This window comes from Hibiscus syriacus, unplaced genomic scaffold (assembly GCF_006381635.1).
Source record: "Hibiscus syriacus cultivar Baekdansim isolate YM2019G1 unplaced genomic scaffold, ASM638163v2 tig00112491_pilon, whole genome shotgun sequence".
In the NCBI taxonomy this organism is placed as follows: domain Eukaryota; kingdom Viridiplantae; phylum Streptophyta; class Magnoliopsida; order Malvales; family Malvaceae; genus Hibiscus; species Hibiscus syriacus.
The window spans coordinates 70,418-214,596 of NW_024063344.1; the positions used below are offsets into that span (position 1 = coordinate 70,418).

The 144,179-nt window shown below is 34.0% G+C and overlaps 8 protein-coding genes, 1 long non-coding RNA gene and 5 pseudogenes across 9 annotated transcripts; 7 read left to right on the forward strand and 7 right to left on the reverse strand.

The window, feature by feature from the left end:
* Positions 1–6,599: 6,599 nt before the first annotated feature.
* On the reverse strand, positions 6,600–18,051 carry LOC120180175. The gene is made up of 3 exons (XR_005521668.1): positions 18,041–18,051; positions 13,861–13,865; positions 6,600–6,735 (listed from the first exon to the last, which is right to left on the reverse strand). It is a non-coding gene; the product is annotated as an uncharacterized LOC120180175 (long non-coding RNA).
* LOC120180174 lies at positions 10,840–13,090 on the forward strand (annotated as a pseudogene).
* Positions 18,052–23,147: 5,096 nt separating the features above from the next.
* Positions 23,148–24,112, forward strand: LOC120180257 (WUSCHEL-related homeobox 3-like). The gene is made up of 3 exons (XM_039185631.1): positions 23,148–23,446; positions 23,594–23,603; positions 23,765–24,112. Exons 1-3 carry the CDS (start codon positions 23,148–23,150, stop codon positions 24,110–24,112), a joined length of 657 nt encoding a protein of 218 aa, XP_039041562.1.
* Positions 24,113–26,806: 2,694 nt separating this feature from the next.
* Positions 26,807–32,965, forward strand: LOC120180155 (annotated as a pseudogene).
* Positions 32,966–35,716: 2,751 nt separating this feature from the next.
* LOC120180258 lies at positions 35,717–36,836 on the forward strand. Its single transcript, XM_039185632.1, has 3 exons — positions 35,717–36,037; positions 36,135–36,308; positions 36,588–36,836. The coding sequence occupies exons 1-3, from the start codon at positions 35,717–35,719 to the stop codon at positions 36,834–36,836; spliced, it is 744 nt and encodes a 247-aa protein (XP_039041563.1).
* Positions 36,837–47,085: 10,249 nt separating this feature from the next.
* Positions 47,086–49,328, reverse strand: LOC120180156 (protein GAMETOPHYTE DEFECTIVE 1-like). Its single transcript, XM_039185541.1, has 5 exons — positions 49,031–49,328; positions 48,871–48,948; positions 48,700–48,780; positions 48,343–48,497; positions 47,086–48,257 (listed from the first exon to the last, which is right to left on the reverse strand). Exons 2-5 carry the CDS (start codon positions 48,889–48,891, stop codon positions 47,972–47,974), a joined length of 543 nt encoding a protein of 180 aa, XP_039041472.1. The 5' UTR covers positions 48,892–48,948; positions 49,031–49,328; the 3' UTR covers positions 47,086–47,971.
* A 379-nt stretch (positions 49,329–49,707) lies between these two features.
* On the forward strand, positions 49,708–72,551 carry LOC120180243 (histone H4). The gene is made up of 3 exons (XM_039185620.1): positions 49,708–50,128; positions 58,515–58,521; positions 72,540–72,551. The coding sequence occupies exon 1, from the start codon at positions 49,783–49,785 to the stop codon at positions 50,092–50,094; it is 312 nt and encodes a 103-aa protein (XP_039041551.1). The 5' UTR covers positions 49,708–49,782; the 3' UTR covers positions 50,095–50,128; positions 58,515–58,521; positions 72,540–72,551.
* On the forward strand, positions 54,320–55,631 carry LOC120180259 (uncharacterized protein At1g24485-like). The gene is made up of 3 exons (XM_039185633.1): positions 54,320–54,425; positions 54,535–54,621; positions 55,318–55,631. Exons 1-3 carry the CDS (start codon positions 54,320–54,322, stop codon positions 55,629–55,631), a joined length of 507 nt encoding a protein of 168 aa, XP_039041564.1.
* Positions 55,329–56,526, forward strand: LOC120180242 (senescence-induced receptor-like serine/threonine-protein kinase). The gene is made up of 3 exons (XM_039185619.1): positions 55,329–55,708; positions 55,795–56,270; positions 56,375–56,526. Exons 1-3 carry the CDS (start codon positions 55,635–55,637, stop codon positions 56,509–56,511), a joined length of 687 nt encoding a protein of 228 aa, XP_039041550.1. The 5' UTR covers positions 55,329–55,634; the 3' UTR covers positions 56,512–56,526.
* On the reverse strand, positions 58,474–72,286 carry LOC120180241 (E3 UFM1-protein ligase 1 homolog). Its single transcript, XM_039185618.1, is given in 21 exon segments — positions 58,474–58,588; positions 58,786–58,878; positions 59,345–59,407; positions 59,509–59,586; positions 66,780–66,843; positions 66,967–67,013; positions 67,210–67,275; positions 67,366–67,458; positions 67,555–67,623; positions 67,707–67,772; positions 67,923–68,077; positions 68,165–68,600; positions 69,314–69,370; positions 69,463–69,556; positions 69,819–69,922; positions 70,041–70,106; positions 70,599–70,646; positions 71,123–71,355; positions 71,358–71,373; positions 71,464–71,775; positions 72,047–72,286. Coding segments are annotated over 21 exon segments (2,436 nt in total). The 5' UTR covers positions 72,221–72,286; the 3' UTR covers positions 58,474–58,486.
* A 5,370-nt stretch (positions 72,552–77,921) lies between the features above and the next one.
* LOC120180210 lies at positions 77,922–83,205 on the reverse strand (annotated as a pseudogene).
* Positions 83,206–100,323: 17,118 nt separating this feature from the next.
* On the reverse strand, positions 100,324–103,720 carry LOC120180216 (nudix hydrolase 9-like). Its single transcript, XM_039185594.1, has 9 exons — positions 103,581–103,720; positions 103,412–103,486; positions 103,271–103,327; positions 102,936–103,018; positions 102,583–102,641; positions 102,157–102,305; positions 101,881–102,024; positions 101,201–101,359; positions 100,324–100,602 (listed from the first exon to the last, which is right to left on the reverse strand). Exons 1-9 carry the CDS (start codon positions 103,662–103,664, stop codon positions 100,507–100,509), a joined length of 906 nt encoding a protein of 301 aa, XP_039041525.1. The 5' UTR covers positions 103,665–103,720; the 3' UTR covers positions 100,324–100,506.
* A 7,100-nt stretch (positions 103,721–110,820) lies between these two features.
* Positions 110,821–112,132, reverse strand: LOC120180260 (annotated as a pseudogene).
* A 5,951-nt stretch (positions 112,133–118,083) lies between these two features.
* LOC120180172 lies at positions 118,084–120,882 on the reverse strand (annotated as a pseudogene).
* Positions 120,883–144,179: the final 23,297 nt, after the last annotated feature.

Genomic DNA, 144,179 nt, shown 5'->3' on the forward strand with positions numbered 1-144,179 from the left:
GTCAAATTTTGTCACTAATCCATGTATTATACACAGATTGCTTATTTAATTCATATATTTTAATTTAGTTTACATAAGTTTTGAAATTTTATAATTTTAGTAACGATCTAAATAATATTTGAATAATATGATTAAATTACGCAAACATAAACTAATTATATTGGAGAACAAAACTTACAAAATTATAATAAAAATACAAAGACTAAAATTAAATAAAATAAAGTATAAAAATATAGTTTACAATTTACACATAATGCATGGATCGATAGAAGAATTTAACCCATATAGAATACAAAGTCACATAAATCATGGCAAACACGTAACATCAGAAACAGTGTTAAGAATGTCAAATCTTTTATGGAAAACAAGCTAGAAAAATAAAATTAATCAAAAGAAGACTCGAAAAGCACATGTTTAGGTAAGCAAAACAGCAACGAAAAAAGAAATCAAATAATTAAGCGAAAGAATCGAAAGAAAACGACTGTTATTTTGTTTTAATAAAATTATACTTCAAGGTTTTATTTTATTTATAGTATCATTATTATTATTTGTTTATTATTATATAATAAAAATTATTTCATATTTGATTATAATTTACATTTAATTTATTTTCTTTTTGTTTGTTTGATTAAACTTTTTATTTACGATTAAAAGTTTAAACTAGAGATTTTTTTAGGTGGTCCACATATGGATTGACTTTTTAAAATTGTTTAAAGGAAGTTTTATTATTGTATACACATGTGAAATTGATTTCATCATATGATCTTAAACTAGAGCTTGTACAATATAATAGTATTAAAACAATTAAATATATAAATTGTTTTGTGAATTCAAATATAATAATAAAATGATTTGAAGTGTCTATCTTGAAATTTAAATTTTTTTATTATTTATTCATTTTATTGATGGTGTCTAAAAGTGTAAATGAACAATGCATTCAATGAATTGCTAATGAACTGTTAGTATAATGTTAATTTATTAAGCTATATAAATGAATATGAACAAATATTTTTATGTTCATTTAATAAACGAATGAACATGAACATAGGTGTGTTATGTTTAGTTCGTTTATGTTCACAAACAATCTCATTTATCGACTCGTTTATAAATTCATTTACTCAGGTTTTTCTTTTTATTTTATTTTTTACATTTTAAATATTGGTGAAAGTATATACTAAATTGAACATAAGGTAAACTTTGGAGTTTGAACTATGAAGTCTAAGCAAATTAAGCACTAGCGGTGCACTAGCGGTGTAATTTCACCATTTTCTTTGACAATCCAATAAAGGGATTAAAATAGAGTTTTAGTTGTTCAACTTTAAACAAACGTTAAACGAACATATTTGTAAACATTAAAAGAACGAACATTAATATAAAAATAAATAAATAAACATGAATGTGATATTGAAAATATAAACAAACACGAACATCTTCATAAACAAACAAACAGATACTAACATAATTTTGTTCAGTCAAACTCAATTCATTTACACCCCTAATAACAATACACTATAAAATTTTATCTGTATTTATCTCATATATAATTGATACATGTGTGCCTACACTAATAAATGTTTAGATCTGTCGTTATTATTTATTGAATACTAAAGTACAAGTGGGGAAAGAATCATAAGTGAAAGAATAAAAAGTTCGAGGAGATTAAGATGCGGAGACCATGTTAATGAAATCAATGTGGGGATGAATCAGAATCAGAATCAGAATCAGAACATGATCTTAGCTAGTTTTTGTTTATTAAGGTTTGATTTGTAACTATTTTTAAAACTAGAGAAGAAAAGAGTCGAATCCGACAGCTTTGAAAACTCACCGTTTCAATTATTTGTTTAGTCAGGCTGCTGACTCGGTCCTTAGTGTGTATTGTTCACTATTCAAAGCAGCTATGCGTAGAACGCAATTTCCCCCTTCTTCTATAAACTAAGCAATTATAGATAGGTGTGTAAATGAACTGAACGTTCAGCGAACCGTTCATGAACCGTGCGGCGGGAAGTTCGTTTATGTGCGTTTATTTATTAAATGAACGAACATGAACAAGATTTTGTGTTCGTTTAATTAAATGAACGAACATGAACATAGGTCTCGTTCGTTCATTTACGTTCGTGAACGCTCGGTTGTGTTCGTTTATGTTCGTTCGGTTATGTTCGTTTATGTTCATTCATTTATGTTTAACCCAATCTTCTTAAATCAATTTTGGTGACCAATTTGTAAGTATCTTAAAAATATTAATTAATCTGATATTCTGATGATCAACTCCATAATTAACCCAATTTTATTTGGAGATTAAATCCAATATGTTAACCCGTGAGGCACCTCCCACCTATATTCATTTTCCCCTTTTTTTCCCAAACCCTAGTGTTCACTGGAGAGTAGAGACGATCGCTGAAAACTTCAAAACAAGTTATATTATAGTTCAATCTGAAGTTTGACAGCTCTGTTTTCATCTCTTTCTCTGTTTTATTTGGCTTAATAGTTTATATGTAAATTTATTGCAGGTATCTTCACATCTAAAACTCAAGAAAACATTATACTTCTTTCTAGAAATAGATGGGAAGATAAATGTAACAATCAGAAGTATATGAGCATCAGTAAAGAGAAAAAATATATAGAATTTGCCAGAAAACAAAACAAATGATTCTATGCAATTTCTGAAAAAGAGTGTAATAGCGGAAGTAATGAGTTTTCCAGGAAGAACCCATTAATAAGTAGAAAATACACTTTGACAATGAACTTTTGTTTTCATAGTTCTTGTCCTTTAGTTGTGGAGTAGACTTTAGGTACGTTAAAATTTTGAATGGTGGTTTAGCAATAATATCAGTTACGATATGTAGCATCGAAGGGATTTCAGATCTATTTTATTGCCTTGTAGTCCAATTTGTACCGTTCAAAATCTTCATGCTGTTAAATTTTCTACTCTGCCAACGGAAATGACCATTATTAACAAACCTCACTAAAGTCTGACATTGATGTCACAAAACTTTTAGCCGGCAAATTTATTAGAATAATATAGTGGAAAATGATTGTTCATATGTAATTATGCACCACTAAGATAAATGTTATAGCGTTAAATTAAAGTCATGTGAATCATTTAATATCTTTCAAAGATCAATCGAAATATTTGATATCTTCAAACATTTCATTACTGTTAATAAGCTCTTACACTATTTATCACTGTAGATTTGGTTGATTTGCATTGTCGACTATTTTTCATGAAAGAATAATGGAAGGTAGGGTCTCCAACGTTTATGTCTGTGTTCATTTATGTTCGTGTTCGTTTATGTTCGTTTATTTATTAAATGAACGAACATGAACAAGTTATATTCCTTAATAAACGAACATGAAAAAAAAAATTGTTAGTTTATGTTCGTGTTCGTTTAAGTTCGTTTATTTATTAAATGAACGAACATGAACATACATCCGTTCGTATGCGTTCGATTCGTTTACAGGCCTAATTATAGATACGTGAAGTAACATTCGGGGGAGGGCCATTCATATTGAATAAATAATTAGATTTGATTATCGGGCTACTATAATAAGATTTATTTTATTATGAAAATTTTAATATATTGTCAAATGGATTCAAACAAGTAACAAGCATCATATATTAAAAAAACGAGTTTTTAAAGTATTTTCTTTATGCATTACCAGCTAATAAAAACAAGCAAATACAATTGGTTTTATTAAAATAACAAAATTTTCTATAAGGTTGTAAAATGTTCTTTTTATTATTATTAAAAAAGTATTAAAGCTCCCATAGGGTAGGGGCATGTGCTTCGATCTTGAGATGTGAGTACAATGTAAGCAATTATTTGTAAATATCACCACACTTAAATCACATGAAACTTGTATATATTTTATTTGAAATTGTTTTTTAACTTTTATATTATTTTTAATAACATCAGTTTTAAAGTTTAAATAATAATATCAAATTATAAGAGTTCACATTAAGATCCAAGAATAATATAATGACAAATTTTCAAATGGTCACTTTGATTGATTTTTTTTTTTAATTTTAGTCTAACATTTCAATTTTTTATCAAAATAATTTATATTGGATGAATATTGTTAGTTGACTAACCATTAATACATATTATTGACATTATATTTTTACTATACTCAATTAATGATGTGATATGTATCATATCACTAAAATAATAATGTGATGTGTTACATCAATTAAAATGATGAAGGAACACGTGTCAAAATACCAAATGATCAAAATGTCACATCAATAATATATGTTGATTGTTAATAAACTAATGATTTTCATCGAACATAATTTATTTTGACCAAAAATTAAAATATTTTAAAACTAATATATATCAAATTAATTATTTAAATAAATATTAAAGACTAATATTATCATTATGTCTAACAATAATAATATGTTCTTTGAACATCATCTAGTGAAAGATTGAATATCGTTTTATAAACAAATTTCAATCTTTTCTATGGTAGTACCAACTTTAGAATAATAAAAAATAATTTTAAAATTTTAAAATAAATGATATCTTATATCGTACTAGATTTAGTTATTCTCACATCAATGAACTTAAGCAAATATTTATTGACACAAATTAAAATGATCTCAGAGATAAAAGAATAATTGTTATTTCTTGAAATCTTAAGTTCTGTTAGAAAGTATAAGTGTTTAATATCAAACAATTTAAAGTTTACTTTGAATAAATACCATCTTATAGGGGTTCCCCCTAAAAGTTTCAAATTCTCATGTATTTTAAACAATAATTTTATACTTTTTTTATTGATAGATAATTTTATATTTTTTATTAATAATATATTTTATTTTCTAAAACTTTATAATTTATTCTCTTTAAAATATTATAAGTTTATTCTCGTAACGTAAAATCTTCATCCATATGTTTATAATCTCAATTTCCAATGCAGAACAAAAACAAAAGATCCGATGCAACAGTACGTGTTTCCTTTGAAGTTAGCATAGTAACAAATTGTTTATTATTGAATAAAATCCTAAACCAAATAGGAACACATTAGGACATAGTTGATGATATTCATGGACAGTGGCGCCAGGTCCCAAAATATCTTCTGAAATCAACCTAAAAGTCTGCCTGGAAGATTCATTGCAAGTGAAAAGCTTCGAGTTTGGGTATAATTTGTAAATTGAGGTAACATCATTTAGCAATTAAAACTAGACTTCGAAATTGTACTGGTGTTTGGGCCTTCAATGGGAAACTGGGTCAGCACAAAAAAGAAGGTGATCTGCAGCTTACGGATTTCTTCATATATACACAACATATTTGGACTCTTAAACAAATTGTTCACCTATGGCTATCCATCTAATCTCTGTGTCTAGCTCTTCATTGTATCAACAAAAAAATATGTTTGAGAAAGAAAATGTCATCTTTTTAATGGTAGAATCGGCTTCAAACTCCACTTGGGAGGCCATAAATTTTAATAATAAAAAAAATTCAATATCAGTGTAATATAAAGATTATTAGAGGATACTTATAACGAGGTATAGTCCGAATTGAAGATAAGATTATTAAAAGAAAAATATTTTATGAAAAATAAATTTTATCATATATAATTACAGTCTAATGTTTAATTAATTGATGTTGGATAAAAACATGTTTATGGTTATAAAATTGTTTATTTGAAGAGATTTTATAAATTTATTTATGATTTATAATAAGAGAAAATATTAGTTTTACAGAACTTGGGTGATTAAATCAGAATTTACAATTGGCTTGTACGTCATTTGTTATGAACCTGAAAGGCCTCTCTTTCCCCGTTGGTTGTTGTCATCACTCTATAGAGGCAGATGAGATGTTGAAGAACATGGAACTTATCAGATGAAGGAACATCATTGAGTATCTGAGAAAAATGTAAATTCTAATTCGTTATAGATAATGTAATCTAGAAAATTATGCAACCAAAATGGTCAGTTGGGGGGAAATGAAAGTGTTCTTTATCTGGCACATAGTGCTTGTTGTTCCCCAACACTTGACTTTGTGTCCGTATCCAACATCCAGAGGCATATTCTTTTGTGTTTATATTACACATCAACCTTTCTTTATTGTCGGCCACGTAAGTATAACATGGGAAGGAAACATCAATGTAATTTACCTGCCCCTTATCAAGTACTGTGTTTGGCCCATAAAAATAAACGCACCGCCACCTTCCTCCATCTTCCTTTACATTTCCCTAACACTTCCTCGTTTCCCTCTCTCTCGCTTCTTCCCTTTTCTTCGTCTTTATATGTAAACCTTTTTAGTACGTTTTCCTTTCTTATCGTAACTTGTAAAAGCTTGGATTCTGCTCCATCTCTGTTTAGTTAAATTTGTTTTTTGTATATCAAATTCGAATGATAAATGTATATCTAAATCTTTTTTTTCTTACATGAATCCCATGTTCTCCTTCTCTTCTTATTTCATTTCATTGAATTACGGCTGAAGCTTCTGTTCAATTTCTCGTATTTTGTTTTTGTATGTGTTCTATCTTCTTACTAAGAAACTGTTTCGCTTGCAGAATCATCTGTTTCGACATCGATGACCAATGCCTCGACTGATCCCGAGAGGAAGAAGAAGGTAACCCGATATCCGCCGAGGAGAGGGAGAGTCAAGGCTCATATTTTTGAGAGCATTGTCAAGACTGTTGCTTGTGCAGTGTCCAGGGCTAAAGAAGCAATGGCGAAAAACAAAGGTGAAAGCAGCGATGGAAAGAGCAGTTCCTCTGGAACCTCAACTTTGTATCTGAAGGAAATGTCCCGATGTCTTAGAAAACAACCAACCATCTCATGGCTCAAATGAATCACCATCATATTCTCTGGTTGAATTCCAGATCATCATCATCATTAGAAGGGAATTATCCAGAAATCCTAAAAATAAAACAAGGTTTTCTCTAAAATTATAGTAGCTAAGCTTTTGAAAACCTGTCGTTTTAGATTCAGGTGACAGCGAGTCAGTGACAGCTTCTGTGTCTGGTTTATGAACAAGGGTAACCCCACATTAACGCTTGTTTTTTTTTTCAGTTAGGGTAGGGGATATAAAATATGAACCCAAGTTTTTTTTGGTTTTAAGCTCTCTCCCCCATACTTGTTTCCTCTAGAATTTTTGATGTGGAATTATGTTATGGAGAGGTTTTAGTTGTTTGATTTGTCTTGTATGCCTGTACTTTCAGCTGTCTCGTTGTGTAGTTGATGTACTATGAATCTCATCATATTTTAATGAAGAATGCTTCGGATTTCTGTAAACCTTGAGTTCTGGATTTCATCTTTTTAGAGATGAATGTTGGAAAAGTTGTTAAAGGTTTTTGTTTTGTTTTCCTTGAGTTCTGTTTTCCAACGATTCTAACAAATCCATTGCCAAATAAAAAGAAGAAAAAAGTGAACTCAATGCTCAATTAAAAAGAGCAACTTCATGGCTTCGTCAATGCCTTGAACGAATGTTAATGTAAAAGTTGTTGCAGTGAAACTGTAAGACCCAAGTTGTAAGTTGTGAAAAATAAAGTGGCAGCCCCCTGTTTGTTGGGATGGTGTCGTGTTGGGCGTTTTCAACACAACAAAAACTAGGATTTGGTCGGTTGAGATAATGTTTCTTTAATATCAAAATATGCCAATCATTGCTTCCTTTGGGGAACATTTTTTTGTCGGACAAACTTATCTTTTTTTACAAGTTTCAAAAAAAGGGGTGAAGATGCTCTTTTTCTTTCTTTATCAGTTTGTGGAAAAGCACATAAAAAATAAGCTTTTTTTTTCCTTTCAAAATGCACTTTAAATGCTATTATAACATGAAATTTCACTTTCTTTATTCTATTCCCATGGCTAACAACTGGGCAACGAATAAACCCAAAATCCAAAATAATACTGTCGCTGGTGTGAAGAGTATGTGTTATTGTGAAATAGACCAAGGTATTGGTTATTATATGAACAAATATAAGATTTTATATTAAAATTTACATAGACGTATCATAAAACGCTATGATGATAATGCTCTATTCGATTAAGGTCCACAATTCTGGCACTGCCCTAGACACTTGTTATATATCATTGTTGGGCGTTGGCTCTTATTTGGGGCAAAACTCACGATATAATGCACTCAAAATAAATAATTCACGAAATAACGTTCTCCCAACATTATTTGCTGAAATAGGGCGAAATCAACAGTGTGGCCGTAGGTCGCCATGCCTTCCGGGCGACCTACGACGTGGCTTGCTTCTGTGCATGGGACATGCACAACCCAACCATAGGTCGCCATGCACTCCCAGCGACCTCCTAGGTCGCCATGCACGCCCGGCGACCAAGGAGGTCGCCATGCATTCGGGGCGACCAAGGATTCATGCATGGGGAGATCGTGCCATGCACTCGGGGCTCGGTTCATGCATGGGGCACTCGAGGCGACCAAGGATGACCAAGGAACGGTTCATGCATGGGGCACTCGGGGCGACCAAGGATCGGTTCATGCATGGGAAGAATGGGGAGATCGTGCATGTGTAGGTCGCCATGGAGTCCCGGCAAGGTCGCGAGCAGGCGAGCATGCAGCAGGGGATGTCGCCGCGAGTGCATGGCGACCTCCTTGGTCGCCGGGCGTGCATGGCGACCTAGGAGGTCGCTGGGAGTGCATGGCGACCTACGACCACTGTTGATTTCGCCCTATTTCAGCAAATAATATTAGGAGAACATTATTTCGTGAATTATTTATTTTGAGTGCATTATTTCGTGAGTTTACCCTTATTTGGATTCAACCCATCCCCTATTCCTGTTCCAGCAAAGTACTTATTTTGTTCCGTATGAGCTGACCTTTTTTCTTTTCAATTTATTCTTTCTGCTTATGGTATCCGAAGATGACTAATTAAGTTTGGCAGGTCCATGATCTGTGGTGCATGGTCGGTCTGCAATATTTATGTGCACTCTTCAAAGGGTTGAAAAATGATTGAAAAATGATTTTTTTTCCTTGAAAAAGAGTTTCCATTACTCTTATAGTATAAGAAATCCGCTTCAAACTCAACGAAACTTTGTTGATCCAAATCTTATCTACTTACCACTTTCTAATTCCCACAGCTGCCGGTAGTTTCGTTGCTTTGACTCATTAGGTCTCGCTGCAGATTCCTTTGCATCCACTACCACACATTCATTCCAATATTTAGAGAGAAAAAAAAAAGCTATTTTTTATATAAAAAAATAGAATTATATTATCTATCAAAAATATGTTTTACCGGTATTTAAATAAAAAAATATCTATGAAACAAGTTCAAAAACGAATTTATAATTCACTCCAACTTATAATTTGAATTTATATGTTTAAGCTGACAAAATGATGTTATATCGAACTTGAGTTGAGCGTAGTATTAAATTACAATCGTAATACAATATAACGATCACACCGTAATATTTTTTTAAAATCACCGCGACATCACATCATAATATAAGATCGTAGTTATTATTATTTTTTGATAAGTTAAAGATGATTACAAAATAATACATGTTCTAAATACTCTCTATCATTTGATTATGAACGTTCAATCACCCTTATAGTCGTTGATGCTCAAACTCGTGACCTCTAGAAACAATAATAATTACTTTAACCATTGAAGTAAATTGGTTAGTGTAAATCATAGTTATTTTTAAAAAATAAATCACATGGTAATGTTTATAACACCCGATACCGCAATCATAATTTAATAATATTTTCACTGTCAAGTCCTAAATTTAGAATTGCATCCGAGCTTAAAGCTTGCCATAATTTGAATTATACTCGGTTGAATTACACCCAACCTTCAGCTAGCCTCTTGGGCTAGGGTTTCTTTTGGGGACTGAACAATTCATGTTAGGGCTTTGATCAATTATTGGGTTATGATTGGTTAGCTCTCAGTTCTTTTGGGTTTGTCCATATTTACACCAAAACTCAAAACATTAGGTTAAAATATGCTACAAGTTTTTATAGAATTTAGTCACTACTTTTATTTTTCAAGAATTCAATTCATATTTTTTATATTTAAAAATAAAAATCCAAGTGTTAACATCCTTAAAACTTTTCTGTTAAATTTAGACTTAAAAGATACATAAAGTCATCAAACTTTTTTTTTTAAAAAAAAGCCCTTTAACTTTTTCTGTTAATTTAAAATTATTTCAAGTTTTTATTTTGTACAAGTCATGATTTTTTTAATTAATATGACTTAAATATCGTTTTTTATTTTTTTTATATGTATTTAAAATTAAAAAAAATAAATTACACAATTTTTAATTAATTTGTTATGTCTTAATTTTCATCTTTGTCAGGGTTACCTTTGTCCTAAATGGTGTTAGAGTTAACCGTCCTTCGTTTGGTCTTATAAAAGCAATTCAAGAGCTTTTATGACGGCTTACAACGTCGTTTTATTTTCTCAGTACTTTATACTTGGAGATAATGAGGCTAAAACAAAATATTTTTGGTTAAAACTTATATCAATGAATATTCGAGGAATGAAAATGAGGAAGAAGAATAACTTTTTATAAAGTAATAGCTAAGAAAGAAAGGAGATAAAATATAGAAAGAAGAGTTCTGAGTGAAAGTGTTCAGATTTTAGAATTGCTTATGAACTATGGTACTACTGTGACATAGTACAAAGGGTTATTTTCCTGGGAACCAAACGAAATACTTCCACTCGTCAAGTTGAGTCGTTTTTCTTGGAACTTTCCCGAGTGAATGAGAACAAAAGTCTTAGTCCACTTCAGTGACGAAGACTTTTTTCATCCCTTGATTGGTCCACATTCCATTCACTGTTTCATTGAGCTTTCACAACATTCAAATTTCAAAGTTACAAAACCCACAATCAAAAGCAAACCTCAAATGGCCCCTTTCTGCTCTCTTACTTTTCTTCTTCCATAAAAGCACACCCTTCCCCCCTCTCTTTTCCCCCATTGTTTTTTCTTTGAGGGGAAGTGACACAAAAAGAAGATTGAGAAGGAAGAAATGGCGATTGATTTCAGAGGAACCCCAACATGCCATGGCAGATATGTCCGTTACAACATCTTAGGTAACATCTTCGAAGTTTCTTCCAAGTATGCTCCTCCTATTCACCCAGTTGGTCGCGGCGCTTACGGCATCGTTTGGTAATTTCCTGCTTTTTCAGAGCAGAACTTTGCGTTTTTATTTTCTTTTCCGGTTTGGGTTTTCGTTACTTTAGTGTCTAAAGCTGTAGATTCACCCAACTGGTTGAGTTCTTGGGTTATTTTTTATTCTTCATTGTAGGGATTTCGGTGCTAAGCAGAAGCTCTAATTAAAAGTGTAGAAAACGGAACCTTTTAGAGAAATTTTAGAGATGTAACCAGAAATGAGATATGGGTTTGTTCCGAACAATTGAAATACTTTAGGGATTGATTGTTTATGGGGTTCAATAAATTTGGATTTTTTGATAATTGCAGCTGTGCCACAAATTCTGAGACAAAGGAAGAGGTTGCAATAAAAAAGATTGGGAATGCATTTGACAATAGCATTGATGCTAAAAGAACACTCCGCGAGATCAAGCTCCTCTGTCACATGGATCATGATAATGTGATCTCTACATTCATAATTTGTTTGCTTTTTCATTTTCTTGTTATACTATGAAGTATGGAGGAGATATGAAGGGTTGCGTTAATACTTTTGCAGATTATCAAAATCAAGGACATAATTACGCCACCGGAAAAGTAAAAGTTCAACGATGTTTACATTGCATATGAGCTAATGGACACTGATCTGCATCAAATAATACGGTCTAGCCAGTCTCTCACTGATGATCACTGTCAGGTGATAGACTTATCATGTTACCACACAACACCGATGCTAGTTTAATATAATTGTGTACTTGAAGTTAGGGTGTGAATTCATATTTGTAGAAGCTATGTTGTTTTGCAGTATTTCCTATATCAACTGCTACGGGGCCTGAAGTACATACACTCGGCAAATGTTTTGCACCGGGACCTAAAGCCTAGCAACCTGCTTCTCAATGCAAACTGTGATCTTAAAATTTGTGACTTTGGTCTTGCAAGAACCACCTCTGAGACAGACTTATGACCGAGTATGTCGTAACCAGATGGTGTAGAGGCCCTGAGTTGCTTCTCAATTGTTCGGAGTATACTGCTGCTATTGATATCTGGTCAGTTGGCTGTATTTTAATGAAAATAATTAGAAGGGAGCCACTTTTTTCTGGTAAAGATTATGTTCAGCAGTTGGGGCTTATTACTCAGGTATTCATCCTTTCATTTTCGTTCAAACTCAGAACCCATTGCTTCAGTTTAGTAGGAGAGCACTGAATGTTGGTAGATTCCTTTGTTGATTACTTCGTAAAACAGCTACTAGGGTCGCCAGAAGATTCAGATCTCGGATTCCTTAGGAGCGACAATGCTCAAAAGTATGTTAAGCAGCTTCCTTGTTTCCCTAAGCAGCCTTTTGCAGTAAAGTTTCCAAATTTGTCTCCTGTGGCAATCGATCTTGCTGAAAAAATGCTTGTTTTCGATCCAAGCAAGTGCATCACTGGTAAATTCAGGCAATAGGATTTACAATGGTTGTGCATTTTTCACATTTTCTTTTGTCATTTTTCTTATAAGAAACATCTCTTTTATATGATGCATGTAAAGTCGATGAAGCACTGAATCACCCATATTTGTCAAGTCTTCATGAGATAAATGAAGAGCCCACCTGTGCATCGCCTTTCATCTTCGATTTCGAGCAGATGACCTTGAACGAAGAAGATATTAAAGAGCTGATATGGAGGGAGTCTTTGAACTTCAACCAAGAAGATATCAAAGAGAGTCCCCACTTGTGTGCGGGATTGATGTGATTGGGGTGTGTTCAGCCTGGTAGTGTTCTAGTGCCTGTTGGTGCTAGTTTCTGTGCTATTTCAGCAGGCTTGCCGAGAAGTTTGATGGCAAGGATTCATAGTGTTTGGCTTTCATAGCACACAGCGAGCTTTGCTCTGAATCTCGTCTTAATATTTTGTGGTGTGTGGCAAGTTCCCCTCTCTGATTCTGCAGAAGGTCTACCATTGGGGCTGGATGTTCTTTATTCAATTGGTCTTGTGATTTTTCTTAGTTGGGGCTGTTTGTTCGTCTAGCTATAGTGGTAAGTTTTAGTTGGAATTTCATCGTTGGGTTTGGTTTTTATTCGGTGATTTGGTGCAGGTCCCATATTGGTCTCCTGGTTTGGTTTGTCTTTGTCAAGAATACTCTTTTTCCTTCATTTTAGGATTAAGGAGGTTTTTTAACGAGGTTCTTGTCAAAGTAATGTACCCCTTATTTTGATCTTAATCAAATAAGTTTTTACTTTTCAAAAAAAATCTTATAATTAAATGATTATGTGTGTAATACGTTTTTAAATATGATTTATTAAATTTACGAAAGAACTTATTTAGTACTATCTTGTTTCTGCACATAAACAAGCATCTGTAACTTTGTCCACAGCAGTTCTTTGTTCGATTGATTTGCTTGATCTGTAATATTATGTAAATGATAATTATTATTTTATGTGAATATAAACATTTAAATAACATATATCTTCTTTAAAATTTTAGTATAGTGGCAGTGGAGTGGAAGAGGATACCGAGTTTAAAATTTCTCCTTCATATATATAAACTTTAAGTTTTTCCGAGTTTAAGTTGAATTCAACGATACTTGAATTCGACTCATCTCATTTACGACTCTATATATGCTCCACAATACTTGACTGTCTCATTTACAACTCTATACGAAACATATATGAATCACAGGAGACCTCAATGGACGCAACATGGCCTTAAGCAAAACACCACTGAGAGTTGCACTCATTAAACTGCCGAAACCACTAAGAGCAGCTTTATATTTAAGGGACACCTGGAAATCAAATTATGTGCACAAGGCAGCACAGACATTAGGACCTCCACTCCACCTGTCGGTACTAAACCACTCTCCTGCAATTGTAATGTATGTGCCTCTGTTTACCGACATTAGTATATCCTCCACATTAATAAAATGGCAGATTTTTTTTTCAGTCTGCCGATCGAAGCTGATGGAAACTTCCATGTAAGGCTTGGCATATTGATAGGTCACGCCAAAGAGTGGTCAGTAGGTCTACAATGGTGAAGCTATACATTACTATGGCAAGTTTTTCATAGGACACTCAGTCACATATAAGCTGATCCATGCCGAAGCCGACCAACCTCGGTTGCAATGGGAGGTCGTGCTATTCTTTTAACCAGATAGATAAAGCTGAGAATCCCGAAAGCTGAACCTGCAATTTGCTATTTCAGTAGGTATTTCATCAAACCCAACATTTCAATATCAAAAGCAACATCAGATATATTATAATTTGTAAAATGAATTAAGATTATTAACTTTGTTACTCTACATTCAAATAATTGTTACTTAAAGTAACATGTAATATGCTTTCGTTACATAAGGTCCATTTTAAATTTTTGCTAAAGACTCCCAATGATGAGATTAATTCCCAGAAAACCATTCCAAGCTTGCATGGAAGATTAGTTTCAAGTGAGCGGTGATTATGTTGCGAAAATCATAGTTAATTAAGTTGATGAAACTGAGATTTCGAGTAAAATAATTTACCTTTTTGCAGTTCCACATTAAACATTTTATTAATTTTAAATGGCTTGACTTATATACTAATTCAGAGCACTTTAAAAGGCATTAAAAGCAACCCTGGCTCAGCAGGCACCACTCATTCAGTAATTAAAGCCTGAATCTTCATTAATTATAAGGTACTGTTTTCTTTTCCCGTTTCTCTTTGTTATCTTCCCTGGTAATCCAGGGATAATCACCTCGGAAAGCGGCTCATTCATTCAAAAAGAAAAGAAACTACTGCCAACTCAACTATAGAACAAAATCATTTTTTCAGTTAAGTTCAACTGAACTCAAAAGGAGTGTTTTAGGGTTTTCTGAGCCCCCTGAAACTCAAAAGAAGATGCCCACTTATTACCAAAGTACAGTAGCTAAACTCAAGTTCTAATAGTAAATTTTTTTCTTCTGTTATTTACTTTTTTTAATCAACAGAACTCTATAATCAGTTATTCATTGTGAAAAACTACTTTTTATCAGACAAAAAGGGAAAGCAAATAGAGGATCTAATTTCATTTTAGCCATAAAAATATTTATAATTGTGTATGCGTATTGTTTTTCCTAGGTTGATTACTAAACATCTATAAGCTTCTTCTTCAAACTCAAGTATTCAACTATACTGTATATGTTGGGAAATAAAACGAGAACGAGTAATTTCCCTATAACCAGATCAGTAAGAATGCGAAATAAAAGCGGAAAAATAATACCCGAAATTGATAACGGAGTTCAGCCAATTATGCATACGTCTCCGGACTACTGCAGATCTTTTACTAAAAGGAGAAAATTTACTGGAGTTTACAAAAACACTTGAGAGTGAGCTAGAATGATTTGGGGATTTAGAATGATTTTGAAACTAAATGGGTTAGGGTATTTATAGTTGAAGCTTAAGGATTAATCTTGTAAATACCCTAAAGTGTGCAGAGATTAAAATATAATTAACCCTATTATATTTCAACAAGTGCTGTCCATTTTTCAACAAAAAAATTAGGCAGCCCACCATGGACCAAATTTAGCCGCCGGTTGCTTGCTTTGAATTTCAACAATCTCCCACTTGAAGACTGATTTTAATCTGTCTTCACACCTCGATCAATGCAACAACATTTCTGGTCTTGTTACTGTAGCATGCCAACTGAAGCTGAACACACTTCAGTTTGTCTATAGTCACCGCCCTGTAAACCCACTTGTTCTTGGGCAGTTTCTCTGTGTTTGCCTTGTCCCTCAACGTCTTGGCTCCCTTCGACTCTTGTTCACTAGTCTTTGAAGGATTGTTCCTCACTTGAACATCCTCGGCAAGCCCTTGCTTCGACCCTTCTCTTATGATGGTCTCTGAAGCCATGTTCTCTACACGAACATGCTCGGCAAACTCCTCTTGCACTTGGAAGAAATGAACCGTATTGAGTCAACTCTCAACGCCCCTTCGATCCTAGGTTCGTCCTCTTCTTTGGACAACTCGATCATGGGCTCATCCATCACCTTGGATGACTCGGCTCCCCTCGGGTAATTTTGCAATACTTATGGCATCTTAAGTCTGTGCCCTCGTTTGCTCGACTCTTACCCTCGACTTAGCATCTTTGACACTCGAACTTGTGTCAAGACTGCACCATCTTCCCCAGACTCACCATCTGGTTCATCATAGAGTGGATTTTCTCTGCCACTCGAGGAACAACATTCTTCATCCTCTGACTTGCCTTCATTACTGAATCTCTTGCCGCTACCCTCGGCTTTCGGCTTTGTTTAGGTAGTCTTGTTTTTCTTGACTCCAAATTCTTTGATGGACTCAACGGTTGTCAAGGCTTTAGACAACTCCTTGACTTCCCTTCGTTCCAACACTCTCTTCGCCTATGGCTTCAATCTAAACATGAAGGTGAAGAACCCATCTTCATCAGTCAAACTTGGGACTTTGAGCATGAGTTTCTGAATCGGCTCACATACTCCTTAAGTGTCCCCTTATGCCTGAGATGCCTCAACTTGGACCACACCTTCATCCTGGCATACTGTGAGCGGACTTGCTCACTTTGCACATTCGACTTGACGGCTTTATCTCTTGCTATCGTACCGGGTCCTTCTTGTGCTCGACTGCTTTGACACCGCAGTCTCGTCACATTTCGATCCTTGCTTGGCAGCATTGATCCCCTCAATCGGACCAAGCCTTTTTCCTGGCTTGGCAGCTTTAACACTTGCAACCGCCCAATTCATGCTACTTATCCCATCCTCTTCATGATGGTTGTAAGGCGACGCTTCTCGGGACATCCTCCAATCAAATGAGGACCATCACAGAAGTACACTTTAGCTTTTCTTTACTCCCCTTCTTGTTCACACCGGACTTAGCCTTGTCATTCTTTCCCGATGGCTTTCCTTGGCTACGAACAATCGCTGGCTCAACTTGGCCACTCGAAGAGCTTTCTCTACCATCACTACTTGGCTTGAAATCTGCAAGATTAGTCAGCGTTCCGACTACCGCTATGGCTTCGAAAGTCTCTGGGCATCACCTTGCTCTTCCCCGAGCATTGCCCCTGGTCTAAGTCCTTCCAATAAGGTATTGAGCACACCATCCAACTTCTCAATTTTCACATTCCCTTCGTCTGCAGCTGTCGTTCCTACTCGAATCTGGCTTCTTTTGGATCGTTTCTGACAATTTTCGCGAACCACAGTGTATTAGAACACCTCTGTCGATAAACTCGTATCGCCGACCAAATTTCACTATTCACAAAATTCACTATTCATGTTAATAGTATCTTCACAGAAAAATTGACAGAATTCACAACCAAAAGCTCATGATACCAGTTGTTGGTAAATAAAACGAGAACGAGTAATTTCCCTATAATCAGATTAGTGTGAATGCAAAATAAAAGCGAAAAAATAATACTTGAAATTGATAACGGAGTTAACTAATTATACCTACGTCTCCGGACTGCTGCAGATCTTTTACTAAAGGGATAAAATTTACAATCGTTTACAAAAACACTTGAGAGAGAGCTAGAATGATTTGGGGATCTGGATTTGGGATGATTTTGAAGCTAAATGGGTTAGGATATTTATAGTTGAAGCTTAAGGACTAATCTTGTAAATATCCTAAAGTGTATAAGGACTAAAATGTAATTAACCCTATTAAATTTCAACAATTAATGCCCATTTTCAACAAAAAATTAGGCAGCCCACCATGGACCAAATTTAGCCTCCGGCTGCTTTTGAATTGGTGGCCGCTTGCTTTGAATTTCAACATATATACTGATATACTGATATAACATCTAACTTCAGTTTAGCCATAAAAATATTTATGATTGTATATTTATATCCTTTTGTATTATTATTTTTTTTAAATAATTTTACATTTATAACACATATTCCTTAGTTTTATGACACAGTTTCGGTATTCTTTATCGATTATTTGGTTATTCTTTTTCTTTTAAGGTTAGATTTGATGAGGTGTTGACTGATAAAAATAACGTTTATTTTTGTTATCTTGTTAATCTTCCCTGTTTTGACCATCAAATTGGATTTAGATATGCAATTGTGTTCGTTGATAGTTTTATTATATAATTCGACTCTGATTTGTGACTTGTTGGTGGTCTTTCAATAGTTTTGATCCTTTAATAGTTCGTTTATCGATACAATCAGATATATTTGTATTTATCTTTGTTCGATTTTTTTTGTTATTTTTTAATCTTTTTCTTATATAATTCATGTATGAACTCAATTGACTAATTTTTCAATCAATGATTATAAGAAAATATCACAATTATCTGTTTGATTTACGATTATGATTATAAATATTTATTGTAATTATAAGTATTTCCTCTTTATAATAAAATTAACTAATTTTATTTAAAAAAAATGTAAACGTGCTTGAATGAATGGGTGACTAACAAAAGAGGTTTGGAGTGACAGAGAGAAAGCAAAACATCGAGATCCCGGCATTGCTGATGGCTTAGATGACGATAATATTGTTACTTTTGGGGGGAACAAGGCCCACAAGATCAGACAACCTTATTTAATGCCTTACTATTCCACATTCTGCTATTGTCTGCACTGCCTTATCCTCCTCATCCATGTAATGATGTCCATGCACGAACGCTCACATAACGATAACCAAAATGTCAATTAGTATTATACCAAATAATTTTGTTAAATTCAATCCATTTGATTTTTATGATTGATATTTAAAATTTCTGATTATTATTTCTAGAAAATATTGTTTTTAAGATTAAATTTTATTTTTTATTTAATAATATATTTATTCATGAATTAGATATTATAAGATAGAAATCATAATTAAATTATTTGTTAATATCGATCAAATCAACATAAACCATAGATGAACATAAGAAAAATAGTGGATAAGAAAATATGCATGCAAGGTGATATGCTGTCGGACGTAAGTTTATTTTAGGTGGAAGCATGTACATTTTGAAATTCAAATTTATTTATATTAATTATTTATTTTATTGATGGTGTATATCTTTAAATTTTACTCATATATGCCTCATACAAAAATTTATATTATTAATACATGTGTCCACCTGAAAAATATTTATGGATCCGCTAATATCTTTACTCATATAGTTAATATAACATTTTCATCATGGGTTAAATTAAAAAAATTTACATTTTCATCATTTTCATGTGCTTAAAATCGGATCCAATTCTTGTAAGTTATAACGTATTTGTACAAAAAGAATTAAAATTTATTCACAAAAATCACGACTTCAATTTACAAGACATTCAAAATAATTTTTTTGGTAGAAGGTTGTAAGTTCAATTTCCAAAATTTTAAAATATTAGTAAACATCAAGTTAACATAATAATCAAAATAGATTGAAACTAATAGTTTGAGGGCTGATATATAATATCTTTTTGGTTAAAGATCAATTTAGAATGAGATAATAATTTAAGGACTGGTATGAAATATTTTAAAATTTAAAGGTTAATTTAAAAATGTGTTATATAAGTATAACATAAACTGCTGGACATATTGGGTCAAGTCCACCCATAATGGGTGGAACCCAATCCATTGGTTCAAGGCAAATTTATATGTTTTTTTTTATAATCATAACTACAAAATGGTAGTTAACAAAATGATAAAAAAATAATATGAAAACTGCTATTAGCAGTTGATTTTTTTCCAGTGAGGACAAATAAGAATCCACTTTGGACAAGAACCAAATGATTTCGGTAGTTAAGAGATTTGTTGTTATCTTTTGAGATCATGAGTTCGAACGCTACATATGCAAGGTACGAGCGTTTAATGTCAAAAAATTAAGAATTGTTGAATAAATACCTTATATTCACCCCAAAATTTATATATAATGCACTTTGGCCATCTGGATAGTAAAGGAAAATCGGCAATTCGCAAAATGGAATTGCATTTGACCATTTGTAAAACACATCAACGAAGAAGTTAGATTGGGAAAAAATGGACAATTATTTATATATAGTTTAGGGTGTGATTAATGAATTATGATTGAATTCGAATTAAATATTTTATAAATTTAATTTTACATTTATAATGATTATATTTAAAGATTATTATACGTGATTATCAATATAAGCAATAGATATTTTTTAATATTATATATAATATTAGTCCATTCATTCTAAAATATTATGATACCCGTTTGAATTGAATGTATGTAATTAAATTCCTAGAATTTACTCGTTTACCAACTTTCCAAGTCGTGAGACCCACTTGTCTTATCGGCTTGAATTGGGTGTCGTAGTTGTTCAGATGTTTTTAACATTATTTTATAGCAGACAAAAGCAGTAGTGCAGTACTAGTAGTTTTATGAATGCTATAGCAGCCAGATAGGGTGGCCAATCCATTATAACGTCAGACCAAAGGGTGGTTAATAAACGGCTGAGATTGAATATTAGCAGATAGATAAGGCCATGCCAAAAGCAAAGCAGTCTGCATGCATTTATGGGTTTTTCAAAGGCCTACGTTTTCTTTACCGTGAAACCAATCTGCTTGAGAAACCCTAACGGCTTTGGGGTTAAATAATTTGGTATTACCAACTTCTGCCAGCCTTGTATGTTAACAGTGTTATTGGGAAACCAGGAATGCTATTATGCTAATGATAAATGATTCCACCAACAGTTTTCGGAAGTCTATAATTAGAGCAGTCAAGCACAATGTGAAACAAAATCGAGAGTTCGAATTTTATCGTTTACAAATATAATAAATTAAATTGAAAAAATCATTCTTATATTTAACTTTGTAATACCAAATTTATATTAATAAATTAAATATGGAGAGTTATAGCAAACAAATAAATTAAGAATGGGTTGATGAAAGAGTTGGGTAATGGCACAGAGACATCATCTTTTATGGAATGCCAATTTGTCTTTTTCTTTACTGGTTTTTCCATTTAAATAGCCTCAAGTTTTGTTAAATACAGCCTCGCATTCCAACGATAGAAAACCTTTCTCAATCACTATCTTCTAACTAATAATAATGATTAATTTTATTAAAATAAATATTAAAATTCATGAGAAAATCATTATATTATATTTTTAAATGGATAACCGAATTATATTTTGAATAGTTTAAGATGATTAAGGTGGTATATGTTCAACAATTTGTATAGTTACAGACAATACATATACGCCTAACTGCTTAAATTCAAATATTTTAAGAAAAACACCATTCCCTTTCACCATGGAGATCATTTATTGAGTTAAATAAACTAATAATTGAATAATAAAATAGGATCATAAAATTAGAATTATTTTTTTAAAAAAAAAGTATAGATACAAACATCATTGAGAGCAATAAAAATTAAACAACATCAATACTAACATAAAAATGAATATAACAACGGTGATAACTGACACATTGATAAACTGACACAACACAATCGTGACATCTCGTTGATGATAATGAGCTTCTATCAATATAAAATAATTAAATTGATGATTAGAAAATAATGATAGAACAATAAAATAACTAATTAAACATTAAGGAAAGAGACTATCGTATCTAACTTTGAAAACAAATAAAAAAAATTATGTTACAATAACAAAAAAACATGCTACAGTTTTAGAAAACAACTATTACTTTATTAAAAAATAAAAATATTTAATAACACAAAGTATCAAATAAAAAAAAATTAATCAACGAAAAAGAGAATCTAGAAAGAATATAACAAGGTTTCTATCATAATTTAGGGGCTGGGGCAGTTTAGCCACAGTATCACTCTAATCAACTTGAAATGAATTAAACTTTAAACCATAGGACCAAGATGAAATTTACCCATGATTACTATCATACTCCTCGTTTGAAGGATACATAACATAGACTGCTATATAGATTCTGCTGACGTCAAGTTTAAATAAGGGGTACCCACTTGTAAGACGTGTTTTTATATGGATAGCCCCACCTTCCTAATAGAATAATAAATATAAATAAACCAAAGAGTGCCTACATTAACTAAGGTGTTCCTATAGCCAGGTACCCTTGGAACCTCCATCAACATAACTGATCAAACTCAATAAAGTGTAATCTTCCATTGACAAAGCGAGCCTCTTTTAGTTCAACTGTGTATAAGTTGCTAGCACTGAGGACTTCATTTTTTTATAAAGTTTTTAAAATATAATATCAAAGTTTAAAAAATTAATACATAATATTCTTTTAAATAAATATTGATAATATTTTTAGAATAATGTTTTTAAATATAAAAGACAATATTTTTAAAACGGATAAGATATTAGTAGAGTTTTATAATTTGATGATTAAATTGATTATTTACTCAAATATTAATGCAAAAGGAGGCAGTACTTGCAGGGTGCAATCATGGTGGGGTGAAGTACCTCATGCTCAAGTATGCAAAGGCAGTTGCTACAGCGGATCTATATTGAAATTTACTATGGTGTTGTCTCCGACCAAAATCATTAAAATTTTGCTATTGCCTACTTCATCCATATTAATCATTCTAACTTCTCTCTTTCGTTGCAATAGTTATGATTTTTGCTGTTTTCATACGTGAAATTAATTTATTACATCGACAGTGATAATAAACACGACGATATTAAAAAAATGCTTTCATTTTCACTATTTTTTTGTTAAGCTTAGCTGTGCTTAGTATCGGAAAGCAACCAACACTAGAATCACAGGAAGCTGGTGTATATTGACACCCCAACAGATTTTAAAATTCTTTTTTACCCTATAAATTATATATATATATATATATATATATATATAAGGAAAAAAGATGACACGCCTTTAAGAAAGATTTTGACACCCTTTGAAAAAGAAATTGACTCTATATTTAAAAAAAAATTAACAATAAAAAATTTAAAACTAAATTTTTCCATTTGAAAAAAAATATTCATATAATTTTTAAATTTTATACGAATTAAATTTGCTAGTTCTGCACTGACTTGAATTCCCCTTAGCAGTGAAACATCAGCGTGACAACTAGCGCCTTTTACTTTTGCCAATCTATTAAACCGATCTTTCTTTTGCTGTCCCCCCTTCTGTCTTGCCTTTAATTCCTCTAACTTTGCCTATGTGCATCTTGTCTATTTATACATGTATTTTGAAACCTTTTTCAAAGAGAGAAAGATTCTAGGTGCATCCTGTTTTGTTTTTCGTATAATGTCTCCAGCAGGGTCTACTAGGTGGTGTCCAACACCACAGCAACTTATGATGTTGGAAGAGATGTATCGGAGTGGGATTAGAACCCCAAATGCCTCTCAAATCCAACAAATCACTTCTCAGCTCTCTTCGTATGGCAGGATCGAAGGCAAGAATGTTTTTTATTGGTTCCAAAACCATAAGGCAAGAGACAGACAAAAGCTTAGAAAGAAACTTGCCAGGCAACTACAACATCGTCAACTTCTTCACTACTTGGATTCTCCTGCTGCCTCCCCTGCTTTCGACATATTTTTCCTCAGGTAACAGAAAAGAAAATGGAAAGTGTACTCTTGTTTTGTATGTTTTACTCTGAGATATTAAAATTAGGGTTCCTTTGGGAAAAAATATTAATATCCGAAGTTCAGATGTGCATGCATGCATGCATGTGCTTGATTTTGTTCTTTTAGTCTGCTTACTGTTCTTAGCTTTTAATTTTAATTTTAATGGACAACTTTGTTTCGGGACCTTCTTCCACACTGCTTATTCTTTAGTGTGATCAATTTTCAGCTTTTATTCATTGATAATTCTTCTCTTTTATTGTTTTTTTTTCTTCTCTCGGGTAATTGGTTTGGTTGCAGGCAGGGATTCATGATGAAGCAGCAAAGCAAGTGATGAACTATCCGTGGAAATTTTGTATCCCAGAAAGAGTGGGCAAGAATAAGGGCATTATGAGAATGTACGGGAGTGATTGGTTGATGATGGTTGATGCGTGTCCTCCTTTATCATCATCGTCCTCACCACCACCGCCGCCATGCTACCCCATGATCTCCAGTCCACCTCTTAAAACCCTTGAACTTTTCCCACTCACTGCTTCAAATCTCAAGGAAGAGTGCAACGACAACGTCAACAGCACCGACTCCTCCATTTCACTTTCTTCAGTTTCTTGTAACATCAAACCGGCTAAGATACCCCTAAGCCTCCCTTAATCTCACCCTCCAAATAATTTAATAAGTCTGCTTCCTGGGTTCTAACCAGGTTTTAGCATATTTCATTTTTAGATGAAATTTCGGTCAAATTTGTTTGTTTAATGCATGTGTGGCAGGTTTTATGGTGTTAGAACGACAAAAGATTAAAGTTTGTGCGGGAGTAAAGTTACAGCTAGTACTGCTCCTTGCTCACTGTTACTTATGTGTTATGACCTATTAATAACAGCACTCTATATTTTGTCCATTTTCCGGTTCCAATTCCAAATCATTATCAGAATTCCAGAAATTTTTTTTTTGTTTCGATGTTTCTTTACATTGTTTTTCAGCTCTTTGTTTCCGCCCGTCTTTAATGCTTGCATGATAAATAATATCGAGCAGAAATAGATTAATAAGATTTATTATTATAATAATTATATCTTATTTAATATAATTAAATATTAAAATATAGAATATTTTTTTTCTATACTATTGAGCATTCAATCTACATTGTTTTACTACTCTAATGACTGCATGTATATTGCACGTTGAAATTAGATAAAGATTTAAGCTATTAAATTTAAATTCAATTGGTAAGAAAGAAAATAGGAAGGAAGCTACGAGGGGGAAAAATATGGAGAAAGTACGCGAGGACATTACAATAATAGCAAAAGGTTGAGAAGAGCATAACAGATTAATGGAATATTTCCGCTTTTAGGGACAAAAAGAAATAACTTCAGCCGATATAATTTAATTACTATATAAGAGGTATAAGCAAATTAATCCAAATAAAAAAAAAAAAATATAAGCAATGCATGCAATAATAGTTAAAATATCAATTTAATGTGAAGCTCAAATTTTAAAAATAGGTCCCTCGCCAACATTGCATTAAAATCTTATGCCAAACTTTATAGATTTCATCGGTAGTGTCATTTTCCTTAATAATAATGATAAATATTTTAATAATTATTAAATTAAATGGCATGATAAATTACAATTCAATGTTTCGATTGACATAAATGAATCAAAAGAATTTGGATACGGTTATACTCTTTGAAAAAATTAAATCTATACAGAGTTTAAGTAATATCTTATATTTTTTTATTAATAACCTAATTTCATACTTCTAAAATTTTAATATAATTTAAAAAATTCGTATTCACAAGTTCTTGTATTTGTCTGTATTGCTTGATATATGTACATATTTAATCGAAAAAAGTTATTAAAATATTTAGTTTTATTATAAAATATTTATATTAATACAGTTATTATTCTATATAATGAAAGAACAAACAGTGACATCTTTTTATTTATTTATTTTTTATTTCTAATAATTTGTGACGATTATCAGATAAAATTTGTTCAGGATTTTTCTTAATTATTGACAATGTACACATATCCTTCAAAAGCAACTGTTCAAACATATGACTTCAAAGGAGAATACCGCACACCCTTCATACGATACGATAATGCGTATCCATAACTTTCTTAATCATTAATTGTTAGTTAGATTTTTCTGAGCAATTATTTTTTATTTTTTTAATAGTTTAGAATAGTTAGAACGTAATATTTGTTTAAAACTTTTGTAATTTATTGAAAACATGCACATACCCTACAAATATCAGCTCAAACTTAAAATCTTTAAGAAGATTAAAATTTTTTATCACTAAGATCTTTTCATGAACTAATAAACTGTGAGATATTTTTTTTATCTTAATACAAAATTTCACTAAAAGTATTTAAATGGGTGAATTTATGTTGTACCCAATGATTTCCACGTGTCGGAACTGAATTGGATTGCATGGGCTCTTGCCCAATATCTTAACTAAGCAGACGCTTGTGAAGCTTTAGTAATTTAACAACGCTTCCTAGTGGTTCAGGGGACTTACTGGAACGATGTTCCATTCTAATGGAAAAAGAAATAGATTTGATCTTTTTATAAATGTTTTTAGTTTTTTTAATATAAATTTCATATAAAATAATAAAATAAATTTATTAAAATAATTAATACCGTCATTTAAATTTATAACTCTGCCATTGTTTACCAAACTAAATCACTCGTGCATTTTCAACTATGAAAACAGAATATAAACATTCAATTTAACCCAACTGAAGGAGCGATCAGATTCATAATAATAATAATAAAATATTGTTTTTACTAAATAACTCAGGTTCAAATACATACAAACATACATACATATATAAATATACGAAATTTTAAAATTAGATATAAATACTATTTTATAATCATATTAAAACATTTAAAAAATTCAACTCAACAACCACCAGGAAAATAATTTCAACAAAATAACAATAAAAATATTTAATGAATTTTCTATTAGACCTTAAATTTCAAAATATTCCCAAATATGCAATCATCAATTATCATTTCAAAGTAATTCGGTTCCATTCAAATTTGAAAGTAAATAACTAATTAGAATCAGTCATAATGTTCATTTTCTAATATAATAATAAATTTAATACTCCAAATTTATATATTTTGTCAATTTCATTTATTTTTTTAAAATATTTATAAATTTTATCAATATATATATAAAATAAAAATGAATAATAAAATTTTATGATATCTAATATAATTTAATGTTAAAATAAATAAATAATAATTTTAATAATGGAATGGAATAATTATTTTAATAATGGAATGGAATAATTATTTTTCCGATGTGTTATATGTGTAAAACGACGTCGAAGAGGCAAGTACAGCCAAAAGGGGGACAGATCCAACGGCGGGAAACTTGCTAAACCATGGAGCACTCTCTTCGTCTCTTCCTTTCGTGCGAACACTGAGTTGAGTGCAGTCGAGTCACCCTCTTTCCTTTCCACTCTGTTTCTCATACTTTCTTCCTCTACCTCATCGCCCTTCTGTCCTTTTTCGTCTTTTCACCTCTAGTCCCCATCCGACGTCTCCCATCTTTCCACGTCACCACCGTCATCTTCACCCTCCCTTCCCTTCATCCGTCTCTTTCTATTTGATTTTAACTCCCTATAGGGTTTCTCAGATTTAACCCAATTCTATGTCCTTTCTCCGCTCCTTAATTTTCTTCGATTAGGGAAAAAAACGAATAAATTTTCCAAATCCTCAATTCGTCGGCTCTGTCAATTTTCTTGGCAGAGATTCTTCATAGCCAGGTATTTTCTTTCCTCAATTTATTTTCATTCTTCTATATTTTATTTTATTTTATTTGTTTTTATGCTGTTATTTATTTATTTATTTCAAGTCTTGAGAATTTCTTTTATTTACTTGTTTCTGTTAGGGCTTTGATATTGGCGCTATATTCCTAAACGCTGAAAATATATATTTTTTATAAATATTTAGTTGAATTGAGGATTAGATTTTTGTTTGTTTATGTGGTGTTTTATATTATGATGGCGATTGAGAAGAATAACTTCAAGGTTTCACGGTTTGATTCGGAGTTTTAACCCCAATTCTATGTCCTTTATCCGCTCCTTAATTTTCTTCGATTAGGAAAAAAAACGAAGAAATTTTCCAAATCCTCAATTCGTCGGCTCTGTCAATTTTCTCGGCAGCGATTCTTCATAGCCAGGTATTTTCTTTCCTCAATTTAATTTCATTCTTCTATATTTATTTTATTTGTTTTTATGCTGTTATTTATTTATTTATTTATTTCAAGTCTTGAGAATTTCTTTTATTTACTTGTTTCTGTTAGGGCTTTGATGAATTGGCGCTATATTCCTAAACGCTGAAAACATAGTTTTTTATAAACATTTGGTTGAATTGAGGATTAGATTTTTGTTTGTTTATGTGGTGTTTTATATTATGATGGCGATTGAGAAGAATAACTTCAAGGTTTCACGGTTTGATTCGGAGTTTTCGCCTGGTAGTAGAGAGACGACCGTGTCAAGTGATGAAGATGAGCTTCAACGTCAAAGATCAGTTGTTGTTTCTGATGGTGAAGACGATGATGGTGGATTTGATGATGCTGATTCAGGAGCAGGTTCGGACGACTATGATTTATTGGAATTAGGTGAAACAGGGGCTGAATTCTGCCAAGTTGGGAACTCTACTTGTTCCATGCCTTTCGAGTTGTACGACCTTCCTGGATTGGAAGATATTTTATCACTTGATGTGTGGAATGAGTGTTTAAGCGATGAGGAGAGATTTAGCCTTACTAAGTTTTTACCCGACATGGAGCAGGATACATTTATGTGGACATTGAATGACCTTCTTAAGGGTTATAATTTTCATTTTGGAAGTCCTATTAAGAAGTTATTTGATATGTTGAAAGGAGGGTTGTGTGAGCCAAAGGTTGCACTTTATCGAGAGGGTTTGAATTTCTTTCAGAAGCGGCATCGTTACCATCATTTGAGGAAACATCAGAATAATATGGTTGTCAATCTTTGTCAAATAAGGGACGCTTGGGTTAATTGTAGGGGATATAGTATTGAGGAGAGGCTTCGTGTTTTGAATATTATGAGAAGTCAAAAGAGTTTGGTGCATGAGAAATTGGAAGACGAGGATTCTGAATCCTCCAAAAGAGAGGATTTGGGTGATGGATTGTGGAGCAAAAAGGTTAAGGATCGAAAGGCTTCGCAGCAAATGACACGGTACTTTGATTATGAAGTTGAACCGAATTTAGAATTCATTTCCCAAGGACAGCTGATGGCTTTGGAACCTGCAAAATATGGGAAGCTGAATCCAAAAGGTAAACTTAAAACAGGTGGGTCAAAATTTTCTTCTGCAAAAGAGTTTGGGAGCTGCTTTTACCCTGGTTTGGATATGAATTCTGAGCCATATGATTTTTCAGGAACTCTTCCTCGACAGAAATATAAGTCGGGGTCAGTACACAGGCATAGGATGGATGAGGCTGGATGATGAAACTGAAGACCCAATGTTCGGAACAGGTATTCAACGAGACCGAAATGTTGTGTGTGACAGAATAGTGGGCAAATCTGGTTCATTGAGAGCAGGGAAAAAGTATGACCATTTAAGAGTGGAAGAATTAGCTAGTGATAGTTCCTTGGCTTTTCCTTTTTCTTCAAAGCAGGAGTTTGAGGCCTACGGTAGGAACAGAATATGAATCAGTTGTTGGAGGCAAAAGTGTATACTTCTAACCCACCTAAGATGAGAACAGCTGATGATTTTCCCAAGAAGGCCAAGTATTCAGAAAACCATCTGCAATTTGCAGTAGGGAAACAGAAAAAGTCTTTGAAAGGCCGGAATCCACCATTTCCATTGAAAGGGAGTCGAGTTGACTTATCTGAAGGTGCTGAAATTTTTGGTCAGAATAAATACCGAGGAGAAGACTTCTCTGTGGATTCTTCACCCAGGTCTGGTGATCAGAATATTAGGAGCAAGAAATGGAGAACAGGGCGAGAGTCTCCTGGTCTCGGTTTTAGATCTCGTAAAGTTCCTTCACCAATGATAAATGATCGATTCTTGCAGTCTGACAGTAGAATGAAACCATTGCAGGAGAAGATTAGAGGGAACTATGTACGAGATGGAGAAACATTTATGGCTCTACCAAAAGGTAGTAGAGCATTTTTTCGAAATGAAGAAACAGAATCCGACTCATCTGAGCAATTCAATGAAGATGAGGATAGCAATCCTCTAATGAGAAGCAAATTGGCATACCCCAGTGGCGTCATAAAAGATTTTCGGCTGTCTTCATTGAAGTCTGGGCTAGATTCTAAAAAGACCAAGTCCTTGATGAAAAATTCTGTGGAGGATAGATGGACTGTTGATGGAATCACTCGCTTTTCCAAGAAGAGGTCCAGGGAAAATGTGCATGTCCCGGTAGAAAACTATTATTTGAAAGGAAAGCAGAAGGGCAAGATGCATGAGAAAAGTCCCTTGCTTTACTCTGCCTCTAGCATTTTGGACGATGTTGATAGGAAACAGGTTTATGAGTCGGGCAAAGATGACAGGTTAAAGATGTCCTCATTAAGGGTCTACCCTACTGAGAAAAGGCAGAAAGGTGAACTTGCCTATGATCAGTCTATGTCTCAGTCAAAGTATCTGCTTGATCATCTTGTTGATGAGGAGGATGCTTCACCTGTGACAGGACCATTAACAGATGCAAATATCATGGGTAGAACTGGGAAGAAAGGAAAGAGAATTGAAGCATATGATCGCCATGAAAAATCTGCAGCCTCTTCTCTGGGGTGCAACAAAGTGACAAAGAAGAGGACGGGGAAGGAGTATGTGGCACATGTAGATGGAAGGGGTGAAGACCTGCAGGCCAACCTTCAGCAGCAAACTGATGATTCCCTTCTCTTAAAGAAGGGAAAACTGAAACTGGAGGTTGATACTGGAACTCTTGATATCGAAGCTTCTGAAGGTGCAGAAGCTGGAGTCTTAGATGTGGAGATGGAAGCCAAGGCACATAAAAACCGTTTACTTTGATTACCCCCACAGTTCATACCAGTTTCTCATTCTCAATTATACATCTTCTTTCTGCAGTTCGCTTGGCAATGATTACTCCACTTCCAGAAGATTCCTTGGAGGTTAACAAACCTAGAGAGGAGCAGAATGGACAGAAGGAAGGTGGTGTGAATGGGGTTCTTTTTCGTGAAAATGTAGCTAGCAATAATTTGGACCATCCGGTGCAAGCAAGTGTGCCTTCTCTAACAGTTCATGAGATTGTTAGTTGTGTGACAGTGAATCCTGGAGATCCATGTATCCTTGAGACGCAAGAGCCGCTTCAAGATTTAATTCGGGGAGTTCTGAAAATTTTCTCATCAAAACAGCACCTTTGGGAGCAAAAGGTTGGAAGGCACTTGTTGCCTATGAAAAGTCCACAAAAAGTTGGTCTTGGGTTGGTCCTGTTGCGCACAGCTCAAATTATCATGAAGCTATTGAGGAGGTGACATCACCTGAAGCCTGGGGTCTTCCCCACAAAATGCTTGTCAAGTTGGTTGATTCATTTGCAAGTTGGCTAAAAAATGGTCAGGAAACTCTCCAACAAATAGGGAGCCTTCCTGCACCACCGCTTGAATTGATGCAAGTCAATTTAGATGAGAAAGAAAGGTTTAGAGATCTAAGAGCTCAAAAGAGCCTTAACACCATTAGCCCAAGTTCTGAAGAAGTGAGAGCTTATTTCCAAAGGGAGGAGCTTCTTAGGTATTCTATTCCTGACAGAGCTTTCTCTTACACAGCTTCTGATGGCAAAAAATCAATCGTTGCTCCCTTGCGAAGGTGTGGAGGTAAGCCAACTTCAAAGGCTCGAGATCACTTTATGCTGAAACGTGACCGTCCACCACATGTTACGATTCTTTGTATTGTGAGAGATGCGGCTGCCAGATTGCCTGGAAGTATTGGCACCCGTGCAGATGTTTGTACTTTGATAAGAGACTCTCAATACATTGTTGAAGATGTCTCTGATGCACAAGTTAATCAGGTTGTTAGTGGGGCCTTAGACCGTTTGCATTATGAACGTGATCCTTGTGTACAATTCGATGGAGAGAGGAAATTGTGGGTTTATTTACATAGAGAAAGAGAAGAAGAAGATTTCGAGGATGATGGTACTTCATCTACCAAGAAATGGAAGAGGCAGAAAAAAGATACAGTAGAGCAAACTGACCAAGGAGCTGTAACCGTGGCTTTTCATTCTACCGGTGATCAGTCGGGCTTAGAATGGGGCTCTGATCTTAATGCCGAACCTCCATGCACTGATGGTGGTAAAAAGATGGAGACAGATTTTCATGATGGACAAAATATGGAGTATAATGCTGATACTGCTCATGGGTCTGAGCTAGCTAACACTCAACATGGTCATCCTGAAAGCAAATTGCTACGTCAAGAAAATTCCACTAACGAAGAATTTGATGACAATGCTTTTGGGGGAGAGAGGCCGGTTGGACTCCCGAGTGCAAGCTTATCATGATCAACATTTCAGGTAGTTTCCCGAAGCTGTATGAAATATTTAAGGTGCATAGATTTTGTTTTTGGCTGGCTGCTGAAATTATAAAGCTCGATCATTTTCACTAGGGCTGTAAATGAGACGAGACAGATCGCGAGCTACTCGAGATCGACTTGATGAAGGCTCGATAAATACTCGGATCTAATAGACTCGACTCGAGCTTGAGCTCGACTCGAGTTCTTAACGAGCTACTTGATATTCGAGTGGAAAAGCTTGTGAGCAGCTCGAAAATATAATATATTAAGATTTTATTTTTTTTAAATAAATCATTAATAATATTATTATTTATGTACTGATTTTTTTAATAAAAAAACAGTAAGATTTTTATGTATTTAAGGTTCAGGTTCTAGTTTGAGTTTGAGGTTTCAATCGAGTTAAGTTTAAGATATTTTTTTCTCAAGTCGAGCCTTTTCGAGCTGCTCACGAGCTTCAGTTCAGGATTTCGAGTTTGAGTCGAGCTTGAAAATTTTAAGCACGCGAGTTTTCGAGTCGAGTCGAGCTTATTTCAGAGTTTTCGAGTCGAGTCGAGTTCAGCAATACTTGTGCTCGACTCGGTTCGTTTACATCCCTAATTTTCACCACTGTGATTTGTTATATTTATTATGAAGATTTGTGATTATGAGTTTTGTTGACACTTGATTTTCACCTATCAGAGAGCCTGCAGTTCACCCTGTTACTAGGATGATGAAGGATTCTATTGTACTTTATGCTTTTATAATTGCAACTTCACATAGAAGATATCGTTTGCATATTTTGTGTCGTGTGCAAGTGGCCAACCTGTTAGTTTCTGACATTTTTGCAGGTTGAAGTCCACAGAGGGTAGAAGGTTAAGTTATGGATCCCATTCAAGGTTGGAAGGTTACATGTATAGTGATTTCTAGCCAAAAAGTGTAGCTTAGAAAGTTGAATTCTGAGATGTGCTTAAAATACAGGAGGATATTTGCATTTCACAAGTTTTTTTTTTTGATTTCTTAAATATGTTCACTGAGCTGATAAAACATGCAAAATTTGGCTTTCAATGATTTTTACATGCTCATTCTTCGTAATTCCCAAACGATTCCTCCATGGAAACACATATTTTATTAGGCGGGCCTCATAAATTAGAAAAGTGAAAGAAAGAAGATAGTAATTTTGCCAAAGTAATATATTTGATACAATGAAAAATGGTTATATCCATGTGCCACTCATTGTAGTGGCGAGACTGTTGATCCCATATATGATAATTTACTAAATTAATATATTTGTTACAATGAAAAATGGTTATATCCATGTGCCACTCATTGTAGTGGCGAGACTGTTGATCCCATTTCACATTCCTTACCTACAGCCATATTTCAAGTATGTTTATATAATAAACTCACCGAAACCCCACCTTCTTTCTCATGTTCCTCTCACAATCACAATAAATGAAGCCTATGGGAGTATAGACATTCATTGTTTTGCATACCCTATAGCTAAAATGAACATTAAACATTAATCATTGATTGACAAAATCATAATGATGATGTTCATTGATCGACAAAATCATAATTACTGTAATATATAAAACAAGGCTAGATACCCTATTATATAGTAATTAACAAATTTTGTAGCTATATGCTTGGCACATGGGTTTGTCTTGTACAAGTCCATTACTTTTCAAGTGGGTGTGGGGTATTCCTCTCTTCAAGTCCATTCTCTTCAAGTAGGGCAACCTTTATAGAGGGATTTTTTAAAACGAATATTATTAAAATTGTCGGGAAAGAAATATAGTCAAATTACGAAATTTATAATTTTAATTTGATCACTTGTACGAGTGATTATATATTAAAAACTCTGCATGTATAGGGTTTATATCATTAAATTTTAGTTTTTATATTAGATTTGTTAGTGAACTTTAAAATGATATAACTCTAGTATTGAATTTTAATTTTACAATCATACTCTTAAATTTAAGTTTATATCGTTAATATGAATATGATGACATGGTTAAAATGGTATCGTTTTCTTATGACTATATAATCCTTTAAATTTATATATCAAATTTGTTATTAAATTTTAAAATGTTTTAATTTTAGGTATTGAATTTTCAAGTGATGTTGGCGATCAATTGACATCCATTATTAAAATTTATTTGTAATAAGGTTGGTACCAAAACATTTGCATTTCACTTCTCTTTCTTCTCATTGGATGAGTATTTTATAAAAATCACTCAAAATCGATGAAAATTCATCTAAAAGTTCGATGTGTTAATATTTTGGTCTCCTCTAATAGTCATCCAATCAGACTAGTTTTGAAGTATATTGTTCATCTTCTCGAAATAATGTTTATTACTATTCAAATTTTGGAGCAAACACCTCAAACCCCTAAAATTAAAAAAAGCTCCTAACCTAAAAAAATATAAATTTTTGTTTAATTTCATAAATTCTAAAGAAACTTTAAGAAAACTTAAACCGATGGAATGTTTCCTCCTTTTAAATTTAGCAGGTACTTACGTTTCTGTCTATATGCATAGATTTTTATGCAGAGATTTATTTGCAAGGATTAATTCAATTACAGACGCGCATATGAAGACTGCATATGAAGTCTATTTAACTATGTATTTATTTATTTATTAATATATGCATTATATTTTATCTTTATTTTTAATTTTCTAACTGCCGGAGGTCTTCCACGGAAGCGGCTCTCAACCTACGTTGGGGGCAACCTACTACCCTACCTCCCCTTACCTCATTGCATATGGAAATAAGATTTTGTTATTGTTGTTGTAAACCAATGGAATGTTAGAAGCAATAAGACGAATTCATTAATGTCTAAAATAATAATAAACTACGTAGAAAACCAAAGTTCAATAAAATTCCATAATAAATTTAACACAATAACAAAATTAAATAGCATCTAGAGTAATTTACTATAAATTGTAATGATTTCTTATTATGTAGGGTAATAGATAGGTAAGGATCGTAAAAGCCTTAAAATAACAGTCCAAAATGAAGAAATAAAAAATTGAAAAAATATTATTATCGTTTATTAATACGTTTGAAAGTAAAAGTGATCTATAACAACATGAATATGATAGATCTCGGTTGTAAAAGATTTTATTATTCTATAAGGTTTTAGATTTGAGCATTAAGAATACTAAAATTACGAACGTTCAATATCAAAGAGGTAAGAGTTATATTTAAGCATATACTGTTTTATACTTACCTCAAATTAATCTAAAAAAAAATCTATAATCCGAGACAATACAACCATTTCACAATGGCAACACAAAATAAGTACTCCTAACAGCTTAAATTTATGTTAAGCTTAATTTGGTTATTATTATAAAGTAATACAAGATAATATTTATTTAAATTTTTTTATTTTTTAATATTAAATACTGATATCTTTTATATATATAATATTTAAAATGTAATTTAAAAAATAATAATATCTCGATTATTGAAATAGTTTGATTTGCGAGGATGAATTTAAATTTTGAATTTCATAAAACTAAAAAAAGGACACAGAGTATAGATTATTTATACTAAACTGAGTCAACGTCGAAATCTTATAAAACTGACATCATCCTCCATAATACGAAGTAAGCTCTCTTGGTTGAGGCTCCTTATAAATAACAGGTTCGAAGCCTCTGCTCTCATTCCATTTTCTCTCCTTTCTTCATCTTGATATATTTGAGAAGAAGAAGAAGAAGAAGAACCCTCAAAGTTAAATCGATTCTATATCCCTCACGCGCCCACGCGCTATGTTTGGATACCCAATATTCCCACACTCCTCCTCCGAGTTTCTCAGCGACTCCTTGACGTCGAGAAACTTCCCGTTCTTTCAGCTCACCGTGGACGAGTCCTATGACTTGGTGAGCAGCAGCAGCAGCGACAGTTACAACTCGCCTAGTTCGCTACTGAGTTACTGCACTCAAAAACAGAGTTTCACGCAAAGGAGCAACAGCAGCCATTCCCTTCAAAACAATTGGCTTCATTCTCACTTTGACTCAAGACTTAACGAGTTTATTGACTCCGATTCCGGTCGGGTGAGGAGAGCTTTCAGCAACGGTGATTCAGAGCAGGTAATTTAGTTTAATATAACCAGCTGGAAGTGCAGATTAACCCTTTAAAGCAATTTCATTCGGATTTAAGTTTATTTTGTTGAATGGGTGGGCATAGGGGCGGAAGAGCGGTGGTCGTCGATCGGAGAGTCCATTGTGGAACGAGAGTAATGCGAGTGCCATAATTGAAGGAATGAGCAGAACTCACCGCTACAATCCTGAGGAAAAGAAACAACGGATTGAAAGATACCGATCTAAAAGAAACCTCAGGAACTTCAACAAGAAGATCAAGGTCTTTACTCTTAATCTTAATTCTAGATTTATAGTAATTATGTTTCATTACATTTAATAATAACAATAATAAAATATGGTCGATCAATGCACAGCTTAATTAATAAGTTTATGCATACATGCATGCATTTTCACGTATCGCTATTTGTAAGATTAATAGAAACACGTACATTATCTTTTCAAAGACATGATTAAGTGATACCTTTTTTTACCCTTCTTTTTGGTAAATGATCTAGTGATACTTTGAATTATTGGATATACACTGCTTGAACTGACTCAGAGTGATTTGGGAACTCCATTAATTTCTATCAACCCATTTGGTGATGAATATCCATACTTTTATCAGTATACATGTAGAAAAACATTGGCAGATAGCAGGCCACGAATCCGAGGACGGTTTGCAAGAAATGAAGAAATTGGAAAAACTGTTCCTCGAGTTGAATGGAGGCAACACGTTGGTGGGGATGAAGAAGATGAGAACTGGATCGATTTTCTTGATTCACTCTCTGCAAATCTGAATATTCCGTAGCTAAAATGGATCATCAGTCGGCACTGTTGGATATATTACTGGGGAAGATTTTAGAGTTTTGTTTGTTTTCCTTGTAGTTTTTTTTAATGCAATGTTAAGTCTCTTTTAGCTTCTAGTATTTGTTTGTAAATATGAATGATCACATTGTTTATAAATTGGCAATCAAATATGTTTATTTAAGATATATGTTATACTCATTCAAATCCGAATAACATAACGAAAACGACAAATACACCCTAAAAGAATAATGTCAGAGTATTTCAGGTGCATGAAAAAGAGAGTTTGCCGATCCCAAAACAATTGAAGCCTACTTACATGTTCCTAGTGGGGAAAACTATTTCCTTTTGTCTGTAAGATTAATCCTACTTTGAGATAAAACCTTCCTAATAATCATTTAACTGAAAAGAAAAAAAAAATCTACAGGAAAACCCCAATGTGAAAAGTAAAACATAAAAAAGAAACACACTACTGACTTCATTCTTGAAACCTACCAAAATTTGTGGGGGTCCTTGTCAGACATTTTTCTAGAGCGTTTCTTTAGCTTTTCCAAACGTTGCCAATATTTTGATGTAATCAGACAGCAGGGAAAAAGTAAAATAAGTTAATCATTTTCAGAGTTCGTGTTGGTTGATAATGATTAGCTTTGATGTTGTATGAGAATCTCAACTTAGATCTGTCTTTAGTTAAAGGCCATTACTCTTTTTCAATACAACAGAGATGGGAAGGTCGGCGATGTTTATTTTCTGTCGGACCCAGGAAGCGGCTGTGGGTTGCCCACTAAGTCCATGAATAAGACCTTTGCATTAGGAAAATACGTTGAAAAATATTAAGTTATGAACAATGAAAAAACCGTAGTAGTATAAAACTCTTGGGCCTTCCTTTTTATTTCCCCTTTAGATTCATCATTTTCTCCAAACTTTCTTCTTTGGATACTCGTAAATGGAAATAACCTTACTAAAGAATGCTGAAAAGGGGCACATCGAAATTTTTGGGGATTGCAAAACGGGGGAAAAGTGATGTGCCTTGATGTTTATTTACTTATTGAAGTTACTGAATCCTGACATACAACATTTTCTTCAAATTTAAGTTCTTTGTAACTTTAGTTGTTCCATATAGCAATTTTTACTTTTGTTTTGGTTCAAATACCATCGCTTTACAATGTCCTTGAAAAGTAAAAACTGGGTCCAGGACGGTACGTTGTATAATGCCAGGAAAACGAGCCTAATACAGTGAAATCCCATGCGCTTGGGAAGAAGCTGGCCAGCTCAATGATGATGGCAGGAATTGGTTGTGTCTTAAGCAGTGATGATTAGCCGTTTTTTGGACATAATTTAACTGCCACTTTCACTAACTAATGTTAAGTGCGACATTATAAACAAGTTAAAATAATCATAGTAGTTTAATAATGGACATGAGTAGCATTACTTAGGAGCTATATTGTGTTCTATTCAATAATTCAAAGGCAATGGCCATAAACTATACCTGATTTCTTTTTCTTCATGTGAAATTCATGTTCATACTTTATCAAAATGAAAAGTTTCCAGCTCTTTGGATTACAACAATTTCTAAGAACAAAATTTTAAGAAAGAGTCGAACCATGCAACCACGAAATCAACGGTCTGCCATCTTCACCCTGCGCTCTGGTTTTTGAGCTGCTTTCCTCTTGAATGATACATGATATAAGCTGAGCCGTATAGGAAACAAGGGAGTTCGGTAAGGATTCCTATGTCTTCTTCTTGACTCTCCTGTATTTCATAGGCACCTTCATGTCAGATAAGGAGAAGCAAAGCATGCATATTGGGGAAAAATCACACAAACGCACAGAAATCTAAAGCAATCTCATTGATACATTGATACCAATACCTGATATTCGCTGACCTAAAGTAAGATCTTTAGTTTTGCTATCATCTTCCCCATGCCCTTTCATTTCCAATGCCACCTCTCGGACCTCATTATTTATGGTAGAAGAGATGACTTTAGCTTTCATCTTTGGATTGTGCTTGATTCTGTACTACTGTGGTTGATTCTCTTTCGACCATATTTTGAGGAAGAGTATCATCATTTATGACTGATGCAGGATCATTCATTTTGCCATCACCTTCTGCAAGCTTTCGCTCTTCCACCAAGACTTGGTTTTCATGGTTTTCCACTGTCGTAACCGTCTTTCGGTTGGGCCCCGAATCGGGCTTCACTTTAAATAATTAGATTGGAAGTCGCCACCGACCACTTTAAAGCGAATTTAGGTGGGCCTGACACCATCTTACCTGATCTACGTTTTTACCAGAAATGTGTCGGGTTCGGGAGTCGGTTACGGTCAAGGAAGGATTAGCACCCTTGAACCGCCCTTTCGGTACCAATTAATTTGCCGGTTGTCTTAAATTAAGAAAATTATAATTTAAAATTAAAAGGTAAAAATACGATCACAATTATTTACCTTAGATAGTTTTAAAGGTGTAGCCTTAAGAAAGTCAAAAAACCATGTTAGATAAAAAGGTAAGAAATAAATAAATAAATAAAATTAAAATGAAGAAAAAATAAATTAAATAAAAGATAAGATAAAGAAACAAAGATAAAATAGTAAGTAAAATAAATATAAAAAAATAAAAAGAAAGAAAAAATATATAAATAAAACAAATAAATAAAATAATAATAAAAAAGTAAAAATAATATATATATATAATAAATAAAAAAAAAACAATAGTAAATATATATATAAATTAATAAAACTGATAATAAAAAAAATAATATATATATATATATAATCTAAAAAATAAAAAATATACTAAAATAAAAAAGAAAATGCATAAAATGTAAAAAAATATTACATGAAAAAAAGAAAAGAAAAATAACAAAACATTAAATAAAATAAGTAATAAGGGAAATGCATATAAATAAAGTTAAATAAATAAAATAATAATAATTAAAACGTAAATGTAAGAGACCGAATCAAAAGTAAAAAAGATGTTACCTTTTATTTCCTTTTCGAATCGTTTACAATAGCTTTGCCTTTATATTTTCCGTGCTTTTCTCTGTATTTTGTATGTAAATCGTGTGTTACAAATGAGGAGGATTACATGTATTTATAGTGAAAAAAACTAACTATTTTTAGAATCATATTAACAATAGAATTCTAATGCAACTAGACTCCTTGCTCGGTTGTTGCACGTTTGTTGGTGTGGTTGTTGCTTTAAAAGATATGGTGGTGGAAGAGTCCTCCTAGGAGAGTATCTCTTGCTAGTTCTATCTTTTAAGAAAATTGGTGTCTACAACTGCCCCTCTTTGTCCTTTTTCGTGGAACAAAAAATAGGACAAAGATAAAAAGACACAAATTTTCGTTCAGTGGAGTTGAAGAATAATTCCATGTCGAATTGAATTGCGGATGGCTATTCCGTCGCGAAATCGAGTCCATCTTGAAATGATTTGAATCAGAATGTGACTTCTCGTTGTAGTCCACTTTGGTTTTCTTCTCGGTTTAAAGTCCTTGGCTGAAAATTCGACTGGAAAGTAATCTTTTGACTCCACCATGTGGTTGATATGCCCTCGAGCTGAATGAAACCGAATTCAAAAAGTCTTCGTTGACAGATAGCTTTTCTCGACTTAAGTTATGCTGACGGGAAAAAGGCTTATTGCTACTAAGGCACGGCTAACCCAGATCTTTTTCTCGGCTTGAAAACATCGATTGTAGCCGGACAATAGTGTGATTGAGGTGTCATCGAGCTGAATGGAATCGAACTCGACAATTTTGTTGACAGATAGCCCTTCTTGCCTTGAGTTATGCTGTAAATGATGCGCCTTAGAGCTGAGCATAGTCGAACTCGAAGGTCTTTTGGTGATAGATAACCCTTCTAGCCTTGAGTTATGCTGTAAATGATGTGCCCTCAAAGCTGGGTGTAATCGAACTCGAGGTTTTGGTGTTTCAAGAGAAACATTTTCAAAGGTTTTTTGTGTGTGTTTTCAAGAGAAATAATTTTGAGAGTTTTTTTTTTGTGTTTCAAGAGAAACTGTCTCAAGAGGGACAAAATTTGTTTCAAAAGAAACTGTCTCAAGAGAGCCAAGATTTTGTTTTAAGGGAACTGTCTCAAAACTCGTTTTAAGGGGAACTTATTTAAATATTTTGTGTTTCAAGGGAAACTTTTTCAAGGGAGACAAAATTTTGTTTCAAGGGAAACTATCTCAAGAGAGACAAAATTCATTTCAAAGGAAATGTTTTCAATGTTTATGTTTCAAGAGAAACTGTCTCATGGGAGACAAAATTTAGTTCCAAAAGAAAATGTCTCAAGGGAGACGAAATTAGTTTCAATGAAAACATATTCAAATATTTTGTTTCAAGGGAAACTTGGAATCTGTCTCAAGAGAGACAATGGTGAGCACGATTCCCTTTGTCGTGAAGTTAAAACCGTAGATGACCCCTTTGTAGTAAAGTTGAGCCTTAGAATTGGATATCCTTCGTCGTGAAGTTGAAATCCAAGTAAGTTGTATTGTTCCGAGTCCAATATCCTCTGCCGTAAAGTTAAAATTGGCTCTGGAACTAAGAAATTGTTTGTTGACAGCCAGCCGCCCCTTCGCTGTGAAGTTGAGCTTGTGATGTCTCGAGTCCAATATCCTTCGCTGTGAAGTTGAAATTGGCTCCGAAATTGAGAAATTGTTTGTTGACAACCAACCGTCCCTTCGTTGTGAAGTTGAACTTTTGTTGTCTCGAGTCCAATATCATTCGCTGTGAAATTGAAATTGGCTCTGAAATTGGGAAATTGTTTGTTGACAAGCCGTCCCTTCGTTGTGGAGTTGAACTTGTGTTGTCTCGAGTGGCACGATATCCTCCGTCATGGAGTTGAAATCGCAGGTGGCTCTTTCGTCGTGAAGTTGAGCCTTGACTTGGATATCTTTCGTTGTGAAGTTGAAATCCAAGTATTGTATGTTGCGGGTGGACATGATTCCCTTCGTCGTGAAGTCGAAACCGTGGATGACCCATTTATTGTGAAGTTTGGCTTCGAGCTAGAAATCTTTCGTCGTGAAGTTGAAATCTACTATCGAGCGAATTGTGTCGCTTTGAGTTCAATATCCTTCGCCGTGAAGTTGAAATTGACTCTGACTGAAACTGGAAAGTTGTTTTGTTGTCAAACAGTTGCCCCTTTGCTGTAAGGTAGAGCAACCACCATGTGCTTTTGAATCGAGCATCCTTCATCTTGAAGTTGAAACTTGACTCTAAAAGCTGCAAAAACTTGTGTATACAAAAAATGATAAATGCGATGCTCTTAAGTTTGTCTAAGATGCATGTAACATGAATTAGTTCTGTTTTATCCCCTGGACGGAGTCTCGTGCTTTGTGTGCTTGTTCCTGCTTATGGAGGAAATGCCTTCAAAATGTCTGATAATTTGCATCAGGATGTTGAATTCCCAAAGATGCCCCAATATTCGATGTTGAATCTCAAAAAATGCCCCAATATTTGATGTTAAATCTAAAAAAAGCCCCAACATTTGATGTTGAATCTTCAAAGATGCTCTCATTGTACCTGATTTCTTGCTTCAGCATTGATTCTTAGCATGAGTTTTGTGTTTGAGAGCCACGTCATTTACCAAGATCCACTCTAGAGAGATTGTCTTGTTTTGAAAAAAATGTTTTCTTTCTTTTTTATTTTCAAAGTTCTGAAAATATCAAAAAAGAGTTTCGAAAAATATTTAACCAAAAGTTTTGAAAATATTGCCCCTTTCACGGTTTTACAATTGAGACAAATCATAAAACTAGAGTTCATTGGATATCAAATAATTAATTACATTGTTAATCCTTTAATAAATTATAGCCATTTGACACGTGCCAAGATCAAATCTATTTTTGGGAAATGGTTAAGTAAGGAAAGGATAAAAATGTCTCAGGTTATTGTGTTTGGTTAAAAGTTTGACATTTTTGTTTATTTGATGCTCAAAGGGTTGATGGGGTATCTTGCATACTCATCTATTGGAAGTGTTCTCCGATTCCCAGCTTTCATGGTCAAGCTCGGATTGTGCGATGCCTTATCAAGGAATTCGTGTGATCGCCTCAGCTGCCCAATTTTTGTATTCGAGCCGCCTTTTCAGTTTTCAACTCGAATCCTCCTTTGGTTTCAAGTCGTCATTCGTAATTTACGTCTTGAACCCCTTTTGTTATTTTTCTCTATCATGCATTAATTACACTATTTTTTGCAATTAAAGATTAATCCTGATAGCATGATGAAATCTGAAGATAGTCTCTTCTGTTCAGAACTTCATGTATGATTAGAAAGGACTTTTAAGGCACGTAATATAGGCCATGGTTCATGGTTATGAAAGAAAAGGATAAATAAGCCCAAACAACTGTTTCAGGGTATTAAACCAAGGATCAATTCATTATGATGCCTTCAATCCTGTCTTACTCAATTTGAATCTGCTCGTATGTGTTTCTCTTGATTTTCTCTGGATATTCCATGTTATTCGAGTGAAGTGATTCTAGAATGATTGTGCTTGATCAATCTCATAATTTAAATCTCGACGCATCATTTGAATCGAGTGAATCTTTGCATATGCGTCTTGTCTTCTTTTTTCTTTATTTTTGTTTCTCTTTTTTATTTTCTCTTTGCTTTTTCTTCTTTTTTTCTTTTTTTCCTTTTTGTTCTGATTGCATCTTTGCACTTGGCATTTGGTTCACTTTTCAGTATCTCATCTGAATCAATGTCTTAACTCATGCGAGCAGAGTTTCTCCACCTTGCCCCCTAGTGTGGAGGGTGGTCCTTGGTTAGGGTTGAATCAGAAGAAAAATACTATAAGCTCAAAAGGGGACACAAATGATATATATTTTCTCCTGTTGTGAAGGGATGAAGAAAGAAAGTCATTCATCATTTCATACATGGAAGTCCTCACAGAAGAGGTATCCCCAGGGGGATAGATTTTCAAGATTATTTTTATTCACATGAAAACAGTACAATTAATGCATGGTAGAATTATTCCGAGTGAATTCTTCTTTCTGCTTCTTGCCCCCAACATGTCTCAATGTTCATGCTCCCTACGAGATGCCCCAAGTTGTATCTTAGAAGAAGACTCATGTTCAAATGAACAACTCAATGCCTTAGGTTTTAATGGCATAAAAATGTCAATTTTGAGTCTAAAAAGACAATGATGTGACTTTATTTGACTCAAAGAAAGGTATGGGTGTATCAAAAGATAAAGGCAATGTTCAAAAGTTTCAAAGGGAGTAATGTCAAAATTTGGTATTTTTGGTAATGACCATGAGTTATTTTGGGTAAAGAATTAAGGTATTTTATTTTGGGGTTTGAGACAGGATAAGAAAGGTCTAATTTTGCCATATGTCAAAAATCTATAATTCTTGAAGAATTAAAAGAATCCTTAATTCATTTAATTTTCAAATAACTAAAGATTAAAATTTATTCAATTGTTCTACCTTAGAAAATAGCATAAATTCAATTGTTTAAAAGATTAAGCAAACATGAAAGATCAAATACGTGTTCAAACAAAACAATCCTCTAAGTGCAAATGATATATGCAATGTCCCTTCTTCGGCTGTCCATGCCCCTGAATTCACCAGGTTTTGGATCTCGCGCTTCAGCACCTTATAGTTCTCAGAGGAATGTATGGAGCATCCTATGTGGCAACTGCAAACATCTTCAACATCGTAGCCCTTAGGATATGTGAACTCTTTTCTCAGATCATCCTGACAGGCTTAGTCGTACAACCAGCTGATCGGACTCATTCGTTGTGATTTTAGTTTTTTTTTGATGTTACAATCTTGCTTCCATGTGGTGTCATGTGGTTAAAACCACTTCATCGAATTCTCCATGAATAAATTTCATATTTATGAAAATGCTTAAAAAATGAAATGTAGATGCAAAATGCATGAAATGTTCGAGGCATTGATCCAAAAACATGTATGTTATTATAAATAATCTTTATTGGGACAAAAGTGTTTTATCTTTTAAGAGATAATAAACATATTTAAAGGTACATCAAGACTAAATCCTTAGACCCTGAAACAAGTTGACTAGTCTTATACCTTCGTCTGTCACCGGTCGAATACCCTACCGAACCGCTCCGGCTTCTTTGGCTAAATCGTGCAAGTGACGAGCTGTTTTTTGTACTTGTTCCCAGAAGTATCGAATGATTGTATCTCTGGCTTTCATCATTTGCTGAACCTGTTCTATAACGGAAACATCATTGAAATTCTCCATCAAAGGGATTATCTGAAGTTCATTGAATTTGTCGACAATGGCTTCCAATTCAGTTATCGTTTTGTCATCTTGTTCTTGTTGTCTTTGAAGGGACTCTCGAGGTCAGTAACATTTTTCTCGTCTTGCCCCTGCCACCTTTGTCAACCCATTTTTGAAAAGTTGACATTTTGATCTATTTGATTGTGGGCACCATGTCTTCTTGATCGAATGTGACACATAGTTGTTTCCAGGTTATCCTCATTTTCTTTCTAAGTCTTTTCTGACCATAGCCGGACCCCTGCGTTTTTCACCTCTTGTATTACAACCCCTTTGTCCATTAATGCAGATCATTCATGTTTTAACAAACACGTTTTTGGTGGATCAACACCTCTTTTAAATGATGCAAATGATGAAAACAAAATAAAAGAGAACAAAAGTAAAATAGAGTTAGTGAGGTAAATCAAAACAATAATAAAAACGAAAAATACTACCCACATGTTTTAATTCCTTCCCGGACATGATCTTATCCCGCATGCTAATTCCACACAAATCCTAACCGCATATTTGTATAGTTCACATGCTTTGAACAGAAGTAAAGCATGAAACAAAACAACCTAAGGTTTGAAATAAGATTTTGGGGTGAGTTATAATTCTCCATAGCCTCCTGGTTTAGGTTCTAAAAAACGGTACCCGAGTTCTCCTTGCCGGTGCCCCCTTGAGCTTACCAGACCCTTAGTACTAAGCCCATTACAAGCTTATGTGGACTAAGTTAAACTCGAGAGGAAACATTTCCTTATGCCCATACGGAGAATAAATTCACACGAAGACATAAGATATATGAATCCCGAAGGTTACTTGCTAGACCCATACGGTGAATAAATTCACACGAAGTCGTCGCTTTCACCCCCACTTAAAAGGGTTCGGAGCTCGGGTATAGAGTCAGAGATGAAAACTTTTTCAAAAATCTGAAATCATTGAAAAAATGTTAGTACAACTATTTACATGAAAAAAATAATTAAAGATAAATAATTGGAATCGAATAAATAAATTAAAATTTAAACTTGTAATTTTCGCTAAAAAAAAGACAACCTAAAATTAATTTCGGCCTGACTCACTTACCTGTCCCCAACAGAGTCGCCAAACTGTCGTAACCGTCTTTCGATTGGGCCCCGAATTGGATTTCAACTTGAAATAATTGGGTTGGGAGTCGCCACCGACCACTTTAAAACGAATTTAGGTGGGTCGAACACCATCTTACATGATCTGCGTTTTTACCAGAAATGTGTCGGGTTCGGGAGTCGGTTACGGTCAAGGAAGGATTAGCACCCTTGAACCGCCCTTTCGGTACTAATTAATTTGCCGGTTGTCTTAAATTAAGAAAATTATAATTTAAAATTAAAAGGTAAAAATACGATCACAATTATTTACCTTAGATAGTTTTAAAGGTGTGACCTTAAGAAGGTTAAAAAAATAATGTTAGATAAAAAGGTAAGAAATAAATAAATAAATAAAATTAAAATGAAGAAAAAATAAATTAAATAAAAGATAAGATAAAGAAAACAAAAATAAAATAGTAAGTAAAATAAATATAAAAAAATAAAAAATAAAGAAAAAGAAGAAAAAAATATATAAATAAAACAAATAAATAAAATAATAATAAAAAATAAAAATAATATATATATATATATAAAAAATAGTAAATATATATATATATATAAATTAATAAAACTGATAATAAAAAAATAATATATATATATAATCTAAAAAAATAAAAATATATACTAAAATAAAAAAAATGCATAAAATGTAAAAAAATATTACATGAAAAAGAAAAGAAGAAAAATAACAAAACAATTAAATAAAATGAATAACAAGAGAAATGTACGTATAAATAAAGTTAAATAAATAAAATAATAATAATTAAAATGTAAATGTAAGAGACCGAATCAAAAGTAAAAAAACGCTACCTTTTATTTCTTTTCGATTCGTTTACAATAGTTTTACCTTTGTATTTTCCGTGCTTTCCTTATTTTGTATGTAAATCGTGTGTTACAAATGTGAAAGATTACATGTATTTATAGTGAAAAAAACTAACTATTTTTAGAATCCTAATACAACTAAACTCCTTGCTCGGTTTTTGCACGTTTGTTGGTGTAGTTGTTGCTTTAAAAGATATGGTAGTGGAAGAGTCCTCCTAAGAGAGTATCTCTTGCTAGTTCTATCTTTTAAGAAAATGGGTCTCTACATCCACCAAAGAGTAATTCTTAACTCTCATCTCATTGCCAGACTGCTGAAGTGAAATTTGATCAGCAATACCTGCATCACCTTCAGAAACCCTCACTGGTATCCTTCCTGAGATGTTTTCAAGAAAAGACATATTATTCAAGGGCAATGACATATTCTCCTGGTCTTCCATATCCATACTAACTGCTACATCATCTACCTTAAGTCTCTGCACCTGAATCTACATGAAAAACTATAGAACTATTACACTCCCCACCCTGAGTAGGAGGTAAACTACTGTTCTCAGATGGAGAAGAAATCTCCGAAGCAGCTGCATCCAGTTCAATGTCCATGGCAAATGTTTGATGAGATCACATTTTCACTTGGTATTACAGCATTTACACCATCACTCACATTCTCATTTAGTACGACAATATTTTGTTCCTTACACTTTTCTGGTTGCAGACCCTGGTTTTGGTTTTCAGTTTCAATGGAAGCAAATCTTACATCTGAGGCATTATAAGTCTCTAGTTCTCCTCAGTTGTAACCGTGTTAGTTATCACTACCTTTCGAGAATCCCCAAATACAGAGGTTTGATGTTCTGAACATGTATTATCTAACAAAGCATCATCCTTTTCAGGAAGAAGATTGAGCTTGATGGAATTTTCAAACACCCGATTATTTGTAACAATAACTCAATTGGCTCAGAAGTAGACAAAAAGCTTCTGACTTTTTTCGGTGGCTAGAAGGAAGCCTCAGTTCCATGGAAGCCATGGGATGGCATCTTGTCAGTGATTGAACCAAAATCAATGGCTCTCACAGTTTTGGATTCATTATTGGAGGCAGAGAAAGACTTTGCAATGTCATCCAGCAATAAATCACCTTCACCACTAGAGATGGGATCCCACTTGAGCCAGCCAGCAGGACAAGGTGTTTCAGAGTCAGATGGCTGACTAGATGACATTGCTTCAACTCTGATAACCTCCTTGAAAAAGTGCTTTCTTCTTAAAGCATTAGTCAAAAGACTCCTGAAAGAAGAAAGGGAGTTCCACACAGAATGAAACATTAACTATGGTCCTCCTAAAAACTACAAAGTTTTGCGAGTTAGCATACCTACAATTTTTGGAAATAGCTGCTTTAGCTCGCTCCATAGAGAGACCAAGCAACGATGCTAAGTTTGCAACATCATTCGGTCCTCTAACTTCACAAGCAGAAGGTGCAGCACTGGAAAATATGATATTTTTTCCTCTAGTCCAATCCAGCAGCAACTGGGATAGTATGTTTCAGATAATTAGTTCACACTGACAACATCTTGAACAGACAAAATTACATCTTATAAAGCAACTAAATAACCACAAGCTAATCTCTCAATTCATATCCTAGTTGATCACATTTCATCATTATCAGAAAAGATCATAAAAACAAAAATTTTCAGAAAAAAAACAATGCAACAAGCTCTGGGTTCCTCACCTTAGCATTGGATATCATTTGCCCCCTTCGATGAACATCCACAATAAGATCAGAATATGTAATTTCAAAATAAATCCCACGCTGCTAGATCCAAAATAAAAATAAGATATCCGTTGAAACAAACAAATATTTTAATATTGAAGGAATATATAAATCAAGTCTCTAACAAACCTTAATAGCAGCTTTAACCATGGGTGATTTCAATCGAAACGGCAACTTATCTGAGAGATCAATTGAAATTATATCCACCTATATCACAATGAAAAAAATATAAGATTAAAAAACATATCCCCAAATAGTTACTCGATTAAAATCCGAATTAATTAAGGACCTCGGCCTTTTCGCACGCGTGATCAAATGCAATTTGGTTCAACGGCCTAACGGTCGCGATCAGACATGACTCCCCGGATCGTAAGGTTGTAAGCGATTCCCGTGTAGCCCTCCATCGCTTTGATCACAATTTTAATGCGGGTGGATTTGGCGGCGGGGTTCGCCTTGCTGGGCGGCGTGGAATCGGTGTAAGGAATATTAAGGTCGAAGAACCCCATAGATTCTCAGACAGAAACAGATTAAAGGTAAGTGATTATGGTGAACGTTAATGGTGTAGGGTTTAAAGATGAAGAGGATGCCTCTTTGGATTTAATAATGAAGAAAACTGAAGGACAACGTATAAACCTCGGTAAATAATTACAATTGGATCATCAAACCGGTATATTAACCCAACACTACCATATGGGCTTTCTTATTGGGCTGACATTTGGCAAATAAAAGGCGCGCTGGTTTACGCTCGAAAGAGTTTTAATTTTTTCAGCTCTCAAAAGAAACACGGAACCCATCAAATGCGCTTCAAAATAAGCGCTAAAACAATCCACGTCATCGATCCGCGGCGATGCTTCTCCTCATCTGACCCTCCATTATAACTAATCAACGGCTCTATTTCATAGTTAAGACACACCACGGATCACCATCCCTACCCCACATCTCCTATAAAGACCCCCCCCATTGTTTGGGCTTAATAATGTGTGTAACAAATCAAATCTCCAAAATCAGCCTTAGCTATCAAGAAAGGTTCAAGATTCGAAAATGTCGGGAAGAGGAAAGGGAGGCAAGGGACTAGGTAAGGGAGGAGCCAAGCGTCACCGTAAGGTCCTCCGCGATAACATCCAGGGTATCACCAAGCCAGCAATTCGGCGTTTAGCTCGTAGGGGAGGGGTCAAGCGTATCAGCGGTCTAATTTACGAGGAAACCCGTGGAGTTTTGAAGATCTTCTTGGAGAACGTGATTCGTGATGCGGTTACGTACACGGAGCATGCGAGGAGGAAGACTGTGACTGCTATGGATGTGGTTTATGCATTGAAGAGGCAGGGTAGGACTTTGTATGGATTTGGTGGTTAGATAATTTAGGAATTAGGTTTTTCAGAAATTTGAAGTCATTTATCATAATGTTATAGCTTAGGGTTAGGGTTATGGCTTGTATTTAGGTGGTTTTTGTTGGGATTATAATTTGGGTTATGTTGTTTACTCTACTGGTTTGTAATCCGTGTTATGAATTGCTGATTTATAAAGCAAGTTGAGAGTTCGTCTCACCTAGCTGAGGATTCATTGCTTTCTTAGTTTGTGAAAGTTTTAAGCTCAAATGCCAATTGCTTATACAATTGCTCCAAAAGCAGTTCAAATATTGATGTGCTCGCATCTTAACTCGTTTCATACGGGAAACTGTCTCCTTTTTCAACTTCAGCACTTGACAATTCCAATTCCCGATCCACTTCCAACCTCTTGCACAAGCAGGAAAAATTGTTCAAGCACTTGAAGAAATATCAAAACAGTAAAAGATAAAACTGAAACTTTATTCCCTTCCTGAAGTACTGGACCTCAAAGCAACAATGTTTACCAAACATCTTCATCTTCAATAGAAAATTAACAAACTAAAAATTATATGGTACTAATCTGCTCACTAAAACAATAAAAAAGAAAACAAAGTGACTTTTTTTTCAATTGCCCATAGTTCATAGTCTCATCTAAAGGCTTCACTTGTTTCTATATACGTTAGGCGTCAAAACCCCAGTCTATCAGTTGATCAAAGAAAGAATACCCCATCCCCACACCCAATATAGATTCCTCTCACTATATTTTCTCAGCCCAAAACACATAAATAAATTAATCAAAGAAAAGGGGGTTTAATTCATTTTTTATCAAGTAAATGACACAACGGTTATTTTAATGCCTTGACCCGAAGGGCTATAAATGTATCAATGGTTGTTTCGGCCTCTTTAAATTATAAATAAATTCAATTTAAGCCCTTTTTAATTAATTGAAGATTACTTGATAATTAAATTATTTAATAAAATAAATATTTATTTTAGATAAGAATTATTGGTCACCTTATTCGATTCTATTAATATAGATAATAAATAAAGATAATGTCTTAGTCTTTAGAACATGTGAGAATTATTTTGGAGAATTGTATTTTTTTAGGATCTCTGCAATTTTTGTGGTTTATGTTGCAGAGATAATTTTATAGAGATATTGAAAGTTTTTGAGATATATCATGTTTTGATATCTATATCCGGTTTTGGGATACATGTGATATTATGTAGTTGTATTCTTCGTATTTTCTACATTTATAGGGATTATTGTTCATCTGGCCCTTGGTGATAGGCAATGTTAAATCACGTTAAATCTCGTCTCCCGTGCATGTCTTATTTATGTTCATATTGTTTTGGTTATTTGTTTCTCTCAAATTCGTAACAAATGATATCAGAATTATGGTTAGGGTTGTAGAGTTTTATAAGAATTTATTATTGCATTTTTCATAGCAATTTTGAAGGCATGCAAGAGGATGTAATTCGTTTGCTTTAACGAAATTTACATAAGGATTAAAGTTGTTAAAAATTTGGTGGCAATGCTTCAACGATTATATAGCTTACGTAAATATTGAAGTTGTTAAAGACTTGAAGACTATTTTTTTGATGAAATTTAGATCAAATGGTAGATTTATTATATTTTGACCCAAATTATAATTGTCAATTAAGTTAGATTTTATTGTAGTTCTAGTGATCGAAGATTATTTGATAATTATATTTATATAATAAAGTAAATATTTTAGGCAATGATTCTTATGGAACAAAGATTATTGACGACCAAATATTTGACTTTATAAATAGAGAGTGTCTTAGCCTTTAGAATATGTGAGAGAATTATTTTGGAGAGATATAATTTTTTTTGGATCTTTGTAATTTTTGGGGTTTATGTAGTAAATATAGTTTTGTAGGGATATCGATAGTTTTTGGGATACAACTTAATTTAATATTTATATAAGGTTTTGAGATACATGTGATATTATATATCTGTATTCTTCGTGCTTTCTACGTTTGTAGTGAATTATTGTTCATCTCGCCGTGGTGGTAGATAATATCGAACTACGTTAAATCTCATATTATGTACACATCTTATTTAATATTGATATCGCTTTACTTATTTTTTTGGATAATTTTTACTTATTTTTTTCCCACTCAAGTTCCTAACAAAAATTTTATATTTTCATTTCGACCTGAACACCAAACTCTTGGTTCGGCCCATCAAACAGGTTTGTTGGTGAGACTCAAATTTTAGTCTTTGCTGATATATTAATGAGCAGTCAATCAATTGAATTAACCGTGTTAATTGGAATATTTTTAAATTTTATTTTCTACATTTGTGTTTGAAATATATTTGAACTTTGAATTTGTTAGAAAAATTTAAAAATCTATTGATCTTGAAGAGGGTTTTAGGAATATCTCAACTGAGGAGAGCACAATTCATAGATTATATGCAGTTTATTGTGGCTTATCTCGTATGTCGAATCAGTGTGAGATTCAATTGACTGATTTAGATGAAGAGTCATTAGAATCCAATTGAAAAGATTTTTTTTAAGGGACACTTTATATTTATAGAAAGAAAATACAAAGCACAATATTGATGAGACATTCGTTAAAAAACTTCCCTAAAACTTAGTGGGAGGAAAAAGAATGTACCACATATCTAAATAAAACTCATTGCTAATGCAAAACCTGAAAAAGAAAACGAGCTGAAGAGCACGAATTGGAGGCAGACACTAAGGCACTCCCTACCTAAGCACCCAGGATACCAGCACCGCCAATCGACCCCCAAAACTAAAGCCAACATCTGCTGGTACACACTCGGCAACACACCAGCGCATGGATACGACCAGCCCCTGCAGATAGGGAGAAACCAAAGCCAACGCCGAGCAGCAAATTGGGACCAAACAAAACGCAAAGGAGCAAAATAACCAACCAAAAACAAACACCAACCAAAGCAGCCCACCAACCACGAAATTGATGCCAGACGCCTGCACAGCTAAAACAAGAACAAAACCAACCAAACCCAGCTGCCGCTGCTACACTCCAAGATATCCAGAAAAACCAGCAACCCAGCAGGAAGGGGGCACAATCAACCGCGAGAGAGCCAAACAGTTACACCTCGAGAGGAAAATGTAAGCCACACTGCTGCGAACCCAACAAGCGATACTGCCAAACCACAAACGACAGCGAGCACGAACGAGAACCCAAACTCAACGATGGGGCCTAGCCATTCTAAACATATGGGGGAGACGAGTAAAATCGTTAATGGAGAGGAGCGACGAAGGCCATTTGCTTCTAGCCCAAAAACCTGTTCTCAAGGTAGCAAGGTCGAAAATCATTTCCCGGGAGAATTTTTTTCCATTAAAGATACTTTCATTTCTACTCTGCCAGATGGTCCAAAGAAAACCGAATAGAGACAGCTTCCACAAAGGCTTAGCAACGATGGCAATGGGAAGATTATCCCAAAGCTCAATGAGTGATCTAATATCCCTAGGCATCATACAATGCAGATTCCAGCAACACCACCATTTTGTCCAAATTGGCCAAATAAACTGAATTGACTGGAGATGTTGGCGAATTTTCCATAGAAATCAACTTTTCAATTTTGTATCCAATACAAGCTAGAAGTTGCCGAGGAAGCAACCTGCAACTTGTTCCTTGGCTATACCTACTAATAGTGCACAGAACCAACGCGTCTAATTCTCTGCTTTTACACCCCACACGTTGACTTAACTATAAAAGTTTGCAATGTCAATGTTAATGTATCCCTAAACTCAATCAGTATTTCACACCTCCAAACTTAGCGAATTCCTATTGAGATGTTAATATGTAAAAATGTCACCTAAGAATAAAATGTGTGGCACAAATAAAATTTAAATGTTAATTTAGACAACAAAAAACATATAAATCTCAATTTAACTTTAAAATAAATTATAAATTATAAATAATATTATTAATTAATCACGTGGTGTACTTACAAAAAAATATCATTCTAATCCTTATTGATATTAAATCTTCAAATTCGATCTCAAACAATCCTTTTATTTTTTTCGATTCTGCTTATCAAATAGTATTAAACCCTAACCTCTGCAAAACCGAACCATGTGCTTAAACAACTCACAAGCAATTGATTGTGTTTAGAAGTATAATTATTATTCTCTGGACCTAGGTTTTCCCTTTCCATTTTTTTGGGGAATATGTTAACCTCATGACTTGGTCGTAGTCAACATATGCTAAACAGTTCACTACTCTATTTAATGATGGCCAATAATCCTCTTAATTTTGCATCACTCAACTCTACCATGACTACCTATCTCTTATTTCTCATCATAGCAGCTTCTGCATTTTCCACACTTAACGCTGATGGTCAGTTCATTTCTTTTTAAAAGTTTCACTTTCTTAATATTATGTGCTTTTGCATGCTTCTTTTTATTGATGTTAGAATTAATGTTTTATATATGTGTGTGATACGCAGTGAGCATCGATTGTGGAACATCTCAACTTTACAGTGCCGATGACTATTCCATCGGCTGGCTTGGAGACGACAGCTACATTCGACATGGTGAGTCCGTGCAGCTTCAATCTAGCACACCGTTATATCAACCGCTGGCCATTAGGCCTGTAAATTAACTGAACGTTCAGCGAACCGTTCATGAACCGTGCGGCGGAAAGTTCATTTATGTTCGTTTATTTATTAAATGAACGAACATGAACAAGATTTTGCGTTCGTTTAATTAAATGAACGAACACAAACAAAGGGCTCGTTCGTTCATTTACGTTCGTGAACGTTCGATTATATGTTCGTTTATGTTCGTTCATTTATGTTTGTTCATTTATGTTTGATTAGAGGGCAAGTTGAATATGTTACGAAGATTATTGAAGTTGTTTGGATTTCAAGAAAATTGTTTTGTTGAACAAATTAACTTTAAGACTTTATTATGTTCATATAACTTATTTATGATTTATGTATGTTTTTGTCATATTCGAACAAATTAACTCTAAAGTTCCAGATTATATTAATGAATTTTAAGTTGTTATTCTTGTTGTTTACATTTTTTACATTCATTTTTGTGTTCGAATAAGTTTGTTTTTTGTGTTTGTGTTGTTGTTTATTGTTTCGTTTATGTTCGTTTGTTTGTGTTCGTTTACGTTCATTTATTATTTAAATGAAAGAACATGAACAGTTATATTCCTTAATGAACGAACATGAACAAAAATTTTGTTCGTTTATGTTCGTGTGCGTTCGGTTCGTCTACAGGCCTTCTGGCCATTCTAAGGGTATTCACCGACAGGAAGAAAAGCTGTTACAACATTCATTCTTCCAAGGGATCTAAAGTTCTTGTCCGAGCCTATTTCTTTTATGGAAATTATGATGGGAAATCATCGCCCCCAAATTTCGATCTACATTTTGATGGGAATCATTGGGATACGGTGGAGACTTCCATTGACCAATCTGTTTTCTACGAGGTTATTTATGTCACGAAGACGGATAACATTAGTGTATGCGTTGCTCAGACGGTTCCAAACATGTTTCCCTTTATATCGGCCATCGAAGTTCGGAACTTGGACTAAAAAATGTACACTGATTTGGATTCGAATCGTGCTTTGATGTTGAGGAGGGTTGCTTATGGTACCAAAGCAATCATTATGTGTGTTTTGCGGCCTTTCACTTGCGTAATTGTGTTTTTTTACACTGCATTAACAAATCTCATGCTGCATGTTCTTGTACTTGTAGGTCTATCGATGATATTTACGACAGAATATGGGTTCCGGCCATCAATGGAGCCGGTTTCACGGTGCTTATAAGTGATGAAATACTCAATGAAGTTGGTTTAGACGATAGCCCTCCAAGTGCTGTGTTTCAAAGTGCATTTGCCTCTGACAGCACTTCCTCATCCATAACATTAGGGACTAATCTTCCTGCAACTAAAGTTCCCATTTACATGAACATGTACTTTTCGGAAGTTTCGTTACTTGATTCAACCGAGAAAAGATCGATCAAGCTCCGAATAGATGGAACGCCTAGATCGAAACCCTTTATCCCAGTTTATGCAAAAGCAGGAGAAATGTCCCTGACAAACGTGACTGCCTCTTTCAGCGCTAATTTCACTTTGGCGGCCGCAACTGGTTCAACACTGCCTCCTCTTATCAATGCCCTGGAAGTTTTTACAGTCAGCGATGAGCTAACTGATGGAACCAACAGTAATGATGGTTAGTATCCGAGGCATTAATTTACTTGCTATTTCTTATACCACGTACGTGCAATTTTTAAACTTTTGTCAACCTTTTTTTTTTCCTTTTACAATATATTGTAGTGGAAGGATTGGTCTCACGGCTGAATGAATTTGATGTACTGGGAGACTCGGGTGGCGAACCTTGTCTTCCTTCAACCTATTCATGGGGTTGGATCAATTGCACGTCTGGTCCCACACCCCGAGTAACAGCATTGTAAGTTTATTCATTTTCCAGCTCAAAATAGCTCTCTGGGTTTTCCTTGAAACCTTGATGATCATTCATCATTTGGTTTGTTTAATTGTTTTTCAGGTTTCTCGGTAGCTTTGATTTATCTGGTTTTCTTCCTGATTTAGCTCTATGACAAAGCCTCGACAAAATGTAAATTGTATATATATTTAGCTCCAAGATTATTACTTAATCAAATCTGCTTCATCTAAAGTGTTTTTATTTTAGAGATTTGTACAATAACAGCCTCATCGGGTCTATCCCAGAATTTCTTGGCACCTTGCCTAATCTAAAACAATTGTGAGTTTTCTTGACAATCTAATTTTATAAGATTTTCCCTTTTCCATTATCGTGATGCTTAACTGAAAATGGTCGTCCTTGTTCAGGAACTTGGCTGGTAACGGTTTGTGAACCGATTCCTTCCTCGATATCAAATAATAAAAAGTTAAATTTCTTTGTAAAATATTCAGACCAGAAACTGATTTGCTTATCGAATGATTCACGTTTTTTTCTCTTTCAGTGTTGCAGTCAATCCGGATGTGTGTGTCTGGTAAATCATGTAAAACAGCGAGTGGCGTAGATACATGGAGCAGCGGTAGCCGAAAGCATACGAACGGAGGTATGTTTATGTTCGTTCATTAATAAATAAACGAACATAAACGAACACGAAGATAAACAAACAATTTTTTTTTTCATGTTCGTTCATTAAAGAGTATAGCTTGTTCATGTTCGTTCATTTAAATGATAAACAAACTTAAACGAACACAAATGAACGAAAATAAACGAACATAATAAATTAACATAAACGAACAACACAAACACAAAAAATAAACTTATTCAAACACAACAAATGAATGTAAAAAAAGTTAAACAACAAGAATAACTTAAAATTCATTAATATAACCTGCAACTTTAGAGTTAATTTGTTCGAATACGATAAAAACATACATAAATCATAAATAAGCTATATGAACATAATAAAATCTTAAAGTTAATTTGTTTAACAAAATAATCTTCCTGAAATCCAATCAACTTCAATAATCTTCGTAACACATTCAACTTGACATCTGTTCGAACATAAATGAACGAACATAAGTAAACATATAATCGAACGTTCACGAACGTACGAACCCTTTGTTCGTGTTCGTTCATTTAATTAATCAAACACAAAATCTTGTTCATGTTCGTTTATTTAATAAATAAACGAACATAAACAAACTTCCCGTTGCACGGTTCATAAACTGTTCGATGAACGTTCAGTTCATTTACAGGCCTAATAGCAGCAAAAAAAAAAATCAAGTTACCGGCAATCCACGGTATATCAATACCAGTTTTTGTACTTTTCTGGGTTATTGCCGGTGTTTGCGCCGTACTTCATCATAAGAGAAAAACAGCAGCCATTGCAGCCGGTACTGCAGTAGGAGGAGCCAACAAGCCTTATGACAACCCTCAAGCAGCTAATAATAATATGGTTAATGACTCCATGGTGAACGTCCAAGAGCAGCAGAACTCAGTTCAAGACCCTGTTGACCAAAACAATCAACAAGAACAAAGGGTTTGCTAATTACTTGATCACCTTGATCTTCAACAGCTCAAGTTGTATGTTAAATCAACTATGTCTAGATTACAGTATTATCGTACACAATTTTATTTGTGTGATTTTTTATTTTATTATAATTTAAATTGTATACCACCCATATTTATTATGGTCTAAATTCAATTATCAACTCATCCATTCATGTATTAAACTGATTGATTTTATTTATATTATAAATATTATAGTTGCTTTCATTGTCAAATATTATAACAATTTTTAAAAAATATTTTTTTAAACATTTGAAAATAACATAATATTTTAATTAAAAGATTCCAAATCAACATTTGTTTTTTTTAGCATTTTTCCCTTCTGAGTAAAATTTTCAGGTTGTGGGGGGAGTATAACAAAAGAGTTTTAATTCCACCAAAGACTAGGCTTGAGAGGAGCCCAAAACCAAGGCTTTTAGTGCCGGCATTTGGCTCTCCAAAAGCTCCTTTTTACTGGTAATTCTATCAGATGAACAGTCTTGCTCCTGCCACAATCAAACAAGGGAATAACATCAACCCTTCAGAAGAAAACAAAAAAGATGATGCTTCACATAATGAAAGTACAATTCAAAAGTAGACTCGGAATGTACTGTCAAGACTGACCTAAATATCTTTTAAACATAAAAAACCCTCGTTCCCTAAAACCAACATTGCAACAATAAAATTGTATAGCTTTACTTACATCACCAGTTGCAGCAGAAATTAGTGCTAAAAGTGTCACCGTTGCAGTTTGGAATTCTGTCAAGATCTTGTATGCTGAATCATCCAATTTATCCTGAAACAAGAAAAAAAACACATGGCAATATCAAACTATTTAAACTAGAGCCCAATAAGGTTACAATACATGATTTATGCAACAATTTCACGCATCTAAACAGATGATCTAGGTGCCATTTTGTGTTCAATGCATGTCTTAGAGATGAAGAGGTGTTTTGTTTGCTGCTAGTCATACTGATATTTATCTTATAAAACCTTCTAATTTGCCATCATCAGATACAAAAGATACTGGCTACTTTGGGTTCACTACAAAAGTTTGTGGCATGCTGAATCAACAATATCCCAACAAAAGCTTCAGATTTTACCACTGTCCTTAGAATATCTAGACAGCTCAAACTGACAGGAAAAAAGTATATTTGAAAACCAATATGTACATAAATATTGCAAAACAATGTTGTTAAACGTTTCAAGAAATATAAAGTGCAAAGAATAAGGGTACAAAGGAGAAATTTATGACACCATACCTTCAATCGAGTTACAGCAACAGAGATTGCCCTTCCAGGGGCTTGAAGAGCTCTACTGTGAACCTATGAACGGAATCCATATTTGAATTTAGCAAAAGAATGTAAAAACGATGATTAGACATTCAGATATATGTAGTCCATAATAGAGTGTTCTATCTACTGACCTGTATGTAAAGTAGGGAAACGACTTTCGGCAGAAGAGAAACTGGATCCGTTTCAGCAGATACTTGAGAAGTCAAATCCTGAAAACAACAAACAAGAACATGACATGAGATGAGAAGCTCCGTCATATAACCTTTTAAGCTTTCTACTAACTACTACACCCAACATCTCACAACCTTGACATTAATATACCATTCCATAAACTACTACGGGAAGATTAGAACAAACATAAACATATTTAAAGATTGATCATGTTTTGAGTTAGCAGATAAGCCACTGAATCCAAGTGCAATATTGAATTTTGATAGCAACGGAAGATGCTTATGTAGAAGGCTAGAAGCATGCCTTGAAATGCCAACACAGGCCCAGCCTTGATAAAATATTGCTGCAAAGCTTTAACAGAATAAAGGTCTTGCAATGTTATGGATACAGTGTGTGTTTTACAAATCAATATAATCAAGTAGCGTAAGAGAGAGAGCGGGAGAGAGAGAGATGGTTTTAGGTGGTCAGTCCTCCGGCGAGGATTGGACGGTCTTCATTGATAATCTGAGTAAAAGGGTATCTTGGAAAACAGTCAAGGAAATTTTTCAACAACAGGGGAATGTTCTACGTGTTTACATTCCGAGTAATTCTAACAAGCCGAAATATAAAAATTATACTTTTGCTTTCGTTCAGTTCGCAAAGGAGGATGGGTTGAAGAAAGCGATAGCAAATGTCAATGGTATTTGGATAGATGGCAAGAAAATCTCGGTAGGAGTTGCTAAGTACCAAAGTAGATATTCAAGCAAGTTGTTAGTAGCAACGGCATAAGGGATGAAGATAAGTGAAAAAAGGTTGTGAATCGGAGCAGAAGAGGTGGTCCTGAGTCATACAGTCGATTGAGGGATGAGAGATCTTATAAGGTTGTGCTAACTTCTTATGATGGGCGAAGGGAAGGTCCGGTGACTAAAGAGATTCGGGAGGGACATCAAGATAAGGATGCAGGGCTGAGGAATTTGTGGGAAATGCATATTCCCTCAAATGAATATGATTGGGTGAAAAGATCATTAACTGGGATCATCAAATCCCAGTTCGATTTGGAGTTTGTAGTGAAGGGGCTGGCTAGTGAAGGGATCAAGGTCAAGGGAGCTAAATGGGGATATTCATGGAATTCTTGTATCATATCTTTTGGTTCGATAGAAGAGTTCGAGGAGGTGTGGGCGAGTAGAAGGAAGTGTCTTTTTGGTTTGATTGGCTTGATCCACTTATGAGTGTAGATGGAGTCCCGATGGCATTTTGCTCGGTGGAGTTGGTTGGAATCCCCTTACTATGTTGGAATGTTCCTTTTCTGGAAAAGCTTGTCTCAAGGTGGGGGAAACTGGTGTGTTTCCACGAGTCCACGGTCATAAGAGAGAATTTGGCGGTGGCAAGGGCTTTGTTGAGGGTGGCAAGTCCTTTTGATATACAGGAAACTGTTATATTGGGTTCATATGGGAGATCCTATAAGGTAAAAATCAGTGTGGGTTTGGTTTGTACAAAACAAGAAAACTCTTCTGTAGAAAATTTTACGGTGGCCGGAGAGGGTGAGTTTAGAGATGAAGTTTCATCAGTGGAGAAAGAAGACCGAAGTTCAGGCGGGGTAGGCAACCCACAATTGCTAGCTGAGGACTCTAGGGACACAGTAGACAGATGGTTGGTAGGGGAGGTCTGTACAACAGTGGCAGGCGGCAGTGGAAGTAAGCATTTAATGCTAAAGGAAGGAGAAGGTCAACCTAGTAGTGCTAAGGTGTCAGATTTTCCTGAAGAAGATTTGAATTTTAAAGAGGATTACAGAGGCCTTGGTCTAAGGAATGTTTTTATTAATGAATGTGATAAAGCCCACCAAGAGGACTTGAGTGAGCCCAACTCAAATATTAATAGAATTTCCCCGTCTGGGCCAGCTGTCAATTTATTAAAATTGGGTTATGGTAACCGTTTGGAGTCTCGGGTGTAGATGGAAGGAGTTCAGCAGCAACCTGGTTCGGATGAATAAAAAAGGCAGAATTTGGCTTTGTTTCGTCAGATTTAAACTCCATTGCGTTGCCTGGTGGGGCCATAGATAGAGGGTATTCAAATAAGTCAACTGAGGAAAGGTCAGAGGAAGTTTTTGTCAGGGATAAGGAAGTTTGCAGTGTGGTTGCAACAGAGGTGGAAAAGGAAGCAAGGCAAGTTCATATGGGTACTTACCAGGGACTAGGACTTAATAAGAAGTCTCTTGCAAAGGGTTTTAGGAGTTGGTGTCCGTCGGATCATTTATCCAGAAGCTTGTATTTCAGAAATGCATCGATAGGAAGGTGGAAAAAAGCCTCTACTTCTAGAGTGTATAGAAGATCTAAAGATAGAAAGGTGTGGTTTAACCCGAGAAGTGAAGGAGTATTGCAATCTTTGGAGTTGCCAGAAAATAATAGGACTAAAATCGGTCCTTTGTTGAGTAATCAATCTTTTCCTGCTATCTTGGAGGGAAGCCCTATGGGGGTTGAGGAGGAAGGTAGTTTTAGTCTTCTTTCTGCTGGAGACCACTTTCAGTCTCCCCGGTGTATAACAGATGTTACATCAGTTGGTCAATCTAGTCCAGTGACTAGGAATGAGGATAGAAGAAAGAGAAGGCTTCTGGTCAGGGAAGCTTTGGATAGGGTCAGTTTTCCTACTGTGTCTTCTTTAAATTTCTCGCTATTTTTGGAAGAGGCGTTGGCTACATGGGATGTAAGTAATATTTTGGGGATTTCTTTCAAGGAGGGGAAGAAGGCCTTTTTGGAAAAAATTATAAATTTTGAGGAGGGTTTGGTGGATAGTAGGGAGGGGCTGGACTCGAGAGTTTAGACTGCTGATAGTTCTTTAGTCTTGAGGTTTTGGCTTTAGACAAGTCTTCATGATAAAGATTAAGATTATCTCATGGAATGTAAGGGGTTTGGGGGAAAAAAGAGAAATCAAGAGCTATATCAAATATGGTTAAGAAGTTCAAACCGTGCATTCTTCTCATTTAGGAAACGTGCATTCTTCTCATTTAGGAAACAAAGCTGGAATCTTGTTCTCAGGCTTTTAGGAGGAGGTTAGGAGGTAGTATTCTTAATGGAGGAACTTTGGTTCCAGCGGTGGGGTCTGCAGGTGGATTAATGGTTTTGTGGAATGATAAGGATTTTGAAGTCTCCAATTGCCACTTAAGTGGCAGATTCATTGCAGTGTTTGGGAAGTTTAAGAACTCAACTGAAGACTGTGTGATCATTAATGTGTACGGTCCTTCCATTGATTCTGAAAAGGCTGAATTTTTCAGGGAGTTATCGGATTTTGTTGCTGCTCAAACCGGGTCAGTTTGTGTTGGAGGTGATTTAAATGTGTACCTTGATCCGAATGAGAAATTGGGAAGGTCTCAAAATTGGCTCTCTATTGATATTTTGAGAAATTTCCTGAATCAAACAAACTTAATCGATCTTCTTATGGTAGGGGGAAGGTTTACATGGTGTAACAACAGAGAAACTTCTACTTGGGTCAGACTTGACAGGTTCCTTATTTCTGGTAGTTTTCTGATATGTTTTCCGAATATTGTGCAGAGCTTACTACCTAGGTCTTTATCTGATCACAATCTTGTTTCATTGGAGGAAAAATCAGTAGATTGGGTTCTAAACCGTTCAGATTTTTTAATTATCTTTTAGAGGAGGAAGGATTTGATTAAATCGTTCTTGGATAATTGGAGGGAGAGTAGGAAGAGAAGGGGTTTCTTCAGTTTTTTACAAGGAACAAAAAAATCAATCAGAAACTGGTCTGGCAATAAGTTTCAAGGGATTTCCGAGTCTATTTCAGATTTGGAATTGAAGATTCATGACATTGAATTTAAAGCACAAGGTGTGTTCTCTCCCAACAGGAGTGGAAACAGTTGTCACAGTTCAGATCGAATCTTTGGAGGCTGTATAGGGTTGAAGAAAACATTTGGTTCCAGAAGTCAAGGGCAAAATGGATTAAGGATGGGGATAGAAATACAAGATTCTTTCATCTGTCTGCGCTAAACAGGAGTAAAAGAAATGGAATTACAAGTTTGAAGATCAATGGCTCTGTTGTTTCAGATCCGCATTTGATAAAGGTGCATATTGCAAATTATTTTAAGAATGCCTACAATTATAAGTCTACTATGGAAGTGGATGTTTTATCTTTGGATTTTGCTAAGCTAACAGAGGGCCAAGCTACAAAACTAGAGGAGCAGTTTTTTGAACAGGAAATCTGGCAAGCGATAGCCTCATCGGATAGTTCTAAAGCTCCTGGCCCGGATGGCTTCACAATGGGCTTCTTCAAGAAATGCTGGCCGTCCTTGAAGGAGCATGTAATGAGATTTTTTCAGGATTTTTACTTGGGCAGGGATTGGGAACATGGGGTTAATCATGCGTTTATTACGCTCATTCCGAAGAAGCTAAATCCGGATAGTGTGGACGACTTTAGACCAATTAGTCTTGTGGGCAGTCTTTACAATATCCTATCTAAAGTTTTATCTAAGAGATTGAGTTGTTGTGTAGGAAATATCATCAGTCAATCCCAGTTTGATTTTATACCGGGGAGACAGTTGTTGGATTGTGCCTTTATTGCGAATGAAGGAATTGACTACTGGAGAAAACAAGGGTTGCGTGGAGTTTTTCTAAAAGTTGATTTTCGTAGAGCCTACGATTATGTGGAATGGCCTATTTTATTTAGAGCAATGTCAGAGATGGGTTTTGGTAAAAAATGGTCCATGGGATTTCTAAGTGCATTTCGACAGCTTCGATTTTGATTCTTGTGAATGGGTCTCCTTCGGAAGGGTTCCCTATGGCCAAGGGTTTAAGACAAGGTTGTAGTCTCTCTTCGATCCTGTTCAACATGGTTGGCGAGTTACTCCATTTGATGCTTACTAAAGTAGTTGACAAGGGTCTGTTCCAAGGGTTTGTTATTGGGAAAATTGAAAATTCTACGAAGTTGTCTCATCTTCAGTTTGTTGATGACTTAATCATTTTTTGTCAAGCTTCTATTACTCAGCTCAAGAATGTTAAAAGAGTGTTGAGGATTTTTAGTATCATGGCAGGTTTACATCTAAATTTGGAGAAGAACAAGCTGTTTGGTATAAACATGGAGGATGAAGAATTAACAACTGGGCTTCACAAGTGGGTGTTCAGTAGGTTCCCTTCCAACAGAATATTTGGGACTTCCCCTGGGTGCTAAGAAGAATTCAGAGGCTCTATGGGATCCAATTTTAAGGAACTTTACTGCCAAACTTGTTGGGTGGACAGCTTCCTGTCTGTCATTGGCTGGTAGGACAGTATTATTGAAGTCGGTGTTAACTTCCTTACCAATTTTTTTCTTATCTATGTTCAAAATGCCATGCAAAATTGGTAAGAAGTTAAATTCGTTAATGGCTAATTTTCTATGGGGCGATAAAGAGGAAAAGAGGAGAACCCACTGGGTGAACTGGAGTACAATTTGCAAGCCATTGAATTGTGGTGGTCTAGGTGTTCTTGATATGAATCTCACTAACCGGGCTCTACTGGGCAAGTGGGTGTGGAAATTTGCCAATGATAAAAATTCCCTATGGAAATGCGTGTTGTGCAGTAAACATAAGGTCAGTTGTAATTCAATGTCTATTAGGGAGGTTTCTTATCCTCAATCTTCTTGGATTTTGAGAGGAATAGCTAATAACTACCTGAAGAATGATTCGGATGGAGATTGTCTCAGATCAAATTCGAAATTGAAAGTGGGAAATGGCAAATCTATTTCTTTTTGGAATGACGTTTGGGCTGATGAGTGTTCTTTAAAATTCCTTTTCCCTAGAATCTTTGTGCTCTCTAATAATAAAGAGGGGAAGGTTGCGGAGTTTGGCAGCTCTGAATCGAGCGGTTGGGTGTGGAATGTCCAAACTAGGAGGAATTTGTGTGATTAGGAATTGGTTCAATGGATGGAGTTGATGTCTAAATTGAAGGATATTCAACTATCAGATCTGGTGGACGATTATCTTTCGTGGACTGCTAGTGGAGATGGACTGTTTTCAATTAAATCTTGCAGAAAGTCTCTTGGTAATGAGTTTGGGGGTACTATTGTGTGGACTAAAGGGGTCTGGCTGGGTTATGCTCCACCTCGGGTAGAAGCTTTCCTTTGGCAGCTTGCTCACCAGAAAGTAGCAGTCAAAGCTGAGTTGGTTAAAAGAGGTTTATCACTAGGAGACGATATTCTATGTCCTTTTTGTAAGAAACAGGAGGAATCAATGCAGCATCTATTCATTTCTTGTTATGTTGTTTGGGAACTATGGAATAAAGTAGCAAGTTTCTGGGGCATTTCTTTGGTTCTACCACAAGATCCTCCTTCTTTTTTGTTCCTGGGGTGGGTTGAGGGTAAACTCAACGATTTGGAAGTTTATATCGGGAGTCATCTTTTGGTCAATCTGAAAAGTTAGGAACGCGATGGTTTTTGAAGGAACTCCTTTAGACAGATTGTCTTTGTTCTTCATTGTTAGATTCAGGCTTGCTAAATGGTTCCATGCCAAATTCCCTAAAATTGCTATACAAGAGGATGTGCTGATTGGTAATCCATCTCTTGCAGATGGTTTTTCACCTTGTAAAGTTAAAGATCGTCTTGTCATTCGATGGATACCCCCCAGTAGATTTCCTAAAGATGAATGTCGATGGAGCTGTTAGGCTAAACGATTTGGGGGGAGGAATTGGAGGTATATTAAGAGATTGGAATGGTTGCACCCTTTTGACTTTTTCAGAGAATATTGGTCAAGGAATTCCTCCACTTGCTGAATTAAAAGCTATAAAAAGAGGCATTGAATTTTTTTGTCATCACAGTGGGTATCATAGGTAGGTTAATCGTTGAATGTGATTGTTCGTCCGCAGTGGATTGGATCCAGTCACTGGTTTTGGCACCAATTTTTTTCTCACCAATTGTTTATCAGATTTCGAATCTTATCTCAGACAAGGTTCATTTACTAAGGTGGATTCCAAGGGAGTGTAATGGAGAGGCAGATAGTTTAGCAAAGCAAGGGATAGGTTGATTGTAAGAGTTCTATTGTGGTTTTTCTGGTCCAGTGTGTAGGTTTTTATGACAGGAGGAGTGTTTAAGTCTTATGTAATGCATTTTAGTGTTTTTTGTTAAATCTTATGTAATTCTTCTATATTTATAAATGTTCGAAGGCACTCTTTTCCTCCTTCCGCTGACTAAGGAGCTTTCTTCAAGTTCCTTAAATCAAGGAGGTTTTTAATGAGGCCTTACATTCCTATAAAAAAAAAAAGTAGAGTAAGACTACCTTGCGGTATGAATGCAAAAGTGTCCTTTCCAATTTTTTGTCAAGCTTTTTCAGGACTAACCCACTGCAAAAATTGAACATAGAATATTAAGTATATATGGTCAACGTAATTAGTAACTTTAGGTAAAAAGGAAAAACCCAAAGCCCACAAAATATGCCATGAAAAGTTTAACAGAAAGGACATAACCTCTCCTCGGCCAAGTCTCTCAGTGCAGTCATGAATGTCTCCACCCGCTGATGCATACAAAACCCCAAGTTACAATTAATCTTAAAAAGAAAATATAATAGGCAATACATGGAGAGTATCTGCTCTCCTTAACAAAAATAGAGATGAATAAGTTAAGAGAAACAAGGACACAATGTTTTTGTAGTGATTATCATCAGACAAGGTGAGTCCACAGAATTCATGTTTTAATAAGCAATAACCGACCTTCCCCTCCAAAGCTTCAACAACTGCAAGGGCCATTTTTGATTGATTTTCTGGAAGACTTTTAGCCTGAACCAGTAAAAGGCGGTGTATCAAAACTAATGACCACACAGCTTTATCCATGTCAGAAATTTAAATGGGTAATGAATCATTTCATACTATAGCAGTTCTTTCACCAGGGCTAAGGGAAATGCTTTCTGAATTTCGAGAATCATCAACTTGAGCCCCATTTTTTAATTTGTTGTGTATGTCCTATATCAGATGAATCACAAACCATTAGTCATACATTCACACCATCAGAATAGGAGCATAGGAAGTAAATTAAAACAAGTGGTACATGAGTCCTACCAGAGTATGGAAAAGCATATCAGCTATTGAAGTGCCAACAGTTCTAAGCAAGTGCCTGTGCAAAGTAACCTATCAAACAGAACAAGCCCGTCATAAGCCATTCATCACCAAAAGCAATCTCTTTGAAATAAACCATTGTAGGAAGAACGTACAGAAGTTGATTGATCATCTTCAAACAAATCTAATGCCTTCTCATAAAGCTGCATATTTAAGAAAGACTGCAACAAGACAAATTCGAAAAGAGAAGAAATATTAGTTAAGGTGCAGAATACGGAAATCAACGACATTTCCAAGAGAAATGGGTACATAATACTAGATAAAAGAACCAAAATCTAAACAAAAACAATTGTGATGGAAACCATGTCAACCTCATCAAGTTTCCTTTGCACATTATCGAGCAGATGTTTCATTTTCTCCACATTTTCTGTGAACAATGCCTTTCTTCTCTCCTTCCAATAATTTATTAGCTTTGGTCTTAAATAGTCAGCCAAATATTTAAGAATTGTTTGAGGATCATCAACACCTGATAAATAGACCACCAAATAAATCACAAGTCAGATAAAAAACCAAAACTAATTTGCTAATTGATGGATGACAACATCTTATAGACCTTGTTCTTCAAAATCAGGAAGCAGAGCCGCAAGCTTTTGCATTAACCATTCTTCTGAAGGCACATTTTCCTCCGGCGCTTTAATCGAGTCCTTCTTAGCTACTTTTCTTGAATCCGAAACTTGAGAGGAAGATGTATCCTTGCCTTTCTTCTGGTTTTTCTTAGATTTGGTGGGTTTGTAATCCTCATCTGAATCACCTTCAGTTGACACTGTTTTTGTTCCAGAGGATTTTCCCTTTTTCTTCTTTGATCCTTTCTCAGAACCACGTTTTCTGTTCCCACTCTCAGTAACAGTATCAGCTGGTTCTGAAGACTTGCTTACATCATGTCCACTTTTAGTTTCTTTAACCATATGCAAATCATCACCCAGCACAACAGTGAAAGACCCTGCATGGCTAAGGGATCCCATCTCTTTCTCTACACGATCATAGACATCCTAACCAACAAGGACAGAAAGTTGCATTGCATGCACCTAATTTCATGAGAATCAAATAGGGCATAATATAAATGCATACTTACTTCAATTAGTATAACAAACCTTTAATTTTACTACAAATTCGTGCATGGGAAATTAAGGAATGTTAGGCATAGGGTGTTGGGTGTTAAATCTGGCTAAAAAAGGCTAGCCAGAAAAAGGGGAAAATAAAAATTTAAACTCCAAAAATAGCAAAGTTAGATATTTTAAGAAGTTAAGCTTGAAGGCTAAATAAGCAAACATGTCAGCATCCTATTAATCATGGACCCTTGGAGAAAGAATTTTATTCAGACATAAAATGTTAAATTTGAAGAGAGACAAATTCTCTAACAAGATTCCAATGACAAGATTAGTTTTTTCTCCCTCCACAAATGTGCCACAAATCAGCAGGACTGCTACTAAGGTTTGGCTGTCATGCGAGATGCCATAGCTAAAACTATTAATGACCAAAGTGTTTGATTCCTAATTACCTTTCATTTTGCATCAATTTGACTGCATATGCCGGTCCCACTTAAAAAATAAAATTTCATGTCAGAATAAATGTTGGTATAATTACAGTTACATGGTGTGCAGATACAGGAACCTTTTGATATTGGTCTCAAGAAAAGTGCTACTAGAGGCTGGTTTCTTAACTAATCTGAAACACTTAATAGAAATCATCTCGAAAGTCCTACCTTCACAAAGCTGCTGCTAAATAAATAGGAATCCCCTACAATGAGTGCCTTACTAGCCTGAAAAAGAAGACATGAAATAAATCAATTGTAATACAAATATAATAAAATAAGTATAAGATCAAATACCAGAAGGGACAATAACATGTTACCTTGAGTGCTGACTGAACAGAAGGGCAAAGGGACAAAATCTTAGATGCATCTTGGGCTCCAAAGGATGCGGGCAATAGAGAAACAGAATCAAGCCTGCAGTGCTCAGTCAGGTTAAACCAGAGATAAGCAAATAAAAAAGAAAAATGTCCTTGAACCACAAAATGCAATAAGATCATGTTGAAAAACTTCACAAACATTTTTCACAAATCTAAATGTCACCCTCAGATGTAAATTCCTGATCATTTATGAACAATTAATTTTAAAAGATCCATCTCAGGCTAAAAGATTAAGTTAAATACCGTGAACTGAAAAATTAAATGGTCACAAATTCCGAAAACTTATTTGTAGTTCTTACCAGCTACCACGTTCAATTGCATCTTCAATAGCAGCATCCAACATCTCAATCATTGAGGGGTGAACAAATGCTGTAACTAGTGGTATGCCTTCAGGAAATCTGGGCTAAATTGGAGAATACAACGAAGATTTTAATTAAATAAAAACCATAGTATATCATCCAGTTTGGCATAATAACCACACAATCTGTTAATTGTGTTAATAATTCAAAGCAATAAATTACCTGCAGGTACTGAATGGGCTGGGAAATTCCAAGCTTCTGCAGAGAGTCATAGCTGATAAAAGAGTTCTGTAAGCAAAAGAGACAAAATGAGGAATATGAGTCATGAATGTTTATCTATCATGCAAAGAGACCATAATTTGTGATAATATTCAGAATACTTATAAATATGGTAAACCAAAGATTATGTGCAGTTACACTTAATAATCTGTAACTGTTAATGAAACTACACCTTTTTTTAAAAAAAAAATTGAAAGCTTCAGGCATGTGATATGACATCAGTAAATTGATTTTATGCAAAACAGCAACAGACAGCCTAGGACTCAGCATTTAGTTGACCACAGCCTTCTTGGATACAACCAATTAAATATGCATTACAAAAATAACAGACTTCAGGGGTAGAGGGGCAGAATAAATATGTAGAATCAGAACCATCACAAAAATACATAAACTGACAATTTTGAGAGACGTGTCATTTAAGATGCATGCAATTCCTCTGTATAAGCCACTATATCAAATCAGATTATAAAAAAAAAACACCAAGAGAGTGAAGCAACAGACCTGTGAGTAGAAAGAATCAACACACTCCTTTTGGGCAATAGCAAAAACCTGTTGCATGATCACACTCAACTATTAAAAACTTTAGAAAAGAAAACATTACAATTAACTTGGATTTCTTCAAAAGATAAACTTGCAGACTCCTCAGATTCCCCTATTTCTATCTCTGGTGTGTTTTCAGAGTTTACCAGGATGAAAGAAAAAGAACTGAAGCATTTTTACATATTGACAACTAGCACTACATGAGCAAGGAAACAAATCATTATGAAGTAATTTTCGTGCAGTTTAAATCATTGAGTTCTTTCATTTAAACTGGTACCTTGAGAAAACTGCAAAGAAGCTGCCTTCCTTACTAATAAAAGTGAGGTTAAAAAGTGTCACTCATCTCGCAACTGATTTTGGTTTTTTCAATAACAAATCACAACTAGGCTAGAAAGTAGTATCAATGAGGAATGTGAAAGTCATTAGAATTTTTTATTCTATGATGTAAATCCATACAAACATCAATGAAAAGATTGTGTTCATACAGTTGGAGTCCAATGAATTCCTGCACGAAGTGTTCCAAGAACCTCGCCTTCCTTAGCCAGCCCATTGAAAAGGGATTGGAAGAATGAACCTTCAACAGCTATACCGGTGGCTCCTTCCATTTCTTGCAAAAGCTGCTGCAAAGTGCTCCACAATACAGACAAATTTGTTGGTACTGTGATGCCCCTGGATGCACCACGTACCATGGCACTGACACGAGCTATATATGCAGGCCTTCAAGTCTACCTTTCAACTAAAAAACCAAGCAGAAAAAACAAAAACTTCAAAATAAGTTCTCCCTCAATTTTCTGTGTCACAAAAGTAATCCAGGAAAACATGGTACCAAAGTCCCAAGGCGAGGTTCCAAGACAGACGCCACCAACTCAGAGCCAACATGTAACTGTGCAGCCAGTTCAGCTAAAGCAATTTGACTGCATTCCTGCAATCTATCATTGATTTCTTCAGCCACGGTATCCCAATAAGATTGTGATATAATTTCTCCTTGAACCAACATGAGCCCCGGATCCTCAGCAACGACATGATGAGCTTGCTTCTCAATGTGATATAAATCCACCCCAGTAGTATCCGCAAGATCAATCAAAGAAGCACGTCCTAATTTCTTCACCTCTCCAGCAATTTCATGCCTTAATTGCTCCTGATACAAACAGATTATCACAATCATAAAATCCAAGTAAGCCGCTTGTAACGAATCAATATACATGGCTTAACAACAAAATGTTATTCGAAGTTTATACAGGAATCACGTGCACTTTCTAACATATATACGATAAACAACTTCCTTCATGATTCATTATGCAATCCAGAAATAACCATCACTAGCTAAAAAATGCAAGTATTTTTTTATTGTTGTGTTCCGTATTTTCCCTCTAACCAAACATGAGAGAGAGAGAGAGAGAGCGTATTACGGGAGTGATATATTCTTTGCCGGAAACAGTATGGAGCAGCTCGAAATCAATAATACGAAGCTCGTGGAGCTTTTGAACCAATTCAACGACGTTCCGTTCCGATAATCGGATGCTCGATTTCGCCTGCTGTGCAAACTCGAATTGCCTCTGCAATTCCACCAGTTCATCATCCATCTCTCTTTTCAATTCTAGATTCCACTCAACTGAAGAAGATCAGCTATTTTGTAGGGTTTTATTGATAATTTAACAAAAATCTTAAAGATCTGAAACTGAAGTTATTGAGGAGATATTGATTTGTTTTTCTCCTGAAGCTTTTGGGCCTAGAAAGCCGTAAAACAAGAGCATCCTTTGCTTTATTTGGGCTTTGGATGGAAGCCCATTTTTTATCTTTCGCAAAAATGCTTATAAAGTTCTTTCGTTATAACATTTTGCTTTTTTCTTTATTATTTTTTGGATAAATTTCAATTTTGATTAAGATGTGATGATATATAAGTTTTGGTTTGGTATATATATATTTATTTTATTTACGGATGTAAAACTTTGTTTTTGATTTCATTACACGATTAGAAAAATAATACACTCGCTTATTTATATATTAAATAAACATAATTAATAAGATGAAGATTTTATTGGTCTTAAAGTATCATATTTAAGTGTTATTGTTACATAAATTATTAGCTGACCCTATTCCCACATGTAATGGGTAAGTTAGTATGTTGCCCCCAACGCCAGTTTGAGAGCAGTTTCTGTGAAAGACATCCGTTATGAATTGCCCTCAGTGAGACTCGATCCCCACGACCACAAGGTTAAGAGCCTTGTGCTCTACCAACTGAGCTAGACGGGCAAGACTGTTATTGTTACATAAATATTATATATTTTTGAACGTTTATACTAGGGTTCCTGCCCTTTTTCTCTCGGCCGCTTGGCTGTTTAAGGTTTTTGCCTTGAGTTTAGTCTAATCGTAACGAGACTTGGGAGCGTTGAATCTCGATGAAGAAGAGGAAGAAGCGTTAGAGATAATACACAAAGACGACAATGAGGGAATTACTTTCGAAAATTGCTTGATGGGATTCTTCTTAACATCTAGCCTGATTAATTTTCAAGCCATGAGAACGATGCTAGCAAACGTATGGCACCAAATTGGAGGAATATCAAGCCATGAGAACGTATGGCACCATGAAGTAGATGCAGACAAAATAGAAAATGAAGGTCCTTGGTACTTCAACTCGAATATATTGATCTTTCACAGATTACAACAGGGAGAAAACCCAAAGTCGGTCCTACTACAGAGTCAATTTATGGGTTCACATCAATAACCTACCAGTAGGGTTTATTTCAGGACAAGTGGCAAGACAACTGGGAAACTTTATAGGAAAATTCTTGATATATGACACAAAGGAAGTTCGTTCGGTTATAGAGGCAGCATAAGAGTACGAGTAAGACTTGATATACGTACCCCCTGAAAAGGAAGAATAAAATAGCTTTATCGAATGGGAAACTTCACATATGTTTCCTTCCAATACGAAATGCTACGATTGTTTTGTTATTTGTGCGAAAAACTATGTCACGGAGAAGGTTTCTGCCCACTAAAATTAATGAAAGGATACAAGAACGCAATACCGCAGTGGGATGAATCATTAAAAGCTTTGCCTTTACAAAGAATGATTCCGAAAAGCCCCTGGTTAAGAGAAGACAATGATGCACAGGAAACAAGGACAAATAATGATGCTAGAAGAGGAAATCAGGCCACGACCCTAACACATGAGACTAAAGCTAATTCTAATTGCGTAACCCCCTGGTTAGACAAGTATTTCACAATGAAGAGATGGATTCTCTATCCAATCAAGCAAAAGATGTGGTAATGTTGGGAAGCGAAGATGACAGACCTATGGACAAAGAGGTAGTATTTAAGAGGCAATGAATTTCTCAATCAAAAATTCGAACCTGAAACAGCAAGATTTGACCAAGGAAAAAAAAAAGTTATCGGCGGGCCTGATGAATCAGGCTGGCTGGTCACAATGAAAATCCTAAGCTGGAGCGTCCGAGGTTTGGGGAATCCTCAGATGGATAGAGTCTCAGGCACATCTGCGGGACATTAACTCCTCTGTAATTTTTCACATTGAAACAAAATTACAGTCAAAGAATGGATAGTATTCGCAAATCAACTGGATTTATCAATGGAATTGAGGTGGACTCGCTGGGTAATAGTGAAGGATTGTGTTTGGCTTGGAAACACACATGCAACATTATACTTCGATCTTTTTCAAGATTGCATATAGATGTTCTGATTAATGAGGAACACGAAGGAATCATATGGCGATATACGGGATTCTGTGGAGTACCAAAGGAAAGCAGAAGAGGAAAATTATGGAATATACTAAGACAACTCAACAACTCAACTTATTTACCATGGGTTGTCAATTTATTAATAAGATTAGGCCTAGAGACCTTGCAATAGAGTTGTCATATTTTATTATCTTCAAAATATGAAATTATTCTTCTCTTACTCGAAACATATTTGAATGATTTTGTAGATACACGATACTTATATAATCGAAATACACTAGTCACAAATTTGTTATGTTTTTATATATATGATGGTTTTATAATCTTTTGGCACCAGTCAAACAAAATAATTACAATCACTTCTTTTAATCATGTTGAGATTTTGACTATCCACGTTAACATCCCAAAATCAGAGCTAGTGACTAAAATATAAATTTTGGAAACTTTGAGCTCAATTTTGAAATAAGTTAAAAGTTCAAGGACTTGAATATGAATATATTAGTATCGGATTAAATTATAATTAAGGAATGAGTGAAGGGCATTATAGTAATTTTAATCAAAAGATATTTTTTTTATCTCTTTTTATAAGAGATATGCACGTGGAAAAGGGGAAGAGAATTATCCAGAACATTTTCTTCCTTCTTCGTTTTCCCTCCCGTTGCTTTAGTTACAAAGGTAAGTTTATTTCAGCTATGTAATTCTTAGATTTATAAGTTGGTTTGATTCTTTGAGTATTATATAAGCTTAAGGAAAGCTTATATAAGCTTAAAACACTAAGAAGAGAGAATTAGAAAGGAATTTCTATTAAGAGTTTAGAAATGAACTTTTGATTTAAAGAGGTTTTTGAAGTATTAATGATGAATTTGACTTGTCAAAAGTATAATGAAGAAGTTATAAGAGTTAATTGAATTTAGAACACATGAAAAATTTGATGAAATTTTTTTATTCAAGAATTATGGTGAATTATGAGAGATGATGAAGTGTTATAGTGTTATAAGAAGGTTTACATATGTATAGATAAGTTTTAAGGTATAAGTAGGGATTAATAAGTAGAATTTGGGGAAAAATAAGACATTTTCGTGCTCAAAATGTAATTTTTGGGTTGTGTGCATCGGTATACATTCAATGGGTACCGATGCACTCTCAACGAAATAAACATCGAATGCAATGAGTGCATCGTGCATCGATACACCCCTTAAAATGGAAACATCGAATGTAATTTGTGTACTGATGCATGGATAGTGCATATATGCATATGTTAAGGGATGCATCGATACACTGTAGTGTGTACCGATGCACTTCAAGGGAAATATAATATACATTTCTTTTGGTATAAGAAATTATAGATTAGAGTATATCAATTGGATACTAATATGTATCAATGTATGATTATGTAGATATTGAACGTAACTCCGTTCCAGAACAATTGAAGAATTAGACACAGTCGAGCGAGAGAGATAAAGTGTTAGTGTTGACTCGAATCAAGCAAGGCTGAGGTTAGTACATGATAGTAAATATATGTTATGTTAGGGAATTAATAATTGCGATGAGTCTAATTCCGACATTAGATTACATGAGTACAAAGATACATGTATGTTGTGATAAGGTGTTTATGAGTAGATGGATATACTTATATATCTATATATCTAGAAGGTAAATGCATCTTTATATATATGATTCATGTGAATGCATGTTGTATGATTCTATGATGATAAAAAGATGTGAATATAAGTTTATATGAATACAAGAAGGGTTATATGAAATGGGATCATGTAATATGAATGTGATATATGAATCATATGATATGAGTTATATGGGAAATCTATGTGAATAAGATAGGACATATATGTTTATGTGAAACTAAGCAATGTGACATGAAATGTGAAATGACATAAAAAGTTGATACAAGCTATACAAAAGTGATCTATGTGACATAAACTACGTGATATGTGAAAGTGAACTATGTGTATATGTCAATATGTGAAATGATATAATGATAATGCTCATGCTATGTGTCATGAGAGCTAGAGGTATAGTTGGCATGCCAAGAGTAGAGGGTTTTACGCGGTCCTTCAGGACATAGTGGTCCTTCGGGACATTTCATAGTGGTAATTCGGGACAAATTCATATGCCCCTAGTGGGACCCCTTACAAGTTGTGGTGACAGAATAGTGCACAACCTCAATAGACTCAAGTATCTACAGTTCTCACATATGTACATGGGCTAAGTTAAAGAATAATATGAATAAACTTGGTGTAATCATGTGTATGTTTTATTACAAAGTGATATATTTGTTGTATGATGTGCATATTGTTAAGTACAAGAGAGTGTGACTAAGAAATATGAATGATAATAATATAAGTACTGATAAATATGTTAATGATATATGGATATGTGTGTATTGGTTATATGAAAGGATATATGCTTTGGTATGAGATGAGAGTATTAATTGTTTATGCATGGATATGTGTATAGTTAAATCATATGTTTTACATGTCTCACTAAGTCAATGACTTAGCGTGTTAGTGTTTCACATGTAGGTTCGGAGAAGAGGAAACGAGATCTAAGATTAGCAAGTCAGTTCAGCTTCTCCTTCCTAAAGATCAGATCAACAAAGTTTTGGAAATATATATATTTTGTTATATGAAATATAGTTGGCATGTAAGATAAAAGATTTGTATTGTGTACGCTCTGATAAGTTTTGTAAAACCATATGTTTTATATCATAGAATTTATTTGGTTTTATTATAAATGTCACACAGAATCTTTAGTATTTTGTAAAAGTAAATGGTTTGAAAAGTCAATATGATACCTCGGATACGGGTTGGGGGTGTTACACTACGAGACTAGTCATATATGTGTGGTCAAGATTTGTAATTCATCACATACGAATATATGAGAAAATTGTGGTATATGTTTTAAAAAAAGTTTCAACATTACACGAAAGAATGAGGATATAAATATTCAACAAATTTGTTAGAATGAAAATTTAACATATCTATTTACTAAAATACTTCTTAATGCTACATTTTAGAAGTTGATATTCAACATTAGAACGTGTTGTTTCAAAGATCTTAAATGATACATACATCAAGGAGAATATAGACTTGTTGTACTATTGTTTCCTTAACTAAAGGTTTTGTCCTATAGATTTTTTTAGTAAGAATTTTAATAAAACATGTTATGTGTATTAAATTACGATATGAAGTATTATTTTTCTTTCGATAGATCTTTTGTAATAAGATTTTAATAAGATACATATTTTATAATAAGCATCTAAAAAAATTGTTATTACTAATTATTATTTGTAGATGTCCTATAACAATTGGAACTTTATATGTTAAATATCATTTTTATATATTAAGATGTTGACATCTATTAGAATTAGAATTTTGCACAACATTTATATAATTCGGTTAAAAGTATTACCTTGATTTCATAATGAGAAAATACATAGATTCTTTCTCTTTCTTATTAATTAATTAATTAATTAATTTTACTTCATAACATCTTTCATATTTTTTAGGTTATCTTGCCAGACTGTTTAATCATCTAGGACTTTGATGGTGGCTGCAACTTCATGTTGAATTCAACCATACTTTTCCATATAAGGATTAAGCGATGTCTTTCGTGGATGTGTCAATCTCATCTTTCCACACATTCCCATCACCTGCCCTCACAACTTCCCACAAACAACTGTTGCACTCTAACCCAACACCGAAGCTTGTCATCAGAATCCTATCCCCTTTCTTCAACCTCTTCTTGGCTTCCATGTATGCTAAAACATACCAAACTTTCCGCTGAAGTGTTACCATATCGATGCAGCGTCATCCTAGCCGGTTCCAAATCATACTCTGTAAAATCATGGCTTACTCCCACCCCATCGATATAGGAAGCACAGGGACGCCATCGGTGTGCCGTTTCAAGTACTTGATACGTCCCCGGCACGGGGACGACACGGGGACGGCTGGGGTAGGTACCGAGGACGTGCCACGGTGGTAGGGTATGACTGAACGTCATCGGATACGTTTCACCGAGAGCTGGGTACATTTCGAGGGCGACTGGGACTTTCACATGCGTCCCCAGAAGCTTTTTGTCATTTTACATTTTAAAAAAAAAATCCCCATCGCATAACCTAATTTCACAGGTTCTCAATTCCCTATTTATTCTCTCGACTCTCATCGTCTCTATTTATTCTCTCGACTCTCATCGTCTCTTAACTCTCAACACTAAATTTGTGCTGCTGAAGTGAAGAATTCCAGGTTTTAAAGTTTCAGTTGGCTATGTAAGTTCTCCAATTTCTCTACGTTTTTCAATTTGTTTTCTCTTCCCTTTTCAATTTAAATTGTTGATTGCTTGCTTCCTCCGTTCAAGCCATATGAACTTCTCTATAGTCTTTCTTCTAGAATCTCAACTACTTAATAGTAGTTTACTGTTATCTTCCATACAAATCTTCTACTTTTGAAGGCAAAGCTATATTGCAGTCGCAGCATAATTTAGATTTAATTCAAATGATAAATAATTTTATTAGTTTCAGTCATGGTGATTTGAGAAAATGGAGCTACCTTTTTATAATGTGTAATGTAACAGTTTTTGATAATGGTTGTTCCCATACCAGATTTTGAGAATTTTGTTTATTGCCTGTGTTTACATCTGCAGTGGGTCCAGCAATGGTTATTCACTGAAGGAAGCTAGAATATTTTGGAGTTTATTGATAATATTTTCGTTTTTATTACAAGTAGCTGATACTGTTCTGAAGGTTGTTTGACTTTCTTATTGACATCTATCTAGTCATTTCCAAGTTCTAGTATAATGCATTCATCTAAAAGGTGGTATTTTAATCCTTTTCAGTAAGTAATCTTTTTGGATGCTGCAAAGCGATTAAAGGTAAGATGTTTACTGTTAGAAAGTTTCTTATATCTCATTGGTCAAATTGAGCACATGAAGTTGAAAGACATTTATGTGAGTTTCTTCATTGCATTGAACATCATTTCGTTGTATTTGTTGCAGTGTGGTTCAGTAGATCTATTTGGTGTAAATTCATATGGATCTGCATTTGAGATTAACCATTATGTTTTTACATAACCGCCCTATGCTGTGACTGGGTCGTGTCTCGAATGGAGCGAGTGATTGATTTAGTTTCACTGAAATTTTACATGAGTTGTTGTAGTCTATATATAACTTATATTCACATTTATTTTTACCTTTTATATTCACATGCTTTGTTTCAATTACATTCAATTGATGCATGATATTTAAACTTATTTAATTTTTTTAATGTAAACAGATTAATTTAGTATAAATATGACATCTCAAAGTGGTAGTAGGACTGGAAGTAATGCTGGGAGTGGGTCAATTTCATCATCCCAAAATGAGAATTTATCTCCATTGTGGAATTATGTGACAAAGATAGAAAAGCGAGGGACTGTTGGGGGAACTTGGAATTTTCAATGCAACATTTGCGGCGAAACTCGTAATGAAAGCTATACTAGGATAAAGACACATTTGCTTCAAATTTCAGGTGCATGAGTTGTAATTTGCAAAAAGGTAACTACAAATCAAAAACTTGAAATGGTAAGGTTGGTAGAAGAGTGGAAGAATAGAAAGAAACAAGAAGTAACTAGAGAAGTTTCTTTGCCCTCTCAATCTTCAGCTGAAATTGAGATTGATTCTTCGTCTAAGAAGAGAAAACCTAGCTTGTCACCTCTTGCTAGAGCATTCGACATGAATACGAGAGCCCAATTAGATGAAGAAATTGCAAGAATGTTCTACACCGGTGGTTTGCCCTTTAATCTTGCTAGAAATCCTCATTATCATAGGGCTTTCAATTTTGCTGCAACTCACAATATTCCTGGTTATGTTCCCCCTGGTTATAATAAATTACAAACCACGTTGCTCCAACAAGAAAAAATAATGTTGAGAAGCTCTTGCAATTGATTAAAGCAACATGGCAAGAAAAAGGGTTAACTATTGTGTGTGATGGTTTGAGTGATCCAACAAGAAAGCCTCTCATTAATTTCATGGCTACTTTTGGAAATGGGCCTATGTTTCTTAAAGCTGTGAATTGTTTTGGTGAAGTCAAAGATAAGTTTTTCATTGATAATTTGATGAAAGAAGTGATTGATGATGTTGGTCATCAAAATGTGGTACAAATTATTACTGACAATGCAACTAATTGCAAGGGGCAGTAGAGATTATTGAGAGCATGCATCCTCATATTTATTAACACCGTGTGTTGTCCATACACTTAATCTTGCCTTGAAGAACATTTGTTCAGCAAAAAATGTCGAGCGAAATGAGAAAACATATGACTTGTGCCATTGTATTACTGATATTCATGGGGATGGCGTACAAATCAAGAATTTCATCGTGAACCACAACATGAGATTAGTAATCTTTCAAAGATTTAGTCATCTTAAGTTACTTTCAGTTGCCGATACTCGTTTTGCTTCGATCATTGTGATGCTTAAGAAGTTTAAGCTCATCAAACAGGGACTTAAGCAATGGTCATTAGTGATGAATGAAATTCTTATAGGGAGGATGACATGGTGAAAGCAAACTTTGTGAAAGAAAAACTTATGAGTGATGATTGGTGGGATAAAGTAGCTTACATCATTGATTTTACAAAGCCCATCTATGACATGCTTAGAGTATGTGAAACTGATAAGCCATGTCTTCATTTGGCATATGAGTTGTGGGACTCCATGATTGAGAAAGTGAAGTGTGAAATTTACAAGAAAGAAAAACGTCCTCTTTCAGACTTTAGTCCTTTTTATCAGGTTGTTTATGGGATTCTTATAGCTCGTTGGACCAAGAGTTATACTCTTCATTGCCTAGCTCATTCACTAAATCCAAGGTACATACATAAATTTATTAGTTTTGAATTTTATATTTTCAACTCCTAGTTCTTTGACGCTATATGTAATTTTCTTTTTAATATGTTGAAGGTTTTATAGTGATGGTTGGCTAAGCGAGGATCCTTGTAGAATTGCTCCTCATAGAGATGGTGAAATATCTCGAGAGAGAATGAAATGTTTTCGTAGGTTATTTCCAAATGATGATGATTATGACAAAGTATTGGATGAATTTGCTTGTTTCTCACTTAAGCTTGGGCCTTTTGAAGATTTGATGTCTCTTACAAAGTGGTATTCTTCGAATCCGAAAAGTTGGTGGGCTAACTTTGGTTCCGAAATTCCATTGCTCTAATCTTTGGCTTTCAAAGTGCTTGGACAACCTACTTCATCCTCTTGTTGTGAAAGAAATTGGAGCACTTATTCTTTTATCCACTCACTTAGGAGGAATAAGTTAAATCCGAGTCGCGTCGAAGATTTAGTTTACATCCACTACAATCTTCATCTTTTATCAAGGAGTTCTAGTCAATATGAGGATGAGAAAATCAAGATGTGGGATGTTGGTGGAGATGCTTTTGATTCATTGGGAGATGTTGGATATTTAGAGTTTGTCGAACTCTCGCTTGATGAGCCGGATTTAGAGAATCAGTTAATCTCGGAAGATGTTAACAATGTTTGATTTGGGTTATTTTTCTAGACTTAATATTATGGTTTGAGTCTTAAGATTTGACACTTTAATATTATGATTTTATTATGGATTTTATTATTCTAGAGTTAATATTATGGTTTGAATCTTGAAATTTGATATTTTAATATTGTGGCTTGTTTATGGATTTTATTGTTCTAAACTTAATATTGTTGTTTGAGTCATGATATTTGACTTTATTTATGATTTTTTATATATATTTATAATTTTAAAATTATTTTATATGACGTACCCTTGCCGTCCCCGTATCCTGTAATTTTAAAAATTACGTTCCCCGTCCCCATCCCCATATCCGTCCCCGTATCCGTATCCGTATCAGTGCAACATAGCCATCGATCACTGCTCTCCCTCCCGTATGGATGTAGAAATGGTCCACTCCACTCTTGAAGTTCACCCCTTCTTTGATCGGTCCATTGGGGGGGACCACGACGTTCGTTCCATATTTTAATGAGTGAAACTGCCTTGAACCGAAGCAGTTCCCTATCGGGCAGGATCTTTGCGGGATGACTTAAATTGTCGACGAGAGAACTAATAGCGGCTTTGGGAAGGCTTTTGCTAAGGCGAACTCCCCTCCTTCCTTCATCGTCTTCTTTCAAGTAACAACAATTATATGACATCTATTTTAAGGACTTGTTGTTCGTCAAAAGGATTGCGCAGCCACCGGAAGGGAACAAACAATTTGAGAGAATCATCGGTTTGTCGGTGCCGGGATACCAGTCCAAACTCAACGAATCCGTCGTTACTAGCAGAGCGAACATGTTCTTGTATAATTTGAAGACATTGCGAACAATTTCAAGAGAAATCAAACTTGCACTACATGCCATTCCAGTTATGTTAAAAGACTTGATGTCTGGTCGCATTTTGTAGTGATTTATGATTCGAGAGCTCGGAGAAGGAACCGCCGCAAACGTGGAGACATTGACAAGTAAAACATCGATTTCCAGGGGGGAAATGTATGCCCTCAATAACACCTTCGCGACGCTGTCGTGAAAAAACTCGTCCATTTCAGAGAGTCCATCTTCTAATTTCGGACACTCTTCTCTGCCGGAAAACATAATTTTCGGGGAGTATGTTTGATCACCTATGCCCAAAGTGACACCGGCTTTCAACAAGAACTTGGACTCGTTGAGGCCGAGGTTCTTGTTCCGTTTTATCACCTCCCAATAGAAGTCGACCCCGGCCATCATATCATCACTCGGCTTGTAACGTTGGTAATCCAAAATATAACATTGTTGGTCTCTCATGCCATTAACCCACTTCCACAACATGAAGAAAACATACAGCGGAATGGTCAACAACAAAAAGAACAGCTCCATGAGAGAAAACCTTGTTAGATATTGACGTGGGTTATATAAGATCAAAATAAGACACAATCCCTTTATAAAGGAGGAAAAAGCCCCCAATCCTAGTGAATTGGACATGTTAAAACGCTTAACGACCCATTGCTTATCACTCAACAGCCGATAGATGGAAAGCAAAAAAACCAGCAATGCTTGCCAACGTTTCTTTAATGGCTTTAATAACTTCAACGTATATATAAATGGAAACAACTGAATCTCATAAAGGAATGAAAAAAAATAGTGTAATAAATCGAGATATAATGGACAAATTATTTATATTTAATCAATGAATTAGAATTATGGATTTCCTTTTACATGATTTCAAAGCCTCCGAGCCCACAATTAGTTGGCTAATTAATAGTAACTACTGCTTCGATTATTAAACTAATCTTTGGGACACATGAATGACTAATAATTCATATTGTCCCTTTGTGATAGATTGATTTTGCTGAAGTTTTAAGTAACATTCCTTACATATTTGGGGATATTCATCTACTGTTGTAATTTATAAATGTAATTTTTATACTAATATAAGAACGGTAAAAAAATTGAATAAACTATAAGTTTAGTACTTAAACTATTATTTTGGTTCCATTCTGGTACTTAAATTTTATTTTTTTTCAAATTCAAACCTAACGTTTAGTTTAAGTTTCAATTTGGTGTCCGTCATTAAAAAAATAACATAACTGTTGACATGATATTTTTTTATTTTTTCAATGATGACATAACATTATCTTATGGTGAAATGTCAATATCACCGTTAAGTTTTTAATAACATAATATCATATTAAAAAAAAACTAAGTGTTAGATATGATTTTGAAAAAAAAAGTTTGGGTACTTAAACGAACAAAAGTAATAATTTAGGTTCTAAACATGTATTTTACCATAAAAATTGTAGAGATTTTGTCTTTCTAAAAACATAATATAATAAGTTGTAAAGCCTTCGTTCTTTCATCATAAAATATTGTAACATCAGCTCCACAACAAAAGTAAACCCTTTCTATTACGATTGTAGGAGATTTAATGAAGTGATCCAAATTCAATTGAGTGTAAATTTTTAAAGGTAAGCAATCAAACAATATTATATTTATTAGTTGGAGTTGTTTGATCTTATATTTATTTTAATATATTTAATACAATATCACTCATGGATGCATTTCGAAATTTGAACGAGTAACATGTTTTATTATGATTATGTGATAGTTATATACTTATATGTTTGACACCTTTTCAAATTGTATATTTTTTAATTATTTATTTTGATTTTATTTCCAATTTTCTAGTTGTTATTTCATAAAATAATAGAACTAATATGTATATTTGACGTTATCATTTATATTTTTTAAAATGAATAAATAATAAAAATAAAATTATGTATAAAATTTAAAGTCGTTAAAAAGATCCAAACTCTATTAAGATTAAGTTTCGGTTCCGTTCCAAGTTTGACAAAGCAAAAAGCTTATAAAATGCATACATATATATATTTATACGGTTGTTTTTCTCTCTCTTTTAGGTTAGGTTGGTTGCATATTATAATTTTTAACTACTCTCATTAGGAGTGTGTATTTAAAATCTGCTCATTCAAGTCGTGTAATCAACTCTTTCTCAGTTACTTCTCTCCATTTTGACCTTCCTTCCCCCCCTAAATGAGATCTCTGCCGAATAGAAAATAATACGATTGGGTATCAGCTTAATCTGTTCTTTTTTCAGATCTGGAAACCACTGCAGGTTTCGTTTCAAATCTGTTTCTAGACGGTTAAGTCGTTGAATTTTCATTTCTTTTTTTCACTTTTATGCTCTGATCTTTATATGATTTGTTTCTGGCTTTTAAGTAATTCTCTCTTCATTATTATTCTTTCTTGTTTCAGATCTGATCGCAGATCTTGAATCTTCATTTTTTGTACTTCACTGGTAGTTTTGTTTTCTTTTGTTATTTTCTCTTGTAGATCTGAAAGTTCTCTCATTTTTTTTCATGTGTTGAATTTTGAACGAGTATGATTATACTTCATATTCTCTGAATCACACGGTTGAGTCTTTAAAATTGAGTTTGCTGTTTTTTATGTTTATTACTTTACATCATATTACTTATTATTTAGGTTTTATTATTTTGTAATAGTAATTTGTAGATGTATTTTATGCTTGCGTTGTTTGAAAATTAAATCTAAATCTGATCTGCCAAATTTTCCCCAGATTTACACTCGATTTGCATCTCCCTGTAAGGCTGTAATTTTCCTCTGATTTTCCTTAGTATTACTAATCATAAATAACTTATTAATAAACCAGAAACATCTCTCTGCCTTCCGTTTCCATTCGATTCACCCCCTTTTTCTCATCTTTTTATATCGTTAGTCATTAAATTAGGTGAGCTCCATTGATTCGTTTTTTGAAAATTCAAAGATTTCACCTCTTCTTGGAGGTAAGGAAGTGGAACCTTGAAAAAAATTAAACTTCCATAGAATTTGTTATTTACTTGAAAAGCAGTTTTGCTTTGAGTAGGATCTACTGGATCTATATTTTTGTACTTTTCTTTTGAGTAGGATTTACTGGATCTGTATTTTTTCATTGTCCTAGACTCCTAGTATCTTATATTTCTAGCGTTTTATTTGGTGCATCTTCTGTCTTTTTTGGATTCCTTTTTCATAGTTCCTCATAGCTTCGGCTATAGATGATTACTTGAGGTCATGTCCTTATTTTAGATCTCATAGGGCGTATAGGGGGAGGGCTCGACAGAGTGGTGTCAAGGAAACTAGACTTAGAGTTTGTTCGTTGAATGTAGGCACATTAAATGCTAGGCTGCTGGAGCTGACCGACGTACTTAATAATAGGAAAATAGATTTTGCATATATTCAGAAGACTAGGTGGAAAGGGGCACCATAGAGTGTGGGTACAAGTTGTGGTATTCAGGCGTAGATAACGCTAGAAATGGGGTGGGTATCTTGGTATCCTCTAAGCTCAAGGAAAATGTAGTTCAAGTTTATAGATACAGAGATAGGATCATGATGATTAAGGTTATTATAGAAGCGGAAGTGGTAAATGTCCTTTCAGTGTATGCCCCACACGTTGGCCTAGGGGAGGGGGAAACATTACTTCTGGGATCAGTTAGATGATGAACTTGGGAGCATTCCAGAGGACCAAAGAGTTTTCATAGGGGGAGACTTCAATGGTCATATAGGTAGTGCAACCGACGGGTATGACGGTGTTCATGGGGGTTTGGGTTTTGGTAGTAGGAATGAGGAGGGGCTTACGTTGCTTGATTTTGCTACTGCACACGATATGGTGGTCACTAACTCCTTCTTTAACAAGAGAGATGTGAACTTGATTACGTTCCATAGCGGGGGACATTACCCAAATCAACTACATCCTGGTTCGAAATCGAGATCGATGGGCTTGCATTGACTGTAAGGTATTCCCTGAAGAGGCATTTGCATCACAACTGTTGAGTTAATCGATTGACGAATATGGCCAAGAGGGGGTGAATTGGCAATTAAAATTTTGGTGGAAGCTTTTGCAGAAAATTGAAAGAAATTTGCACAATGATTTAGAGTGGTTCGACTTTCTCAACCAAAGTCTACGTCCACTACCTTAGCTATCCACACTAAGGATTTTCCACATATTTACTAATTTGTCTTTCTTTTGAGGACAAAGAGTAACCTTACAAACCCTCAAGAATTATACCCCAAATTCTTGAGAACACTCTCTCCCAAAGAGAACAATACAAATTTGCAAACTTACAAGGAAATCATCACAAGGTAGATTGTTTGCACAATTCTAGAACAAAGAAAAAAATACTCAAGAATGAATACAATTGAGCACAATAAGTGTTCTTGAAAGCAAAATGAATATTGAATGAAAATAGGCTTGAAATGCTCAAACTTGAGGTTTGATGTTTTCTCTTTGATTCTCTCTTAATTCTAGTTGCTTGATGTTTCTTGTTATTGATCAATGGCTTCTAAGCTTGCTTAAATACACCTTGAATCACTTCTGAACGTTGGGGATCATTAATGAAGATAATATAGCCGTTTTAGTGTGAAATTAATTAATAAAATAGTTTGGAGCGTGGGGGAATCGGTACCCGTCATAGGGAATCAGTTCCCTAAGTGTAAAATTCAAATATTTCGACCGTTAAACAGTGGGGGGAATCGGTTCCCTAGGTGTAAATTTCAAATATTTCGACCGTTGAACAGTGGGGAGAATCGGTACCCCCTGGGGTGAATCGGTTCCCTCCGAGCATACTGGAATTTTCGGAGCCAAACCATTCAGGGGGAATCGGTACCCCCTTGGGGGGAATCGGTTCCCTCTGAGAAATCTGGAATTTTTTGCTTTGAAACGGTTCGAAATACTTTGTAAAATTATTTTGAAATTGTTTTAAGATTAAAACTTAATTTTACACTTGAGTAAGGATTAAAAATGACTTTTAAAATTAGAGTAATTTTTGATAAGGATTAAAAATGACTTTTGAAGATTTAGAGTTGTTTGATATTCGAATATTATATCGAATATACGAAAATCTTTTTGGAAAATCTTAAATTTCATTTAACTTAATTTGTTATATCGAAATATCAAAATGTTTTCAACAATCTCACCCTTTTTGATATAACAAAACATTTTAGTAATTTTAAGATTTTGAAATCAAGTTTTGAAATTACTCCTCCTTACTTTAACACTTCTCCCATTTAAAACATTTAACACTTCTCCCCCTTTTTGTTAAATCAAAAAGACATTTTAAAAGAATTTAAACAAGGTTTTCAAATCACTTAGCCAATTTGATTATATATAGTTTAAGCTGCTAAGATCACAATCAAGAGAAACGTTAGCCATTAGTTTCATAATCAATATTCATAAACAATGTGACATGGCAAAATTGGTCATATATCTAACATGATGTAAATGATGCAAGAATGAAGAAATTTAACCACACCAAATATATAAGTTCAAACATCCATAATTCATCAAATAAGTTCAAATATCTAACAACAAAAGGAAAACAATCCAAAAACATTCAAAATGTTTAAACAATAAGCTTTAAGTTCGAACTGCTAAAGCAAAACACAGAATCAAGCATCCGTAGGAGGATCGGGAGGAGGAAAACGAGCTCGCATAGCGGCCATCTCATGAGTGAGTTCATTAATACGAGCGTTTGTTGCTTCATTGTTTGCACGCATCTCCTGAAGAATTTCCAATTGTTGAGCTCCCTTTGTGGATAAATGAGACTCTATAGAAGTAAAGCGCGAATCTATGATAGCATATCGGAAATCGAATGTCTCCATAAAAGATTGAAAATATGGAGGCATCTGATTCGTTTATTGTGCTTGCTCCTCGGGCTCCTCAGGCTCATCTTCAGCTTCATCGATGTCTCACATTAATTGTTCAAGCTCGGGATCGTCGTCAGCTTCTGGTGGAACCCATTCACTGGTTTCCTTATCCTTTATCCATCCCGTTCTCGTTAAGGAAAGAAGATTAATTTGTTTCTTTAAAGGAAAGACGACATCTAGACCTACTCTAAGCCCGACTTTAGAAAATAGATTACTTAGAATGCAACCATAAACTAGAGAGGAACAAAGTTTCTTGTTAGGAACAAGATTTACGGTTTCAACAATTTTAGCAAAAATGATCTGAGGTAGGTTTATTTTAATATTGTTTTCGAAACAATGTAACCACCAAAGATCCAAGGCTCTAAGAGTAGAATAACGACCTCCGGATGGTCGAAACCACCAAGAAATCATTAGATGAAGAAAACGTTCATGAAGGTCTAAGACACTCGCACTATCCCTTCTTTTATAACGAGAACCTAAAATTTGTTTTTCATTTGAAATGCCATCATTATCTAATCCTAATGCCTTGGCTATGTAAGCCGAGTTAATATGTAAGAATTGTCCTAGGAAGTAGGAACGAACTTCTATGGTCTCAGTTTGAGCCCGATTTTTTATACAAACGGCATTAGAATAAAAGATGCGAACAAGTTGATGGTAAACTATAGGTTCAAGGTCACAAAGTTTATCAAATTTCCACTCTTGTAAAAGAGGAAGAGATTTAAAATTAATATCTAACATAGCTTGACGATAAGGGATACGTTTTTCTCTAATTTTGTAAGAGTCGAAATATTGATAATACCAAAAACGATGATTTCTAGGACCAGGATGATTGAATCATGAATTTTGGATAGTTGTATTGGGATCAACTGGATTAGGATTAGGAATTGGAATTTCAGGAATAGGAGGAGGATTTGGAGGGTGGATTTGGTTGACGATGTGAGCGACTAGATGATGACCTAGCACGTTTAGGATTGTACATGGTTTAGGAAATCAGAATAGAATGGATAACCTGCAATTTAGAAAACACATGTACGCAATTCAATAAATCCCAAAACTCAATTGAGTCCTCAATATTTCAAGGTTCTCTAAATCAATCCTAATGGGCAAAGTTTTTGAAAACTATTGAAAAATAAGATTTTGAAAAACAATATATGTATAGTTTTCATAACAACAACATAATTCAATTAAAACACAATAATTTGAAAAACTTTTTTTTTCCGAAAATTTCAATTTTTTTGGAAAATTCTTGTCTTTTTGATGAAATTAGTTATAATATCTAGTTTCTAATCACTAAACAATCAATGCCCGATCACTATTTCTATCTAGAACTCATTAAAATTAGTCATATGTTCAAAATCAATGAAATAGAGAGTTTAGAAAAATTTACCTTGAAAGATGAGATTGAGTGGATTTTGATGTTGTTTGCATGATTTTAATGATGCTAGCAAGTTTAGAAGATGATATTTGAAGAGAATTCCGATTAAAAACGTTGTTTTGAGGCAAGAATGGAGATAGGGAGAGTAGAGAGGGGAAACAACGGAAGAGAAGAGAAGAGAGGTTTTGAGCCAAAACCAAGGGTTCTGCCCGATAAAACTAGAACCCCAGGGGGGTATCGATTCCCCTGTGGGGGAATCGGTTCCCCTTCAAAGGGGGAATCGGTTCCCTTATGGGGGTATCGATTCCCTCTGCACCAAAATGCTAAAATCTGATTTTAAACACAAAAAATGTTAAATTAATTTTCTCTAGTGGTATTGACAACTCATATATTGAAAATTAATCATGTTCAAACAATCAAATTAATCTTTAAACGATATTTGAACATAAAATTAATTTTTCATCAAGAATCATAAACTCCCCCTAACTAATAGCAATGAATCCAATGAAAAATTAGCATTTTTCATTTAGTCTTAAAAGTGCTAAAATTATTTTAAAACACTAAGTGAAGATAGATTGGTCAAACCTAATTCTCTCCTAAGTGTCCAAAATATTTCCTTTTCTAAAGGTTTTGTAAAGATATCCGCTAATTGGTGCAAAATATCAACAAATTCTAGAACTACATATTCCTTAATGACATGGTCTCTAATGAAGTGATGTCTTATTTCAATGTACTTAGTTCTAGAGTGTTGGATGGGATTTTTAGTGAGACAAATAGCACTAGTATTGTCACACTTGATAGGAATGGTACCAACTTCAATTCCATAATCAAAAAGTTGTTGTTTCATCCATAAAACTTGTGCACAACAACTACCAGCTGAAATGTATTAGGCTTCAGTGGTAGATAATGCAACACAATTTTGTTTCTTTGAAAACCAAGAAATCAGCATATTTCCAAAGAATTGGCAAGTACCGGAGGTGCTTTTCCTATCTAATTTGCATCCTCCATAATCCGCATCAGAAAAGGCATGCAAGCTAAAGCTAGAGTCTCTAGGATACCAAAGTCCTAAACTAGGAGTGTCCTTAAGGTATCTAAAGATTCTCTTAACAACTAGTAAATGTGATTCATTAGGACATGATTGAAATCTAGCACATAAGAAAACACTAAACATAATGTCCGGTCTACTTGCAGTTAGATAAAGCAAAGAGCCAATCATTGACCTATATAATTTAACATCTACACATTTACCTCATTCATCTAAGTCAAGCTTTGTTGAAGAGCTCATTGGAGTGTCATGAGGTTTGCCATTTTCCAGTCCAAACTTTTTGAGCATATCTTTGACGTACTTAGCTTGATTGATGAAGATGACATATTTTCTTTGCTTGATTTGGAGTCCCAAAGAAAAATGAGAGCTCCCCCATCATGCTCATCTCAAACTCACTTTGCATTAGCTTAGAAAATTCTTGGCAAAGAACATCATTAGTAGAACCAAATATTATATCATCAACATAAATTTGAACTACTAATAAATCTTTACTTTTATGCTTTAAAAACAATGTAGTGTCAACCTTCCCTTTTGAAAAATCTTTTTTAATTAAAAAATTTGACAATCTTTCATACCAAGCTCTAGGAGCTTGTTTTAAACCATAAAGCGCTTTTATCAATTTAAGAACATGATCCGGAAATTTTGAATCTTCAAAACCTGGAGGTTGTTCCACATACACTTCTTCCTTTATAAAACCATTTAAAAATGCACTTTTAACATCCATTTGATATAATTTAAATTCATGAAAACATGCAAATGCTAATAACATTCTAATTGCTTCCATCCTAGCTACGGGAGCGTATGTTTCATCATAGTCTATATCCTCTTCTTGAGTATACCCTTGAGCAACAAGTCTAGCCTTGTTTCTCACTATATTACCACTCTCATCAAGCTTATTCCTAAATACCCATCTAGTACCTACAGTAGATTTATTACTAGGCCTTTCAACTAATGTCCATACTTTACTTCTCTCAAATTGATTTAATTCTTCTTGCATAGCCATAATCTAATGTTAATCTTTTAATGCTTCTTTAATATTCTTAGGCTCTATGCATGAAATAAATGCAACATAATTACAAATATTTCTAAGAGAAGATCGAGTTGTTACCCCTTTGGATGGATCACCTATAATCTCAACATCCTTGACATAGTTGTACTCTCTTGGATAAGATACTTCCCTTTCTTCAATTGTTGGATTCTCAAGAGGATCATGAGTTACCTCATCTTTTGTTTCTTCCTTTGATGATGGTTCTTCAACGTCATGTCTAACTTCATTTGTATTTATAATACCTACATCATCATTCACACAAGAATCCTTCCTCGGAAGGGGATTATCATCAAAAACAATATATATAGACTCTTCTACAACTAAAGTTCTTTTATTAAATACTCGATAAGCTTTAGAATTTAAGGAATAACCCAGAAAAATTCCTTCATCACTTTTAGCATCAAATTTGCCAAGGTTTTCTTTACCGTTATTTAAAACAAAACATTTACATCCAAAAGGATGAAAATAGCTAATGTTAGGCTTTTTATTTTTGAAAATTTCATATGGAGTTTTCTTTAAAATTGGCCTAATCATTACTCAATTTACAATATAACAAGCGGTATTTGTGGCTTCCGCCCAAAAATATTTTGGCAAATTATTTTCACAAAGCATGTTTCTAGCCATTTCTTCTAAAGTTCGATTTTTGCTCTCAACAACTCCATTTTGTTGAGGGGTTCTAGGTGCTGAAAACTTGTGGCTAATACCATTAGAATTACAAAACTCAGTAAATCCAAGATTTTTAAATTCAGTACCATGATCACTCCTAACACTAGTTATAGAGTAACATTTATCGTTTTGGATTACTTTTGAAAACGTGATGAATTTTTCTAATGCTTCATCTTTAGTACTTAAGAATAGAACCCAAGTATATCTAGAATAGTCATCTACCAAGACAAATGCATATTGTTTTCCACCCAAGCTAGTAGTCCTAGTTGGCCCAAAAATATCTATATGGATCAATTGTAATACTCTACTAGTTGATACGTCATTAATGGATTTAAAAGAAACTCGCTTTTGTTTTCCTTTAGCACAAGCATCACAGATTTTATCATTATCAAATTTAAGCTTAGGCAACCCTCGAACTAAATCACCTTGAGTTAGCCGTTGCAAAACACTTATACTAGCATGTCCTAGTCTTCTATGCCATAACCAACTATCATGTTCATCCTTAGCAACTAGCACAAATTAGTCATATCAATAGAATCTAAATGCACCATGTATATGTTTCCTATTCTATGACCAACAAGCATAATCTGATTAGATGCAATGTCAATGACTTTACAACCATTAATATCAAACATAACATTGAATCCCTTATCATAAAATTGACTAATACTCAATAGATTATGCTTTAATCCATTCACATATAAAATATTTTTAATTTGTATGGAAGAGGTATTACCAATAGTATCAATACCTTCAATGTGACATTTTGAATCATCACCAAAAGTCACTTCTCCTCCATTTTTGGCGTTAAGCTCAATGAACCGGTTTTTGTCTCCGGTCATGTGTCTTGAGCATCCACTATCAAGGTACCATGAATTTGGATTTGTTTCCCGTGCCTTGTAGCAATGCTCATTTTCCTACAAACATAGATTAATTTCTAATTTTTGGTACCCAAATTCTTTTGGGTCCATATTAATTAGTTTCCAAAATCCTAGTCTCCTTAGGTATCCATTTGTGTATGATATCCTTATCTTTAGTAGTAATGAGCTCTTTAGGAACCCATATACTTCTAACGATTTTTTCATTAGAGGTTCTTTGGGGACCTCAATGATTGTAGTTTTTAAAACTTTTTTTAACAAAGTTGGATTTTGAATTTTCTCCATTTTCAAAACGTTTTGTTCCAACTTTATAAAAAGAAGTTTTAAGATCATCAATTTTCTTTTGATGATCATCATTGACCTTTGAAAGTAAATTTTGCAAATCTAAAATTTTCTTTTCAAACTCTTCTAGTTTGATTTGCAAATCTTTGATTTTACTTTCAAGATCGTTGTTGGTTTTGGATATGAGTTTATTTTCATTTTTCAATTTTGAAACATCATTTTTATATTTTAAAAATAATTTCTCATAATCCGAAGTTAACCCATTATATTCCTCTAATAACTCATCATATGATAAATCATCAAAATCAGATGAGTTAGAGGTTACCTTAGAATCTTCCCCGAATGCCATCAAGCACAAATTTGCTACTTCTTGTTTCTCTTCATCGGAACCTTCTTCATCGCTCCATGTAGCCACATGAGCCTTATGCTTATTCTTTGATTGACCATTTCTCTTCAATTGTGGGCAATCATATTTGACATGCCTCGGCTTTTTGCATTCATAGCAAATGATTGGGTCCTTCTCTTTTGGTTCATTTTGAGGCATTCATTTCGTTTGAATTTTCTTCCTTGGTAAGGTCTCATCATTTTTCTAAACCGTTTGGCAAACAATGCCATTTCCTCGTCCTCGTCATCTTCATCCGAATCACTCTCATTTTTTGTGGATTTGAGAGCAACTCCAATGTTTTTCTTCTTCTCATTCTCCTTTGGTGTCTCTTCAATCTTATCAATGTCCACCTCATCTTCAAGCATCATTTCATGAGTGAGGAGTGAACCGATTAGCTCTTCAAGAGTTAAGGACTTTAGATCCTTAGACTCGATGATTGCTGTCTTCTTTGATTACCACAATTTTGGGAGGGAGTAGACTAACTTCCTCAAAAGCTTTTCATTTGAAATGATCTCTCCATATTATTTGAGACCATTGACAATCGTTGAGAATCTATCCATCATAGCTTTGATATCTTCATTTGGTTTCATCCTGAAATTTTCATAGCTATGCGTTAGAATACTAATTTTAGATTTGTTTACCTCATCAGTACCTTCATGAGTGACTTGAAGTTTGTCCCATATTTCTTTGGCGGTTGTACAAGATGAAACTCTTCCGTATTCATCTGGTCCAAGAGAACAAAATATGATATGGATGGCTTTGGAGTTGAGCTGGAACATTTTTGTCTCTCCTTCACTCCATAATCTTGGATGAGTGAGAGGCTTGAAGTATCATTCTTCTACGACATTCCATGCTCCCATGTCACTTGCTTAAATTAAGTACATCATCATATTTTTCCAATAGGCATAATTAGCCCCATTGAAGAAAGGAGGCTTGTTGACGGGCATCGAATCGAGACCGGAGTCGAAGTTTAAAGTAGAGGCCATTGATGACTTTGATTATCGATGTAACTCTTCCCGAATCGACTCAAGAGGCGATTAAACCTTCAAATGAGTTAGGCTCTGATACTAATTATTGAGTTAATCGATTGACAAATATGGCCAAGATGGGGGTAAATTGGTAATTAAAATTTTGGTGGAAGCTTTTGCAGAAAATTGAAAGAAATTTGCACAACGATTTAGAGTGGTTCGACTTTCTCAACCAAAGTCTACGTCCACTACTTTAGCTATCCACACTAAGGATTTTCCACAAATTCACTAATTTATTTTTATTTTGAGGACAAAGAGTAACCTTAAAACCCCTCAAGAATTATACCCCAAATTCTTGATAACACTCTCTCCCAAAGAGAACAATACAAATTTGCAAACTTACAAGGAAATCCTCACAAGGTAGATTGTTTGCACAATCTAGAACAAAGAAAAGAACACTCAAGAATGAATACAATTGAGCACAATAAGTGTTCTTGAAAGCAAAATAAATATTGAATGAAAATAGGCTTGAAATGCTCAAACTTGAGGTTTGATGCTTTCTCTTTGATTCTCTCTTAATTCTAGTTGCTTGATGTTTCTTGTTATTGATCAATGTCTTCTAAGCTTGCTTAAATACACCTTGAATCACTTCTGAACGTTGAGGATCATTAATGAAGATAATATAGTTATTTTAGTGTGAAATCAATTAATAAAACAGTTTGGAGCGTGGAGGAATAGGTACCCCTCATAGGGAATCGGATCCCTAAGTGTAAAATTTAAATATTTCGGCAGTTAAACAGTGGGGGGAATCGGTACCCCTAATGGGGAATCGGTTCCCTAGGTGTAAAATTCAAATATTTCGACCATTGAACAGTGGGGGGAATCGGTTCCCTCCGAGCATACTGGAATTCTCGGAGCCAAACCATTCAGGGGGAATCGGTACCCCTTGGGGGAATCGGTTCCCTCTGAGCAATCTGGAATTTTTGGTTTTGAAACGGTTCGAAATACTTTGTAAAATTATTTTGAAATTGTTTTAAGATTAAAACTTAATTTTACACTTGAGTAAGGATTAAAAATTACTTTTGAAAGATTTAGAGTAATGTTTTGATATTCGAATAATTATATCGAATATACTTAGAAAATCTTTTTGGAAAATCTTAAAATTCATTTAACTTAATTTGTTATATCGAAATATCAAAATGTTTTCAACAACAACACAGATTGTTGGTTTTGGTGTTCCGCGTACGCCACGGGCGGAGCACTCATAGGAGGGCTAAAATTGGTAAACCTAGGATCCTTTGGAAGAGCTTACATGGAGTGACAGCTGATGACTTTAGGAGTAAGGTTGTCTAATACAGGTTTTGGAACTCCAAACTCAAATAATGCAGATATGTTATGGAAAAATATGACAAATTCCATCAGAGAGGTGGGCAAAAACACCCTTGGGTTGTCGACATAGAAGGTCAATGAGCATAAAGAATCGTGGTGGTGGAACGACGAAGTCCAAACTAAGGTGAAGACAAAGCAAACTTGCTTCAAGGAGTATCTACAATGCAATGATGACGAAGAAAGATCGAGAGCTCAACAAAGATAAAAGGAGGAAAAGCGAGAAGCAAAGAAAACGGTGGCTAAAGCAAAGGATAAGGCATACGAGGAAATGTACAAGAGATTTGACACTAAGGACGAACAAAACGACATCTTCAGGCTAGCAAAATCCAGGGAGAATAGAAAAAAGGATCTAGGTAGCATCAGATTTATTAAGGACAATAATGTAGTTCTTTTAGCGAAAGATCATGATATTAAGAGTGTTTGGGGTAGTTACTTCTTTGGTTTATTTAATGACGGTGCCTCTCCCTATAGAAATAGTATCGTTAATGGGTCAGCCGACCATCATACTACAGCCAATGACTGCCCTACAAGTAGGTTGGGTTTGAGGAAGTCAAAATGGCTCTTAGAAAGATGGGGAGGGACAAAGCTGTCGGTCCAGATCAAATTCCAATCATTGTGTGGTTGGCCCTAGGAGAAGAGGGAGTTAAGTGGTTGACCAACATCTTTAATATTATTTTAGAGACTGCCAAGATGCCAGAGGAGTGGAGAGAGTCTACGGTGATACCAATCTATAAGAATAAAGGAGATCTCCAACGTTGTGGCAACTACAGAGGTATTAAACTACTCAGCCATACTATGAAGCTTTGGGAAATGGTGATAGAGGCTAGGTTGAGACAAGTTACTAGGGTTTCGGAAAACCAATTTGGCTTTATGCCAGGCAAGTCTACTACGGAGGCGATTTATCTACTTCGACGACTTATGGAGAAATATAGGGGAAAAAATAGAGATCTTCACATGGCGTTCATTGACCTTGAGAAGGCGTATGATAGTGTTCCCCGCGATACTATATGGAATACCTTAGAAATGAGACGGATCCCAACTGCTATATCCAGGCGATTCGTGATATGTACTGTAGATCTGCTACATACGTCAGGACTACAGTTGGTGACACCGAGGTATTCCCGGTGAAAATCGGACTCCACCAAGGGTCGGCTCTTAGCCCTTACATCTTCGCCTTGATTATGGACGACATCTATTGTGCGACACCTGATGGTGTTCCATGGTGTATGTTTTTCGCTTACGACATTGTCCTAGTTGCTGAAACAAAAACTGAGCTAAATAATAGACTGGCTACCTGGAAGACTGCTCTGGAAGAAAAAGGTCTAAGGATCAATATTGAAAAGATAGAGTATTTATGTTCAAACTTCAGTGGGAACCAAAATGATGAAAATGTAGAAGTATGCATAGAAGGACACGTTCTCCCCTCAAAGGATTGTTTCAAGTACCTAGGGTCTATGATACATAAAGATGGGGGTGTGGATGATAACGTTACACACCGTATAAAGGCGAGATGGCTAAAGTGGAGGGTTGCAACTGGAGTTTTATGTGGCAAGAAAGTGCCTCTAAAACTTAAGGGAAAATTTTATAGAATGGCAATAAAACCAGCGCTGCTGTATGGATCAGAATGTTGGGCAATCAAGAAGATCACGTAAGGAAGATGGAGGCCGTAGAAATGAGAATGCTTCGATGGGTATGTGGTAGGACTCTGTGGGACATGACACCAAACTCTTCTATTAGAAGTCCTTGGGGGTGGTGTCTGTATCCGAAAAATTGAGGGAGGGAAGACTACGGTGGTTTGGGCATGTCCTTAGGCGACAACCGTCGGATACGGTCAGGAGGGTAGAGTCGATTATAGTCGACGGTGCCAGAAGGAGAGGACGACCAAGGCGAAAGTGGGAAGACTGCTTGATAACTGATTTGAAGGATTTATCCCTTACCGAGGACATGACCTTTGATAGGAAAATATGGAGACTTAAGACCAGGGTAGCCGAGTAGTGCGAGCCACATCCATAGGGTGTATTATCTCTGTCTTCTTTTAATGTCTTTGTAATAATTTACATGATCTCTACTTTTTATACGTTTTTTTTTGTCATTGGAATTTATGAAGGCTTAGAACTAGGGTAGCGGAGTAGTGTTGCCTTAATTTAGGTTTTAACCCTTTTGACTTCATTCTTTTCTCGTAGCTTGCTATCGTTGACTTCTGTGTATCATGCTCTTCATGTTTCATCTTTTTAAATTTAGTCGGTCTTACGTTTCTATCTATATGCAGATATTTTTAAGCAGAGATTTATTTTCAGAGATTACTTCTCATTACAGACGCGCATACGAAGACTGCATATTAAGAGTGTCCAACTATGTATTTATTTATTCATTTATTTATTTATACATACATTGCATTTTATCTTTATTTTTAATTTTTTGACTGCCGAAGGTCTTCCACGGAAGCTGCTCTCAACCTGGCGTTGGGGGCACCTATACCATACCTCCCCCTTATCCCATTACATATGATAATAGGGTTTTGTTGTTGTTGTTGTATTAGGAGTGTGTATTTAATTGAGTCAAACTGAAGAGAAAATATTTCAAGTTAATAGAATTTACTATTACTATTTTATTATTCAAGTTTTATCTGAAAATTTTAAATTAAATTGAATATGTTTATTTGAGTTTAATTTAAATATAATTATGTATAACATTATAGTATTAATTGGTTTCAATTTAAACTTCTCTCTCTAACCATATACAATATACATATATATGTTTCATGTTCTTTTTCGCATGTGTGAGTAAAATTTGTGGTATTATTTAACAAATCAAATACAATCTAAAATTATATAATATACTTATAGTTTAATTTTTTAAAGGGTAAACTACATGTTTAGTACATAAACTATTACTTTTATTCTATTTTGATATCTAAACTTTATTTTTTCCCAAAATTATACCTAACATTTAGTTTAGGTTTCATTTTATTACCCTACCGTTAAAAAATTAACAGAATTACTAACATGACATTTTTTTTAGTTTTTATCAATAATGTTATGGTATTATCTTATGATGACATGTCAACATCACTATTTAATTTATGACAGTGGAATACCAAAATCAAACTTAAACTAAACGTTAAGTATGATTTAAAAAAAATATAAAGTTTAGTACCAAAACAAAATAAAAGTAATAGTTTAGATACTAAACGTATAATTTATCTCTTTTTTAAAACATGAGATTTTGAGAAAATTTTATCAATAGGAATACAGAGAAATAAAAGAATCGACGAGAATAAAGAATATGCAAAGAGTTGTAGTCATGGACTGAATTAAATAAAATATAAAATTTAAGAATTAAATTAAAAAAAATAATTGAAGTTACAAATATATTTTTAAGGTTGAGCAGAATATGATTAAAAATAAATAAATATACTCGCTTATTTTTATATTAAATAAACATAATTACTCGTACATGTAACCGGTAGACATAATAATATCTGAATAAGCATGCATGTTGGACAACTGTTTCAAATTACATGCAAGTTGGAATCAAAAAATGTATCAGTCCAGAAGAAGAAAACCCCCTTAATAGAATTATAGTTATTATCTTGTTTTCCCTGACAGGGTGGCTATTGAATAAGCATCTATACAACATAGAATGTAAACAAGGATGACATCCTTGAAAATTTCAAATTCTTATATATTTTGAATATTTTCTTCATATTTTTTATTAATAATATATTTTTACCCTTAAAATTTTATAAGTTCACCCCTAACATAAAATTTTGCGTGCATAAAAATTCGTCAAAAGCAGTTAAAATATTCTAGTTACACCAAATTTTATGAACTGAACGTCGTGCTCTGAAATCATATAAAGCAAACTTTAAGATGGAAATATCTAGAAAAGGCAAAACCTTGAAGAGAGTAGCATATGTGAGCTAGCATCAGATGTTCTTCGAGGCTTCAACCATCATCTTATAGAGTGCAAACCCACCTTGATGGCAGCCAGGCATTTTAGATTTCATCTGCTCTACTTCAATCTGATCAACACAAGGGCGTAACATGTTTAAAATTTGCATATTCAACGTTTACAGAAAAAAAAAGGGTTTACTCCATAGCAATGCCACAAGCAGGAAGGAAAGATATGGGGGAAGAGGTAAGACTTGACAATTTTTGTATTCATGATGTGTCCATGTTACTTTTATGTATCACAATCTTGTTTAAGCTAACTATATATTTGTACAATCTTTGAAACGTAAACAAGTTGTGTTATGTAGGCTTTGACATGTTAGTATATTCGTGTCAACTTTTTGTGTTGTGTTGTGCTTTATGTTGATTTTTAGCTATTCTTCCTCTTCATGTCAACTTATAGCACTGCCATAATTTACCACTGGATTCTTAATGCATGCTATGCTACAGTCATTCGTGAAGGTTTCGCTCAACATCACTGCAAGAGCACTAATTAATGAAAACACCAACAAAATGTGCCGCCACCAACGCATTGGCGAGGCTTTGACTAGAAGTTATTTCTAATAACAGCAACTAAAACCAGAAATTGTGCAAAAAATAATAATCAAATTCTATCATTTTTAAAAGAAAAGAGGGTCCAAGGAGAAAAACAAGAAGGGAAACACCTACCATTGAGACTGTATAAAGTTGAGTAGATTCATAGCCATCTTGTGCCTTGGAATATAGTTGATGAATTTCTTTTGATTCAAGACTGCATTTAATGAAGAAAAATATAGCTGGTCTAACATTCAAAACCCTGCGAGATATGCCAATAAAAAGAGGATCTGACTGCAAGCAGGACAAAAAAAGAAGTCTATATCAAAACACTTCTCAAAGGATAATAATCATAACTGGACAACGAAATCAATTATCAAGGACGCAAACAGGACCCGAAATTTGGTTTCCTTGAACAGACAAAAAAGCTATTAATTCAATCAAGAAACCGGAATGAAAGCTATCTGGAAATAACAAAGTTGTCTTTAGACTATATCAAGATGTATTTGTGATGGGATTTTTTGGGAAAATGACACTATTGTCTATGTTATGTGGATTTCTCGTGTGTTTCAGATTACAGTTGACAATTCTCATATGGGGTATGGGGTTTAAATTAAAATCGAAAATTTAAAACCTGAGAAATACACATTCTCATATCCAACATTGGTACTGAAGGTCACAATTGACAAACTAATACAAGAATAAGGAAGAGCTATTTGGAAGAAATGATTCCAGATACTTTGACAATTCAAACTAACCACAATTCAAAACCATGAACAAAAAGAAGCACCAACAACAAAGTGGTCCTCACTTACCAGGGATGTAGTAGGTACTCCAATTTCCTCAACAACTTCACGAATAATGCTTTCAAACATCTCTTGGGAAACCTTTTTATTGACAAGCTCGGAATCTTTCGAGTCTTTGCTGAATTTGTGGGTTTCTATGCCCACTTCTTGAGGCTGTCAAAGCAAAGTATAAAACACCTATGAGAGCATATAAATACGGTAGTTTAAATTTGTCTGCAAAAGAAAAGCAGGGTCTTGTAATCGAAAAGTAAGAAGAACTATCATTAACCATTCAACATGTATTACCTCAGGGTGCCCCCCTGGAAAAACAAAATGCCCAGAAAATTCACCAACATTATGACTCCTTTGCAGCACCACTATTAACTTGTCAGATGTCTCCACGATTGCACCATTTCCAAGAGGGCTTGAGGTGTGTTGACACTGTGTCGGGTCATCTGCAGAAAAGTAAAGCTAACGGTCAAGAGATGCAGAATCTCGCATGTATAAACATTAAACAGGTTTGCAACTGTGTTTGTAAGATCAAAGTTCAAACTTCAGCTAAGTGCTGTCTATATGAACTCAATGTGAATGTGGTAAATTATTATATTGTTTTAGGCATAAGGGGGACAAATAAAAGCGTTTTCTAGCTATAGAATTCATAAATTTGTTTAACTGCTAACAAGGAGAAAGAATCTCATCTGCAGTGAATACTGTAAATTTGTATTGACATACCTTCTGATGCAACCAAGAATTTTTCCCACCAAGGGTTCAAGTTTGTCCCTACAAAAGTTCTGGTAACAAGTAGAGGTGAGGAATCGTTATTATATCAGAAGAACATCAATAAGATATGATAAAGTAAAAGACTTCATGATGCATGCAAAGATTTTCATAGCAGCCACAATATGACGTAAAGATCATTATTTTGCAGTTTTGGTTCTGTCTTCAATATTCACTGGTGATATTAATTGCAATTGACCGCAGCAACATACATTACATCCGCAACCACGATAAACGAGACACAAATGAAAACACTACCAGGATCACAATTTAAATGCATGCATAAAGAAATAGAGTTAAAGATAGACCCGTAATCTGTCAATCCGAGGTGGAGGCATACAAAAGACTCTTGCTTTGATGCATCTCCACTCTTGTGACTATATCCTCCGTACTGGAAAAAATTATCAACAATGCCAAGAATAATCAAAACTAATTTTAAGGAACATCAAAACGAAATAACTTCGTGAATGTGTTCAAGCATGACCATCTTGGTTCTTGAACTTCAATAGTCAATACAAAAATGGGTCAAATTTTCTTTTCCTGCATCTCAAAAGAGTGCGCCCCTAAAAACTTGTGTAGGGGGGAAAAGAAAACACAGAGATCATAGATAAACAAGATTAGATCAGATCAGATCAGATCATACCCTAAACTTCTTGCCATTGAATAAAGATCCATTTTTCTGAACCCTCTGGTCCCATATCTAAGCAAACCAAAGAACATATAAAAGGTAAAAGGACAAAATTGAAGAACTTGACTTTCAAAAACTTCAAAGCTTTAAGTTCACCTCAGAAATGGAATTCTCCAAATTCGTGTCTGAATGAGGAATTCTATCGTAGGATTCACCGAAAAATACGGACAGCTTCATCCACCAAGACAAACAAAGGAAAGCACAATAAGTGAAACATTAAAGTAAATGCAAAAGAGAATGAATCAGAGCCAGAGGAAGTTAAAACCTGTGGCTGAGACAGACCAAAAGGGCATGAAAATAAAAGCTTGTACGCAAGAGAAGAACCCGCCTCACCCACTTCCTTTTCCATTTCTATTAGAACCTTTTATGAAAAAAATTCACGACTTCACCAAAGTTTCAATCTTTTTTCTTAATATAATACATTGGGGGAGAAAAGGGTCAAGCCGTCAAGGAAGACGTGGATAGTGTTGACTAAGCACCGAAAGGTGCATATTAAATGCATCGGAAAAAAAATGAGTTGTTTTGTTGATTTTTTGGGCAATAGTTAAATCATAATTTAGTCATTAAATTTTAGGGTATTTATAAATTAGTCCTTAGTTTTCAACTATAAATACCCTAGCTCATTTAGCTTCAAAATCATCCCAAAGCATTCTAGCTTTCTTCTAATACTAGAGAGATTTTAGAGAGTTTCTTGAGAGTTGTTTTTTCGTTTTTATCTAGAGAGAATTATCATTGTTTTCTCCTTAGTAGATCGAGAGAGGTTGTAATTCCTATTTTCTCATAGTGAAATTCTTCTACCGTTGCCCGTGGTTTTTATCCTAAATATTTTAGGGGTTTTCCACGTAAATTTTGTGTCTCTTTTATCTTCATTTTTATTTTCTCAAATTATCAGTTACGATTTTGCTCTATCCGATAGCCGTCTTCCGTAACAATTGGTATCAGAGCTAGATTAGAGTGTGTAATATCTGCTTATTGTCTTTGTGGTTGCCACCAAAAGGTGGATCCTCCAACATAAGAAAGTAAGAAGTTATTACCCATTCTTTGAAGGTTCCAGAGAACTATTCACGATAGTGAAATAGTGGGAGCTATCCGTAAAAGAAGCTATGGCAACGAAATTTGATATTGAAAAATTCAATGGGAGAAATTTCTCATTGTGGAAATTAAAGATGAAGGTCATCCTGAGGAAAGACGGGTGTCTAGCGGCTATCAGTGAAAGGCCGATGGATTTTGCAGATGACAACAAATGGATCGAAATGGACGGAAATGCTATGGCAAACTTTCATCTAGTATTAGCAGATGAAGTATTGTCAAGCATCGAGGAGAAAAAGACAGCTAAGGAGATATGTGATCATCTCACCAAACTGTACGAGGCCACATCGCTGCACAATAAAATTTTCCTTAAGAGAAAATTGTACACTCTCCGTATGCCAGAATCTACTTCAGTGACGGAGCACTTAAATACACTGAATACCTTATTTTCTCAGCTTACATCCTTAAGCTGTAAAATAGGAGAACAAGAACGTGCTGAACTTCTACTTCAAAGTCTATCGGATTCGTATGATCAACTCATCATCAACTTGACAAATAGTAATGTCACCAGTCTAGTCTTCGATGACGTTGCAGCTGCTGTTCTACAAGAAGAAAATCGGCGTAAGAACAAGGAAGACAGACAAGTAAATCTGCAACAAGCAGAAGCGTTGACAACGACGAGAGGGAGATCAACAGAACGTGGCCAAAGCAGTAGTCACAAACATGGTAGATCGAAGTCCAGAAGCAAAAAGAATTTAAAGTGCTACCACTGTGGAAAGAAGGGTCACTTGAAGAAGGATTGTTGGAGTCTAAATAAAAACTTCAATCCACAAGGCAATACCGCAAACACTTCAGATGATGGAGATGCTCTATGCTGTGAAGCATCAACCACCGTAGAAGGAAGAAAACGATTTGCAGATATATGGCTCATTGATTCAGGAGCAACATATCACATGACCTCAAGAAGAGAATGGTTCCATCATTATGAACCTGTCTCAGGAGGATCTGTTTATAGTTGCAATGATCATGCCTTAGATATCGTTGGCGTGGGAACCATCAAATTGAAGATGTATGATGGAACAATTAAAGTTGTTCGAGATGTGCGGCACGTGAAAGGCCTGAAGAAAAATTTATTATCCTACGGATTGTTGGATAATAATGCAAGCAAGATTGAAACACAAAAAGGAATCATGAAGGTGTTCCGTGGAGTGCTTGTGGTGCTGAAAGGCGAAAAGATAGCTGCAAACTTGTACATGCTGAAGGGAGAGACTTTGCTAGAAGCAGAAGCCTCTGTTGCCTCATGTAGTTCAGATTCTGCAATGCTATGGCATAAGAAACTTGGACACATGTCAGAACAAGGAATGAAAGTCCTTGTGGAGCAAAAGCTACTTCCCAGCTTAACAAAGGTATCACTTCCTTTGTGTGAGCATTGTATAACAAGTAAGCAACACCGGTTGAAATTCAACACATTAAATTCTAGAGGCAAAAGTGTTCTATAATTGGTTCACTCTGACGTATGGCAAGCACCGGTCACATCCCTAGGCGGAGCAAAATACTTTGTCTCATTTATTGATGACTACTCCAGGAGATGTTGGGTGTACCCTATTAAGAAGAAGTCAGATGTGTTTGCAACTTTCAAAAACTTCAAAGCGCGAGTGGAACTTGATTCTGGAAATAAGATCAAGTGTTTCAGAACAGATAATGGAGGAGAATACACAAGCGAAGAATTTGATGACTTTTGCAAGAGAGAATGCATCAAAAGACAGTTCACAGTGGCGAACACTCCTCAACAAAATGGAGTGGCAGAGCGGATGAACAGAACCTTGTTAGAAAGAACACGAGCAATGTTGAGGGATGCAGGCCTAGAAAAATCATTATGGGCAGAAGCAGTCAATACCGCCTGTTATTTGGTGAATCGAGCTCCATCAACTGCAATAGAGCTGAAGACACCAATGGAGATGTGGACTGGTAAACCAACTGATTATTCAAACCTCCATGTATTTGGAAGTATTGTGTACGTGATGTACAACTCCCAAGAAATCTCAAAGCTGGATCCAAAATCCAGGAAATGCAAATTCTTGGGGTATACTGATGCAGTCAAGGGGTATCGCTTGTAGGATCCCACTGCCCGCAAAGTGACCATTAGCAGGGATGTTATCTTTGTAGAAGATAAGCTACAAATAAAAGAAGACGATGATAGCGCTGAAAAGTCAGAGACTACACATATACATGTGGAAAAGGAGGTTGAACAAGGAGATTCTTCTGAAGCAGAACCAGCATATGATGAACAAGAACCAGAGAGTTCTGAAACTCCAACAACTCGCCAATCAGATCGTGTGAGAAGACATCCCAATTGGCACTCAGATTATGTTATAGAAGGTAATATTGCATACTGTCTTTTAACAGAGGACGGTGAGCCATCAACATACCAAGAGGCAATAAACAACTCAGATGCTTCACTATGGATGATGGCGATGTAAGAGGAAATCGAAGCCCTTCATAAAAATAATACATGGGACCTTGTGCCACTACCACAAGGAAAGAAGCCAATTGGTAACAAATGGGTCTTCAAAATCAAGCGAAATGGTGACGATCAAGTTGAGAGGTATCGTGCAAGATTGGTGGTCAAAGGATATGCTCAAAAAGAAGGTATTGATTTCAATGAAATATTTTCTCCTGTGGTTCGACTAACAACAGTTCGAGTAATTTTGGCAATGTGTGCTACATTGAACTTACATCTAAAGCAACTAGATGTTAAAAAAGCTTTTCTTCATGGAAATCTTGAAGAAGAGATTTACATGCTCCAGCCTGAAGGATTTGAAGAAAAAGAAAAGAAGAACTTGGTTTGCAGGTTGAACAAATCTCTGTACGGTCTAAAGCAGGCGCCGAGGTGTTGGTATAAGAGATTTGATTCCTTCATTATGTGCCTTGGATACAACAGACTTAATGCAAACCCTTGTGCTTATTTTAAGAGGTCTGGTGATAACGATTTTGTTATATTGTTTGTTGTATGTGGATGACATGTTGGTTGCAGGACCCAACAAAGATCATATTGAAGAATTGAAGGCACAACTGGCTAGGGAATTTGAAATGAAGGACTTGGGATCAGCAAACAAGATTCTAGGGATGCAAATTCACTGAGACAGAAGTAATAGGAAGATTTGGCTTTCACAAAAGAATTACTTGAAGAAGATCTTGTCACGATTCAACATGCAAGATTGTAAGCCAATTTCTACCCTTCTTCCTATTAACTTCAAATTATCCTCCAGTATGAGTCCTAGTAGTGAAGAAGAGAGGATGGAGATGTCTCGAGTACCGTATGCATCAGCAATGGGAAGTTTAATGTTCGCTATGATATGCACAAGACCAGACATTGCACAAGCAGTGGGAGTGGTTAGTCGGTACATGGCGAATCCAGGCAAAGAGCATTGGAATACAGTGAAGAGGATCCTGAGATACATCAAAGGGACCTCAAATGTTGCATTATGTTACGGAGGATCAAACTTACTAATCAATGGTTATGTAGATTCTGACTATGCAGGGGATTTGGATAAAAGCAAATCTACTACAGGATATGTGTTTAAAATTGTTGGTGGAGCTGTAAGTTGGGTTTCAAAATTGCAGTCAGTCGTGGCTACGTCCACAACAGAGGCAGAATATGTAGCAGCTACACAAGCCAGTAAAGAAGCAATTTGGTTGAAGATGCTATTGGAGGAGCTTGGGCACAATCAAGAGTATGTTTCTCTGTTTTGTGACAGTCAAAGCACCTTGCATCTAGTAAGGAATCTAGCATTTCATTCAAGGACAAAGCACATACGAGTTCAATACCATTTCATTCGTGAAAAGGTGGAAGAAGGGACGGTAGATATGCAGAAGATTCATACCAAAGACAACATAGCAGATTTCATGACGAAAGCGATCAATACCGATAAATTTACTTGGTGTCGATCCTCTTGTGGCCTGTCAGAGACGTAAGCAACATGATGGTACAAGGTAGAAAGAATGGTGTGAAGATATGATTGTTCCAATCAAATCTTCAAGTGGGAGATTGTTGACTAAGCACCGAAAGGTGCATATTAAATGCACTGAAAAAAATGAGCTGTTTTATTGATTTTTTGGACAATGGCTAAATCATAATTTAGTCATTAAACTTTAGGGTATTTACAAATTAGTCCTTAGTTTTCAACTATAAATACCCTAGCTCATTTAGCTTCAAAATCATCCCAAAGCATTCTAGCTTTCTTCCAATACTAGAGAGATTTTAGAGAGTTTCTTGAGAGTTGTTTTCTCCTTTTTATTTAGAGAGAATTATCATTGTTTTCTCATTGGTAGATCGAGAGAGGTTGTAATTCCTATTTTCTCATAGTGAAATTCTTCTACCGTTGCCCGTGGTTTTTACCCTAAATATTTTAGGGGTTTTCCACGTAAATTTTGTGTCTCTTTTATCTTCATTTTTATTTTCTCAAATTATCAGTTGCGATTTTGCTCTATCCGATAGCCGTCTTCCGTAACAGATAGTGTAATCAGATCCTTGCCCAGTATGTTGGGCTATATAATTAAGGTCTGAAAAGTAAAAAAGAACTAAACAACCCAAAACATATTTTGATATTGGGTCTGAAAAGTACACACCATCCAAAAATTTCTGGTAGAGCTTGTTATGGTTTACGTACTTCGAATTGAACAACCAGGACCATTCATGAGAATCTATTGCTCCCTGGTTTAAGTATTCTACGAAAATAGAAAGGGTTACTTGAAAAAGGTGGAAAATCATCAAAACTTGGTGATAGATCTCTGCTTTTATTAAATATATATCGTTTTTTCCCAGATAACAAAATCAGAGGGTAAATGCCATTAAGTTTTCCATTACTTCGTCTGTTTTTTTCTTGTAGATAGAAATAGAGAGATAAAGGGTTGAACTTTAAGTCCCAGTTGAAGCATGGGGAGTGAGTGACCAAAACGGGACAACAACCAACGTTTTCATGATGTTCATGCATGTTGCAGTTTAGGGCTAAAGGTGGTTTATAGGCACCATCCAATGATTTATTACCATCATTAAGGATTTTTGAGACTGCCTGCTCTCCTGCAACTGTCAGATTTTTCTTCTCATAATGAGAATAATTAAGAGTGAGTATTCGCTTGAGTAAAGTCAAAAATTTCGAATTATTCAAATTGATTAGTCTTATTTTATCATTCAATTTTTTTTTTAGTTGAGTTGATTTTTCTGAGTTTATTTTCAAATTTAGTTATAATTATTTATAATATTATAGTACGAATGAATTTAAATTTAATGCCTTTTCTAACCATATAAGAAATATATATATATTTATTCATATTTTTTTTGCATTATAATGTTGTTTAATAAATCAAATGTCATCTAAAATTATAAAATATATTTATAATATTATTTTTTAAATAATGTATTTTGATGACGAAGTATGTATGAGAGTATAAAGGAGTCCTGAGATTAATGGAAAAAAGGATAAAGATTTTATTGGTCCTAAAGCAATATACTTAAGTGTCACTGGTGCATTGGTAAATCTTACTAATCATACAAGACCTGACATGTCATTCGTGGCCAACTTATTAATAAGATTTAGCTGTTGTTCGGCCTAGAGATTTTACAATAGAGTTGTCATATTTTCGTTATCTTCAAGATACAAAATATGAAAATATTATTTCCTAACTTACTCAAAACAAATTTGGATGATTTTGCAGATAGATGATACTTATTTAATTGGAATACGCTCAGTCATAAATTGATTATGTTTTCATATATGAAGGTTTTATAACTTTTTGGCACTCAATGAAACAAAATAATTACAGTCACTTCTTTTAATTATTCTAAAATTTTGACTATCCACGAGTCTTTATATATATGTGACTAAGATTTATAATTCATCGCATACTAGAAAATCATGGTCTATGTTCTAAAAAAGAAACTCCAACAATCTTACATGAAAAAATGGAGATAAATTCATTCAAATGAGAACTTAACATATCTATTTACTAAAATACTTTGTAACGCTACATTTTAGAAGTTGATATTCAACACTAGATTGTGTCGTTTCAAAGATCTTAAATGATACATAAATCAGAGAGAATAGAGACTTGTTATAAAAAAAATTCCTTAACTAGGTTTTGCCCCATGAATTTTTTTAGTAAGAATTTTAATAGGACATGTAATTTGTATTAAAGTGTGAAATGAAGTATGATTTTTCTTTCAGTAGATTTTTTATAATAAGATTTTAACAAGATAAATATTTTATAATAAGCATTCAAAAGAGATTGTTATAACTAATTATTATCTGTAGATGTCTTATTACAATTAGAACTTTATATATTAAATATAATTTTGATATATTAAGATATTGATATCTATTAACATTAGAATTTTTGCACAACATTTATAGAATTCTGTAAAAAGTTTTACCTTGATTTCATAGTTTTACTTTTTTTAGGTTACCTTGCCAGACTTTTTAATCCTTTGGGACTTTGAAGGTGGCTTCAGTTTCATGTTGAATCCAACCATACTTTTCCATATAAGGATTAATTAGCGATGTCTTTCATGGGTATGTGTGAATGTCATCTTTCCACACATTCACATCACCTGCCCTCACAACTTCCCACAAACAACTGTTGCACTCAAACCCAGCACCCAAGCTTGTCATCAAAATCCTATCCCCTTTCTTCAACCTCTTCTTGGCTTCCATGTATGCTAAAACATACCAAACACTTGCTGCTCAAGTGTTCCCATATCGATGCAGCGTCATCCTAGCCGGTTCCAAATCATATTCTGTCAAACCAAGGCTTACTCCCACCCCATCGATCACTGCTCTCCCTCCCGTATGGATGCAGAAATGGTCCACTCCACTCTTGAAGTTCACCCCTTCTTTGATCGGTCGATTGGGGGCGTAACCACGGCGGTCGTTCCATATTTTAACGAGTGAAACTGCCTTGAACCGAAGCAGTTCCCTAAAGGGCAGGATCTTTGGGGCGATGATTTTTAAATTGTCGGCGAGAGAACTAATCGCGGCTTTCGGAAGGCTTTTGCTAAGGAAAACTCCCCTTATTCCTTCATCGTCTTCTTTATGGTAACAACAATTATATGACTCGTCTATGGCTCCATGATGTGATCTCACCAAGCATTTCAGTTTGTACATTGCTCGATGTTTTAAGGACTACTTGTTCGTCAAAAGGATTGCGCAGCCACCGGAACGGAACAAACAATTTGAGAGAATCATCCATTTGTCGGTGCCGGGATATCAGCTTAAACTCAACGAATCCGTCGTTACTAGCAGAGCGATCTTGTTCATTGTATGATTTGAAGACATTGCGAACAATTTCAAGAGAAATCAGACTTGTACTACAAGCCATTCCAGTTAAATTAAAAGATTTGATGTCTGGTCGCATTTTGTAGTGATTTATGATTCGAGAGCTCAGAGAAGGAACCGCCGATAACATGGAGACATTGACAAGTAAAACATCGATTTCCTGAGGGGAAATGCCTGCCTTCGATAACACCTTCGCAATGCTGTCGTGAAAAAACTCGTCCATTTCAGAGATTCCATCTTCCAATTTCGGACACTCTTCTCTGCCGGAAAACATGATTTTCGTTGAGTATGTTTGATCACCGATGCCCGAACTGACACCGGCTTTCAACAAGAACTTGTACTCGTTAAGGCCGAGGTTCTTGTTCCGTTTCATCACCTCCCCACAGAAGTCGACCCCACTTCCACAACATGAAGAAAAATACAGCGGAATGGTCAACAACAAAAAGAACAGCTCCATGAGAGAAACCCTTGTTAGACATCGACGTGGTATATATGAGCTCAAAAAACCCCTTTATAAAGGAGAAAAAAGCCCCCAACCCTAGTAACTACTGCTTAGATATAATGGACAAATCATTTACATTTAATCAATGAATTAGAATTAGAATTAGAATTAGAATTATAGATTTCCTCCTACATGATTTCAAAGTCTCCGAGCCCACAATTAGTTGGCTAATAAATAGTAACTACTGCTTTGATTATTAAACCAATCTTTGGGACCCATGAATGATCAATAATTCATATTGTCCCTTTGTGATAGATTGCTATTGCTAAAGTTTGAACTTTGAAGTAACATTTCTTACATATTTGGAGATATTCATCCAAATCACTTATAGTCCATATTGGGATTTCTAACAGTCGCTTGAAACTTAAAAGGTAATATTATCCATCGATCTGCCACTAATGAAATATCTTTATATCCAAGCATTGAAACATCGTTTGACAAAACAAAGAGCTTATAAAATGCATACATATATAGATTTGTATCCGGTTATTTTTCAATCTCCTTTAGGTTAGGTTGGTTGCATATTATAATTTTCAACTACTCTCATTGGGAGTGTGTATTTAATTGAGTCAACTTGAGTAGAAAATATTTCAAGTTAATAGAATTTACAATTATTATTTTATTGTTCAATTTTATCTGAAATTTTTAACTCAAATTGAATATGTTTATTTGAGTTTATATTTAAATTTAAATATAATTATGTATAATATTATAGTATTGATTGGTTTCAACTTAAATACCTCGCTCTAACCATATACAATATATATATATATATATATATATATATATGTTTCATGTTCTTTTTCGCATGTGTGAGTAAGATTTGTGGTATTATTTTATAAATCAAATACAATCTAAAATTATATAATATATTTATAGTTTAATTTTTTAAAGGGTAAACTACACGTTTAGTACCTAAACTTCTACTTTTGTACCATTTTGATAACTAAACTTTAATTTTTTTCCAAAACCATATATAACGTTTAGTTTAGGTTTCATTTTGGTATCCTGCTGTTAAAAAATTAATAGAACTACTGACATGACATTTTTTTCTCAATGATGATATGACATTATCTTATGATGACACGTCAACATCATTGTTAAGTTACGGCGGAGTACCAAAATAAAACCTAAATTGTACATTAGTTATGGTTTTGAAACAAAAATAAAGTTTAGGTACCTTTTTTAAAACATGAGATTTTGAGAAAGTTTTATCGATAGGAATATAAATGAGTAAAAGAATTGATAAGAAGAAAGAATATGTAAAGAGTCATAGTCAAGGGACTAAATTAACTAAAATATGAAGTTAAGGAATTAAAAGAATATGTTAAAATGATTAAAATTTTGTCAAAAAATAAACTTAAAACAAATGAAAATGTGAAGAACGGATAAACTAAAATCAAATCATAATACAATTAAATCATTTAGTTGATGTCGTATTAATTTTTGATAAATTACTAAATAACAATTCAAAATGATTAAAAATAGTGTAATTGTAACACCCTTAATCCGTATATGTCTCAATATACGAGTCAAAGATATCACATTAACTTGAAAACATTTACTGAATTAAAATTTCCCTAAAAATTTGTTTCCTTTGAAAACACTCTTATTCTAACTTAAAAAATCTATTTTAAAGTATATTTCAACTTATAATTTATTTCTTTATTACAGGAAAATAAAATCATTTGTTAATTAGTAATTTTTACTAAACCATGTTTTTTCGTAAAATCTTTTAAAAACATAATAATATAATAAATTCTTGTCATGCATAGATACATATAAAACTAAACTAAAATAGTTCTAGTTTACTATTACAAATTATTTAAAATAAATACGATAAATAGAAACTACTGACATAATTATAAATGTCACTATAAGTCAAAAGAAACATCATAGATGTCTTACTGATACCGATGATATGTATGTATTTCCAGAAAGATGCTCCGATAGCTCCTTACTGATCGTACTTATCCTTATTAGAACCTACGCATGAAAATCATCATGCGCTAAGTATAACTTAGTGAGGCAGTAATAATCTAAGGTGAGAAAAAATATGAAAATATCATAAATATAAATAAAATAATTCAACTTAAAACATTAAACTGGCAAACCAACTTATCCAAATCGATTTCTTCACTGAGACCTGAAATTTCTTTTTAAATCATGAACTCATAAAAATTCTGATAAATAATATATGATAAAATAAGCATATCATGCTTTCTGCCAACTAGAATTCATTTACAACTTACATATTCATTTTCATAGCCCAATGCATATTTATGAGAACATAAGATACGTGAGTAAGGTGCACACTATGCACAACACGGTGCAAATCGTAACTGATATTGAGATATGATGCACTTTAGTGCCATCATAACCTCAATAAGCACCAACAGAGCTGGACATTGATACACGAATGTACTAAAGTTGATATAATAACATTGATACACGAATGTACCAAAGCTGATATGATAACATTGATACACGAATGTACCAAAGCTGATATGATAACATTGATACACGAATGTATCAAAGTTGATAATACTCAACTAATGACATGCCAAGTGTACCAGTAATTCTCATTATACATACAATGGGCTCATGTATCATAATTAAATTCATAATCAACATATCATGCTTAAGCAGTTCATACCCTAAATCATTCATAAAAATGATATAGAATATTATAAAAATATTCCTTATAAAGTTTATAAATCATGCTGGAAATTGGAATGAGGTTGACTTATTGCAAGTCGTCATCGATCAAAATATCGATCAAAATAATTAAATAAATAACCGCACTCACATTTGCCTCACTACAGAACTTTTATACAATAGTCTTAGTCACGAGCTTTGTCTTTTCCTTTCGAATCATTCGGATTGCTAGATTTATCGTAGTCTGACAATACCAAATTATAACACAAAATGTTCGAACTACATATTAGTATCACTACATATTAGTATCGTACTAATATAAGCTCATTTTAACATTTGAAAATCTATAAAATAAAATCGATAACTAAATCGATATCAACTAAACTCATAACTCCATTATAACTTCAAACCACATATTTTAAATTCTTTCTAGAATTCAACTCAATTTTTTCTTTAATTCATAATGGTCATTCACCATTATGATAATTGTACATTAATTACTAAAATTCCAGCACTTGAATAAAATACCCAAAATAATATTTCTTCATTTAAGAACTTGCAAACAAGTCCCCAAAGTTTTGGAACCTTTCGATTTCCACCATCTAACCATTAAAATGAATTCCTTTCAACATTTTCAATTTATTCAAAATGGTCTCTTGTCATTTAACTTCAATTCCAAGCATCCAAACATATACTCAACATTTAAACATTACTCTTCATCTTCTAATCCATTTCAACTTAAATTCTAAAATTTCCATATTCAGACAACTTGCACTACCTTTAAAGAATCAATATTCTGTATTGATATGCACACTGGAATTTAATTTTGTTTTTTCCGTTGAAAACTAGACTCGAATAAAAATATATCCATATAAATAAATTATTCTAATTCATTCTATACAATTTATGGTGAATTTTCAAAGTTGACCGACATAATCTGTTTTGGGAAGAATCTGCTGCCCGTTTTTTTGACCTTTCCTCGGTTAAAAATTCATATCTTTTTTATACACCTTAAAATTGATTCCCGTTTATTTTAAACAAAACTAGATTGATATACGAACATAATATATAAAAATCACCTCCAAATAATTTTTATAAAATTTCTGGTGAATTTTCAAACTCACTGCCAAATTCCATCTAAATTGTTTTCATTAACTTCATCATTAGGTTCTTCATCAATTCTCACAACCAATTATTTAAAATCACTTAACTCTTCATAACCCCTAAAACACAAGAAATCAACATCCCCTTCATCAACTCAAGATGAACTTGAACATAAACCCTAGTGATATTCATGTCAAAACGCAACAAATTGAACGTAGAACATTTTTCCTAACTACACCAAAGTATAATTCTCAAGAAAATAACTTCAAAAATAAAAATAAAAATCTTACATATTTTATCTTGAGAGTTTTGTCCCTGGTGAAGAAAGAAGCTGAAAATGGCTTCATTATCTTGAATATTCTATTATATAATACTTAATACACTTGACAATGTTTAATTTAATTGAATTTAATATTTAATTAATGAAAAATCTCAAAAATATCCTTAATAAATCTTGAAAATTACTAAATGTCATTTTCATATCATCCATTAAAATGTTTCTTGGTCAAAGATGAATTAACTTGGCTTTAACTTTCGAATTTGGCCATTTAATTTTTAAAAATTACATTTTAGTCACTAAAATTCACTATTCGGACAAATCTTAAAAATTGCATGGTTCTGAGTAAAATTTCTTTGATATATAATATGAAAATAATATATCCAATCATTTTCTAACATCCTTCAAATTTTTGTAAAATTTTAGTTCAATCCGATTATCCGATTTCAATACCGACTTTACTACTTTCTAGCTTTCAACATAATTCTCGTATCAAAAATCTGTTTTTCACTAAAACCTGTATTTTAATCCAAACTGTTCATTTACATGCTAAAATATATAACTTTTCAAAATTATAATTTTGGTCCTTAAACTTTTCAAAATTTATACTTTAACTACTAAACTTTCAAAACTTATATTTTAGTCACTAGAAAAAATTTGGGGTATTACAGTAATAAAATAGGGTGATAATTTAAATATATATATATATATTATATATAAGACAGATGTTAATTTGAACAAATCAAATGGACTGGAATACATATGTATAAGTCTAGTAACAAATCATTCAATAAAAAAATATTAAAACTATATTTAAATACTCAACCAATGCAAGACTTGTCACTTGGAATCACCAACGATCTAATCGATCAGTTATAGTCTAAGATGCATAATTTCATCATACCAAAATTTATTAGTTTATAATCTTTATTTGTATGTGTATTTTCAGAATTAGTATAAAATTGAAGAGTTAATTTTTTAAAAGTAATGACTAAATCGACTAGTAATTAAGAGTAAAGTTTATGATTATATTAATTTATAAAGGTACAACATCGTCATTCTACTTTTCAGTTAACGAAAGATGATGAGAGATATAAATTTAAAAACATTAGTGATATATTTACGACTTTTGATAGTTGGATGATTATGCATGAGGCGTTTATGGCCACTGTATGTATGTGATGGGCTTGGTAAAGGAGGAGGCCTTCAATGCCTAAGTCTTGGCCTCTGGCTAGACAGAAGGCAGGTCGAAGACTATATGTGATCCATCCTCGTGAGCTTTGGTTATATTGGCTGAAACGCTAACCAATTGCTTTAATCTCCAGCTATGTCCTAATTTTATTCAATTCAAAACTCAAGCATTTGAAGAATACTTTTATGGATGTCGGTTGACGTCCTATTTTTATCATTATCCTTGAGAAGTGATACACAACATATTATAAATTGACAGACTGACCTGGTTTTTATTTATTTTTCCATCCTACATCCGTTTTATTGTAAAAATAGTAACCAATGAATTTTTATTATCGTATAATAATAATTTGTCCTATGATTTGACTGACCAAGGTTAATCTCAAAAGTATACAGGTCCTAATTTAATGTTTATGTAAAAGCTTTTAATGCTAGCCATTGAACCCATACTCCAATGCCGAGCAACAGGCACGTGACTCCTTTTAACCAAAGCTCAAAAGTATAAGTTTTCAAACTCATATATAGTTTTAGTATATTAAATTTATAATTACCTATAATCACTCACTTGGCCTTGGCTCATTCCTAACCACTTGTAAAGTTCCATTTTAAAATCATGGGATTCTCCAAAGAAAATAAAATTATTTTATTAACATATTTAGTCCCTTGGATCTCTTACAAATAAATATATAAGATCGACTATTCTTTATACACGTGTCAATCAATTCATACAAATCCTATTTGTCCTTGTTTTACCCACACGAACCTATATACGCCAAAGTGGCCGGGGATTCTTTCCCCGCCAAAATAGGATCGGTTCAATGACTCCGCCCACCGTGGCTTTAACTTGACGTAACACTCCCATGGAGCAAATCCGACCAGTAATTTCCCAAATCATCAGGGGAATATCTGACAAATGAATCAACCCAGATTTCTTTCCTCGGGTGTATTCCTCCGTACGTGTCGTAAAACTCCTTGTAGATGGGTACTATCTGCCTCGCCAAAGATATTTTGATATCGTCTCGCAGTCCCGGGTCGGGTACGACCCAAGATGTTTGTTTCGTGTAGGCTTCTTCAAAAGCCGAATTAAATTTTCTGAAATGCTCTTTCACTTCATCGACTGGGATCTCAGCCGTCGGATCTTCGGGCAGTGATGCAAGCACTTTTCTCCATCCCATTCTCACGTAATTCGAGCGTACTGTTTCACTTTCAGTTCGTGATTCGTCATCCACTCCTCACCGAAAAGAATCTTCAAATTCGATTGTCGGACTTTTCCGACAACGTACTGGAGATTATTTGCCAAAAACAAATAAGAAAGCGACACGTCTTTGTACATCGTGGCATGCCCGTCGAGTTTACACAGCATGAGGAGGATAAGCCAAGCTAAGCGGACCGAAACCGACGATGAAATACTCTCCTCATTGTCGGCGCTACCAAAGAATGGCTCTGGCAAAGATGACGGAATCGTTAACGGCCAATCTGCGACGATGTCGGAGAGAACCTCGTTGTAATCGGCAAGGAAAGAGAGGTAATTCATGACGTAACGTGTGAGGGGGTGGATCCCTCCGCCTGGAACCGTCGATTTGGATGTATTCTTTTGAATCGCCGTTTCGAAGCTCGTTAACATCGTTCTAACGGCGTCACCTAGCTTGATTAAGGAGTTAATGGCGGTTGATCGGACGGTTGAGGTTGATTCACAGCTGAACATTAATTCAATCTCGGGCCAATTATTGGAAACCGCTTCATATACATCCAAGAAACGGAACATTTTATCGGGAGTTTTCTTGCACTTGGCTACATTTTCTGGGAAATCAAACAGAGCCAAAGCTCCCTCTTTCGAAATTTCCGTAAAGCAAGATTCCCCCATAGCAGGCGCAATTGAGAACACTTGATCGCTGAGAATCCTCTCTCCGGGAAACAGCGTTTTAACGGCCGTTTTAACAGCGTGTAGCCAATTCTTGATTTTAGCCTCCAAAACTTCCCAATTCATCTTCTGAATCTTCTGTGAGTTCAACGTCCTGTCAACTCCGAGACTGTGAAGAGCTTCATCGACGAACGATTTCCGAATAATTTTATAAACTTTGATACATTCCTTGGCGTACCCAGCTTTTATCATGATCTCCGTGATGGCTCTTAAATCTTCTATTGCAGCTATCGACACTCACTGGGTTTCTGGGATTGAGTCAGTCTCGTCCTTTGACTCGTTCTCTGGCTCATATTCTTCGAAATCTGAAGAGCTAGACCTGGAAGCTGATGGTCTAGAGGATGAGTGAGTAGAAATGGATTCTGGGTCAAGATAAAACCGATTAAACTTCAAAATCTGGTAAAACTCCTTCTCGAGCAGTTTCATGGCGGTTTCCATCAGTTCTTGAGCTCGTACAAGCTTCTCGGAACTCGCTTGATTTGAAAGCAAGTACTGCATAGCTTTTTGTAGACCCTTAGCTGCGTTTGGTTCACGGAATGTAAGATTATCAGTGGGAATAAAAGATTATCAGAGAATATGATTACTTGGAATGTTGTATTTTATGTTTGGTTGGTTTAACTGGAATGTAAGATTACCATGTTTGGTTAAAGGAATAAAATATTATTAGAATGTATATTTGACTAAATTGTCCTTATTATATATTTGTATAATATTACAAATTATAAAATATTTATATATTTTTTTAAAAAATTAAATTCATAATATTTATATAATTTTTTTACAAAATTAAAAATATAAAAAAGGTTTAATGAAAGGGTAAAAAAAATTTTAACCTCTGAACTTTATATAAAATTTTAATTATAGATTTTTTTTTTATAAATCTAAAATAATTTAAGGATAAATTTGTAATTTAACATTCGTAGAATTTTTATTATTCAATGACAGAAGAATGATATTTTTGAAAAAAATAAAAAATTAAGGGCATTTTAGTTTAAAACGCCGGTAATATTACAATACCTAAGGGAATGGAGGTAATAACATTCCCGATAATATACCCCAAAAAATCTACTATTGATAATAAAACATTACCGGAAAAGAGATTCCCGGCCAACCAAACATGGGAATGTGGGATTCCCATCCCATAATCCTTGAACCAAACACCCCCTTAATGGAAGACAAATACTGTTTAGCTTCTTCCCTACTATTGGAGAAAAGAGAAGCCGTGTTACGGAGGGGGTCGTCGTCGTCGGACAAGGAATCCCATTTGGTGATGATAAACTCGGCAGTTTGAATATTTTCTTCCATTATTGACTCGGAAAAAGTTGGGGCAAGTGGAGAAGCAGGTGGAGTCATCCTGGTGGGAGATAGTGCTGATTTGAAGATGGTCCTCATTCCTTATTAACAAGCTGAATCGATGGAGTTTGATAATCACACAAGGAAACAGAAAGCAAATAACTATGTGGGGATCGAGTGTTGGGGATAATTTGGGGTAATATAGAGAAAAGGCTGTAGGAAGGAAAGTAGGAAAGTGCCAATATATGGTTGGGGGGGGGGGAGTGAAAGGGCGGCTTCAACCAGGCCAGGGGGTTGAGAGAACTGAGAAGGCGGCGAAGAGGTAAGCATTGAACGCGGTTTAAAACTTGAAAATGACAAGTTCGTTTTTGGGGTGATTGCTTTTAACAGGCTGATAATGACTCCTTCTTTCATCAATTTACGTAGTTAAGGGTGGTAGATTTAAAGAAAATGTACATAAAATGTTTTTTTAATTTTACAATAGTTATATTGTTATTAAAGAAATAATGTGTCCCTTTAAAACAAATGAATAATTATTAAAAACTTTTCAACCCCATATTTTTAAAATTTTACAATACTTACATTGTTTAAAAGAAATAATATATATATCAACAACCATTTGGTCCAGTGAAATAAGATAAATGTTCAAATCCTAGTGTTTGTGAATGGATCAAACTGAGTTGGGAGAGTCGTCCTTGCCTCTACATTACTCGATATGGATTAGTCAATCAATAGATCAGATACCTTTAAAACTAATGAATACATTATCCTATTACATATGGAAATAGGGTTTTGTTGTTGTTGTTTAAAACTAATGAATAATTATTAAAAACAATTCAATAAAATGATTTCACTCATCATTCATTTACTATAACATGTGTATATATGAAGAGTGTTTAGCTAACCACTTTAGAAATTAATTAACTCATATAACAAACTAACAACCATTACAATTCTATTAACTAATTTATGCAGCTTTTAATCTCAACATTCCCTTGTTTTCTTAATTAATCACTAATATTCAATCTATTGACCCACTAATCCAGATCGGATACTATAGAGGCGAGAGCGATCGTCCCAACCCAGTTTGCTCTATTCGCAAACGTCAGGATTCGAAACTCTGACATTGCTTAAAAGACCTAGTGTCTCATCCCACTAGACCAATTGATCATTGGTCTCAACATTCCCTTTTTAACTTAGAGATGAAAAAATTATTTCTCAAACTAATTTGACAACCAAATAACTATGTTGCTGTGAATAAAGGGTTTAGGGAGGCATAACCATTTACGAGCGTGGTATGTGATATGTCACAATGCTCTAAAATTTAAGGGTATTTTAAATATATATATATATCACAATTTTGCTTCTAGCAGTGTTCTAAAATTATATTTACCTATAATTCATGTTTAGACAATATCTAACTAGACATTTGAAAGTCACCAACTACAAATTTAAAGTGCATGTGAATTATTGGATCCATTTCCAGCAAAAATTTATATGATATGATTGATATCATGATAGTGCTTTTATTACTTTTATTAATTAGATTTGTAATTTTCAAGTGCAGTATATATGATATTGCTTAAATGTGTATTACTTTTTGAGTTGTAATGAAAAGTTTTACCGAAATATTATGAATTTTAAAACATTTTTTAAAATTATAATTTTAAGATAAATTATAATTACCATATTTAAAAAATTAAATTATCACTTAAGAATATTTGAAAAGCATTAAAATAAAATTATAGTTATAGTTGAGAGGCTAAATGAGATATTATTCATTAATTTTAATGTGTCAACAATGCTTTCAATAATAATTAACGACGTGATGCTCATTTTATGATAAAATTTATTGTTAATTGTATAAAATTTAAAAGTTTAGTGATTAGAAAGATTATTTTAAGGTAATTTGAATTTTTTTTAGAGTTACATAAAATATCATCAATTATACAAATTATTGTATAACTACACCAATAATTAATTATCACACAAAATGTTACAAAAGTTCAAATAATTTGTTAAATTTGATAACAACATTTTAGTAGTATACACAAAGTATTAGTAAATTTTACACACGCAAAAAATGACAAAATTATAATAATTTGTATGACCTTCCTTAAGAATTTCCCTGACTCGAGATCTTTAATGGTTTGTTCAATGCAAACCGTTTATACATTTTGATATACAAATGAGTTCCATTACTATGTCATATTCCATTGCTTGTTCATCAAGCCTTTTATTCATGATTACAAATTTGAAAGTGTAAATGGATACTCGAGGACTCGAAAAGGGATAATTTTTTAAGAAGTAAAAAGTAATTTATAATTATTCTATAAATATTTAGATTATATATAAAAGTGATAAAATAGATTGTGCGGGCATTATATTTGATCTATGAAATTGACAGATAACAAATTTCCCTACTTCTACTAACCTACAAGATTTACATGTAATTCTTGATGAGTTGCAATTGAAATGGCATTTGTTGAATTACACATGTCCTGTTGTTTTCTGGGTAGTAATTAGTGAAGGTGTAGAAGATGTAATTGTTTTGCTTTTCTGTTTTGCATGACACAAAGGGAGGAAGGCAGGGGAGGTGATTGAAGAAATGATTTTGAAAGTCATTTAGGGGCCTACAACAATCAATTAACAAGTAGGATGAGCCAAGCAAATAGTTGCACACTTCAGACTTCAAACTTACGACTACTTCTCATCTTTGCTCGTTTCAATTTCTGTTTTGATCCGCTTTTAAGATTACATCAATATTTGTGCTTGTGGTTATAACATTATTTTTATACATTATTTTCTTTATTCATTCTTTTTCTTTCAATATAATATAAATATTTATTTAAACACGGCAAATTTAATTACATAACAAATTTACCATATATCGATTTCTTCTTTCTTTGGATCCATTGATTCTATTCCAAATTTTCGATTAAGTAATGGCCGAAGAAGAAAACGACACAAAAACACTCTACGCGTTCTTGTTCTTTTAATTGCTTTTCAAGATACTTTTATTTTCCATAATACTTTTTTGGACCTTAAAATATATTCCGACAACCATTAATATGTACCTTTCATTCGTTTGAAAGAAAAAAACAATATCATAAATCAATGATATGACAGCGATCAACCTACTCATATTGGTGATTAAAATTTTAATAACTTATGATAATCATGCTTATACAATTTATAAAAACAAAATTTAAAAATTAATTTAAAATATTTAAACAATTTATAAAATATAAATTTAAAAATTATACTTACTCGTATCGGATTTAAACATTCCTTGATTATTTTCAATGTAACTATACTTTCTAAAATTTAAACTTCCATCTTTATCAAATTTATAAAAATTTAAGTGGGTATAGAACAGGTCACGATCAAGTATATTATTATATATTACCTAACAACAGCAAAATAATTTAAATCATAAAAAACTCATTTAATTTCTTTAATAATTAGTTAGATCATCATTTTTATTTTAAATGGTAACCGATCATATATTTGTTTCCCTCGTCTTGTAAAATAAATACAATTTGAAGTAGAAACAAAATCACATATATTAAAATTTAAAATACATAGGGATGAACATAATTTTATATTAGGATAAGTGAATTTATAAAATTTTAGAATCAGACGAATTCATAGAATTTTAAGGGGGTAAAAATGGATTACCAATAAAAAATATAAAAAAAATATTTTTTTTAAAAAAATAAAATAAGTTTCAACATATTCACCTCGATCAATCTTTGAGAAGTATATTCGTGGATAAGCTCGAGACCGATGCAATGAACTTCAATGTAGTTTACTCGGTAGGTTGAGACTGGGAGATCTTTTTGAAAATTAAGACAAAAAACAAGAATGTGACATCAAATTAGGTGACCGAAATTGAATGGTACACTGAACTTTCCTACGTCTTAACATTAGAGAATGACATGAAGCAAAATGATCATACCCACCATTTTTTTTTTCTTTTGGATAATCACATTTCTAAACTTCACAAAACCTTTGAGCTCAACGTAGCCCCATTTATTGGACTTGAATGTTTGTTTTAAAAATCGAGAATACAAAATGAAACCCATTTTGAGAGTGATATTAGGACGTTGAAACCCTTATTCTTTTTTCCGAAATTTGGTTTTCAATATTTGATTTCGGGCAAAAAATACGTAAATAAAAACGGTTAGTTAATAAATAATTACGGCTCCAACATAGATGTATTTTATCTTAAAACAGAATTTTAGGGTTAAAATACACCAAAAGTAAAAAATAAAGATAAAATGATTATTCAATCAAATGTTAGAAGTTTTTTTTATCTTAAAATAAAATATTATAGTTGAAATGAAAAAAAAATTAAAGACTAAAATATTTATTTAATCAAATGTAAAGATTTTTTTTTTGGCATTTATGCTTTTTTTTTAATAATAGACGACTTTAATATGATGTATTTTACATTCTTTTTCAACCATGACAGTGATTGATTTAACTAATGTTCGGTTTTAGATAGTGAGAAATTATTTAAATTTGAAATATAATTATTTTGTTTATTTCCTTTATTACAAAAGTTTATTTTATTAAAAAACAAATAAAATATTTTTCAAATTAAATTAAATTTAATAAAAATCAAATATAAATATTAAATGTATATTGACCCTAAAACTTCAATACTAAAATTTCTGTAAAAAGACTTTACTCAAATAATGTTTTTAGTTTTAATAATTTTTTTAAAAAAATTAGGATAATTAGCTCATCAAAATTTAAATATTTCAAACTGAAAAAATAAAAATTCTCTTAATTTCATGCAGTTACTCAAGATATCCCACTTGTCGACACCGTTTTTCGTCCGGGCGAGAAAAGATCGATATTGACTTGGGGTTTTTCTCTTTGAAAATATTTCGAAAATGTGAGGAGTCGCCACCAATCATTTTAGGTGCGATTGGAATATCGTAAAAATTGGGTGATTTTAATAAAATATTTTATTTTAATAAAATATTGAGTTTTAGGGTCTGCGAAAATCCAGAAATCAGGTTCGGAAGTCAGTTACACGTGGGGAATGATTAACACCCCACAAGCGCCCAAAAATTGGTACCTAGTTGATTACCCTATATTTAAAATCGGAAATTTTGAGCTCGATCTTTATTTAATTTAAAAATCATTAAGGATGCAAAGTTTGAAAATGATATTCGTTTATTTAGACCGATAGCATTCACCCCCGAGCGTAAATACGGGAGATCAACTATTGTGTCTAATAACCAAATATTGTCTCGTTTTTAGAAAACATGATGTGGTTTTGAAAAGGATGTCGACTTATTTAGGGAATTACCAGTAGTTACCCCCTGAGCGCGATCGCGGAGGATATACTATTAACTCCTTAATAAGTGAACAGTATCTTAGATTTATAAAAATAATGCGATCAAGCAAAATTTTATTAAATCCTAATTATACTACAAATTAATTAAGGCTCTTTTCTAACCTACGGTGTCAAATTATGAGAATTAAGGAACCTAGGGGCTTAAATCTAAAACTGTAGGCAATAGTATTAATCCTATTTGGTTTTAAATAATTATTAAATCGAATAATCGAGATGGTCCCTCGAGTGTTTACGCGAGGGCCAACTCGAATTATCCCCTAAATTAAAAGAATAGTTTAAAATCTAAGCTAAAATGGAGGCTCTATTTAACTTATTTAATTATGTCAATATTTAAAGTCTAATTGAAGTTCGGGAACTAAAAGCGTCAAGGAACTAAAATACTGAGCTCTAAAAAGACTTAAAAATATAAGGACCTAAATTTAACGTTTTTAAAGTTAAGGGACTAAGCTAATTATTAAACTAAATTTTTTAGAAAATATTAATCATTAATTAATTTTAATCGAACAATTGATTCAAGTATTCAGGCGTATAATGCGAAAACTCTACTCGAATTGCCCCCTAATTAAACTTACAGTGTCATCCTAATTTCTAATTTTATTCGAATATTAATCTAATTTAAAGAACTAACTTTAGAATTAAAACTATGAAACAAAACAATTAAAAATAAACTTAATTGAAATAATTAAAACAAAAGTTAATAAAAACATTAAAAATATAAAATAAACATAAACATAAAATAAAGACCTAATTACATAAATATAAAATAATAATGACTAAAATACAATAAAATAAAAGTTAGTAACTAAATAAGAAATAAAAAGTGACCAAAATGCAAAAATTAAAATAATATTAGCTAAATAAGAAATTACAGTGACTAAATTAAAATAAAACAACATCAGCATGCATAAATAAAAAAAGTGACCATAGTATAAACACGCTGAAGCTGGGGATTTATGCGTGATTTACCCATTAATATGTAACTAAACGTGTAATACACTAAATAGGGAGGACTTGATGCATGATTTACCCTTAAACTAGTAACTAACGTGAAACATACTAGACATGGAGGACTTGATGCATGATTAGCCCAAAATCCAAAATATCTTTACTTTTCTCCCTTTCCAGACTCATTTCTTCGCATTGGTTTTCTAGTTTCCTCTCCTCTCCTCTTTATTATTTCTCTCAACTTTCTCCCTCTTTTTCTATTTCATTTTTACTTCGTGAAATAAACGATCGGTGGCCATGAACCACCATGGTCACCACTGCAAACCACCCCGATCGACACTCTTCTAAGGTGAGAATCTACTTACTCTCTTTCCCTTGTCTTATTTTACCTGCAAAGCTTTAAAAATATATATATTAGATTTGAAACTAAAAAAAATATTCGAAATACCTTGGAATAATATAATTTTTATTGCTTTTTTTCTCTCCCTCAGTTCATATATTTTGATTCAGCTTTATAGCCAAACTTTTACAAAGTGGGGTGGTTGTGCACCTATTATTGCGGGAAACACGGGATGATAGGGGTTTGAAAAAAATGGTGCAATAAACATGGGATGATGGGAGTAGGTGTAGTGGGTAAGCTTTTTTTTACTTTCAATTTTGAAAATTGGTGATTACAGCTGCCCCTCTTTGCTTATTACTGTGAAACATGAATAAAGCAAAGACGTAAAACACCAATTTTCATCTGTTTTGTCCCTTCTTATCACGTTGCAAACACTTCACTAGGAATGTCTTTTCTGCGAAATTCATCAAGTCTTGTTGTAAATGATTTCATCTTTGCTTTGTTCTCTTAGTTGAGTCTTCATCTTCAGTTCTTCTGGTTATGGGTTCTTATTATCCCGATCTTTCTACTGGAAATTATGATCCTTCTAGCGAGGCGTTGCTGATTCAACTCCATTTGTGAAGAATCGAGCAAGAATGAATATATTGATGATGCTGATCCAACTCTATATATGATGGATGAGTGAAATGAAAACATCGATCCTCTCCTTCTGTGATGGAATCGAACGAGATGTCGGTACTGATCTACCTCCTTCTATGATAGAATCGAGCTAAAAGTTGACGTTGATCCAACTCCTTCTGCGATGATTTGAGTGAAAATAAAAATGTGGATCCACCTCCTTCTGTGATGGAATCGAACGAGATGTTGCTACTGGTCTACCTCCTTCTGTGATAGAATCGAACAAAAAGTTGATACTGATCCAACTCCTTCTGCGATGGATTTGAGCGAAAATAAAAATGTCGAACCACCTCCTTCTATGATGGAATCGAACGGGATGTTGGTGCTGATCTACCTCCTTCTGTGATAGAATCAAGCTAAAAGTTAACGCTGATCCAACTCCTTCTGCGATAGATTTGAGCAAAAATAAAAATGTCGATCCACCTCCTTCTGTGATGGAAATCGAACGATATGTCGATGTTGATCTACCTCCTTCTGTGATAGAATCAAGCTAAAAGTTTACGTTGATCCAACTCCTTCTGCGATGGATTTGAGCGAAAATAAAAATGTCGATCCACCTCCTTCTGTGATGTAAATCGAACGATATGTCAATGTTGATCTACCTCATTGTAACACCCCCAACCCGTATTTGACCCGGATACGAGTCCAAAGTGTCACATTGACTTTTCAAACATTTATTCGTATAAAATAGTGAGTAATTTAAAAACTTTGATACATTTAACTTATTCAAAATGTTTACAAAATATATCAGAGTTCATACAATTTATATCTTTAGACTACATGCCAACTACACTCTATAACCAGTACATATATTTTCTGATCTGACATTTGGTAAGGAGAACTGACCTGTCTTGCTCCGCATTACTCTTTACTCTTCTTGAAACCTACGTGTGAAACAATCACACGCTAAGTCGAAGACTTAGTGAGGCATAACAACTTATAATGCACTTTATAATATATATCAATACATGCATGTTCTGTTCTATCATGTTATACCAATTCCATTCATTATTCATATCATATAAAATCATATCAGATTAATTACAGTAAATACATACATACACATAATTCATCATTAACAGTTCATCATGTAATCACATACTTTTATGGTTAACCTTTTCAATCAAACACTATACACACCCAACATCATATCATTTCTATAACATTTATCATACCACTAACATATATTTGTTCATATCTCTGGATTAGCCCATGTGCATATGTGAGAACTATCGATATGTGAGTCTATAGAGGTTGTGCACTAATGCTGTCACCACAGCTCGTATAATTGCACCGAAGTGCCGCGTAGAATTACACCGTAGTGCCATATAATAATGTCCATAAGGACCACATATTATTCCTTAAGAATCATATACATATACTAGGGATCAAGTATGTGTCTTTCAAGACTTCACACATGTTCCAAAGAATATATATATGTCCCGAAGGACCGCGTAGAATTGCACCGTAGTGTCATATAATAATGTCCATAAAGACCACATATTATTCCTTAAGAATCATATACATATACTAGGGATCAAGTATGTGTCTTTCAAGACTTCACACATGTTCCAAAGAATATACATATGTCCCGAAGGACCGCGTAGACCCTCGACTCTTGGCATGCCAATTATACCCCTAGCTCTCATGACACATAACATGGGCGTTATCATTTATTTCATTTCAAATATTCACATAAACTTGTAATTCACTTTCACATATCACATATCACATAGCTTCTTTTCATATTATCACGTAGTCACATAGTTCACTTACACGTAGATCGTTTCCATATAATTCACATGTCACATATATCATGTTTTCATATAATTTCTATCATTTCTCACCCAATCACATTTATTCATGTAAACATACTTATCATATATTGTTCACATAAGATCATATACTTCATATAACATATAGAAACACCTAGAACACTTTCACGTAGCTTATATCAATTTTCAGAGTCCTTTCATATTACCTGATGACATATATCATATAGATATACAATAACTGATATCATATTATCTACCTTATGCTCCATTTCTTTGTATTCCCTTTTTCATATCAGCATACATTTAAATATTCTTATATGTCCTATCAATATCCTATAAACTTACTCATATTCTCATATATCATATTTTAATATAATTTGTATAGTAATACTCTATAATTGTATCATATAATGATTTTACCCAAGTACTCCTTTGTAAAGTTTATATTACATGTTCAATTAGTCTCATGCTATCTTATAAATAATTTCCATTTATTTTATATCATTTTCCTTTTCCACTCACATAAACCATCTATTTATTTAGTTCAATTTCTCATGACTTCCCCAATACTCTTTAATAAAACTTTGTAGCTCTTCACTATAATACATAAACCATAGTTTCCTTTAATTTATCAATCTTCCCTATATTACTTATGTATCCTTATTATGCCTTCGAATTCATACTATTCTCTTAGAGCCTCCTAACATTTCTCGTATAATCACTTATACCATATCATATAACTTATACTTGATTATCTTATTCTCTCATGTTCATTTCATTTCTTATGACTCTATCATATAACTTATCTCATGTTCTTCCATTATTACATATTAAAGTCTTACATACATCATATAGCATATACAAAGCATATCATTATCTTTAGTCATGCATACATACAATCAATGTAATACAGATAATCACATATAATTATAACCACACATAATCATGTCCATGACTTCATGCATATTACTCTAGGAAATAGACTCATCGCAAGTCTTATTTCCATTAAACACTACATATCACTAGTATGCACTCACCTGGCCTCACTAGTCAATTTCAATCTCTTATCTTTCCCTTGATCGATCTTACTTGCCAAATGTTCCGGAATTGCTTTACGCGCAGAATCTACATAAATGTACATTTTGAGGCAATCATTAGATACCTACACCTTGTAATTGGATACTAGCAACTTAAACAAACTTATTAAATCAATATTCACATTTTTCCTTTAAGGGGGAATCGGTTCCCTACTATGGGGGTATCGATTCCCTCATGACATTCTGGAAATGTTGTTCGTTTGAAGGGGTATCGGTTCCCCTTGAATGGGTACCGATTCCCCTTGCCCAGAAATCATATTTTCAACCCGAAAATTACTTCATTTCCTCTCAAACACTTCATATATCATCCCTTTTTCATTCTTAACTCTAGTACACATACTTAAACCAATCTATATTCATTTATTTCATCTTAAACCTCAAAATCCTATCTTCCATATGAGATTCAAGAATCATACCAAATTTTCAATGTGTTCTAATTCTAATTCTAACACTTCATACTTCTTAATTAGATTGATGACAAGTCAAATTCATCCATAAAACTTCAACAACCATACCATATCAAAATTTCATCTTAAAACTCATATTACAAATTCCTTCATAATTCCTTTATCTTATTGTTTAAATCCCATATAAGCTTTCCTTAAGCTTATTTAATACCCAAAGAATCAAAACTAAGCTTAAAACTCAAGAATTAACCAACTGAAATTAAACTTACCTTTGCCTTGCTCTCCCACGTATGAAGAAGAAGAAAGGAGAAGAGAACTCTGAATGTTTCTCCCATTTCCCACGTTTATATTACCTTTAAAAGAAATATAAAAATCTTTCTGGTCAAATGACCATTTAACCCTTAATTTCCTTTAATAATTACTAATTAACCTTCATCATATATATCCAATAATCATTGAACTATTTCATTCTTATACTTTAGTCACCAAATTCTGAAACTTTACAATTTGGTCACTAACCCGGTATTGAGGATGTTACACTCATTCTGTGATAGAATCAAGCTAAAAGTTGACGCTGATCCAACTCCTTATGCGATGGATTTGAGTGAACAAATGTCGACCCACCTCCTTTTGTGATGGAATCGAGCGAAATGTTGGTGATGATCTACCTCATTATGTGATAGAATCGAGTAAAAAGTTGAAGTTGATCCAACTCATTCTGCGATGGATTTGAGCGAAAATAAAAATGTTGATCCATCTTATTCTGTAATGGAATCGAGCGAGATGTTGGTGATGATCTACCTCATTCTGTGATAGAATCGAGCAAAAAGTTGACGTTGATCCAACTCATTCTGTGATGGATTTGAGCGAAAATAAAAATGTCGATCCACCTCCTTCTGTGATGGAAATCGAACGATATGTCAATGTTGATCTACCTCATTCTGTGATAGAATCAAGCTAAAAGTTGACGCTGATCCAACTCCTTCTGCGATGGATTTTAGTGAACAAATGTCGACCCACCTCCTTTTGTGATTGAATCAAGCGAAATGTTGGTGATGATCTACCTCATTCTGTGATAGAATCGAGCAAAAAGTTGACGTTGATCCAACACATTCTGCGATGGATTTGAGCGAAAATAAAAAATGTTGATCCATCTCCTTCTGTGATGGAATCGAACGAGATGTCGATGATGATCTACCTCCTTCTGTGATAGAATCTAGCAAAAAGTTGACGCTGATCCAACTCCTTCTGCGATGGATTTGAGCAAAAATAAAAATGTCGATCCACCTCCTTCTGTGATGTAATCGAACGAGATGTCGATACTGATTTACCTCATTCTGTGATAGAATCGAGCAAAAAGTTGACGCAGATCCAACTCCTTCTACGATGGATTTGAGCGAAAATAAAAATATCGATCAATCTCCTTCTATGATGGAATCGAACGAGATGTCGATGCTGATCTACCTCCTTCTGTGATAGAATCTAGCAAAAAGTTGACACTGATCCAACTCCTTCTGCGATGGATTTGAGCGAACAAATGTCGATCCACCTCCTTCTATGATGGAATTAAACGAAATGTTGGTGCTGATCTACCTCATTTTGTGATAGAATCGAGCAAACAATTTATCAATCTCTTCATTATGAATTCTCTATTGGAAATGTTGATCAGATTATCTTCTCTTTGAAGATTTTCAAACCTGTAAAAAATTATCATGTGTCAGTAATTTGGTGTTTAAAGTACCCGAAGGTATTGACCCAAAGGTCCTCGAATTTTGCTGAGATCTATTTCTTTCAAAGATGAAGACATGAATTGATTCTTTGCTGAAATCTTCTTCAACATGAAATTATGAGCTGAAACCTTTGCTAACTTTGGAATTTCTGTCAAATATTCAATATCTGGATGAAAATGAATAAGAAACTTGTTTTAAGAGAAACTATCTCGAGTGAGATAAAATTTCTTGTTTCAAGAGAAAACTGACTCAAGAGAGACAAAATTCGTTTTAAGAGAAACTGTCTCAAAGGTTGGTGCTTCAAGAGAACTGTCTCAGGAGAGACAAAACAAGTTTCAAGGGAAACCATCACAAAGATTTTGTGTTTCAAGAGAAACTATCTCAAGAGAGACAAAACTTTGTTTCAAGAGAAACAGACTCAGACTTTTGTTTTGAGAAAAACTGTCTCAAAAGATACAAAACTTGTTTTGAGTAAAAATTATCTCAAGTGAGACAAAATTCATTTTTTTAGATACTCATCAAGAAATCCCTGAAAATCATGCTTAGTTTCTAAAAACTCATTTGAAAACATCCAGCACTAAGGTCTTATGGATGGCCCGAAGGACTTACAAATCAAGAAACCCCTGAAGGCTCAATTTCTAAAATCTCATTTGAAAACATCCAGCACTGAAGGTCTTATGGATGGCCCGAAGGACTTACAAATCAAGAAACCCCTAAAGGCTTAGTTTCTAAAATCTCATTTGAAAACATCCTGCACTGAAGGTCTTATGGATGGCCTGAAAGACTTATAAATCAAGAAACCTCCAAAGGCTTAGTTTCTAAAATATCATTTGAAAACATCCTGCACTAAAGGTCTTATGGATGGCCCGAAAGACTTACAAATTGAGAAACCCCCGAAGGCTTAGTTTCTTAAAAAATCTTTTGAAAATATCATGTTGTTTGGGTAAAATGCCCTATATAAAAGTAATGATTTTCTTGGATTGGGCTCCTCAATTCTTGAGGTTCTGCTAATCAAAATATAATTCCCTTCATTCAATGCTTGAATTTTGTCTTTTTTTCTCTTCTTTTCTTGGAAAATCTGTAAAAAATATGCTTTGATGCATGAAATATGAATGCAATTTGTATATATGACTCCTATATGCATAAATGCTTATTATTAACCCTCTCTTGACTTCAAGGTAGAGATCTCAGTCTTCTTTCATTTGATCACTCTTGGATGGAGTCCACCCTCATCATCAGTATGGACAAACTAATAATTCAGAACAATCATGTCCCTCTAATCTTCTATCTTTTGTCTTGTTTCATCAACGTGATTCTAGAAGAAGTGCTTCATCCCTTGAATTCTTGTTACGATTAGGTATATGACTGGGCACCTTACACGTCTCTGACTCGATCTCTCAATCAGAATTATTTCTCAAGAGTCCTTGGCTAACCGCAGTGTGAATGGTTCAACTCAAGGTAAGTTCTTTTTGTGTTCATCTTTCGACCCAGCACTCTAAGCGACGAGGGTCATTCGCCATGTCTGTTTGGTTTGAATCTTGTAATCTTAATGTCATCTTGTTTAGGTGATGCCCAAATGCGGGTACTCATGGCTCTTTTTGTGCCAAAATCTTCATCTCGAATGGACTTGCTCTTGTATCACTAATCAGTAATGTTAACGAATAGCTTGAGGGATTTTCTTCATGATGTCACCATCATATGAACACTTAAGAAGTAATAAATTCCTCTAACACGATTGTTTTTTCATCTTGGCTATGAGCTAGGATATGTGTCACCTTCAACTAAGGCGATCATCTACTTCTTATAATGTCACAATGAAGTGTTAGAAGTTCCGTCCTCTAGTCATTATGATCTCTTAGATTGTCTTCTTTCAAGACATGTTTCATTGTTTTGGCATCGTTTGCTCTTTTCCTCGCTAGAGGCAGAATGAGCCTTATCCGCTTCAAGGACATTTTTCACTTGAGATTGTCCTGTTTAAAAATGTTTCTCTTTTCTTTTATTTTGGAAATGTGAAAAAATGTTGAATAAAATTCAAAAATGTTTTCATTTTCTTTTGGCTCACAATCAAAACAAATTGTAAAATAAGAGTTCATTGAATATCAAATAAATCAAATTTTCTTTTAATCATTCAAAAATTATATATATTTGAAAAGTGTAAAGATTAATGCTGATAAAAGGCTCAAGCTTACTTGGGAAAGTTATGTGTTTCGGGTTAATCTGAGAAGGTAATATGTCTCTGGTCGGCTTTTTTGCGTCCTTGATTCTGGTGTTCATTGATCTGATGAAGCAACTGTCATTCTTCTCTTCTAGAAATATTCACTGGTTCTCAGCCCTCGTGAGCACCTTTAGACTATGCAATGTTTTATCAAGAGATGTATAAGATCGTCATTTTGTGCAGTGGTTGACAATCTTTGTGTTCGAGCTGCTTTTTCAGGTTTTCAACTCAAATCCTCCTTTAGTTTCAAGACTCTATATAAAATTTTACGTCATGAACCCTCCTTTTATTTTTTCCTTATCATGCATTAAAGATTTTAGAAAACTATTTGCAAATAAAATTAACCCTGAGGGGCGAAATGAAATCTGAAGATATTCTCTCCACTTAGAAATCTATGTATAATTAGAAGGGGCTTTTCAGTCACGTAATGTAGGCTAGGGCTCACGGTTATGAAAGAAAGGGATAAACAAGCCCAAATAAGTGTTTAAGGGTTATTTAACCAAGAATCAATTTGTCTTGTTGTCTTCATTCTTGTCTTGCCCGACTTGAATCTGCTCGTACGCCTTTTATTCTCTTCTTATTTTCCCTTGGTGTTTCATGATCTTCAGGTGAATTGGTTCTAGATCTTTGAACCGCCCGTCTTGAAGTATTGGATCTATTCTTTCTTCTTTCTTTCGTCTCTCTTTTCTTTTCTTTTTTTGTTTCTTTTTTGTTTTTTTATCTTTTATCTTCTTTTCTCTGTGTTATCAACTTGATTTGATCTTCGAGCGCTTCGTATTTGGTCTACCTCGTGGAATCTTGGTATTCCTCACTTTATTTCATCATGACTTGCTTTTGTAGTGAAATCTGGATTGATGATCTTCACTTATGCGAGTAGATGTCTTTCACCTTTGCCCCCCAGTGTAGAGGGTGATCCTTGGTTAGGGTTGAATCAGAATAAACAATATTATAGGCTCAAAAGGGGATAACAAGGGGTATATATATACATATAAAAGGATAAATGAAACAAAGCCGTTCATCATCTCATACACGGAAGTCTTTGTAAAAGAGGTATCCCCAAGGGGACGAGTATTCAGGATTAACCTTATTTACATGAAAACAATGTAATTAATGCATGATATAATTATTTCAATGATTTCATTTATTTCTTCTTCTTCCATTTGCCCCTAGTATGTCCCAATTATTCAAATTCTCTCGCAAAAACTTGATTCGCAACACTTCATCTTGTCTTTCTTACATGAAAGGTCATCGTCATACCCCCAGGATTTATTGGGGTTGGGAAATGAATGTTGGTTTCATGTCTAGGAAGGGAAATGTATGACTTTAAAGTCGTTATTCTGAAAAAAGGTAATGTTATGTATAGGTTATTTCTGTTTGGGAAGAGGTATGGAAGGTCTAATCTTTCCCCTTGTCAAAGATCTATAATTAATGAAGTAGTAAAAGAACCTTTAATCCATTCGATATTCAAAGAATTACAAGATTAAAACTTGATTTATTGCTTATAACTTTAAAAATGACATAAGCCCAATTAACAAAATATCTACTAAGGAAATAACAAAAACACATTCAAACAGGACAAGGCCAGTGCAACAAGGTTTCACGGTGGATGAAAGAATTTCTTGGTAATTGGCCCCAGAATGTCCCATTACGAGTTAAATGTCAATACCCCTAGGTCCAAAAAAATATGGGCCTTGCTTCTCTGTGCCCTACGGATCTCGATGACGTTCTTTCAACTTCAGACGGTGCTAACATTACGTTCATAGCTCTCAATCCTTTTAAGGTACGGATGGGGTGACTTTATCTTACCCCAAAGCTTTTATGACAAAAATCTCCGCAAGCTATTCCCCGGATCCGTGATTAATGCATGTTGAGATGCAATATATACCATGAAATGTACAATGTATATATGCTAATGCAAAGATACAAAAAATGCACATGCAAATGCAAAGATGCATATGCAAATGCAACCCGATATTGATTCCAAAATAACTTAGTTTATACAAAAAGTACTCAACAACACACAATGTCTAAGCACTTAGGCAAAGAGAGTACATCAACATGGAAACTAAACATAAAATCTTGCCCTATTAGCTAATCTCTCAAACTCTATCATCAATCCCATGATGCGTCGTTCTTCCTCTGATTCTGGGATCATGAAAACTCTTAAGGTTTCTGCTTCTTCATATAATTCGAGCAACACCACGGGCCTGATTCACTGCTCTCTTCATTGCTACATCCTGCCTCAAAATAGTTTCTTGAGCTTGCCATAGCGTTGTTCCAAGTTCTGGATTAGTCAATAGTTGGCTCTCCTCTGACTGTTGAATTCACTGATGGCATCTCTGTACTGTAACTCCTAGCTCAACAATTTTGGCTTTTAAGGTTTCATTTTCCTGCCTGGCTATCTATTCTGCAGATGAGCGGATCAACAATGCACATTCTAGCTCCGTTATCCTATTCTTTAACATCTCATTTTCTTCTTGAAGATGGAACCCATTGATGTTGTAAGGGTTCTGAAAAATCTCATCCAAACTAAGCAGATGTGCTTCGAGCTGCTCAATCTATTCTCGCATCTGCGCCAATTTCTGGTTAGCCTCATCTCTTTGCTCTTTCAGTCTCTGAGCGTGCTGTAGAGCTCGGATAATTACTGTAACACCCCAACCCGTATTCGACCCGGATACGAGTCCGACGTGTCACATTGACTTTTCAAACCTTGACTCTTAAGAAAAATCCCGGGAAATTTAAAACTTTATTTAAAACAAAATACAGACTTTATCAGAGTGCTCGTACTTAATGACTTATTACATGCCAACACTTTATACATAACCAAATACATACTTTGTCAAATATTTCTGATTTGATTTTTTAGTAGTGATACTGTCTTTGCCACTTATATTCTTTCACTTCTCGTTTCTTGGTACCTACGTGTAAATCACTTACACGCTAAGTCATAGACTTAGTGAGGCATATAAAACATATAATATAACCATATATCATTTCATATAAATAAAAGACATACATATGCAAACACTATCAATAATCATTTCCACTTACCATATACTCATCATATAACACATATATCACTATACCCAGAAACACACATAACATCATATAATTCATGTATGTGCATTCATATCATTGAATCATGACATATCAATATGCATGAATCTATTGTATGATAACAATATACAATCAGGTCATGCACACATGCAACTTACCTTCTTGTATCACTTTCACTTTCATTTGTCTTTCAATTTCATTGCCCATGTATATTATTGAGAATAGAGGTATGTGAGTACATTGAGGTTGTGCACTAATGTTGTCACCACAGCTCGTATAAATTCCCTCATGGGGCACCGAACATTCGTTCAGTATTCGTCCCGAAGGACCTGTCCAGAGGTTACAAAGAACCCCGGTAACTATCCAGAGGTCATAAAGATCCTCGGCAACTATCCATATGTTCCTTTCAACATAGGTAAACCCTCGACTCTTGGCATGCCAACTATACCTATAGCTCTCGTATCATATACTATGGGCATTTATTTATACATTTCGTATCACTTGTTCTTTCTCTTCTGTCACATACCACATGTATGTGTAACCATATATCTCATATCATATCACATGTATTATATATACATGTATTCACGTAAATCATTTCATGTAATTCATATCACATATATCACATGTGCATATAAGCTTATAGCTTCTTTCACATATATATGTAGTCACATAGCTTTCTTTCATGCAACCATGCATGTCATGTCAAATAACATATATCATATGTTGCATTTTCACTTAAGCATATAAATCATATAACATAGCATCCATCTATTTCTATGTATTAATGCATACATGGTAATCACATAACAATTTAGAAGTTACTTATTACCATAGTAACTCCATCACTGGCTCATCGCAAGCCAATGTTAATTCAATAAAATAAGTACAAAATAAATTGCACTCACCTTAGCTTTGCTTTGATTCGATTCTAATCCTTCAATTGTTTCTGAATGGGATCACATTCTATATCTACATAATCATTCATAGATCTATATCAGTATTATAACTAATATACTCTAATGGTTCACTCCTTAGACTAAGAAAAATGCCAATTTCATCTTTCAATGAAAGTATGCATCGATGCACTACTGATGCATCGGTGCATAAAATGCATTCGATGTTGTATTATCACTGGGATGCATCGATGCATTCCTTATGCATCGATGCACTAATTGCATTCGATGTTTCTATTTTAAAAGAGTGCATCGATGCACTACCTATGCATTGATACACCTTCAAACAAAATTTTGGGTTTTAACCTTGATGCATCGATGCACAATGAATTTGCATCGATGCACTCTACCCAGAATCCTCTTTTTGAACCCAAAAATCATTCATTTTGGATTAAATCCTTCATGTTTCATCCCCTTTTTCATTCTTAACTCTAGTACACATACTTAAAACAATCTCTACTCATTTATTTCATCTTAAACCTCAAAATCCTATCTTCCATATGTAATTCAATAATTACATCAATTTTGCAACATGTTTCAAATCCAATTATATTACTTCATATTTCTTACTTAGATTGATGACAAGTCAAATCCAACTTTCAATTCTTATTATAAACTCTATTTCAAGATTTCATTCAAGAACCACTAATCTTTAATCTTCTCTATCTCCTTTATATTTTGATTTTAGGACAACCTAAGCTTTCCATAATCTTAAGTATTACCTAAGGATCAAAACCCACTCTTAAAATCAACAAATCATCAGCTAACAAGGAATCTTACCTTTGCCTTGGAGCTTTCACGGGAGGAAAAAGAAAATGAAGAAGAAAAGAGAGAAGAGATTTCTGAAAAATCTCTCATCCTTATCCATATATATATATATCATTATTTAATTGATCTCTTGGTCAAATGACCCTTTTGCCCTTTAATACCTTTTATAATTACTAACATCTTTTAGGATTTATTTCTAGATAAATCATTAAACTAATCCATTCTTCTACTTTAATCACCAAATTCTGAAACTTTATAATTTGGTCACTAACCCGGTATTGAGGATGTTACAAATCTCCCCTCCTTTAAAGAAAATTCATCCTCGAATTTTCACTGAACAAATCAATAAGAACATATCTTTTCATTCATGTTCATATACTTTTTCCTATCTTACTTATACTTATCCCTGATTATCAATCTTCATCACATCTTAATAACTTTGATAAGCAGCTTCACTTATACAGAACCTCATTCTTTACCATCTTTTGTACTTGGTATTATTATTATTATTATTATTATTTTCTTCCTCAAAACTCCCTTTTGAACCTGTAAATACTTTTCTCATTGACTTCATCATATCTATATGCTCCAAATACCTAACCATATTTCAAATCCATGTCATACTTGATTAATTCACTTTATCTTTTCTTCCAATCTTATTACTCTATCACCTTTACTCTTACAGCTAGTCAATAACAACTGTTCAATCTAGGGCACACGCCCTACTCAATTAATTATATATATTAATTTTTTTACCATATTTTAATTCCACCGCATAGTAACTAAATTACTTTATCTAACTTTTCCATTGAAATTTCCCTTAACTATATCTTATGCGCACATAATATTATTCAACTGTTCCAAAATCAAACATTGTAACTTCCTTTGTCTTATAAATTGTTCACCGACATACTCATTCTCACACTTTTCTATTACTCTTTTTATTCTCTTGAACATTCAAATCATTATCTCTTTCACTACATCACATTACATAATTAAAATATACATTGTATTCGAATCCATTTCATATTTGGCTATCATAACCTGACAATATCTTATAATTCCAATACATTTCCATCACCTAATTTTGTAAGCCATTGCTAACTCTTTCCATTTATAATGCAAATCACTTATCATATTCTCTCTTGCTTATATACAATACTATTTACACATCTACTATTCCTTTTTACGTATCACCTCTTCAATAAATCTTTCGTATTATCATAAACTTCACTTCATTACTTTAATTTTTTCATCACCTTTTTCCTTATGCTTTTACATTCCTTTCATATCATTTATACTTTTCCTTCTTTATCTTTTTAACTTCTCAATCAATCCTTAGTTTCCGTCAAACATACAAATCCTTTAACTTAATACATTTACTATCACACTACTTTATTATTTAACTTATTTCTTTCAATCAAAACATAAACCTTCATCAAACTATCCTTATATTTATTCTTCCCCGTCAAAGTAATTCATTCACTATTTTCATCACTTATCAAACCTTTATTCGTATTTGTCCATAATAAAATTCCTTTGGTTCAAATTCAACCATTCTATTTACCTTTGTCTTATACATAACTAAACCATATCATGTCTTTCATACTCCCATGCCCTTTTATATCACATATATTTATCATTAACTCTCACTTCTTATCACATTTTCATGACTTTGGTAGTCAACTTTACTTGCACAAAACCTTATTCTTTATCATTCTTATACTTATGTTTTCTCCACTTGTTTCCAATCACCTGATTTCAATACTCATCTTATTCCTTTAAAATAATTTTCCTGCTTCAAATTTTTTTTATAACTTCTAACAGAGCTTTTAACCCAATTCACAAAGGTTATCTTTAACCCTGACTTATTATCAATTAACTCCTTGTTTAATCTTTCAGGATCAAACCCTACTTCTTGAGTCTGTTGGACTCTCATCTGATTTAATTCCCTGGCGGATAATACAACTAATTCATATATGGTTTAAAGTTGAAAACCATAATCTCTAGCTTTCTGTGACGGTGCTTAACTCTCTATGAAGCACTAATTTTCTTAATCATTGGAGATTTATGTTCTTCAATCCTTCCATAACAATGGAACATTTCTCAAATTCATTCTTGAACTCGGGTGTTCTCAACTCTTTTCGATACATTCATTCTATGAATTATAGAAGTATAAAATTAAAACACATCATAATATCATTTAACATCATAAAACATTTTCTAATCTTGTACAGGCACGCCCTGAGGTTTTTCGCTCTTCTCCCTGCCTGGCCAAGGCAAGTGAATGCTATTACCTTCAGTCTATTGCCTTGTGTTTCACTTTGGAAACTCTCATATTTTCACGTGCTCATATCATTTCTTCTATCACATATCACGTGTGCATATGCTCATCCAATTCATATTATATAACATATGTCAATTGCATATGTTCACATATCATCCATCATATCATATAAACATATATATAAATTTCATAAATCATTCTCTGGTATTCACATATCTTATTTAACATAACAAGACAACACACTCCTTACCCTATCAGATCAGAAATTTTCACTCTATATTGGCATGTACACATTTTAAAAACTCATTTGACTTCGGTTTAAGCCTAGAATCGGCTAAACCATAGCTCTGATACCATTAAATGTAACACCCCAACCCGTATCCCACCTGGATACGAGTCCGACGTGTCACATTGATTTTTCAAACCTTGACTCTTAAGAAAAATCCTGGGAAATTTAAAACTTTATTTAAAACAAAATACAGACTTTATCAGAGTGCTCGTACTTAATTACTTATTACATGCCAACACTTTATACATAACCAAATACATACTTTGTCAAATATTTATGATCTGATCTTTTAGTAGTGATACTGTCTTTGCCACTTCTATTCTTTCACTTCTCGTTTCTTGGTACCTACGTGTAAATCACTTACACGCTAAGTCATAGACTTAGTGAGGCATATAAAACATATAATATAACCATATATCATTTCATATAAATAAAAGACATACATATGCAAACACTATCAATAATCATTTCCACTTACCATATACTCATCATATAACACATATATCACTATACCCAGAAACACACATAACATCATATAATTCATGTATGTGCATTCATATCATTGAATCATGACATATCAATATGCATGAATCTATTGTATGATAACAATATACAATCAGGTCATACACACATGCAACTTACCTTCTTGTATCACTTTCACTTTCATTTGTCTTTCAATTTCATTGCCCATGTATATTATTGAGAATAGAGGTATGTGAGTACATTGAGGTTGTGCACTAATGCTGTCACCACAGCTCGTATAAATTCCCTCATGGGGCACCGAACATTCGTTCAGTATTCGTCCCGAAGGACCTGTCCAGAGGTTACAAAGAACCCCGGTAACTATCCAGAGGTCATAAAGATCCTCGGCAACTATCCATATGTTCCTTTCAACATAGGTAAACCCTCGACTCTTGGCATGCCAACTATACCTATAGCTCTCGTATCATATACTATGGGCATTTATTTATACATTTCATATCACTTGTTCTTTCTCTTCTGTCACATACCACATGTATATGTAACCATATATCTCATATCATATCACATGTATTATATATACATGTATTCACGTAAATCATTTCATGTAATTCATATCACATATATCACATGTGCATATAAGCTTATAGCTTCTTTCACATATACATGTAGCCACATAGCTTTTTTTCATGTAACCATGCATGTCATGTCAAATAACATATATCATATGTTGCATTTTCACTTAAGCATATAAATCATATAACATAGCATCCATCTATTTCTATATATTAATGCATACATGGTAATCACATAAAAATTTAGAAGTTACTTCTTACCATAGTAACTCCATCACTGGCTCATCGCAAGCCAATGTTAATTCAATAAAATAAGTACAAAATAAATTGCACTCACCTTAGCTTTGCTTTGATTCGATTCTAATCCTTCAATTGTTTCTGAATGGGATCACATTCTATATCTACATAATCATTCATAGATCTATATCAGTATTATAACTAATATACTCTAATGGTTCACTCCTTAGACTAAGAAAAATGCCAATTTCATCTTTCAATGAAAGTATGCATCGATGCACTACTGATGCATCGGTGCATAAAATGCATTCGATGTTGTATTATCACTGGGATGCATCGATGCATTCC

What these genes read in the sequence shown, in the direction of transcription:
- LOC120180259 (XM_039185633.1), top strand. Translation starts at nt 54,320, where the DNA reads ATGGCCAATAATCCTCTTAATTTTGCATCACTCAACTCTACCATGACT. An exon ending in TTCCACACTTAACGCTGATG is followed by an intron (nt 54,426 to 54,534) that starts GTCAGTTCATTT and finishes TGTGATACGCAG; the next exon opens with TGAGCATCGATTGTGGAACA. An exon ending in CGACAGCTACATTCGACATG is followed by an intron (nt 54,622 to 55,317) that starts GTGAGTCCGTGC and finishes GTTCGTCTACAG; the next exon opens with GCCTTCTGGCCATTCTAAGG.
- LOC120180242 (XM_039185619.1), top strand. Translation starts at nt 55,635, where the DNA reads ATGTACACTGATTTGGATTCGAATCGTGCTTTGATGTTGAGGAGGGTT. An exon ending in GGTACCAAAGCAATCATTAT is followed by an intron (nt 55,709 to 55,794) that starts GTGTGTTTTGCG and finishes TTGTACTTGTAG; the next exon opens with GTCTATCGATGATATTTACG. An exon ending in TGGAACCAACAGTAATGATG is followed by an intron (nt 56,271 to 56,374) that starts GTTAGTATCCGA and finishes AATATATTGTAG; the next exon opens with TGGAAGGATTGGTCTCACGG.
- LOC120180156 (XM_039185541.1), bottom strand. Translation starts at nt 48,891, where the DNA reads ATGGTTAAAGCTGCTATTAAG. An exon ending in AAATGATATCCAATGCTAAG is followed by an intron (nt 48,498 to 48,699) that starts GTGAGGAACCCA and finishes ATACTATCCCAG; the next exon opens with TTGCTGCTGGATTGGACTAG. An exon ending in GCTATTTCCAAAAATTGTAG is followed by an intron (nt 48,258 to 48,342) that starts GTATGCTAACTC and finishes TTCTTCTTTCAG; the next exon opens with GAGTCTTTTGACTAATGCTT.
- LOC120180258 (XM_039185632.1), top strand. Translation starts at nt 35,717, where the DNA reads ATGTTTGGATACCCAATATTCCCACACTCCTCCTCCGAGTTTCTCAGC. An exon ending in GCAACGGTGATTCAGAGCAG is followed by an intron (nt 36,038 to 36,134) that starts GTAATTTAGTTT and finishes GGGTGGGCATAG; the next exon opens with GGGCGGAAGAGCGGTGGTCG. An exon ending in ACTTCAACAAGAAGATCAAG is followed by an intron (nt 36,309 to 36,587) that starts GTCTTTACTCTT and finishes GAACTGACTCAG; the next exon opens with AGTGATTTGGGAACTCCATT.
- LOC120180216 (XM_039185594.1), bottom strand. Translation starts at nt 103,664, where the DNA reads ATGGAAAAGGAAGTGGGTGAGGCGGGTTCTTCTCTTGCGTACAAGCTT. An exon ending in CTCGGATTGACAGATTACGG is followed by an intron (nt 102,642 to 102,935) that starts GTCTATCTTTAA and finishes ACTTGTTACCAG; the next exon opens with AACTTTTGTAGGGACAAACT. An exon ending in GAGTACCTACTACATCCCTG is followed by an intron (nt 101,360 to 101,880) that starts GTAAGTGAGGAC and finishes TCCTGCTTGCAG; the next exon opens with TCAGATCCTCTTTTTATTGG.
- LOC120180257 (XM_039185631.1), top strand. Translation starts at nt 23,148, where the DNA reads ATGTCTCCAGCAGGGTCTACTAGGTGGTGTCCAACACCACAGCAACTT.
- LOC120180243 (XM_039185620.1), top strand. Translation starts at nt 49,783, where the DNA reads ATGTCGGGAAGAGGAAAGGGAGGCAAGGGACTAGGTAAGGGAGGAGCC.